This window comes from Equus caballus, chromosome 4 (genome assembly GCF_041296265.1).
Source record: "Equus caballus isolate H_3958 breed thoroughbred chromosome 4, TB-T2T, whole genome shotgun sequence".
Taxonomy (NCBI): domain Eukaryota; kingdom Metazoa; phylum Chordata; class Mammalia; order Perissodactyla; family Equidae; genus Equus; species Equus caballus.
The window spans coordinates 42,289,266-42,433,444 of NC_091687.1; the positions used below are offsets into that span (position 1 = coordinate 42,289,266).

A 144,179-nucleotide genomic window follows, 5' to 3' on the forward strand; every position below is an offset into this window, starting at 1 on the left:
TTTCTTTATTCCCACTCTTTTCATCTCTCTAAATCCAACTTATTTTTGAAAGTAGGATTTTTGAAAGTGAAACCAGTACTTTAATTACCTTCTTCTTTTAAACTCTTCTAGCATTAATTACCTGGTCTCATTGTTTTGTCATTTCTTCCATTCCTTCCATAAACGCCAGGGTCAAGATGGTATTTCTTATGGATAAAGTAAGTAGGTATAGAGAGGCTTGACCCTCGGCTTAGGGATTCTGGCTTGATTTCTGCCATCTTAAAAACAAAATTCCTCTTTATCTCTTTCATTCCAAAAGCTACTACCTCATTTGTCTTCTACAGACCTGAACTGCTCTTGTCAAGATCAACAAGAACCTCCATATTACTAAATTTAGTGATCATTTCTCAGCCTTTACCCTACTTGACCTAGGAGCAGTATTTGATTTACACAGTAAATTTACCGCCTCCCTTTTCAACCATCCCCTTCACTGTGCTTCCAGGTCATCACCATTTCCTGTGTTCTCTCTACCTCAGTAGCCATTCCTTCACAGTCTTGTTTCCTGGATCCTCTTCGCGCTCTCAACCTCTGCGCTGCAATTCCCCAAAGCTCAGTCCTCAGACCTTTAGCTACACTCACTCCTTAAGTGATAGCACCTCGTCGCATGACTTTAAATGTTACCTATATTCTCATGACTACAAAATTTATCTCTTCAGTCGGAATCTCTTCCCTAAAATTCAGACTCAGGTATCCACCTGCCTATTTAACATCTCCATTTGAATATCTAAACGACATCTCAAACTTAAGCCTAAAACAAAACTAAGCTTCCCCAGTACCTGCCACAAACACACCCACAGTCTTTCTCTTCTCAGTAAATGGCAACTACATCCTTCAAGTTGCTCAGATAAAAAATTGAGTCTTCTCCCTTACACCTTACATCTTATGTTTTAGTAAATCTTGTCAGCTTCATCTTCAAAATATATCTGTAATTCAATAATTCAATCACTTTTCATCCCCTCTAATGTGATCGCCCTGTTCCCAAACCCCACCAGCTCTTTCCTGGATTATTGTAATAGCTTCGTTTTTCTCCATACTTCTGACATAATTTTTACTTAGCTCTTTTCTTCTTTTCCATCTCCCCCCATTCGAACATAATCATTTTGAGGACAGGGATTTTTCTGTTTTATTTGCTATGGTATCCCCAGCTCCTAGAACAATGCCTCTCTCAATTATTTGCTGAATGAATGACTTGATTAATGCTGCAAAAACGGGGTCAAGTACTAACTCCATTCGAGGCCGGTGGGCAGCCCTGCAAATGATGAGGCAATTGGGAAAATACTTTTCCTTAGCGATTTGGCCAAAAGGCTAAAGATACACCTTATTTGGGTTTTAGAATGTTGATTTGCATAATGTTATTTAAAAAATTAACCCACTTGTGCAGCCAGGTAAATAGTGACTTTTCAGCAGGGTGTCCTTGAGGGCAAGGGCCTGCAGAGCTGAGCACCTGCCGTACCAGACAGAGCACAAGTCTTTTCCTGATTGTGGGTCCTGCCATTCCTTATTTTCTTGCTTTATGCTGAGACCAAATGTCAACTGCCATTTGTCATTGCACTTATACTATTATTTTTCTTATAGTAGAGAATTATTTCTTGGAACTCATGTCTATCAAAAGTAGGAAAATGAAAAGATAACCCAAGAAAGATATGCATTTTAAAGAAAGAGAGATTGTGCTTTTTGTGGAAGTCAAAAATACTCCATTGTGTTCGACAGGAAAATGTTACTGTGTCAAAGAATACTACTTAAAAAACCATTATGAAATAAACTATACTAAAAACCATTGGCAGTACACGGAAATGTATATGTGAGTGCCCATGTAAGTAAAATCAGATTAATGAATTAAATGAAAACCTGAAATTTCAACAGGACTTGATTTTAATGAAAATTTTAAAAATGATTATGCCATGAAATTCAGATATAGAGTAAGTGAAAAAAATTGCATCAACACATTTAACAGGTGGTAAATTTTAAAAGCATATCCATTGAATGCAGCAGAAATTACATGCCAAAAAGAAATAAGCTTTTGAAAATAGAAGGCTAACTGAGAAAACTGTTATTTCCTTCAGTATATTGAGATCTGGCTGAAAACTTACAGGAAAAGTTCATGAAAAGTGCAATTTGTGAAATTTTATATTGCATTGAGAGCCCAGATATCAACAATGCCACCTAATTATATTTATTTGTGCTTTCAGTGAGAATTCTAAAGTAAGCAAGTAACTCAAAAGATACCTGTGTCAGATTCATTATAAGGGAATGATTTATTGATAGATTGGATTGGGAAAAATCTTAAAGTTTGATATAGGCTAATATTAATATTACTAAAATTAATAATTAGTATGTATGATAACAGAAAGTGCTATTGTGATGATCCATGGACTTACAAAATGAAAACAAAATTAGTAATGTTTCACAAGGACATGGAACTTAAATCCACTCATTATTTTATTCCCTGGGAATGATTTTATGATAAAACCTTAAAAATAAAATGCATTGTGGATATAGTCATCGATTTCATAAACTGGTTGTGTTTCATGGCTTGTATTACAGACAGTTCAGTGTTTTGCTCAATAAATTGGATGTACCACATGGGAGCCTGCTGTATAACAGGAGGTTAGGTGGCATTGTACCTAGAGATTTTCAGAACTATTGAAAGAAACTGAATTCTTCACATCATTCAAGAGAAAATAACACTATTAGCTTATTTGCAAGGTCTGAAATAAAGGTGGCTGATTTTGACTGGCAATTCAACCCACTAGTCTGAATGTTTCTCTTCAAAGACATTCAAAAGTGATTATGTAAATATATGACTTAATTTGTTCCTTCTTAGGATAACTGTGATTTGGGGAAACTTATTTGGTAAGGTGTATTCTGGTTCATTTTATTATGCAAAAAATGGTTTCTAGAGAAGGTAGTGGTGGCAACTACATTCCCAAAATTGTGGGCTTGAAGATTGACTTCTGGAAAAGTTTTTCTGGTTTTAAATCTTACGAAAATTTAATAACACTATTTTTTTACCTTTTCATATTAATAATGATAGTAAAAATGAAGGGACACAAGTGGAAGTTATATAACTGCCATTCAATGGAATGAATGAACCTAAACATGACAAAATTGAAATCCCTGAATTCTACATATACCTTAGGAAGAGTTGCCTTAAAACATAAAAACTATTACGCAGGTATTTTACCATTGTTCGAAAGTAACAACCATGAAGAATTTTGGGGACTATGAAACAATAAAATCAAGTATCCCTCGTCTTTAAAGGATTTAAAGGTAAAATTGTACTGAATATCACAATGAAACATCTGATGTTGTATATCTTAGTAAAAACACAATATCAACATTCTTATTCCAAATTAAAGGTAAGTTAAGAAAGAAAAATGTTGTAATTAAATTTATTTTCCCTTTATTTTTTCATTTTCAACTTTAAAATATCTCCAATATTATGAATGTTTATGTGATATTAAAAGCTTATGCCATTATACAGTAAAAATAAAGTTTGATTCTACGTCTGGCAGTTTGGTTTTTTCTTTAATTCTTAGCCTTCTTCATTTGACTTTCTTTCTAATCACAGTAAGTACTTGATTCTTGACTATAGCTTTTTCATAACTAGGCCCGTATGTTTTTTAGTTTAGTGTTGTTTTGTTTGACTAGTCATAGGGTCAAAATCCTGCTAATAAAAGAAATAGACTCTCCTCTGTGAATCTAGACTAGATAGGTTTTGGAAGATAATGTTTGGAATGGCAAGATGTGTTTTTCCTACGTAATTCAGGAGAAAAATAGTGACAACCATCTCTGGTATAAAGAGCAAACTAGAACTAAGAACCCCCCTTTTCCTTTCCTTGCCTCCTTCCATCTTGTCCCCACCCCAGGACACAATCGCTGGAGGAGAAAAAGTGAAGGAAAAACATTTCTTTGAAGTCTCAGGGCTCCAGCACTTTCAACACACACACACATGCAAGGGACATGGCGCTGGGGCACTTCTTCAGAGAATACAAGACTGAGCATGGAAGTAAAGAAGCAATACATACGCAAGAATATCCAAGAAAAAATTCAATAGAGTCGTGGAAGGCATAAGATGTGCACAATTGGATGTTTAGACACATTATTAAGTTACAGTCCAATCAGTGTAGAGTAACAGATGCAAGAATACATAGATTAATAGAACAGGAAGCATAGAAACAGATTTCAATCCAGCAGATGTTAGAATAAAGTAATCATTTGATTTCATATTACTAGGGAAAGGTAGAAATAGTCTTTAAATAGTCCCGAGACAATTGCTTAATTATGGCAGTGGGGGCAGTAAATTCCCATCCTTACTCTATATACCAAAAGACATTTAAAATGATTAATGGGTTTAAAAACATATAAAATAAGAAGTAGAAAATGTAAGTGAATATCTGAAGATGAGAAAAGACCCGTTAAGGATAAAGCCAAAGATAAAACCAGAATTGCTACATTCCATTACATAAAAATTTAATACCAACACACCAAAAGACATAAATAGCAAAAGCACAAGCCCAAAAATTTGAAAACGTGAGTATTTGACAAAAATGTATCCTGAGTATATCTAGAGCTCTTAAAGTTTAGAAAAAACAAGGTATTTTCCAAATTTCAGTTGGTTCCTGTTTGAGTCTACATAGAAGTTCACTTCATTCAGACACCTTGATGTACATTACGCAAATAATTTAACTTGGAAGAGCATCAGGAAATCGCAGTATTCAAAGCCAGCCTTTCTGAGGATGCTTTTCAGGAGTTGGGGGGGATTTTCTTAATGGCCACTATGTTTAATTATGTCTTCCTTACACGTCCAGACTAATATTAATTAAGACTAGGTTATATTGAGCAGAAATTTGGAACCTAAATAGCCCATCTGTCTGTGTGAGAGTGCATATTCCATTTTTTCCTTTCCTAAAGAGAATCTTGGCCAAGCTCTAGAGTATTCCCTCAGAAACTACTGATGATTAGACTCTTAAATTTCCCCCCAAAAGATGTCGCTCCTACACTAGCTCAATGTCCTATTAAGACCACTTTTTTTCCTAGATGCCTGGAATAGCTCAACTCCAGGTGTAGGCTATCCAGTATGAACTCCCAGCTACCTAATGTCTATCAGCTATGGGGTTGGCTGTGGCAAAGAGTATTTATAAAGGAACATTAGGGATTTGCTTTTTATCAATTCCTCAGATCCTTTAAAATGTACTCCAGAATTAAGTCAGGCAAGCACGTAGCAAAGACCACCTGTACAAAATCTTCCTTGTGTACCCCTAGAATTTCTCTTTGGTTTGAAGCCATTGGACAGCATTGCAGGACACTCTACAAAACAGTTATATGAAATTCATCTTTGTGTCAACTGTAAGAATGTTGTTGATTACATTATACAATGGCTTCTTTATATAGACTCTCGAGTTATTTCAGTCTGGGCTTAGCAGTGGAATATTTGTGCTTCTCCTGAATAGTTCATTTGCTACTACCTTATGGACACTGTGAGTTGGCTTTCCACATTTGCTGATAAAAAGCTAACGCTAAATTTGTGCTCCCTCCCAGAGAACAGGGCACTTTGGCCTTCACTGTTTATGTTAGCCTCATTCTTGGCCCCCTTTTCCTTCTCATCTAGTTCGACTGATGTTATCTGGCTATGTTTTGCCTGGCCCTCTCAGCCATCTTACCTCCTTTTTGGAAGAAGGCAGTATGGTGGTCATAAGTATTTCTTCAGACCACACCAGCCGGGATGAGCGATAGAGGCATACCCAGAGTGGCTGATAAAACGTCCCAAAAGCAAGTGTTCACAGTTCTCCACCACTCTTCATAAAAACAAGGCTGAGTTCTCGTCTTCCTGTTCCCTCTGCGTTGTTTCTTCCTTTGTAACCAATGCTGTATCTTCTTCTTTTTTTTTTTTAAGATTACCAAAAATTCCAGTTGTGTCTGTACTGGTTCCTTCTCTAACTGCCAGTTCTGGTTCTCTTTTGGAGGTTACTGCTCTGAGGACCAAATGCCAGGCAACAGCCTCAAGATGTTGGGACCCATATCTCCTCACGACAGGGCAGTGACCTCTTCTGTGGATGCTTGCTTCTCACTGCCACATCGTCATGCTACTGCTCTGAGAGCATCTGGTCCCAGCGAGTGGCTTCATTTTAGACCATGACTCCGATTCTCTCTCCCCACTAGAATGTAGTCTCAACTGCCCCCTTTTTCCTGTATCCTGGAGGAGGCTGGAGGATTGAGGAAAATTCCTCTGTTTCTTTGTGGCTTTAGTTTTCCTGACCCCTCAGAAACATTTGAGACACCTTCACAAGCTGCTGTGATTGTGTTTGGAAGGAAAGTAAGGTCTGCTCCATGCTCAGCCTCCCCCTACGCACAGGAGCCTTCGGAGAAGCAGCAGGATTATCTCCAGGGCAGCTCTAGCCCATGAATTCCCAAACTGTGATCTATGGCAAAGTGAGCAGTGACCCTGGGAGGAGAAAGAGTGGCAAGAAGCAACACGGAACTTGGAGGAGGTGTTGAGTAGACTCTCACGATAGGACGTTTTATTACTTCCCTCCATACCCCCTTTTTCACATATCCTAAAAGGAAGAAATGTTAAAGAGGTCTCTTCTGTGCAGAGGTCAGAAAAGACCTCTCTGAGGACGTAATATTTAAGCTCTGGGAAACTCTCATACATAGCTAAGGAATTCTTTGAGGAAGGTAATTTTTGGTGGTTAGACCCAATAGGAAAATTAAGGCATAATTAGCTATTTTCTGTTTTCAATTTTTTTCTCAATAAAATACCTGTTAATTCCGTTTACCCATGTGTAACTTAAAGGCTTGCTTTTTTCTTGGTAATCTGTATAATTCTTTGTATAATAAGGGTGATAATCCTTTGTCTAATTTTGCAAATACTTTCCACAGTTGCCACTGGTCTTCTATTTTGGCTGATTGTAATTTTCTACATAAAAATGTTCAAGCTGAAAACTTATTAGTCATTTTGATTACTCTCTTTCCCTCAAAGCAAAATGCATTTGTGACACCTTGCAAGGAGATGGGGAAAGGATGGGCATTTGGGTAAGAGGAACTTTAGAGCCCGTGAAACTCTGAGGTAGTCTCAGCCAGGCTGTTGAGGAGCCCCAGGGCAAAGATCACCCGTGCAGAGGGGTCCTGCATCCGAGAGGAAGAGCTTGATTAACTGACCCCCACCATGACCATCACTGGACGGGGAGCAACCCAAAGAGATTGAGATCTCAGTCTGAACGTGAGGTAGATGCAAAGATGCAGTATCTGAGACTGTCCACTGTTACCCTCTTCGCATCAAGTTCTCTTAAAGGGAGATGGGAACAGGGCACCTCCACAGCCATCACATTTCACCCCTGGTGTTGTACACAAAACCACATCCACACAATTTCAGGAAATTTGTCCTACATTATTTCCATGGGCCACTTTTTCTGAAGATAAATTTTAAAACAAGAGGTTAAAATAGGACAAACTACATTTTCTGTCTCTGCAGTTAGCCTTTGGGCCACAAATGAAGCTCATATCTCCCTCCTCCACTACCAATTCTAAATTCTCTTTCCCCTTAGCTATGCGGCTCTTGGTGGCTTACCTGAAGCTGTGATCCAAACTCTCCTTCTGGAAGGGTCTGAGCTCTTGGTAATCCTACTCTTAATAGGCTGGAGTTGGTGTACTTGTTCATTCACAGTTACAGTAGGGCAAGAGAGTATAGAGTAGAACCCAAGTGGATCACCTCAGTTCCACACAAATTCTTTCCATCTGCCATTGTGCAAAACCAGCCCTACCTCCTATTGATGATCAGGATCATTTGCTCTTCCAAAATGGTGACTCTTCTTCTTGCACACTGCTCCTTCCAGTGGGTTTTTCGAAGGGAGATCAGAGCAGCACACCTCCACAGCTGCCACAAGAACAATGAGGGAAGTATTTGTACTCAATAATAATAATAAAGAAGCTCAGAAATTTATGATTAAATTCAGGTGCTACATCAAAGGACGAACAAAGGATCAAAGACAAAACTGGGAATAATTTTTATATACAGTCATGTACTACATAACAATGTTTCAGTCAATGACAGACTGCATACACAGTGGTGGTCCCATTAGATTATAATGGAGCCGAAAAATTCCTATCGCCTAGTGACATGGTAGCTACCCTAACATCATAGCATAATGTGTTACTCACGTCTTTGTGGTGATGCTGGTGTAAACAAACCTACTGTGCTACCAGTTGTATAAAAGTATAACACATACAATTATGTACAGTACATAATACTTGATAATGATAATAAATGACTATGTATCTTGTTTATGTATTTACTATACTACACTTTTTGTCGTTATTTTAGAGTGTACTCTTTCACAAGAAAAAGTTTACTGTAAAACAGTATGCCGTGATATGCTAGCAGCAGCCTCATACATCTCGTGTTTACTGCGTCTCTTGATTGCTTCACTTTCTCTTGTGCTTGATTTAATCTCATGTTATTTTGTTCATCATGGCCCCCAAACATACAAAATTCCACTGCTAATGTTGCCAATAAGAGTCATTAACCTGGAAACAAAATTAAAAGTGATTAAGGACTATGAAGGTGGAAAATCAGTGATGGTTATTGCTTGCCAGTCAGGCATGTCCCATCCCACCATAGCTACGATCTTGAAGAACAAGGATAAAGAGATGGAAGCTGTTAAACGATCTGCTTCATTGAAGGCAACGAGACTAAGAAAAATTCGAGAAGGGCCTATCTCAGACATGGAGAAACTTCTAATGACCTGGATTGAAGACCAGGATTGCATAGCCCTCTCAGGACCATGATAATCACAGCCAAAGCAAAGTTTGTCTGCAGTGTTGAAGGAAAAGGCGGGACCCGACTACCATGTTGAATGTACTGCTAGCTCTGAGTGGTTTAAATGATTCAGGAATCGTTTTTCATTACATATTGTCAAAGTGAGAGTGAGTCTGCGAGTGCTGATGTGAAGGCGGTTAGGGAACTTTTGGAAATGTCTAGGTAAGCTGATTATGAAAGAAAATTACTTACCAGAGCAAATATTCAATATGGATGAAAACTCCCTATTCTGGAAATGGATGCCTGAAAGGATTTTCATTCATAAGGAGGCCAAGTCAATGCTAGGTTTCAAAGCTTTTAAGGACGAGATAGAAGATAGTCTTGCTTGGAGGCAATGTTGCAGGCTACGAATTGAAACTCTTTGTGAGCTGGCACATTGAAAACCTCAGGATCATCAGGCATATCAATAATCACACACTGCCAGTGTCATATTACAGGAGCAATAATAATTAGTATTATTATTGAATACAAGTACTCCCCTCGTTCTTCGCGGTGGCCATGGAGGTGTGCTGCTCAGATCTCCCTTCAAAACACCCACTGGAAGGACCAACGTGCAAGCAGAGGAGTCACATTTTGGAAGGAACAAATGATCCTGATCAGGAATAGGAGGCAGAGCTGCTTTTACACATGGAAAACCCAGCTCCTCATCCGATGCCCTCCTGAATTGCTATACCAGCAAAATGGAGAAGTACCGTTTGGAGAATAACATACCTTTCAAGATTTCGCTTATTGTTGTTAATGCTCCCAAACATCCTCCTTTTACTGGTGGTCTTCATCCCAATATCAAAGCTGTATTTCTTCTTTCAACCACCACCTCTTTGATCTAACCAATGGATCAAGGAGTTATGGCAGCTTTTAAGGGATACTACCTGAGCAGGACCTTTGCCCAGGCTATTGCTGCAGCTGAGGAAGACGCTGAGAAGACACTGATGCAATTCTGGAAGGATTACAACATCTATGACTGCATCAAGAACCTTGCTTGGGCTTGGGGTATCTCACTAAGAAGTTCGTAAATGGCATCTGGAAGAAGACACTCAAGAGATTTGTCCATGACTTCAAAGGATTTACCAAGAATAAGGAGGTTGCAAAACTCAACAAGGCTGTGGTTGAGAAGGCAAACAACTTGAACCTGGGTGTGATGAGGACGACATTGAGGAGCTCCTAGAGGTGGATCCTGAGGAATTGACTAATGAGGAGCTGTGGGAACTGGAACAGAAACTCATAGCTGAAGGAGAGGCAAGAGAAAAGGAAACTGCAGGAGAAGAAAAAGAAGAACCCCCAAGGAAATTCACAGAGAAGGGTTTAGGAGAAGCTTTTGCACACTTCAACAAGCTCATTTTTAAGTGTGAAGCACACTTTTTTAAGTGTGAAAACATGGACCCCAACACCGAAAGTTTTCCATTAATGGAGAGGGCTGTTCATGGTGTATTATCTGCTTATAAGCAAATCTATGATGAAAAAAAGAAACAAACCAAGCAGACCACCATGGACAAATTTCTGAAAAGAGTGACACCTCCTCAAGAAAAGCCTCAGTCAGGTTCTTCAGAAGGTATTCCAGAAGAAGGCATTGTTATCATAGGAGATGATAGCTTCATGTGTGTTATTGCCCCTGAAGATCTTCTGTGGGACAAGATGTGGAGGTGGAAGACAGTGATATTGACTATTCTGACCCTGTGTAGGTCCTAGGCTAATGTGTATGTTTGAGTCTTAGTTTTTAACAAAAAAAATTGAAAAAGTAAAAACAAAAAATTTAAAAACAGAAAAAAGCATATAGAATAAGGATACAAAGAAAGAAAATATTTTTCTACAGCTGCACAAGGTTTTTGTTTAAGCTAAGTGTTATTACAAAGGAGTCAAAAAGTTTTAAAAAATTAAAAAGTTTATAAAGTGAAAAAACCACAGGGCCCGCCATGGTGGCCTAGTAGTCAGTTCAGTGTGCTCCTCTTCAGTAGCCCTGGTTTGGTTCCTGGGCATAGGCCTGAACCACTCACCTATCAGTGGCCGTGCTGTGATGGCGGCTCACATACAAAGCAGAGGAAGATTGGCAACAGATGTTAGCTCAGGGCAAATCTTCCTCCACAAAAAAAACCAATAAAAAGCTACAGTAAGATAAATTTAATTTATTATTGAAGAAAGAAAAATACTTTTAATAAATTTAGTGTGGCCTAAGTGTACAGTGTTTATAAAGCTTACAGTGGTGTCTAGTAATGTCCTAGGTCTTCACATTCACTCACCCACTCATTCAGAGCAACTTCCAAGATCCATTCATGGTACATGCCCTATATAGGTATACCACTTTTTATCTTTTATGGTATGTTTACTGTACATTTTCTATGTTTAGATACACAAATACTTACCACTGTGTTACAATTGCCTATGGTACTCAGTACAGCAGCATGATGTGCAGGTTTGTAGCCTAGCAGCAATAGGCTATACCATCTAGCCAAGGTGTGCAGAGTAGGCTAGACCATTTCAGCTTGTGTAGGTGCACTCTATGATGTTGCACAATGATGAAATCACCTAAGGACACATTTCTCAGAATGTAACCTTGTCATTAAGTGACACATGACTGCATAAGAGAATTCATAATATAATGAACACAGAATTTTAAATAAGCAAGGAAAGGAGGGAAAAATTCTTTCATTTTTATCTAATCTCTGATGGAGAAAAAATAGCCTAGACACATAAAGAAAAGAAGAAAGCAAAATGCATATGATTGTAATACTCGTTTATAAAAAAGAAGTATTTTTCTTGATCAAAAGAAATGCCATAAATAATTTAAGAGGCAAATTGAAAAAATATTTAAAAAACTAGTAGACCTACTTTTAGTTTTAGTATCTTTATAGAAAGAATTCCTACAATTTTTTTTTTTTAAGATTTTCTCCAACTTGTAGCTGGTTTACAGTTCATGATTCCACGTGGTACGTCATTTCATTCCATTACTTTGGGCTACATTACATAAATAGTTTAATTGGAGGGTACATGAGGAAGCAATACTCTCAAAGCTGGTCATTCTAATGGAGCTTTTAAGTTTTTCTTTTTCTTTTTTTTAATGCACCACAGTGGGCTTTTGGTTATACCTTCCTTGAACATTTTATGGAATAAAATTATTGAGTCTGTGCCGTATGGAGCAGAAACTTTGGCCCTCAATGGTCCATCTCTCTGTGATTAAGAGCGAATTCCAAGTTTTTCCTGAGGAGCATCTTGGCCAGATCTTTCGCACTCTGAGCTCTCCACGGTGCGGCGGTATGCCTGTTCTGGTTTTCAATAAGCAGAGACGGTCCCCCCAGTCCTGGGTGCCCTGCCACTGAATGTTTATATCTGCATTCTCAATCAGCCAAACGCCAGAGGGGTTTACACTTTCATGTTTATTCTGCTAATTGTAATTTTTAGTCTAACTCTTCCATCCTGTTTTGTATTGTTTTGTTTATTCCTCTTTATTGTAATTTATTTTTTCTTTTTAATATGTTGCAATTGTCCAGTTTTTATTTCCTTCCTACTGATTTAAACCTTTTATATCCTGCTTCTACCATACCAGTGGATATCTTTAATTCTTTCCTCAGAGTTCTAACATTATCTGAGTGGGGACATGTAAGAGGAACAGGTATATTATTGGAACAAAAATTAAAATTGCCCATCACTTCCCACATGTAGCATTTGTATACTTCATTTTTGGCAAGGTGCTAGCCTCAAAAATACCAATGGAGTTATAAGGGGAGATCAGAAAGAAGACACCAGAGGGTTGGTAAGCCTCTCTCTCAGCATTCTGGTCATCTTTAAAATGCCAGGGGAGATATGTGGGGAGATAACAGAAATAGGAATGTATCCTGGCTCCGGCCTGTGTCCTCTAGCTTCACTTTCAAGGTCAACGTCCTTCATTATTTCTTTTCATGTATTTATTTTTGAATAGGGAATATATTTAGATGGTTTCAAAAATCAGAAAATATTAAAGGCAGATAGTGAAAACTTTTATTTTTCCTCCGCAGTCCCTCATGTACCTAATTCTCATGACTACTACACCCCCACTACATGTAGTCGCTTTTACTTTCTTTTATGTATTTGTACAAAGTTCCTTTATCCAGTACAAGGAAATAGGACTACATAGTCCTATTTCTCCTCTCTTTAACATAAAATATTCCGCACTATCCAGGTTTTTGTACCTTTTTTTCATCTAGCAATATTCCTTGGCGATCTTTCCCTATCAATGTATAGGTTCCCTATTTTTTGTTACATTGCGGAGTGTTACATGGCATGCATTTCACATCATCAAACCACCATTTCCTTATTGATTCCTGTATTGATCCACCAATCCCTTAATAATATGGAGATCCACCATTCCCTTATTAAGTAGTTCCAACCAATTACTATTACAAATAATACCACAGTGAATAGCCTTATTTATACGTCATTTTCCACCAATATGAGTATACGTGATAGATAATCTCCCAGCTGTGGGATTACTGGGTCACAGGGTATATGCATTTTTAATTTTGATACTTACAGCAAGACTGCCCTCCTTAGGGACCGTAGCATTTTGTACTGCCAACCAGCAATGCATCCATCAGTGCTTGTCTCCTACAGCCCCACACTCGCAACACAGTGTGTTATCAACTTGCGTCTTGTCATATGTTTAAAAGTAATTAATATTTCCATTTTTGTGAACAGTATGCTTACACTGTTTCCCCATTTATCTGTTGTTTGTCCTTTTCTTATCAACTTCGAGGAATTCTTTATATGTCTGGGAGATTAGCCCTTTGTCTGTAAGATACAAATACTTGTCCTCAATCTGTCTTTCACTTTCCTTATGGTGTTTTTGCTTTGTAGAAGTTTTATATATATATTATTATATATATATATATATATATATATATATATATATAAGATTTTGTCAATCTTCTTATAACTTCTGAATTTTGAATAGTTTTTGAATAAAGAAGATTTCCCTACACCAAAGTATTAAAGGAAATCGCCTGTATTTTTTTCTATACCTTATGATGTGCGGTAGGAATTCAACTTAATTTTGTTTCAGACGCCTCCCTACTTGCCAGTACATTTATTAAATAGTCCATCTTTTCTATCACTGACTCTAGATGCTCCCTATAACATACACTAAATTCATTCATGGGGGTGGGACAATTTATGTACTTTTTACTCTATATCACTAGTTATTCATGCAATAGCCCTACACAGTTGTAATTATAGATGTTTTACAATATTTGTCATGAGGTTATAAAATAATATAGTTTTATATCTAGTGAAAGTACCCTCCCTGTTGCTTTTTTTTTTTAGAGATTTTCTAGATATTCTTGTTTGTTTGCTTGTTTTTCCAAACGAAACTCAGAATCAGTTTGTCTATTTCCAGAAAACCTATTCATTTCTATATTGGAATCACATTAATTTAGAATAAAGGAAATCCTTGGGTTAGAGTTTTAGTCCAAAACTATGATATGTCTTTCTATTTGCATAAGGCAACTGGTGTCCTTCAGGGGTGTGTTAAAGTTGCTATTCATGTAAGACTTGCACTCTTCCAGGTAAATTCATTCCTAGATGTTCTCTCTTTTTGGATGCTGCTTTAAATGGGGTCTTTTCTATCATTATAGCTTCCAACTAGTCACTGTATACAGAGATGTCTCTCTATTAAATCTACACCCCTCCTACCTTATGGAATTTCTTATTACTCATTTGTAATAGTTTGTTCAGTCGATTCTCTTGGGTCTTCAGATATACAATCATAACGTCTTCAAATATTGATGGTTTAACCTCCTCCTTTATTATTTTCTGCCACTAATGCCTTTATACTATCTTATCATGATGTTTGTTTCCTGTTGTCTTGTTATGAGGCTTCAAGTAAAATATTCCTGACTGAGTCAGAATACTTCTGGTGTTCCACATGGCTGCCTAGATATGTCATATGAAGGAAGTAACCATCTAACATCCTATTTTAGAGTATTTTTTCAATCAAAATTGGAGTCGAAAATTTTGTGGAATGACTTTTCAGCTTTTATGGAGATGATCATTTCATCTTTTTCCTTAGATCAATTAATATACTGACATATTACAAAAGATTTTATAATATTTTATATTAAATATTAAAATTTTATGCTATAATATATTATATAAAGTATATAATGTTTAATAATATACTTTTATATTATTTTAAAATTTTATATTATTATAATACTTTATAATATTAAAGATGCATTTGCAGCTTTTCATGTACTTAGTGGCCATTTGTATATCTTCTTTGGAGAAATGTCTATTCAAGTCCTTTGCCCATTTTGAATTGTGTTGTTTGATTTTTTTCTTGTTAAGTTGTAGTTCCTTACGATTTCTGGGTGTTAATCCTTATGAGATATAATTTGCAAATATATTCCCCCCATTCTGTGGGTTGTCTTTTCGTTCTCTAGATAGTGTCCTCGGATGCATAGAAGTTTTTAATTTGATGAAGTCCAATTTATCTATATTTCTAAGAGTTTTATAATTTTAGATTACAGTTCAGGTCTTTGATCCATTTTGAATTAATTTTTGTATATAGTAGAAAGTAAGAGTTCAGCTTCATTCTTTTGCATGTGGACATCCAGTTTTCCCAGTACCATTCGTTGAACGGACTGTCCTTTCCCCCCACTGAATGATGTTGGCACCCCTCTTGAAAATCAGTTGACCACTTTCAACATATTTGCCTCTTTAGAGCTGAAGTGAGTCTCTTGTAAACAGTATATAGTTGAATCACTTTTATCCACTCTGCCGATGTCTGACTTTTGATTGAAGAGTTTAATCTATTTACTTTTAAAGTAGTTAGTGATAAGAAAGGACTGATTTCCGCCATTTTGTTCACTGTTTTAGGCATGTCGTATAGCTTTTTTGTCCCTCATTCCTCCGTTGCTGCCTTCTTTACTGTTTAGTTGATTTTTTATAGAACTGCGCTTAATAGATTACATCCAGGAGCTTCATCTGCATCTGATTTAAATAATGTTGATAGTGAGATTTTGGACTGTGAGCTAATAAGACGAGGAGTTTTTTTGTTTACTTTGAACAGATGCTAAAATAGGATGAGACTTTTGGAACATTGGGAAAGGGGCAAATGTTTGGGAATGAGATGAATCTTTGGGGACTAGAGGGAGGACTGAGATAGACAGAATTCTAAAATAGCTCCCAATATTCACACTTGTCCTGTAATGATAGCCTGTATATACCCTCTCATTGAGTGTAGAAGGGACTAACAAATATGGTGCAATTAGGTTACTAATCAGTTAACTCTAAGTTAATTTAAATGAGGTTATCCTGCATGAGCTTGACCTAACTGAGTCCTTAAAAGAGTGACTGAGCCCTTCCTGAAGGGAGAGAGTCAAAAGGAGAGAGACTCCCCTGCCGGCCTTGAAGAAGGAAATACCATGCTGTGAACAACCATGTAGGGGGCTACATGGCAAGGAAGTGACAGCAACCTCTGGAAGCTGAGAGTGGTCCCCAACCTATAGCCATCAAGAGAGCAGGGACTTCAGTACTACAACCACAAGGAACTGAATTCTCCTAACAATCAGTGAGCTTGGAAGAGCACCCTGAGTCTCACATGATATTTTAGCCCAGGCCAACACTTTGATTTTAGCCTGGTGAGATCCCGAGCAGAGGACTCACCTCATCCATACCCAGAGTCCTAACCCCTGGAAACTGAGAGACAATACATTTGTGTTGTTCTAAGCTGTTTGTGATCATTTCTATACAGCAGTTGAAAACAAATCAATGACTACTATACATCTCCAGTGCTTCCCCCTTTAAAAAGAAGTATCTACAGTATTTGTTAAGTCCCTCTCTCACCATTCTATGTGGAGTTGTGGGAGTGGGGCAGATTCCTCACAGTTTCAGCATATGTTTCCATATCGAGAGGAGCCATATCCAAGGAAAAGCATCTGAACCTGATGTAGACATAAAATCCTGTACTTTAAGTGCGTTGCCATTTTTGGATGAGAATTTGGAGTCTTGAAAGGGATTTAGTGTATTTTGCATGTGGAAGGAACACAAATAATCAGGGCCAGTGTGCAGACTACGGTAAATTGATTGCATTAATTGCTCTAATTAATAGCCACTCCATATTCATAGTCTGCTCTGTAAACTTATATTCTTCTCCCACCCTGATTTAGGGCTCAGCCAGTTTACTCTCTTTGACCAATGGGATATTAGCAAATGTGTCACAAAAAGTGGCTTGAAAGAAGATGTACATTTTCTGCTAATCCTTTGCATGATTGAGTTACTCTCTTTTGTGTTTCTGCCATGCTATTAGAATATGTTCATGCCAACCTAATTAAATGAGATAAACTTGGGAGAAACCAAGGTTTCCCAGCATTCCAGCCAAGGCCATTCTAGATCAGCCAGTAGTTAGCCAACTCCAGGCCATATTGGGAAATCCAGTTGAGACTAGAAGAAACTTCTAAGCAAACCCAGCCTAAATAGATAACCCACAGTGAGCTAAAAAATGTTTATTATTTTTGGGGTGGTTTGTTACACAGCAGACTTGTAGCAGTAGATAAATGACACATCAAGGAATAAGCTACGTAGCATAATCTAGTTGAAGGTTACATCTCTCATCCCATTTTTAATTTTTAGGCACTTGGCATTTCTCACAAAATAGACTTTACAGGCTTGTGAAGCCACTCTGTTGCAGAGTTTGTGAACATGATAGATCTGCAGGCCTTAGAGAAAGACCTTAATTGTCTAATCCATGATTATCATCTATCAGGATGTGGCATCAATGTACTTTACTATGTCTCACTAGAAATTCCATGGACAGTCAATAAAGAAATCTTCTGTGTCAATGATCCTGATTAGTTGGCTTGGCCTGGGAACTCATGATCTCCACATTCAGAACCCTAACACAAAGAGGAAGCAATTTTAATTATTCATTTCAATTTTCCAATAATTTTCAGAGATGAGGAATCAGAATAGATAAATTAGGCCATAACCCTGACTATTTACCTTTGAAATGTGTCTGTCCCTCTTTAGGTTTGTCCAAGATAGCCCTGTGTTACACATTGACCTCAAACAAGACCCCTGGACTTCATTATCTTTCCCCTTCATTATCTGTTTCTGACAGAACCTTTGAACACTTCGCACTGACGTAGACATGACCAAGCGTTCGTATACATGACTGGTTAATGTTTTACTGTTGTAGCCAATAAAATTGGTTTCAGAGTCTTCCCACAAACTTACGTACACAAAAAATTGGCATATGGCATTGAAAATTCCTGAGATGAAACATCTACCCTGCTTTTGTTCCTAGGGAGAGTTGGCCTTTGTAACTAGAAAAAAAAGTTCAAAGCCAAACTCTTGATTTTGTCCTTGATGTATATTCTTCCCCCACCCTTCTCAAACTCAGTAAATGGGTCAAAAATATGCCCAGGAACTAAGGCCATAATTCTGGAAGTCTCTTGATTCCTCCTTTCCCCACATTTCCAATCCATCAGTAAATCCTATCAATTCTGCACACAAAATATTTCTCTAAGACACACTCTTCTCTTTCTTCTTCCCATCCTATTCCTACTTTTCTTTCCTCTGCCTTAACTCCTTGCCCTTTTATCATTCTTCATATTTTAGTTAGAGTCTATTTTTAAGAATTTATGTTTTGAGATAATTTCAAATATAGTACAACTATTTCCATGTACTCAAATTTACCAAATGTTAATATTTTACCATACTTGCTTTATCATTTTACCCTATCTATATATCCATCCATCTATCTATACAATTTCTTTTCCGAAGAGCTGAGAATTCCAGTCCAAGACCACACATTGCATTTGATTGTAACGTCTCTTTAGTCTCCTTTAACGTGGAGTTCCTCAGTCCATATCTCCACGAGATTGATAGTTTTAAAGAGTAAGGCCAGTTATTTTGTAGAGTGTCTCCAAGTTTGGGGTTGTCAGATGTTTCTTCTTGCTTAGGTTTAGGATATGCATTTTTGGAGGAATATCACAGAAACAGTGGTTCTTTTTGGTGCATGATAAGAGGAGGCACATGGTGTCAACTTGTCCCATTACTGGTGATGTTAACTTTGATCACTTGGTTAAAGCCGTGTTTTCCAGGTTTCTTCACAGCAAAGTTATTGTTTTTTCCATATGCAACTGCTGAGATATGTTGACCAAAGCAGGATATTGAGGAGATTTTTGCACACCCATGTTCATTGCCTCATTATTTACAATAGCAAACAGGTAGAAGCAAGCCAAATGTTTATCAACAGATGAATGGATAAAGAAAATGTGATATAGACATACAATGAAATATTATGCCTCCTTAAAAAAGAAGGAAATCCTGTCACATGCTACAACATGGATGAACCTCAAGGACATTATGCTAAGTGAAAAAAGCCAGTTATAAAAGGACAGATACTATATGATTGCCCTCATATGAGGTAGTTAAAGTAGTCAAAAATCATTAAAACACAAAGTAGAAAGATTGTTGCCAAAGGCTGGGGAAAGGGGGAGGCAAGGTTAGTGTTTAATGGGTACACAGCTTCAATTTTGAAGATGAAAAAGTTCTAGAGATCTGTTGCACAACAATGTAAATATACTTAACATTACTGAACTGTGCACTTAGAAATGGTTAAAAAGGTAAATTTAATGTTATGTGGGTTTTTTAAATGACAATAAAAGGAAAAAAAAAGAAGGCCAGAACACTATGAAAAAAATCATTCATCCTCAGTGGTAATCAAAGAAATATTGAGTAGAACCAGTACCAGCAATAAATATTACTCTTTTGTCATCTTTGTCAACCCATCTATGCATAGATTAGGGTGTAAATTGGTATTATCTTCTTGAAAGCATTTTGGCAATGTATATATTAAACATGGAGGGGGGGAAAGGCTATGCTGAAATCCTGACTCCCAGAACCTCAGAATGTGAATTTACTTAGAAATAGGGTCGTTGTAAATATAATTAGTTAAGAAGACATAGCGGAACAGGGTCAGCAATAAGAGAGACACACAGAAACACAGACAAACAAGTGGAGAATGCCATGTGATGACAAATGCAGAGACTGAACGGCTGCCACTGCAAGCCAAAGGATGCCAAGAATTGCCAGCAAATCACTAGAAACTTGCCTAAGAAGAGGCAAGGAAGGATTCTCCCCTAAGGTTTTTGTTTGTTTGTTTGTTTTAAGATTTTATTTTTCTGGGCTGGCCCCCGTGACAGCGGTTAAGTGCACATGTTCCGGTTTGGCAGCCCTGGGTTTGCCGGTTCGGATCCTGGGTGCAGACATGGCACCGATTGGCACACCATGCTGTGGTAGGCGTTCCACATATAAAGTAGAGGAAGATGGGTACAGATATTAGCTCAGGGCCAGTCTTCCTCAGCAAAAAGAGGAGGATTGGCAGCAGTTAGCTCAGGGCTAATCTTCCTCAAAAAAAAAAAAGATTTTGTTTTTCCTTTTTCTCCCCAAAGCCCTCCAGTACATAGTTGTGTATTTTTAGTTGTGGGTCCTTCTAGTTGTGGCATGTGGGACAATGCCTCAGCATGGCCTGATGAGTGGTGCCATGTCTGTGTCCAGGATCTGAACCAGCGAAACCCTGGGCGGCCGCAGCTGCATGTGCAAACTTAACCGCTTGGCCAAGGGGCCAGCCCCTAATGTGGTTCTAAAAGTCAGAACTATATCAAAAAATACTCAGAAAAGAGTCACTCCCCACTTTCCACTCCCACCCCAACAGTTATCCACCACCTCAGGAAGCTAGGAAGTTCATAAATTTGCTTCTGTTTTCACCAAATGCCCCAGGGAAAAGATTTTTCTTGCAAGGGGAGTTCTAAATCAGCTCAAATAAAGACAGCCTTGCAAGTTGTCATCCGGGGAACCACCAGACAGAACCACCAGAATGACAGTTCTCTTGGAATGAGGTTTTAAAGAAACTCCAACCTCATTCTGTGCCTTTTAGTGCTTCCCAGACTGCTGGTTTTCACCATGATTGCAGACTGTTTGTTTTCAAAGCTCCTGCGGGGCCGGAGTGGGGAGGATGAGAACAAGAGGGGTTCAAATGCCAGGAAGCTTGCTCCTCTCACCAAGATTCAACTGTATTTTCTCGAATAAACCCTTCCCAGATTGCTACAAGCCTTCGGTTAACTCCCAGAGTTTTGAAAAAGTTATTTTTGACCATTTTTGCCAGTTTTCTCATTTATGGAGGAGAAAATTTGCAAAGGTCTTTACTTCACCACTTTTGCTGACCCAGAGTGATTTTTAAATGTAAATTGGATCGTGTTACTTTTCTACTTCAAATGCTTAATTTCCAGTGCTCTTAGAATAAAATCCAAACTCCTTGATAAAAGTCTGTAAGTCTAATGGGACTCTGTTTACATCTCTACAATCATCTTTTCTTTTTTTAAAAAAAGTTTTTAAGCAATTGGTTTCTTTTTTTTTTTTTTTTTTTGGATTTCCAATACAATTTTTCTTCTTAACTAATTTTTATTGAGACATAATTACATAGAATGTTGTGTAAGTTTGAGGTATAGCCCATGTTGGTTTGATACATTTATACCACAATCATCTTTGATCCCACTTCCCCCTTGCTCGATATGCTCCATCTACACGAGCTCCTTCACGTTCTTGAGCTTGAAGCGTCAGAAAATCCAACCTACTGCCCACAGCACAAAGAGAGCTGTGTTCTAACCATTCTGTTGGTCCCTCCTTTTTTTACGCTGTTGGCCTTATTTTCACTCTTGATTCAAGTATCTCCGAAAAGAGCCCATTCCTCTCAGCAGTCCTAGCAAAAATGGATCATATCTCACAGGCTCTCCTGGGGCAGAGGTCTGAACCCTGTCCAGAGGGATTCAGTGTTCTGATTCACCAGACCTGAAATCTGGTGCTGCGTATGCAGTCAATTCAAGTGGAAGCCCCTGGATTGAAAGTATGGCAGGGAATGGTTGCCTAGAGGAAAATACGGGAAGTTGCCAGAAGAAAGGTCAATGGATGCTGGGCAGAAACTCCAACCACCATGTCCTGTTACATTGCCTGTGGATCCATGCCCATGCTGTGTCACCTGACAAGACTGCAAGCATGATGGGCACGTGATCTTTCTTCCAGTTTCATCTTAAATGTTCTCTCTTAAGAGAGGCCTATTTTGATCACTTAATAAGTAGCTGCCTTCCCCATTCTCTTTTACTACACTTCTTTAACCTTCCTAGCCTGTACTCATTGATGTTAGATTAATTCCCTTGACAAATATTTATTTAGCACCAACTTGTGCCAGACAGTGTACTAGACTTGTTTATTGTCTTTCATAGCACAGTGTGTCTGCTTTATTTACCAAGCATAATTCAACGCCTAGAACATAATAGGCTCTAAAAAAATTTCACCAGACAAATGAATGAATGACCCAGATAATCAATAAGATATTTTGAGATGTTTTGGGAAACAGAAAAAGAAAGAAAGAAACAGGGATATACTACTCTGTTAGCCCAGTTTATCTCAATCTTTCCTTATTGTTTCACCACTTAATTTGCTTTAGGCACATACATGGACCTTCAAATTTATGTAGTAAAAAGAAGCGTGTACAGAAAAATCATATAATATTAAATATAACATTTATAAAATTAGTAATATAAGCCCACAACACATTACTGGAAACTCTAGGGACCAGATGTGTTTTAATATGCAACTGTTTTCAGACTTTATAAATGTAATTAATATAAGGTATGTTCCTTACATTATGTAACATACTCAATAGGGTAAGGGCAAAACTACGTAATCAAATATTAATATTTCTATAGCAAAACATCACACCAAGTAGGATTAAGAAAGATAAAATAAGCATCCTCATTTTTGTTTGGGTCAAGTTCTACTACTAAATGGATTTGCCATGAACCTATGGAAAAAACTGAGATATTGGATTTGGGAATTGCAGACAAGGGACTGTGAACCTAAAATCATACATTCTTCTACATGAATTCAATGCAATACTTCTCCAAAACGTATCTAGTTTAACTATTATATCTAGGCAATTTCTTTGTTATTGTTTTTATTTCCACTGAATCAAAAGTTATTCGCAATTTAGGTCATTGGAGATTAAGAATAAGAACTACTTATTTGCACGATTACATCCTTCATCATGATATACAGCTATTAGTCCATAAGCACTGATCACATGTATTGTCCAGTTCACATCTGCAGCAGAGACAGTGTTTGTGTTTACCACACGATGTCCTCTTCTTGAGTACACAGGAAGACCACATTTCCCAGTGTCTGTAACAACTATGGTTGGACAACATGGCATCACCAGCCAACAAAGTACAGATGAAAGTGACAGAAGCCATTTCAAAGGCCAGCTCTTAAAAACATCCCACATGACCTTGCATTTCCTTTTCCATAGAAATCCTGGATCTTATGTCTTCCAGATCATAGAGTACACAAGATAGAGGAAAACTCACGTAACTGCACTAGACTATGACATGAGAGAGTAGTAAACTTGTTGTGTTAAGCCACTGTGATTTCAGGAGTATACTTGTCACATCAACACATCTCACAAATAATTTTTCCCTAAATGAGAATCAGTCCTCTCACAGGATGAGTTGTCAGTGATAGGGCAAAAAACTCATCAAGCAATTCTCCTTTATAGATGAACTCATGGATATCACAAGTTGATTTATAAGCTATGCATGAATGATTTCAGTACACTGCAAATTGAAATGTCAACTAATAAAAACAACTGATAGTAATTGCCTTTTAACCTTGGATGTCAATGATACTACGCAAAATCCCTTGATCAAGAGATTTTGCAAATAGCTTGTTCAGCTTTCTTTCTGAGTTTTTCACCTTAAGTTTCCATAACATCTCTCTGTTTCTCCACTCCAGGGTTTTCTCCAGAGCACTAGGATATTGCTCAGCCTACTCACAGCCAAAGCTCACAAGTGCAGGGGAGTTAATGCCCCCGGAGCAACTCTCAGGTGTAGGATGGAGTCAGGGGATGAAAGTCTAAATCTCCTGTCACTTGGAGGGAAAATTCTGAGGTTTGTTCTACACAGTTCATTAGAGCATCTCCAGTAGGACCGAGTTCTACTTTCCAGAATAATAGCCAGATCAATGACATACTACCCTTCATTAGCTTTCCTTCAGAACCTCCTAACTTCTTCACTCTTTCTGCTCCCACACTCTGGTTTCCCGGGATCACCTCTCAAACAAATGACCTGTTTTTGGGGGAGGGGGAACAAACTAATTCAAAATTTCTGTTGCCTTTTGTGAATTTATAAAAGCAATCAATTTTATTTTCAATTGGTTTATTAGAAAGAAATTGCATATTATTTGAAAATGGTGCAAAAACAGACAACAGACTAGTTAGTGAGGTGGTCCTGGTGAACAGATTTCTGATCCAATAAAACCCACTTTTAAGATTGGCACTTCTCTGTTTTGGCTTCTTGTATGTAAAATCCTCACACAAAATTATGTTTTCTAGAACATAGAGACTTATTCTATATTTGTAACAGAGCCCTAATCACTCTTTATGTTCATGGCATTATTTTGAATTACAGTATGTGTCCCTGTTGGTATAGTATGCCTATTTTTATCACTTTTATTCTTCAGTGAACCGCTTTTGAACCACTGACTCACATTTGTTATTGGGAAGGTAAAGCAATACCAGAGTGAGCAGTACGGTCTTCTGGAAAGCAGATGCTGAAATGGGATTGGAAGTGCAAAGGTTTATTGGGGGCAATAGCTGTGAAAGAAAAGAGGGGGAAGGAGGATTTGGCAAGAAAATCCTCAATCCATGATGGAGATCTGACATCTCTGGAAGGAAAGGCAGTGGAGAGGAAGCAGGATTAGGCAAAGAGGTCATCTGACCACAATGCAATTCTGACAAAGTCTCAGCCAACCCAATAGGGAGCTCCAGAGCAAAAATTTCCAGTTACAAGAATCCTAGGCCTAGCACTCACACTATGCTCAGTTGTGGCTAGAGGGTGGCGGCCCAGAAAGTGTTCCTCTGTTCAAAGGCCAAGGCAGACCCTGAAGGTGCCAACAACTGGAAGCTGTGCATTAAACTGCACTCTTTGAAGCTGAATGGCAAACTCTTTCCTGAAGGAAGATCCAAGCAGCATACCTCCATGGCTGCCACAAATTTAACGAATTTAAATACCAAAAGGAAAACGACAAGATAAATTACCTCAGATGAACTGCAGCCTATTAATCGAATGCAAAGTGAGATGCTCTGACCACAGAAATCCTTGTAGCACATGTACAACCTTTTAAAACATAAGATTTATTAATAAAGTGGTAAGCTTTTAATACAAACCATAAGTAATAGCACATTTTAATTCTGCAAACTGTGAATAAAATACCATCCCTGCCTTTCTCTGACCATTAGATTCTGGTAAATACCAAACTTAATGTATCCTATCCTTTTTGCTAGCTATTGGAGGAATAACTGTAACGTAAACTTTGGCTGACCCATGAATGCTTGGTTGACATATGAAGGACCAGATTTCTCACCAACTTTCATAGCTTCACTGACTACATATATCCAGATGACTTACTGATCATATCACCAGTCCAGACCTCTACTTTGAGCTTCAAATTCATGTATCCAACTGCCTACTTCTCTTGGTTTTCCCAAAGGGACTTTAAGTTCACCTTACACGAAACTGAACTCATGTTGCTTTCCTCAATCCTAGTTCTCATCCAGCATCTTCTATCACAATAGACAGCACCACCACTGGACCAAAAATGCCCCTACAGAATCAGAATTAGCCTCTTTCTTTTCCTTAACACCATTTCCAAAGTATCAACATATCAACAACTGCTATTTTTCACCTCCTAAATCGCTTTTGAATCTGTCCATTTCTCTCCATCTCTTCCACCACTGTCCTAATCAAAGTTATTATTTCTCCTATTGTGTCTACAATAATCTCCTAGCTGGTCTATCCATATCCACTCTGCCCACCTACTCTCTCTCTTCTCTATATTATAGCTGGATCAATTGTACAAAAATGCAAAATATGACATCACCATCCTTCATTCTTATACTGCTTTAGACTTTATGTTTCTGCCTTTAAACTCATGCATGGTTTGGTCCTACCTATCTCTTGGGTCTCACCTTCCTCCACACTTCCCCAACATCTCTTCCCTATACTCCATACTCTGGCTGCATGGACTTTCTGATACAACCCTATACTTGCTAGGATCTCTTCTCCCAAAGGAACTTAGATATGCTCTTTGCTCTCCCTCAAATATTCTTTCTTACTCCACTTCATCTCATGAATTTCTACTCATCCTTTGATATCAGCACAAACTTCCTCAGGAAATCTTTGAGTTTGCTGACTAGGTCAAGTTCCCCTGTGATAAGCTTTTACAGCACCAATTACTTTCCCTTATCGCATTTATCACAATTGCAATTTGATATTTATTTGTAGGACTACTTGACTAATGTCTGTCTGTCCTATTAGAATGTAAACTCCAGGAGGGCAGAGCCTGTGTTTTGTTTGGCTCTCCACGGTATCCTCAGAACATCACTTGACTCATAGTTAATGAGTTATATTTATTGCATATTGGGCATGCAATAAACAAGGCGCGAGTGTTCCATAGGAAATTACAAAATGTAAATTTGGGAAGCTGCTCCATCTTAGAATGGCTTGCTTGAAAGCTTTTATCCATCCACTCAATGGGGTATAGTCAGGGCATGGGAAGTGATAGTTCAAATCTTGCAGCACTGATCCCAGAGGTCATACGCTCCATCTATTCGATAAATCTGTACTTGGAGGCTCCAACCTTGACACTGTTTTCTACTTAATTATTATCTTCTAAGTATTCTCTTAGCCTCAAATTTAGTCTTAACATTTTTACATAATGTTCTTTTCTATCATCACTGTAGACTTATAGATGTGAAATTCCCCAAAGAGAGGTCATAATTTATTGGGTGACTAAACCTTGGAGAAAGGAAAAATCACAACTTTTAGGGGATATTTGGAATCTAGATCCGAGTTTTCTTAAATTATTAAAAGTGCAGATAACCACTACAGTGGGTTTGTTAGGGCAACAGTTTACTGTGGCCGACTGTAAAAAGGTGTTCTAGTTTAAGTTCACCGTTGGGACCCCAAACTCACCATGTACTCATTTGCCCACTATGAGGGTGCTTGGTTGGGATAGAAATTCTCAGCATGTAGCAGAATCTCCACATATCTTTTTTGAGACACAAAGTAAGGGCTATTAAGAAAGCAATGACCATTGGGAAGCTATTTGGACTCTTCCTCTCCTTTTAAATATTAAGTCAGAGGCAAGACCACTTTTTCAGAGGGAAGTGCAGACATTAAGGCAATTATCAAAACTTTTGTGAGATGCTGGCCAATGATTCTTATCCCCATTCAATTCCTTAATATGGTTGGTCAATGTGAAAACCGATACAAACTCCAACTGCATTTTCCAATTCCCACAGTGGCCTCATTCCTAGAACAGATGAATAAAAGTTCCTGACCCCGTCCTGCAGTTCTGGATTTGTGGATCGTGTACTATGTTCTTGCTCACTTGGGCTACCAGGAACACTTTGGTTTCACCTGGCAGAAGCAAGTTTATTAATTCTCTGCCGCAGTGCCACAATCTAGTTGTCTGGAGTCGTGGCAACCTGTCCTTCCTCCTAGGACATGAAACTGACCCAATATATTTACAACCTCAAGCTGATCAGTCTTGAAGAACAGCAAGTGGCACTGCCCTAGCTGTCTTGGGAAGGAATAAAAGTACAAGCTAAATCTCTAAGAAATCAAAGAACCTACATTCTCTGTTAAGTCCCAGGAAGGAGATGGGGGGAGGGGGTTTCCAGTGTCAAGGACATAATATTCTCCCTAAGTGGACAAGTTGTTGCACACAATACTAAGAGAGAATCTTTTTGGATCTTGGAATCAGATTTAGATAGCATTTGTGTGTCCTCTGATCAATTAATAGGTAACACAGAAATCTACCCCACAGCAGAGTAAGAGAAGGTTTTCTGGCTGGTCTAGTTTGCAACACAAGTGGCCCTGCTAGCTAGCTTGATGACCACACTGATTCAATAGTGTCCAAGATGCATGAAGCAGACCACCAGGGTATGAAAAGGTTGCTAAGCCTCAAAAGTAGTATTATTCCAGGGGAGCCTGGGGCTTTGGAGCTAATTCATGTCACCATCAACAGGTTACTATTCTCTTTTTAAGTAATAGTGCCTGGCTTGCTTCTAAAACCAAATATCTGATTATGGAGTCATGTAATTGTGCAGCCTGGGCTGCTCTTCATGAACTGGGTGTCACCAGATCCTCAATCCATAAAACCAGGTTTACCCTAAAACACTCTAAGTGTTATAGAAAAGAATAGGCTTTAAAGGCCAGAAAGATCAAAGTATTATTTAAATAGATTGCTCACTTGGAAGCATAGACATTTTATGTGTTTATAGGAAGTGCTTAATAAAATCTTGTTGAATGAAGACTGAACACGTGGACCTGTTCCTAGCAACAAAAGATTCCTACTACGCAGGAGGCAATCAAATACTTTCTGAAATAAATTTCACCAGCATTAGGCTTCATTAATAATATTTATTTTAAAGATCACTTTTTATTGTAACAAATATAAAGTCATCAATGTTTTACAAATTGTCAAAAATGCTTTAAGTACAAAAAAAATGCATTAGTAAAATGAAAGTTATACTGTATCATTTGGTACATACTTAATACTGTCGACATGCACAACAAATGCCAGGAAAGCTCATGCATTATTGGAAGAGAGAAGTAAGAGAGAACGGCTCTCTTGTCTGATTACAAATTCATTGCTTCGGTCAGTTTCCTTTCTTCAGGGATACCATTTACCTGAAATGTGGAAGAATGAATATGGGCATGAGTTAGTCAGGGCATAGACACTTACAGATTTTGAGCAAAACGAAAATTTGACCAAACCAGTAATTTTCCATCATAACATAATTTAAAATAATTATGCTGTCTTATTTCTCTGCATTTGGTTTTAAGAAAATTTTCTAAATCTGTCCCCTCCTTCTTCGGCCAAAGCTAGGGTGTTTTCTATTTCTCCAAAGGTATGGCCTGAAAATTCCTCCCACAATAAACAAAACAGAACGAGGGTGACTGGACGATGTATGACTCTACCTTTTAATCACGGCTTTTTAGAAGATACCAGGTAGGTTGGAAGGGCAGGGAAAACGGGAAAACCTGAAGGGGCATCAAAATCAATGGCGTGGGGCTGGTCCAAAGGGTAGGGCTACTGACAGCTTTCAACTGCTCCATTATCCCAGCTAGTGCTTAAGGCCAGGATTACACCACCAGCAGCTAGTTCATTTCTTCAACTTCTGATGATCATTTAAAACAACTAACTAAATAAACCAAACTTCAAAATATACTCTCCCCTGACAAATTCCATATAGGTAGCCACAACTAAATCACTTGGTATCCAAGAGACAAATTGGTGCTTATGTTACCTTCATAAAGAAAACTGTGACACTAGCATAGTGCTCTGAGGTTCTTGGAAAAACCAAATTATTATTTCCCGGTAATCATGCACAAATGTTGTTGCCTCTTTGTGGTACTAAAATAACCAGGATGGAGGAACAGAAAAGCTGGTGTACCCACGAAAATACATAAACAGCACTGAATCCATGCATGTGCAGACGGAACAGAATACTTAGAAATGAAGAAACAAACTTTATTTTTTCATTCAAATGAATAGAATCGGAAGAAGAAATGTAACCTGCCCATTTAGCTCCTCTCTCCAGGAGGCATGACTCTAATCAGAGCAGAAACACAACAATCCATCATAATTATAAAAATGCTAGGGTAGTCTCTCTCCCTTTAGCACTCACATACTCTGGGGACTCACCAAAAACAACAAGAAGAAGAAAACAACCAAGAGGAGATAGTGCTCTTTAGTCCATAATATGCTCCAAATTACAGAAAAATATAAGAAAACAAGAAGGTAATGGGCTACAGTGTTAACTAAAAAGGAGATCAAAGCTTTCTTGACTCACGCAAAATGCCTGCTCCCCAAAACCTGTTTTAGAAAAATAATTTAGAAAATTAGGTTGAACAGCCTAAAATCCCCCAGGGGAAATTCTTTGGCTCTTATCACATTTGCTCAGGCAGAAATTGTCCCTGTATTTGGAAAATGCTGCCTATTACTAAAATGTAGCACGCTAACAAGTCTACTTGCTAAAACTCTATACAACTATCAAGTAATCTCCCTAATACCATATACTTAGATTTCCTTATTTGCCCTAATGGCAGAATATGTAAAACCTGGATTTTTAAAATACTCAAAAGAATTTATTATTTTGCTAGAAATGAAATAGTCTCCCTTCTACTCACTCTTTGCCTGACATAATTAAAGATCAGAGGAAAGACATCTTAGGAGAGATGGAAGTTTATGAGGTTAATGAAGACAAAGTTCTAACATTTCCACTGTAGAAATATTCTTTAAAAATTTTTCCTTTAAAAAAAAAGCCATGAAATTAGTGGCAGCAGGATTCATTTATTTCTTTGCTCTTTAGGTAACGCATATTCATAATAAAGTTGGTTCCTTCATCAATCTCCTGAATGCTTACACAGTAGCACCACTGCATCAATATATTGAACAGTCTGGTTGAAACATGTTAGCATTTAATTAAAACAAGTAATCAAAACTGTGGGGGAAAATTCTGATAAATGTTATCTCGTAATTAAAATCTGATGAATAACTTCATTATACTTGCCTCAAATCTTTGAAAAGTTGTCAAACGAAAATCTCCTTAAATTCCCGAAAGCAGTAATAGAGAAGATAATTTTTGAATGAAAACATCCAATAAATTTCTATATACGCCTGAAGTTTTTGAGACTTACTTAATAGCTTCCCTACCACAATACCACTATTCACAGTCAGAATTCCACATCCAACTTACAGTTTTAAAACTTCTCTTGCTTTTCCGAAAGAGCTACAAAGGCATTACTGGTTGCCTGGCAATTAGAACTAAGAATCAACCACTAATTAGAAGACAATCATGAATAAGTTATCTACTCGGTACCGAGATGAATGAAATAATTGGCAGGGGAAATTTTTTAGGGACACTTGAAAGAAATAAACTTAAAGAAAGCAAGTCTTAGGGAAATAGAATAGTTTAGGGAGAATTGTCCGCCATCTTGTTGTCGCTGGTCAAGTTATAAGAGCTTTTAAAAGTGGCATTAAAACCAGGCCAACCATTTCTCATTTATCCCCCCAAAGCCTCAGTGATTAGACACAATGGTTTCCTTTTGTAAGAGTCAGTTTCAAGCTGCTCACTTACTGAGACAAATCCTAGATGCATCCAAGCTAAGAATCTTTCATACCAAGGGGAAGAATAGGGAGCTTCGCTGAAGGAAGGGGTTTTATTCAGTCTTCCTTAATTAGACAGGACCTCCACGGATGCTTTTGCTCTAAGATCATTTACCCTGTGTTTATCACTGTGATGCCAATCTATGCAATAATCTAAGCTATTATTCTGCAGTTCTAACTCTGATTGAGGAATGACACAACTGTTTTGCCTTACATGGTGAAGCTAAAGCTTCATAAATTACATAGTACTATAATTATCTTTTAATCTATTAGCTTCATCCATCAACATCAACTTATTACTTTTAGTACTCACCTGTAGTCTGCTGTTGGGGAATCTGAGTCTGATGTGGCAAGTTCCTAGAAATGGTTAATATTTTTGAGTAAAAGTGTGTTTGTTTACAGACATGTAAACAGAGCACAGCCATATTAGAATGAAAAACTTTATAGCTAGAAAGGACCTCAGAGATCATCTAATCCAGCTCAACCCCCCACTCACTTCTCATGGGTTTATGGATGTGGAGCCTGAGGTCTGAGGAAGAGAAATAATAACAATATTTGGTAACATTCATTGAGTCCCTACAACATGCTATACTCTACCTCACAAGAAGCCTAGGAGGTAGGTAATATTTTTCCCAATTTACATACGATGAAATAGCCTTAGAGTTCTGAGGCTACGTAGCTAGGAAGTGGTGGATAAAGATGGGAACACAGGGGCTCCAGGGCTTGTGCTTGTAACCTGTACACTTTTAGATCCAGGTCTAGAACACATGTACACACTCACACACTCTCACAGAACAACGTAAATAACCATCTTCATTCACTGTGCCAAACCTGTGCTCCTCTATCCCCATCCCAGAGAATGACACTGGCCATCCACCCAAATACACTAGTCAAAATGGGGAAGTCATCATGAACCCTTCCCTCTCCCCTTCAGTCCCCACATCCAATCACTTGGGAACTCTTGACAATTCTCCTCAATCTCCTTTGAATTTGTCGCTTCTTCCCCATCTCCATGGCTAACTTGGCTGAAGCCACCATCATTTCTCACTTGGATCTTTGCAACTGATCTGCACTGTTTCCTCATTCCCATTCCTGCTCATTCATGATCCACTGCACACACTGCTGTCAGAGGATCTTCTACAACACAAATCTGATTGTGTCCCTCAAATAACACACATTTGATTACTTCCTCATACCTACCTGTAAATTCAGTTTCAAGTCCCTCAGTGTGGCCTAGAAGGCCACCAATATATCTGGTCCGTACATGGAGCCCTCCCTGATGGCCTGAAACAGAACCACCTCCACCATGGCCACTGTCACCTTTTGCACCCAACCAGCTTCCATTTGTCCTTGCAAACTCTACTTGAAATTTACAGTGGACAAGCATCACTCTGATAATTTAAAAATATCCCACAAAGAATGTTAATTGTTTTAACTTATTATCTTTTTTAATTAAAGAACTAACATCTCGAGTACCACCTCTTCTAAGCCTCCTCAATCTCTAAGCATCCCCCCAATTAGGTTACCTTTTAGCATACTTCATCCGCATGCTGACTGTGTCGTAGTTCTCCTCACATAATGTTTAATTGCCCCCAAGTACCTTAACAGTAAGAATCATCCTATTTTGTTTAGTATCCCCAGCAGTAAGCATGCAATAAACAATTTTTTAATGAATACATGCAAAACGGAAGATGCTTATGAAGATTCACATAACACTCATACCGATTTAGTTTCAAATTCTGATGTTAAAATTAGTTTAAAATTGTATTTAAAATGTACAATTTAGATTCTGGTGTGGAAGAAATTCTAGGAGGCAGCCCCTTGCTACAGAGCAGAACTTGATCCAAGCCAGGGATTTTTAAAGTTTTTTTTCCTCTTCAGCAATGGAATTCCTTTTAATTGAAATCCTAAGCAGAACTCTTGACATACAAAAGAGATGAATGTGAGGTTGCCTGGGTTGAAACAAGGGAGCCAGAAATCCCGCCTGCTTTGTTTCCTTGGCCCCACATGCTGGCCCCTGAGGCATTTCTAAGAAACCTCCAAGAAACAAAGTTTGAAAACCATTGATCTGAATCATTTCAGGCAGGCAAATATTCTGTTCCAAATTCAACGATCTAAAGTGGAAAACAGTACATGCTACTTAAACACTGTTTAAACCCTTAAATAATCTATAGAAATGTTAATGACTTCTAGTGATCTTTTTTTTTAAAATTTCCAGTTCCATTTTAAATGTATTGTGAAGGAAATAACAAAATCAATTCTAATTCAACTTGAGGAAGTTACTTAATAATTCATCCCAATAACATTTTTTTTTTGCTATTACCTATGAGCCCTACTTATCCTTGTGTGGTCTCAGGGAGTATCTTTTTTTTTTGGTTTGTTGATTCTCTCAGTATTTCAGACAATGCATTTATAGTGGTTTTGATCATGAAAGTAAAAGGACTAATTTATAAACCACAAAGAGGAAATAAGTTCTAGATTTAAAGATGGGAAAACAGGCATCTTTACCACATAAGTCAAAATGCAATTTCGCGGGCATTTGGGAGGGGGATGTCGGTTTTGTTTTAACTTCTCAGGTCTGACTAACTTGGGTCTACTCTACATTAGAAACCAATACAGCACACCTTTGACGCACGCACGCACACGCACTTCCTCATTTCCTATCATCTCTGGCTCTACCCAGCCTATTAATGGTTTACATTAGTACATTCTGACAAAATAAAAATACCAAAGAGGACAAAGAAAGCCCTTCAAAAGCCCTTGCTCCATCACGGATACCCAAATTCAAAATCAGTATTTGGATGAAGTAGTTGGAGCCCCCTCTCCCACTGGCCAATCCAACTCACCCTTCCATGGAACAGTGTTTGAAAACCACCGTCAAAGTCAATCTATGCCCTGTCATTTCTTCTCTAGTCTCCATTTTTTTTTTCCTCTTCTACTACACTGCTAAACTTTCTTTTTTTCTTTTTCCTTTTGCTTTTTTTTTTTTGAGGAAGAGTAGTCCTGAGCTAACATTCACTGCCAATCTTCCTCTTTTTGCTGAGGAAGATTGGCCCTGAGCTAACACCCATGCCCATCTTTCTCTATTTTATATGTGGGACGTCTGCCACAGCATGGCTTGATGAGCAGTGCATAGGTCTGCACCTGGGATCCGAACAGTGAGCCCTTGGCCGCCAAAGCGGAACATGCGAACTTAACGGCTGCACCACCAGGCCGGCAAGTAAACTTTCTAAATAGCAATGGGCTTGGCTCCGTCTGAAGAGAAATGGTTGGCTGAGAAAGTGCCACACACAAACAAGAAATTGGGAAATGTATGAGAAAGCAATTGTGGGTGTTACATTGGTTTAGGGATTTAAAATTTGAACAATGTACATGCACTCCTTGCAAATTCAACTGAAACCTAGATGAGTTATATAAAAGCGCTTATGTGTGCAAAATGGTGCTCAACAAAAACACGTGGAGAGTCAAATTCCCCAGTCTCCACCTGTGCACACATAGCTCTGTTTGTTTGGTTGCCCAAACTTGCAAGTACATGTGAGCCTGAGTGTTCGAGTGTTACTATAACGATCCTGGGCATATTTGAAGCATGTATTCCATTTAAGAGTTGAAGGGAGGTACCTCATAAGAGCACTGCTTCAGGCATACTGTAAAAATGCCTACGACTAACTCTGCTGTGGTTAAGCAGGGAATGCGGTAAGAAAATAGGAGCCTTTCCATCTTTGGTGAAAGCAGGCTACTAAAGGCAATTATCCAGGAGAGTGGGGGCTGACTTCAAATAGAAGTCTCTAATCCTTCAAAGAAAGGACCTTTATAGAGTCACAAAACTATTTAAAATAATTAAGTTATTAATGGACTAACTGAAAGATTAGGATGTGTAAACTGCATTCCGTAGAACAAAGATTTAAGAAAACTATAATTCTCTAAATTATTAGCATTAATTATTTTCTAATTTTACTACCATGAATTACATCCATTTAAATAGAAAATTATGTAAATTAGCCATTGCACAAACTTCATTCTTTAAGAAAACAAAGGTAATAACTTGCAAATTAATAAATAAGTGATTTGGAGGGAGTATACAATTATTTATTTGTACAACCGTTTTAAGGTAATCTGACATTCCTGGATATCCTGTAGAGTAAGTCTATGAGTAAGGTTGATGATTACCAACCCATTATATTCCTACTTGCTTAAAGACTCAAAAGCAAAGAAAGGTCAAGTGCTTTGCATAAGGCCACAGATGAAAATAAATTACATCAGTTTAGTTATGTGGAATACAAAACACTTCTCTTTTGAATTTGTATGGAGTCACTTAACCGTAAGAAATAGTAATATATTTTTGGTATTTTCCAATTATTTTAGCAAAATTGATATTGGCCCCAAACCTTGAATTTTCTACAAAAATTTTTTTTTCGAAAATGCTGATTTGGATTCTATAACTATTTTTACTAAGGAATCACACCATTATTTGGATAAAGGAAGGAAGGAAGGACGCAAAGAAACTGGAAGCATCACCATAATTTTTTATTTCAAAACCTAATTTTAACTAAAAGCAATGTAGAACATACATGGAATAGAAAATAGAAAGAAGACGTTCATCTACTTTTAGTTTTTTTCCTCTGCTTGTATAAGGCCAAAAGCAAGCCCACCACAGCTTTACAGAGCAGTACAAACTGATAGAACCAAAATGCATTCAAGAGATACCGCAACTATTGCTGTTAGGGTAGACTCACTGAATTTTTTTTTAAAAGTCAATGCCTCTGAAATATCCCTGGGTGCTTGACAGTTTTTGTCAACAGGAAAGCATTATCTTGGTCCCCTGAAACATTCTCTTCAACTGATATTAACTTTTATTGAAACCTAATTTTTTATTTATGGAATTTTGCCATGAAGTTAGCTCTAATTATTACGAAAGGAAAGACAAATGGAAAAATATTTTAGGTAAAAGCTAAAATGATTAGTTACTAAATAGCTTTAATTAGAAGACCTTAATTCTACTTTTATACTTGTTAATTTGCAAAAGATTAGACACAACCCACCTCCTGTTTTGAGGGAGACCCAATTACCCTGGATTAGGTATTCTGTTTAGTATAATGAACAAGGAAAATTTTTGTATAGCCAATTAAAATCTTCCTAGAAAATGTTTGGGCATCTTTCTCTATTATTCATTACATAATCATATAAAATCCTCTATGAAGATGCCTCCCGCTCAGGAAAAATCGATTGATATTGACGTAAGAAAAGAATAAAGAGGCAGATCTACCCTTCAAAAGACCACACCATACATTACAAATTTAAGAATAAATTACTTTTTAGAAAACTGAGTGTTTAGGATCCTCCAGTCAATGCCTCCCACAAAATTGCAAAATAAGTACAATTTCCTGGTGGTTTTTACCTTTTCAAGGTTTAGCATTTCCCTGTCCCTTCAGGCATTCTTTTCTTTTTTGGGGTGGGGAAGATTAGCCCTAAGCTAACACTTGCTGCCAATCCTCGTCTTTTTGCTGAGGAAGACTGGCCCTGAGCTAACATCCGTGCCCATCTTCCTCTCCTTTGTACGTGGGACGCCTACCACAGCATGGCTTGCTAAGTGGTGCCACGTCCACACCCAGGATCTGAGCCGGTGAACCCTGAGCCGCCAAAGCGGAATGTGCGCACTTAACCGCTGCGCCACCGGGCCGGCCCCCAGCCATTATTTTCTAATCAGCACTCAGCTCTCCCTTCTCCACACCGTTCTCCTCAGGTAGCTTAAGGAGGTGAGAAAAGTCGAGTGGCTGATAATCATATGATAAACCCACAAACAGCCCCACGCTCTAGATAATGCGAATGCGCATGGACGGCCCCCTTTCACATTTCTCCTTCGCTCAGACCCCTCGGGGGAATTAGGAGAAACTGTTCCCCTTTTAAAACTCCACTGGAAGAGTGTGACCAACAACCCCTTTTCCACCTCCTCCCTCAACAGAAATACCACCAGAAATACCCATCTGGCTTTCCTGAATCCTAACACCTAGGCCTTTTAAGTATTTAAATCAGGGGTTCTCAACCTTTTTTCCTGCTCCACCGCATACACGCGTCTACCAGAATCCAAATCTCCAGAAGCAGGGGCCCTGGGATGCGTGTGTAAAAGCCCCACGGGTCAGTGTGCCTGCACCTTGGTTTGGGAACAACCAGGCTAGACTCTCTCAACATCCCTTTAGGACCTAAAATGCTATGACTCAGAATTTGATTTCCTTAACTTAAATCATTACAAAGGTTTATCTTTGAGGTACATCAACCAAAGCCGTAATATATTTTTGATGTTAAGTCTTTGGTCAAAAACATAACCCCTAATCATAATGATTCTTTGGGTAAAGCAAATTTACCTTTAAGAATTTACTTTATAAGTGATTTCCAGCAATGAATCGTAATAAGTAAGGGGATTGCCTACAGAGGAAAACATTCTTCTTACTATTAATGGCAACATTTACTCACTGGGCTACAAAGATAACTGATTAAGCACAGACGCAAAAAGCTCGACTATACCAGGGGATGGGGAACATTCTACAGAATACCCAGCTCCTCAAGACTGTCAAGGTCACAGGAAACAAAAAAGTCTAAGAAACTGCCTAGACCAGAGAAGACTAAAGACACATGCCAATTACTGTGTCCTAGACAGAATCACAGAAGAGGAAAAAAACATTAGGGGAAAAAAACTAATGAAATCTGAAAGAAAAAAAAGTCTGAAGTCTGGTTAACAGTAAGCACCAATGTTGGTTTCTTAGTTGCGACAAACGCACTATGTACTGTCAGATGTTAACAAGCGGAGAAACTGGGTAAGGGCTATTTGGGAACTCTATTATCTTCGCAACTTTTCTGTACCTCAAAAATCATTCCAAAATAAAAAAGTTATTAAACAATAAATATATTAGCAAAGAGCAAATTAAATTTATCTTACATTTCTATACTATCTGATAACTTTAACAGCCTGTTTGTACTTTTCCATAACCTGAACCTTGCCTGTAACCTGGATCAGAGATCTTTCTGAGGTCAGTGACCACCTTATCTTTCCCTGACTTCATATCAAGATAGGTAAACAATCTAATCTCAGTTTTGACCTAATTTAGTTGTTTCTTATCCAGGTCTCAATTTTATCACCTGCAGATGATTAAACATTTGTTTACTGTCTAATTCATCCTGTGAGTCTGAAGTCACATGAAGCATTCTACCAAAAAGAAAATATTACTGTGTAATTTACAAATAACTGAGGCAGCCCCTCATTACACAACTATTGTGAGTCTTGTATACCTTACACTGTTACGAGGTTCTCTATACCTCGTATACCTCGTGGATTGACTTGTTTAAAAGACCCAAACAAGCTACTATGTAACTTTGGAAGGAAAGCTTTGAACGTTCTTGAGTCTTGCTTGGAAGCTAACATAAGCTTTCAACCACATCCTTATGCCTGAACATTTCTGGTGTCGAGTCTGAAGAAGCAGCACGAAATCCTGTAGCTAGCCAAATTATTTAAGAATAATAGATTCAGTAAAGTTAGTATGAATATGTGAAGATGAAACGCGTGCCCTCTTAGGAAGGGTTAATTAATAAACACCAGGCAGCACTGTTCAAGCATCTACCTGGTTATCAAGTACTGTAATGCCTCATCAAATATAACACCTCATTCTAATGTCGAGAACTCAATTCAATCCCAATGACCAAAATATTTACATATGTGTGTACTTGGCGCTGAAATGAAACTTTAAATACAGAGCTATGCTTTTAAGGTAAGGACTAAAAGCTGAATTTTTGTAAAGGACAGCTGTGACAAACCTGATATAATAAATTACTTTTATCTGGCATGGCTGGAAAATGAAGTTAATCATAGGCAGTTACCATAGAGACTGCGCACATATTATCCATTTCCAAGAGTAAAAGAAAGATAATATACACTCAACACTGAAACTACACCGAATGGAATTTAATTTTCCTCTGATGAGTCAGACACACTTGATGATCTCGCAGTGTCTCAGAATAATCATTGTGAACATCATCAATTATCTATGTACCCTATTTATATAGAAGTGCTAGTTAATGGAGTTTTTCCATTAGCAGAAATCTGAATAATATGAAGGTTTTTCTGGACTTAAAAATACATATATGATCAAATTGTTGCAAATTCAATAAAATAACCTATTGTATTTGTAAACAGAGAGATCTGATCAACATAATGACAGTCTAGATGGGGTTACAGAAGGATCAGGAAGATGCATTTGTTGTAAACTAGACAGGAAATGTTATTATGTTTGTATATTAGTGGCAACACTGCAAAATCCTAACCACAGGGAATCTGAATAATTTTTAAGGGGCTATTTTTATTCTCAATATATACTGTTAGAAAACATATCTAAAAAATGATGCGGCCTTTTTCCCTCCCTTAAACTTCACCAACAATAGAGTTTTACTGATTTACAAACATATTCAAGTTACCCTATTCATTATAATAAATATTTCTCTATCCTAAAGTTTGACAGCATTATTATTTTGTCAATAGAAGCATTTCCCAAACTGTTCTTTAAAGAGTTACCTCTTCTGACCCTTTTCCATGGGTTCACAAAGTATATCAACACACTAAAGATTATGAGAACTCTTGTAGTTTAAAAATCCACCACCAAAAAATCCACTTCTCAAGTGTATTTGACCATTTCATTTTTGAGAATATATATCAACATTTGAAGAACAGATATCAACATTTCACTAGCACTCTTGAGTAAAGAATATAAAAAACGGTGGCCTTAAAGAATTCTTTCTTTTCATTTTGAAAATGAATGATAAGGCTGTTCATAATTTTCATCTAAAAAAGGCAGGAGAGATGATAAATTGTGAACTATTAGAATATTCTTGAAATTTCACAAATTTTTCTCATCAGTATCTAATCCTGGTAAAGTGAAACAGTTTTATGATGATCCACTAACCGTTAGAGAACTTAGAAATCCACCCCTTCTATTCAGTACAACTGTATTTTGTGAGATTTTAATATTTACATCCCTGATAGACTATTACTGTTTCCAAAACTCAAAATTTTAAACGTATGCAATTTTCCTCACTGTTAATCGGACCTGAATCAATTACTCACACACACATGCACACATAAACATACACCTTGGCCTAGTCAACACTACGTAAATGATGTTAGAGGATTTCAGGAAAATACTTATAATACTTTTAGAGTTCCAAAGTATTTTGGACAAATTTGTTGAGTTGGACTATCTATACGATTCATATTAATTACCGTTAATCTTCAAATTACCAGATGCTTTTTACATGGTTACAAAATAAGCACTCACAATGGGAAAACCTTTGCACCCAGCATGGTTTCCAGATAAATCTTTAATCAGTAAGAGGTGACTTTTATATCATATCCTAAGGATTCTGTCTGGGGGGGGAGGGGTTGGATTTTTCTGTATATCCATTCTATTTATAAAAATAAAGTGAAAAATAAGGAGATCTCAAAAACAAACTTGTGGCTTCTTTGGTGAAACTGAATTTAACCCATTTTAAGGTATGGTTGTAAAAGAAAAAAAGAGCCATGTTCTAAAAATAAATGACAGCTTTACCTACGATTGCTTTATATGAAAACTGAGCTTCTAGGCATATAACTTTGGTTCTTAAGAGCAACTGGGCAATTTCCCCAACTCCTCTCCCCCAGGTTTACCCCTTACAAAGGCCTCCTCCAGGCTTTCTGACCACAGCCCTTCCAGCACTACAGAGAAGGTTTGCACTAATAAATTGTGTTTATAGCCAAAATTCAAACTATTCATTTTGATATACAAGCAGATCACAAAAAACAACCTAAAAACCTTTTACCCTGAGGCAAAAAATGTAGATCAAATAGATCTGCGGTAATAACATTAAAAAAATAGGTTAACAGAACCAATAATTCTAATAATAGCTCTAAAAAATAATCAATTTGTCATGCTTTAGGATATGCTACTCTTTTCCGAATTAACTCATCAGTGAGCAAACATATGTTAGTTCAATGTCAATTTCTTAAATATTAAGGTGAATGTTATCTTGTTGGGATTAGTGAAGGGAAAAAAAGCATTTCCTGAAAATAATTCTATTTATTTGAGTCAGCACAGCGAGGATGGGATCTACGTTATCAATGTTCTTTTGGTATTTTTCTCTTCCAATTATAAACAAACAAAGAAACAAACAGAAGCAACAACAATGAAAAGCTCTGGTCTTTAGAGACAATAAGTAGATCTATTCATGCATGTTCATAATGAGGGTTCCAAGTGGATACTTACTGCTGCGTTTGCATCAAAGGCATATTAGTGCTTTCATAACTGTCTGCGTGGAGGGGACGGATGAGTTCCCCCGTCACAGGGTGAAACACAGGAAGCGTTGACAGGGGCCACGCTATCTCTCTATTCTTGGACATGTCACGAAGTTCTTTGGTAGATTTCTGAATAGCACTATGATGGACCAGTTGGATGCTAGGTCAAAAAGAAATAAAACAACATATATTTAAAATCATATATTAGCCCAAAGGGTCATCAATTTGAAAAAGTTATGAAATATTTTTTCCTTTTAAAATAAGAAGATATTATTGCACTTTGGGAATTCTACAAGTTACTCTAGAAAGAGATACATTTCATATACCTTTAACATAGCAAAATTGAAAATTATAAACTAATTTTTAAATAAACGTGTCACTCATTAAACTAAGCTATAAAGCTTTGTGTTAATATTACAGCCCTAAGTAAGAAACTAGCATTTTATTTAATCTCTACAATTAAGATAAAACTACCATAGCTTTTATATTGTTGCTTCTGATGGGGCATTTATAAATACTCACAGAAGTTTCATTTTATGGTAGGTTATTACTGTAGATTCAGGAAAACGTGTATGAAAGGTCTTTTCGTCTGTTCTCTGGTTTATAGAAATGCAGATTGGGAAATCACATAATATAAATGGCAAGTTAATATTCTGAATCTGAAATATTTTAGGTTTAATTTTATCTACATAATCTTAGTTTTCAAACCCTTTTTATTTTTAGTTTCTACCCCTCCTAAATATCTCTATTTAGAAAGCAGCTTTCACATTGATGAAAGAAACTATGAAAGATGACGAATGGGGGGAAAAAAGCATGACACACATGTATGGAGCATGATGGGCAACTGAAAAGTGAAAAGAATGATAAAGAAAATAACAGGAAAGAAGACACTTACTCTGGTGTTTGCATGTTTCTCTTTTCCCTAGAAACAAAACAAAATTTATGAATTAAATAATAGCATTGATATTTGGAACATTAAGACTATATGCTCATGGGATCTTGCATGATGTGGAAATGCTGACATTGTTACTATTAAATGCAACCAGGCAGCATTTGCCACCAAGTTTATGACATTATTTGGATGAGTGCACGTACAGAGATGGAATACTGATGAGAAAGACACAGAAAAATGAAAAAAAATGGAGATTAAGAATTAAGCTCTTAGAAATAAATTCTATGACATAATGAAATCAGGCTACATGTATAAATGGAAGAATTTGTTACTTGCTGCTTTATTAATTTTTTATCCTTTGTTTTGTTACCCTGACTTCCAGATAATCTCAGGAGATTATTTTAATTGACATAGACGTCCTGAAAGTACTAACTATTCATGAAGTGAAGACTCATTACTCAAACTATACTCTTCTTCTCATTAATTTACTGCTGTTTTTATAGATATATTTTAAACATTTAGATTGTTACCCTGTTTGACAGCCAAACAATGTCAAGAAGAATTTTGACCATCACTTCTGATCAAACTATTTATTTATTTAAAGTGCAATTACCATGTCAATAGATCCCGAGGTCTCTACTCATACAAGACGGCGTGCATAACCAAAATATTTAGCCTCAATTATTCTTGGACTGTTTTGCCAGCATGAATTTACATCTAGCCTTAATAATTTTTGAATAAAGTAATTATATCCCCTAATTTGATTTACTAGACTCAAAACTACTTTAATTCATTTTAAAGGAATAAAGTACTGTAGTTTGACTTGAACACAATTTCAGTTCATTTATAAAGTGCTTTATGAACTAAATGGAACTTGGCTTTTAATGAAATCTTATACGTTGTTATCTTAGTAGGCTCTATAATTTTTCATTAGTGCTTTAAAGTACTCACACTCCTTCCCGTCGGCAGCACATAATATAAGCAAGTATTAGAAAAAGGACCAATGCTACTGCCGAGGGCACAGCCAGTGTAATTAGGAAATCCGTGTAATAGTCTCTGCTTTTCAAAGAATCAGAAGGGGGTTTGTACTCTCCACCATCAGGCAAAATCCCCTCTCCACGAATCACTTCCTGATAGGTGGACACTTGCTTTGTTTTATCAACCTGATGCAAAAGAAGACAATTACACATCAAATCAACAGCTGCAAACATTATAAAAGTTTAAGATCTAGACATAGCAAAACAATCTTTGACAAATTTCTCAAAAGCAATCTTTTCTAATTAGTTTATCATCTTGAACTTGCAATTATTTATGGGAACTATGAAGAAGTAATGAATAGAAGTAATAAATTAAAGGGTTTATGTTGGCCTGCTTTCTATGAACTTCCCACAACAGATATGCATTGGACATGTCTAAATACATAAATATGCGTGTGTGTGTGTGTGTGCAGTTGTTCTTTTCCAGTTTCCTTCCTCCAAAGCAGAAGTCCTTCACACTACTGTGTAAATTTCTTGTTTCCTAGTGACAAACCTCTAGTGCAGATGTTAACAGTGAACTGGCTGATAACCAGGTGTGGGGGTGTGGTTTCTAAGGTTAGTAAAACAGAAAAGGGAAAAAAATTTTTTCTTTAAATGATTATAACCTTGATCTTTCTACCATCTAGCTGACAGAAGTAGTTTTCAGGGAAGATAGTCTAAGGAACTACTGTAACCCATCCAAGGCTATAGTTTCACTAAATTCTATCCTAAGATCAGCAAGCCCTGACCTTCTAGTGGTTAAGCTTCAACACTCTCATCATCACAGCCAAGGTTCCTTTCCTGCTCAAGGAAGCACACCACCCCTGTCGGTTGTCATACTGTCACAGCTGCCTGTTGCTGTGATGCTGAAAGCTATGCTACCAGTATTTCAAATACCAGCAGGGTCACCTACGGCAGACAGATCTCAGTGGAGCTTCCAGACTAAGACAGACTAGGAAGAAGGACCTGGCCACCCACTTCTGGAAAAAGATTGGCCATGAAAACCCTATGAATAGCAGTGGAGCATTGTCTGATACAGAGCCAGAGGTGAGAGTATGGCACAAGAAGACCCAGCAGGGTTCTGCGCTGCTGTACACGGGGTCACTAGGAGTCTACGACACTAACAACAACAATCTCAGGATCAAAAAATGCACAACACTCGCACTATATTAATTTACATCCACATTAACTGAACGGCTTTCACAGAGTTGCATTTAATTACGCTAAGGTTTTACTTAAAGGACACCACAAAAATAGCAATGTGAAATCTGTTACTATATTTGCTCCCCCTACAAAAAATGGCTAGGAAGAATTATTTGTGGCATTTCTCAGAATCTTCTCCCAAAATACTCTACTTGAAGAATTTTGTGAACAATACAGTGCTAGTAAAAACTTAATTTTCTCCCAAGGAATGGATTCTCTGCTCCCTTTACGAATGAGAACTAAATAACTGATGAATTTCCTCTTTTAATCCTGGACATTAGGAAGCTTGTAGTCAAACTTGACGTTAAACTTACTTTTTTGTAAAGTTTAGGTCCTGATTTTCCATTTCTTTTATATTTTATTGTTTTTATGCTTATTTTTTGACCCTTTTATTTAAGCCTCCTGAAATCTTCTGTGGTAAGATGAGACATATAAATAATAAAAAATGAAAATCCCAACCTTTCCATTTATCAAGTCTTACCACAAAAACCAAAATCTTCAAAGCATAAGCCATTTTTAAACCTTTAGAAATTAGATAATATCCCTAAACATAAACACTTTACAGCACCAGCACAAGTAGAACGGCAGTGTCGGGCCCACCGTCTACTGACCAGGGTCAGAAGCAGTCGCTGAAGTTCTCACGGCAGCCACTCAGGCTCTCGCAGCCTTGCACAATTTGCACCATGACTGAAATACTGAGCTTTGCAAATTCAACATTTATCTATAATACACATAAACCCCAGCATCTTAACAATTTTACTTCATTTGAGAAGGCAAAAAAGGAGAACTATTTTCCCAAGACACAAGCGACATGGAAAGAGGAGCCCAGGGCCAGGGGCCACAGGTGCTAAGAGCTGCAACGTGAGCAGCATGTTCTCCCGCACTGGATCCAGGAAAGCTGCCTGCAGCTGGTTAGCGAAGACATGAAGTGACAGTTGTGTTTATGTGTCAATAACTTTGTTCAAATGTCAACTTTAAACTTAGATCTAATTCACTCACCACCAATCATCGAGAGTTGACAGAAGTTAAATCTAAAGGTCACAAGTAAACCAACTTTCCTATCTTACAGAAAGCTGGACCAAAAACTATAATATAAATTTCATATAAAATATTATATATATCTCTTACATATATATGAAACCTTACCCACATTTTCCTAAGTCTTTTAGCACAGTAACTAAAAAGTGGTTTAGAAAGAAATATTTATTATTTATGGGACTGTGGGTGAGATTCTAAATTTCCTCAGTAGGAATTGTTTCTTATCCCTTGAACTTTTCATACAATTTGAGTTTCCAAGACACTGAATCATAGAGCAATATTGCTTTATTTTCAGATTTATTATTGTACTCCAGTCTCTCCTTCCAAAGTAGGGTGGCAGAAGCATATTTGAGACTTTCTTCACATGTCACACTGACTCCATACTCTATCCCTACTTAGCAGCCACCTGGATGTCCAGGGGGGCCATCTGGACCACCTGTCAAGCTAATCCGGCCCCAGCAACTAATCAAGGCTAGACTGAGTACAAAAGTGGAGATACTCTTTCCTAAATGGATGCACTGTCAATGAGCTTGCCAAATCCTTAAAGTCGAGGGAAGTCAACTGCAGTTAATAAAGTAAACCCAGGATTTGTTCCTAAAAGCAATTCAGGTTTTAGTCAATTGTTATCTCCAGCCACATCACTTCTAATTATATCTGCAAAAACAAAATAAAATAAAAACTCACCAATGAAATTTTGCACCAGTCAATGTAAAATTGAGTACGAAATTTTTTATCACATGTTATTACAGGTTCCATTTCTTGACTGCATCTCAATTGATTCTGAGGATTTTCAACTTCTCGTAAACAAGACGAAAATGGGACATCAGCACCAACCATGACGTAAACGCTGCAAAAATGTGAAACTCAGGTTATCCTTTAAGAAAATTGGAAATACTGAAAAACAATCTACCCTGAAAGCAGGATTTATCCTTTTGAATTGAGGGATTATCTAGAATCATCCCTAAGGTTGAGGCATGGGCTTTCAAAACAGTGATTTATGTAGGGACTTCCTTTCATTTTTTTCCTTTATTCAACCAATATTTACTGAGTGCTTTGGTGCAACTGATACTCGCAATTCTACGTTAATTTCTAAAAGCTTTTTCCATCCTATTTATTTTAATTCAAAACAAACAGGTCTCATACTCTGATTACTATGTTTGGTAGATTACTTACCTTTAAAAATTATTCTTAAATTGTTTAGAAAAATAACGCTATCACTAAAATAATAAATAAATAATTATTGGTAATAAATCTTCACTTGATTTCATTTTAATAAGATAGTGAAATTACGTCCCTGGAGGTATGGAGCGTTAGACAGACTGAGCTATTCTACCCAAAGTTCTGTCAGCTTTTCTACTGCACACATTCTTACTGTTAGGTCTCTCATTACACGGTCTCTCAATTTTTATCTAAGAAGTTAATAGAAGAGAAAAGCTATTGTTTAGTAAACACAATCTAGGCAAACAAAACCTTTTTTTTGGTATCGCTGCAATTAGAAGGAAAGAACTCTACTTAATTGGCTAATAAGAGTTTTTTTTTTTTTGCTTTTTCTCCCCAAATCCCCCCAGTACATAGTTGTATATTTTAGTTGTGGGTCTTTCTAGTTGTGGCATGTGGGATGCTGCCTCAACATGGCCTGATGAGTGGTGCCATGTCCACACCTAGGATCCGAACCGGTGAAACCCTGGGCCACTGAAGCGGAGCGTGTGAACTTAACCACTCAGCCACGGGCCTGCCCCACTAATAAGAGATTAACAATAAAAAAGAAGATAGAGATAATAGCATTTAAATCATCTTGGAGCAGCTTGAGAAGATGAGAATCTCATACGCCTTTCAAAAGAAGAGAGAGAACCAGGAAATTACTCTAAATATTATTTCTTTTCCTAATGACAATGCTATAGCTACTCACAAAATGAAATAAACCTATCAAAATTCCAGCTGTCTTCTTTGCAGAAATTGACAAACTAATCCTAAAATTTATATGGAAATTCAAGGGATCCAAAACAGCCACACACACACACACACACAAATTCTTGAAAAAGAAAAACAAAGTTGGAAGACTCACAGCTACCAACTTCAAAACTTACTACAAAGCAACAGTAATCAAGACAGAGGGTATACACCCCTGAGTATCCACGGGGGACTAGTTCCAGGACCCCCATGGTTACCAAAATCCATGGATGCTCAAGTCTGTTACATAGAATGGCATGGTACAAGGAATACAGTTGGCTTTTCATATCCATAGGTTTTACATCCATGGATACAACTCAATTAAATTCCTCCCTATCTGTGAAATTTCCATCTGCAGTTGGTTGAATTTGCAAAACTCATGGATACAGAGGGGTGACTGCACTAGAATAAGAATAGACATGTAGATCAATGGAATAGAATTCAGAGTCCAGAAATAAACTCTTACATTTAGTAAACTGACTTTTGTCACAGGTGCCAACACAATTCAATGGGAGAAAGAATAGACTCCACAATAAATGGTACCGTTGGATATCCACAGGCAAAAGAATGAAGCTGGACCCCATATAAAAGATAACTTAAAACAGATCAAAGCCTTACATGTAAGAGCTAAAACTATTAAACTCTGAGAAGAAAACAGGCATAAATTTTCCTGACCTTGGCTTAGGCAATGGTTTCTTAGATATGATACCAAAAGTTCCAGCAATAACAGAAAAAAATAGATAATTGCATGTTATCAAAATTAAAAACCTTGTGCTTCAAAGGACACCATCAAGAAAGTGAAAAGGCAATCCACAGAATGGGAGAAAATATTTGAAGTCATAAATCTAATAAGGGACTTGTAACTACAATATATAAAGGACTTTTACAACTCAACAACAAAAAGACAAACAATCCAATTTAAAAATGGCAAAGGATCTGAATCGACATTTCTCCAAAGAAGATATCCAAATGCCTAATAAGTGCATGAAAAGATGCTCAACATCATTAGCCATCAGCAAAACAAATCAAAACCACAACAAGATACTACTTCACACCCACAAGGATGGCTATAATAAAAAAGACAGATAATAGGAAGTGCTGACAGGGATGTGGAGTAACTGCTACTCTCCTACTCTGCTCGTGGGAATGTAAAATGGTGCAACTGTTTTGGAAAACAGTTTGTCAGTTCCTCAAAAGGTTAAATAGAGTTACCATATGACCCCGCAATTCCACTCCTAAGTATATACCCTAAGAGAAACGAAAATATATGTCTATACAAAAATTTGTGCATGAATGTTCATAGCAACATTACTCACAGTAGTCAAAAAGTGGAAACAATCCAAATGCTCATCAACTGATGAATGGATAAAAGGTGAAATATACATACAATAGAATATTACTCAGCCATAAAAAGGAACGAACTACCAATACATCTACAACATGAATGAACCTTGAAAACGAAGTGAAAGAAGCCAGTCACAAAAGACCACATATTATATGATTCCATTCATATGAAATGTCCAGAATAGGAAAATTTATAGAGACAGCAAATAAATAGTGACTGCCTAGGACTAAGGGTGGTGGTGGCGGTAAGTGACTACTAATGGGTATAGGAGGAGGGTGCTGGGATGACGAAAATGTTCTAAAATTGATTGTGGTAATGATTGCACAAGATTGTGAATAAACTAAAATCCTTTGAGTTATACAACTTAAATAGGAGAACTGTATGGTATGTGAATTATATCTCAATAAAGCTGTTATTTTTAAAAATGAAATGAAATAAAAGTGAAGCACAAAGATTAAAAGAAATGTCCGTGTAAGTACGAGGTCACAACCTGAGTTGACAACTGTGTCCTGGAGCATGATTACACAAACTCATTTGGTTGCTCTTTATGTCAAATTTATATTTGGACTTAGGATTCATTTGAAAGAATATTTAAAAAAAAAACCTCTGGTGCCTTTGGGAGACGGACAGTATATAACAGACTGAAATTAAAGATCAAATGGAATATTAAAAATTCAAACAAAAGCAGATGCGACAAACCACTGGTATTTAGATAATCAGTTAATATAAATATAGTCCATTTAAAGCAAGTGGTTACTTTTAAGCGTCACATAAAGTCAATTTCTATCCCCTTATTAACTGCCTACCCAAGACCATATTTTTCCTTGATAACTGTGAAATACATTTGTAAACAGAGAAACAAAATGAGTATTTCTTACAACTGTTAACAGTCCTCTTGCTTTAACATGTCATTGATTTGCAATTATAATTAGTAAGATTTCAAATTAATTCACTTCAAGTTAACATAAATGGGCATAAGCGTAAGAGTTTTTAGTACTTTGAAATGTTTTTTTTTCTTGAATTATAAAAGTAATATAAAAACATTACATGAAACTTGGGATATAAAAACAGAATTAATTTATATTACCAAGATAACTATTTTCATTTTCCAATGTACCTTGTAGAATATTTTTCAAATGCATATATTTTAACCTAATTGCAATCATCTCTAAAATATAACTTTGTGTCCTTTTTCATTTAACGCGTCATAAGCATTTTCCATATTGTACAGTCTTTGTAATTGTAGTCTTATAGCAATGTAATTTTTAAGTGTACACGATTTATTCAGCCATTATTTCAGAGTTGGACATGTAAGTTGTTTCCAATTTTTTGATGTTATAAATAATATTGCAAAGACTATCTCTGTGCATATTCTTTAGTTACTATCTTAAAAGAGATGCCTAGAAGTGGAAACATTTTTATGACAGTTGACACATCCTGCCAAATTACTTTCATCGCTACTTGGATGATCCATAAGCTTCACAAACTTAATATGCTCCAAACTGAGCTCATCATCACCCCACCCCACCTCCACCTGTTCCTCCTCTATCTTCTTCTCTCTCGGTGATTGGCACGGCCAGATGCTCAAGCACCATCATCTTTGACTTCTGTCCTTTTCCCCACATATTCAATCCACCACGGGTCTCTGACATTTACCCTGCAAGAACTCTCATACACACCTGTCCACTCTGTTCCATCCCACTGCTACAACCCTAGTCCTAGTCACCATCACTTTCCACAGGGAGTGATGCAACAGCCCCGGGTGTACACTCATTCTTTCTCACTGTCCTCAAGGAGCCTATGTGCTGAATGAATGAATGAATGAAAAGCATTATACCAGTTTAAAAACAAGCAATTGTATATTTCAAAGTTGCTAGGAGAGTATATCTTAAAAGTTCTCATCTCAAGAAAAAAAATTTATAACTATGTGAGGTGATGGATGTTAACTAAACTGATTATGGTAATTATTTTGCATATATACACATATCAAATCACTATATTGTGCACTTAAACTCATACAGTGTGATAGGTCAATTATATCTCAGTGAAACTGGGAAAATAAGTTAATAAATAAAACACAAACAGACTACAAACATGATGTTCAAGAGAAGCAGACACTGGATTTGCTTTGTAGGTCAAAAACGTGTATTTATTATTTCTTTTGTAGAGCCAGTGAGTTTCAATATGTTGGCTTTTTAAAAATAATTTTGTATGAGGCCATGTACAACAACAACAACTGTAGGCTCTACATGCTGAAATTACTTTTCATAATCCGTTGCTTTCCTTTTAGTTAGCTTTTTGAAACGCAGAAACTTAAAATATTTATTAAGTGAAATGAGGATGATCTTTACACCTTTATGACCTTAGCCACATGTTTTCGAACTTTCAAATGTGTGTAAACAGATTAGATGGGAGCGTATTATCAAGTACAAGACTCTCAAGCAATGTTAACAAAACATGGCACCTCAACCTTTCGGGAACTGGTGTGCACTGGACAGAACTTGCTACTTATGAAGGATTTGGTTATTCTAATCTGAGCAACTCAATTTCCCTTGAGGGAAAATATACTTACTGAAGCCTTTATGCACACAATGTGGAGAACCAAGGAACGGGTGAAAAATCTAAGTCAAAACGCTGCCTTGTTCAGCAAAAGCCAGATAAATGGATCCAATGATTGTATTATTTATCTAATTGTCCAAGTAATGAATGTATTTTACTCTTTACTTTGTGTATATAGAAGATAAAAGACAGTTTAGAAGAGGAGAATGTATCCATATATGTTACATGCTGCCTGGGAACTCCTGAGCTCTTAAAAGAAAACACACCATGATTCCTGCCTCTGTTCCCCACTCCACTTCTTTGTTCTGTGCATTCCTGCAATCAATCAATCAAAAAATAAAGTGAAAAATAAAGAATAAATAAAACTAAATAAAAGACAATACAGAATAAAAAACAAAGACTAAAGGACACTTCTGGACTCTAGGTTGACTGCTTGCTTAATCCTCTCCACTGGAGAAGGAATGAACCATCTTAGCAGGAGAACTGGCACACAAGGCTCGACCCTTCTGGGGTATTCTGGCGGGGGAGTGGAATCTCCTGCTTGCAGAGAGGAGGCATTTGGGTTCAGTTTATTCTTTCAACTGTGAGGTGGGCTTAGCAGGCCCACCTGATAAAATGAAAACTTTAAACCATTTTCTGCAAAGGTCTCTAATGCTTCAGGATAAAATCCAAACAAGTTTTCCTGGTGTCCAAGGCCTGACACGGTCTAGTCTTGCATCCTTGGTAATTATCACTTCTGGGTCCCTGTCCCCCATTTCCACATGAAGTAGGTTTCCAAACCCACCAGATTTTGTCCTACCTAAGGGCTTTTGCCCAACTGTTCCTTCTCCCTAGAATCCCCCTTTCTCATTTTTTAGGCAGGCTAATTTGTACCTGTATTTTAAACTCAGATCAGGCTTCACCTCCTCCATGAACCCTTTCCAGGCAGGGACCTCAAGTGGGGAAGGAGCACTCTCTGTGACTACCTCAACTGCGGTACGTACAACACTGTTTTTTAATTATCTGATTACTTGCCTGGTCCTAACAGATTGTGAGCTTAGAATGTATTTTTTAAATCACTGTACCCTAGAGACTAATACACTATTCCCCCCTAAAAAAAATACTTAACAAATGCTCAATTATGAAAGAAAAAAATGAACCTATGTGTAGAACTTAGAAGAACAGATAGTAGACATATAGCTGCGTGGATTTCATTTATTTATATTTATTTTTATACTTATAAAAATGGACTTACATAGGCCTCCAATTTTTACCTTATCAAAGGCTTTTTTAAGAAGTTCCTATCTCATATCACCATCATTCCATAAAAGGATATTTGCACCAAAAATATAGGAGGCACATTATTTAAGAATAAAAGGTAATATTGTAAATCATCAAACATGAGGACGAATACAGCAGAGCACTATAGACTGGCCCAGGATCATGACCTTGTGTCAGAGCAGGATTTGGGAGCCACTGACTTACATTCTCCTCCTCAACTGTAACTTCTCACTGAGGCCTTTATAGGGCAAAAGCAGACAATTAATTAGAGGGAGTACTCTGTAGACAGTCTAGAGAATAAACTAGGATTCTCTGTTGCTCACTGAGGCTAGAGCCACACGCTTTGGTAACCAGAGGAAATAGTGGTAGCTTTGACAATCTCTTATAAAAAGTGAGTATATTCTTTAATCCTCACACCCCATCATTCCCTTCATAGCTACCATTTACACCACATCACTCACCCTGGGTTGGCAGTTATGCCATGCCTAGAATGAAATATGAACCTGCTCCTCTTTCCACCAGCTTTATCCCAGGCTAAATGCATCCATGAGTCCCTAGCCTCTGGCTCAGTGTCAGGAGCAAAAGCAGCACCAAGACCACACCCTGAGAGAGCACGGCTGCCCTGGGGCTATGGGGCTGGCAAGGGAAAGGGAATCTTTTCAGGAGGCTCAGCCTTCCTTTGCAGGAGCTTACTTACTTTGATGTAAATCTTTATAATTGTTTTCTGTCAGATTTAGGAGAAGTTTGATAGCTGTCAGCGAGTTTTGCAGGATCTTTAAAAAATGCACATCACGAAGGATGAGGAGCTGGGATGCCGCCGGAGGGGGGGGGGGCGGGGGGGGTTCTGGATGACTGACATTTAATGGCACTTTGGGCTGTGGAAGGGCAGCAGGTGTACTCTGAGGGTCCACTACCGAGAGCCCCTCTTCGTCATCCGCTGTTTATCTGACTACATATACCAAATGGGGAAAATCTGCCGTTAGACTGCGGCTTCCATGAGTAAAAGGAAATAATGGAGTTATTTTTTTTTTAAATCAAACAATGAGACTTACGCTAAGTATTAAGCAGAACTCACTATTAGGTGCTTAATTAACACTTTGCAGTATAAGAATACACTTTTAAATAAAATTGCAGAAAAAGAAAGGGATGTAAGGGCTTTGCTACCTCTGACTCTCTCTCTTGATCTTTTCACTATTTCATTTTTTAAAGGGATATATAGCCCACATTATTTTCAAAAGAAAGTACGGAAGCAAAAAGTTTATTACGTGAATTAAGAATCATGATACACACCATTAAAAAGAAAGGAAGGCACAAGAGATGAGTTCAGCATTGGATTTATTTCTAAATTTAAGGCAACGGGGGTAAAAAAAATTATTTTTGTTACCAGGACATTATATAACAACTAAAGAAAATAAGCAAAATAATCCCCAGGGACAAATTTTTCTTCTGGAATTATATTCAAGTAGGGTCTTATTTCATTGGTGCTCATAGAGGGACATTAGACTAATAGAGTTGGCAGTGGGTACAATTTACAGAAATGCTATTTTAAAAGACTTATCATATGAATACTTTGTAAAGGTTACAGCTTAACATTAAATTAAAACTCACGGGAAAGCATTTCAAGTTGGGAAGGGATCTGAGACAACAAGGTCCAAATACATGCCACGGGACTGACTCTCAAAGAGCTGACAGCACATGCCGCCATCTGGCAGGTGTTGTGGGTCGGTCAGCTAATGACTGAATTCTCTAACAAGCACTCGTAGGACAAAAATTCTGTTCTTATTTTAGCGTCACATGCTCAGGCCCAGCCCTAGTCTCAAAGATTCAGAATCTCTAGTAGAAATCAGAGGCCAGGAAACTATCTATATTTTTAATAAAGCTCTAGCGGCAATTCTCAGGCTAGCATAGTTGGAAGCACTGTTTTAGGTCAGAGTTTGGTTTATAGACTTATTTAGTTCTATTTAGTTGTTTCTAAAAGTGCCTCCATGGGTAGGGCCTGCGCTACTGGTTAGAGGAGGGGTGACCCCAAAAGAAAGCACAGCTATGGGAAACTACCAATGCCTGGTTTCAAGCTGCTTCCCCTAGCATCTGTTGGTCACTGTTTTAACAATTATCGTGGAACACGTTACTTTAAGAAACTGCTGAAAAGACTCCATATTTGGAGAACATTTTCAGGGAAGATACCCCTGTTCATCTCTTTCCACGGTGCGAGTTTAATTACTCAGTGGGCAGGAGAACCATGGTGCAACTCTGAGGTGAAAAGTTAAGCTCTAGAATTACGTCTTCATATAGAAAGCCAACCAACAGATAGACAGAGATGAAGCAACTGTTTTCCTCAAAGCTCTTCTACGTGTGCTTGACCGGCTTCAAAATCCGTCACTGTAACAAACGAGGTGCAGTTTATTTCTGGAATTTGTAAGTTGGACTTTCCAGCTGACTGCTTATCCCTTATCCCCCTCTGCCTCCTCCCTCATACTTCATCGATGTCTATTTGTGATCTTTTCCCTTATTTCCAACAAACTTCTCCTTTAAAGCTGCTCTTCAATTTAATTCTTCTTAATCCAGGTATTCTAGTTAATTCCAGACATCATCCGTATAAAAACGTTACCAGGAACATGGACAAAGAAGGAGTTGGAAAGGGATATGCTGCACGAAATGTGATTTACTCCATATCTCATACATTTGTAGGACTGCTTAAAAAAAAGGCAGCTCTGCCTCAACCTACACATTCGAAATTAAAGATCCAAGTTTGATTCAACATTGACCTTCGGTCCTTTCAATTCACTCAGGCATAAGGAGTGTCTCTTAACCTCTACGAGGGTGTAAGTCTTGTATGTAAGGCTTGAGAACAGGCAAATCCCTTTCAAATGCATTGTCTCGTTTCATCATAACAACGTGGCGAGAGGGTGTAATCCCCAGTGGGGCAAGAGAGGAAGCTGAGGCACAGAGGAGTGCAGCATTTTGCCCAATGTCACACAGCTTGTGAATGACAAGGCCAGGCTTTAGGAATGGGTTTCAAATCCACCCCAGCCATCAGTCACCGACACATGGTGGAAAGAATGTTAAAGGCGAAGAAATAGTTTCCTAGAATAAAGTTACAGCAGTCCGACTGTCTTTCTGCAGCTGATAACTGGGGCATCAATTTCCTTTGAAATTCAGGGCCCTAAATAATCAGCTTCTCTATGGAAGGTACGAGAGACTTAGTGCTATAATTTATGATGCTGATCCTGATCTACAATTAGATTTCACAGGACCTGGAACATCAGATATAAAGAACCATTAACGTAAACTCTTTGCCAATATAGAAAATTGCTAGTGTTTTCACGTCTTTACAATATTCGGCCATCTTCCATCTATAACAAGTTTGATAAGATCACCATATTTAAAAATCCGTATTTAATGCAATGAGATAAAGGTCTGCTTACCCCTCCTTCATGTCATTAATCGGAAGCGGAACCCTGCCGCCCCTGTCTAGGGCCGACGTGATGTTTATGGCGTTCAGACGCTCTGGCTGCCACACGTTTTTCACGGCCCCGAGAAAGTCTCCAAGAACCTCGCTGGCCAACATTTCTTCTACATTCATATTCTTAATGAAGAATTCTGCTTGATACGGTAACGGGAAGTCTAATTTTGGTGAAAAAGGGTATGCATATCTTTAATGAAATAATCTTTTGAAAGGGAAACAGAAGAACAATTCGAGATTTGTTGATTTCCGTCACAATCCTGGCTTTGGGGAACGATATTAACACTGACTTTAAAGGCTTTCTGTATAACAGAGGACATATCTAAAAACATAACATACATTTGACACAGAATTTTATCTACAATGTAATCAAATCCGGGGGACAGTAGGGCAATTTATGATAGGATTCAGCCAAAAAAGAAAAAAAGTGTCAAATGTGCCTTCAACTTGCCAGTGACCTGCCAGCTTTCTCGCCCTGCCAAAGCGCCCAGGCAGAAGGAGCATTTCCAGATCTCTACATGAGTAACAATAATATTTTGCATTTTCAGTGTTTTAAAATTGACAGATCTTTTACAAACACATCCTCTCATTGGATCACTACAACCCTAGGTAGCGCTAGTCCCATTTGAACAGAGGAGGGAGTCAGGCACAGAGCAACATCTTTTTCCAAAGAGAGAAGACATTCCAGAATATCTGCACTTGCTTGTGGGTTATTTATATATAATTCAAAATACTGTATTTTTAATTTGCAGTATTACTGATCTTTTTGGAGCATGCTAAAACATTACTTTTTACTAAAATAAATATTAATTATACTTTCAATAAGAATTCTGAAATCATACAAGTTTACTCTTTTGACCACTCCATAATTAAGCATTCTAGAGAAATTATATTTAAATTTCTCGTGAAATTCCATATCTCGCATTGTCAGAGATTTAGTCAGCTTTTTTCTTCCCCAATGTCTCAATATTTCCCTCTAAAGGTTTCAAAGTTAATATTTTAAACCAACTCAATATCCAGTTCAGACTCTCAATATAAGAAACTCCAAAGAAGTATAATTTATTTCAGTTTCTCAAATCCCACTCTCGAATTACAAACCATCATCTCCTATATTCTGTTTGTTCTAATAAGACAAAGAATAGCACTCTTTTTGTTCAATAATATTTCTGTAATAATAAAGGCGACTTTTTTTGAATACTTACTATGGGGCAGGCCAAGCTAAGAGACAGAGGTGAACTATCATATTAATACTCACGACCAGAGAGTGTGAGGTACCTGTAAGCGTCTCCATGCTCTCAGAAGGGCAAGTGGATCTTTAGAGCAGACTAGGAATTTACCATCATTTCAACTTACCTCACATGATTTTTATCTAAGCTAAAGGAGATGACTGTGTGTATACAGTGCTTACCAGAGCTCCCAGCATAGGGTAAGAACTTATAAAATATTAAATTTTAGCAATTATTATAAAATATGAAGAAGCTGATTACCTGAATTCTTCCCTTCAAAGGACAAGAAAATGTTTCTGGGACTACACATAGATTTAAAGTCCCCAGCAGTGATTACACTATGTACATCCTCTGATTTATTTCATTAAAACTCACATATCTGTGAAGTATTTCACTCATTTAATAAACAATAAAAATTATACAGTAAATAACTGAAATCTTCATGACCCCGTTTCTTATAAAGCCTCTTTAATATTAAAGTACGTTTGATGACAGAGGTGAAGTCAGGGAAAGATTGTGGCTTAGAGAGTTTTCTAGAGCGTGGTGTCTCTTCCTTAAGATTAAGTTTTTCAAGGCTCTAATCACAGGGGTTCTTTACTCATCTCCTACACTGTCATTTATTCTGCTTGTGATTTTGTTACATTTGTTTGACGTATGGCCCATCTGCAATCTTCTAAGATATGATGTATTTATTCTCTTTTATGTAGATAAGTTTCCTGTTTTATACAGATACACTTTCTGTTTTATACAGATAAACAGTAGCTTAATCATGCGACATCTTTCCCCATACCAAGAAATAGTCATGTAGAAATAATTACGACGAACAGTTTCTTGGCAATAAATAGTATTTATAAATAATACCAAATATAGTTTTTGAGTATGCTAGAAGTCTATTAATTTCATTCAGTGTTTTTACATCCACTTTTCTAAAAAAGTACGTAAAACTTTTTTCTTATTATCCATGCCACTTTTTGGAGAACTATTATTTGGCTTCTCCTAACGCACGTGACCCTGTTTCACGGCTCCTGTCTGACACCTGCCGCCGCCACGCCCTCTGAGGCTCTGGGCTGGGCAGCTGCCTGCCGTCTACTTGGCCAAGTGCTGCTGCCAGGCCTCCCAGAGATGAATCACAGTAGCTTTCTAACTTTGGGGAAATCCCATGCCTGCTATATTTGGACATCACAGAGGCCAAGGGAACAGTAGGCCAACAGCTTGGTGGCAGGCCTCTGCAGCCCTGAATCCAATTCAGAGAATCACTCTGTGTACTCTCCTTGAGCTCCATGCTGTGTGATTCCACATGACTAATTTCCCATTAGGTCTCTCAGAGCAGGAGGCAGCTGGGCAGGCAGTTGTACTAAGCGTGATTATCCTGATATTGGACTCTCGTTACTTCTTTTCCTAACCTTCCTGGGAGAAATGGCATGTGGGAGGGCTATGCTCAAAGATGTACATCCCAGTGCCCATATACATTCCATCTAGACCAGGAAGGAGAAACAGATGCCATTTGGTTCACTGGTTTTCATAGTTTTGGGCAACTGAACCCTGTGTAAAAGGCAGCAGGGCAGCTCTGCCTGAAGTAAGTGTAGAGGCTTCCAAAACCCATCTGGTCTCCCTCCCTCACCAACACACCTTCCAAACCCCTGATTTAGATAAACAGCCCCTAGAGCCAATTTTCAATCCTACAGCTGTCTAGCAGTCTTCCTTTAGTATTTGCCTGAACGCGGTCCCCACATGTCAACAACATTTATTAGGATGCCTGTGTACTCCGTGTCCACAGGTCTGAGACCAGACTTGAGAATGAGGGAGTTCAAACTCTAGACTAGGCTGTCTTTGGAGTTTGTAGAGACTGTCATAGCTCACACAGAGTTTCTGAGTCCCTCTGAGAGCAGAACAGTGAGGTTAGTGGTTCAAGCCCACTGTAATGTAACTATATAACTATACTAATGAATTCCCAAGGAGACAGGGAACTTTGCAATTATTCTGCTCATTAAGGATATTCCAATTCTATAGGGACAGCTTAGAGTGGATGCAAGCATCCAATTACAATTGGAGTCCAGAACAAAAGTCTCCGTGATCCAAACATGAATGCCTGCTAGAAGCCCTTGCGGAGTGCACAAGTGGGCGGGGAGTCCTCTGTCGGGGCCCAGAGAACTGATACTCGGAACACCTGGGAAAAAATTCATGTAAAGGCTTCAAAATCTTCTAGTAATCTCCCCAATTATGTATTAAGTTATCAATTCTACAGAGACTGCTTTCTTTCGTACAGTATAAAGGCAATTTTTAACCCAGCCTTTACTGAATTATCATGAATTTCAAATTAGTAGGTTCTGACAAAATGTTTTGTGTTTGCTCATTTGTTTTTAATTGTACTAGGAAATAGAAGTAAGAATTCCCCTATACAGGATGCACAATTGTTTTACTGTTTTCAGGGGGAAAAATGCTGTATCAATTCTTCTCCCATTACCCTCACAAGTGATATCTAGTATAGAGAGGAGAACCCCATGCTTTATAAATTTTAACTACAAAGTTTTTAGTGGTATGTATTTTTCCCAATAAAATACCAAAATAGAGTCAGCATATTTGAGAGTGTAATTATTGGAATATTTCCTGTGTCCCTAACCTTCCAAACCCCTGGGGATCACTTACAGTCTGAGCATATGTAACTCAAACTGCTGACGGGCTCTAGCAATTACAGATACGTGATTAGGTCTTTAGGAAGGAGACTGTGACTCAAATTACAGTTTATTTTGTCCATCAACAACTCTTTATATTCACATACAACTGGACTACCACCTATGATAAGTTTTAAAGTAAAATAATAAAACTAGCTAATAATTACTGATTGTACACACTGTGTTCAGCCCTGCCTTAAGCACACTTCAAGCCTTAACTCATGGAACCCTTACCCCACACTTATGAGAGAAATGCTATTGTTAGTCCCATTTTACAGATGTTGAAACCAAGGCCTGGAGAAATAAGTGGCCTATCTGTTTGGCTCTCTATCCAGAGCTCTTTAGCACCATAATACATCACGATATTTTACAACAAACTAAATATTGCTTAGTTTTCTTTTCTGCATTTTACTATTTCATAAGTTATATTAGGTATGCAGTACCTTCTTGTAAATAAGGAAATAATTAGCAACACATTTTTCCATACCTACCTTCCGCTGACATTATATTAATTATCAAATTATGCCTTGCAGTCTCAAAGGTACGCCTATTGTAGGCAGTTATCTATCAGAAAAAGAAAATCATGTTAATGAAGTGAAATGCTATTTGGAAAACGAAATTCATTAAGGACAAAATAAAAACAAATTGTCATTCTTTCCCTTTTCATTATTTGTTTGTATACTTACAAAATATTCCTTCTCTGGGCTATAAGAACTCAGCTTTTAGCAATATTATGGGAAAACAAATAATTAGTCAGGTCTATTTAACATGCTACAACAAAAAGTTAAAATCAGAAAGACTCTTTTATAGAAGCCCATTAAGTGCTAGTAACAATGCAGATGCACTATTAGTAAATGGAGTAACCATTGTGAATGACTTACCAGTGTCATTCTAAGATTTCAAAAAAACCAAAACAATATTTGTATTTTTATATGGAGCTTAAGGATTATCCTGGAAAGTTCACTTTAAAACAAGCACATCTCAGTGGTGTTTGCGTTCAGAACTAAACTGCACACCAACCAGTCAAAAAGCATCATGAAAAACCCTTTGGAAACCATATCTCGCTTGCGACGGGAGTAAAGCTGAAGGATCACAGTCTGTGAAGCTTACGGCACACGTTCAAAAACACCAATCAATCCCTTTGCAGAGTCAACTATTAGTAAACATTTGCAGAGCCAATGAACTTACATCAAAGTCAACTCAGAAACAGCCACTGCCAACAACAAACAAAGCAAAGGCCAACAACAGGATATGGCTTCAAAACTCAAGGAATAATTAACTTTATAACAGATATTAAATCATTCAGACAGGTCAGCAATACCTCAAAAAAAAAACAAATGCTTGCGTAAAAGTCTTAGCATCCCGGCACTAACCTTCTGACCGTGACTGCGGCTGTAGGTGACACCAAGACAAAAGAGCACGACAAAACTGACTCCAACTCAAGAGAGACATCTGGCACATTACAAATATCAAAGATTTTCACAGCATCACATGTGGGCTTTACATGAAATAAATTACACTCATCAGAAATAATATTTGAAAGAACAGTAAAAGTCAGAATTTTGGAATAAATAATTCCAAACCTTTAACAATATTCAAAGGTACATAGTCTGAAAAGCATATTATTCCACAAAGTTAGAAGAAATTCTTTCTCCACAATGTGTCAAATTTCTGTCGGATTTAATGACTTCCTTGCTGCTATCTGTTGGGACACATAATCAATTAGGTTCACACTGAACTCTAAGACTAGTCATTAAAATAAACTAGGAACGATTGCTCACAAAGGAGCAAGTGGAAAAAAAGGCAAAAAAGATTTGATTTGGGAATCTTCACGATTTAAAGTCTACTCTGCAAAAACCTTAATCACATTCTCAATGGAAAAAAGTATCAATCCTCTACTATTTATTATAATATCTCAAAACTAAAGCTCAGGAAGAAAGATTAGACATTTTTAAAGTAGTGGCAATATTTTTGTCTAGCCTTCCCATAATTATCACAAGTTTCATTATTGTAAATTTCATAAAGTCTAATAAGCTTTTTTTTTTTTAAATCATAGGCTACTGAAGAGAATGAAGAACCTTTCATAAACCAGGATGAAGAATTTTATTATCTAAATTTATATTTAATGTTTAATTTAACAGCTATAACAGAATGCAGTCCCTCTATCACTTCTAATGAGATATTTAAATATTGTAATATCCTCAATCAAATTTTACTTATGATGATGTGAAACCCTTCACAGCAGAGAGGTATGCCTGTGTGTGTGCACGCTTTTTTGATCCCCTATTTCTAGAATAGTGGCTGATCTACTTTAGATGCTTAATAATTATCTCCTGAATAAATTCACCAGTGGATTTATATGATCAAATATTAGTTTAAGATATGCAAAACTCTTTTGACTATATTCATAGAATATTTTTAAATACTGTAAATATGTTACTACATATGGATGTAGGAATGAGTTACAGATTAATCACTGCTTGTGTTTGATAAAACATATGTTTAATTTTAAATGATGAAAATGTATAGCATGAACTGCATTACATGTCAGTAGTAAGGTATAAGAACACAATGAACCCCTGTGAGTCCAGGCTCAACACATGGGTTTCTCGCCTATCCTAGCCCCTTGCCTCTCTCCAACCGGAAGGAGACATCTGAATCTTGTGTTTGTCATCCCATTCATTTTAAATATAGTTTTATTATAAAGGCATATACTTAAATAAGTTTGCTTGTTTCTGAGCTTTACAAAAAACGGGAAACTGTATGCAGTCTTCTGGAATTTGTTTTTTTAATTCAACATTATGTTTAAAACATTTATCCACGTTGCTGAGCAAGCTTAACTTCAGTTTTGGTGTAAACATTCACTGTGTGAATACTCCACAATTTATCTTTTCTCTTGCTGATAGGCTTTTGGCTCTCTTGCTTTGTAGGTTTCCCACGTTTTGCTATACAAACATTGCCCAAGAAACATGACTGTACATGCCTCCCAGTGGACATTTCCAAGTATTTCTTTGGGTCTGTACCTAGAAGCGGGACTGCTGGATCACAGGGTACGGCAATACTCAGCTATGTGAAATATTCAGTACTGTTTTCTGAGGTGGGTATGCCAGTTCCCATACCCACCTGCAATGAATTTTTCTGAGAGTAAAATTCTCACTGTGGTCTTAATTTCAATATTCCTCATTACTGATGAGAGTAAGCTTCTTTATTTAATTGGCATTTATGTCTCCTCTTCTGTGAAATGTCTGTTCATGTCTTTTTCTTACTGAATTGTAGGAGTCCTTTTTTATATTTTAGATACTCACCAATAGTCAGCTATATATATTTAAAATATCTTCTTCCAGTTTGTGGGTTGTCTTATTTTCCCCATGGTTTCTTTTGATGAATAGAAATTCACAAATTTAATGTAGTAAAATTCACCAATATTTCCTTTTAAATAAAAATATTTAGGTATTATTTAAGAAATCCTTCCCTACCCTAAACTCAGAAAGATATTCTTCTCCATTTTCATATAATAGTTTAAAATTTTGCTTTTCATGTTTAAATCCTTAATCTATCTAAACTTAAGTTTTGCGTTTCCCGTGAAGAATCCAATTTTACGTTTGCCATATGGCTAACCCATTGTCTGAGCACCCTTTAACAGACATCCTTTTTCCCAGTGATCTGTGGCATCATCTCTTCAGACATATATCATTATTCCTTATGTGGATGGATCTGTTCCTGAGCTCTCCTATTCATTGGTTAATCTGTCTATCCCTGTATCAATACATCCTTATGATAATTAATACAGATTTATAATAAATCTTGATAACTGGAAGGGAAAGAATCCTTTCCCCTTTTTTTCTTATTTAGGAGTGTCTTGATTATTCTTGGCCATTATCTTCTTTACAAATTTCAGAATTAGTTGCTAAGTTTCATGAAAAAAACTATTGCAATTTTTATTGGAATTGCATTGAATCTATAGACCAATCAGGGGAAAAGTGACACCCTCACGATTTTGAGACTTCCTATTGCTGAATGGACTATCTTTTCATTTATACAGGTATTCTTTACTATCAATGAAGTTTCATAATTTTCACCATACAGATGTTGCATATCTTCTGTTAGATTTATTCCAAGCACCTTATAATTTCTGGTATTGAAAAACAGTATCTTTTAAAAACATGGATTTTCTCAATACTTGTTACTGATGTAGAGAAATACAACTAAATTTTTTATATTGCTCCCATAGCTTACTGCTGGGCTTTCTTAAGATTTTAATAATCTATAGACTCTTTATATCATTGACTATTCCATTTCTTCCTTTCAAATACTTATAGATTTAATTTTTCTTTCTTTACTGCACTGGCTGGGATTTCTTATATATTGTATAATAGATGTGTTAGAGGGAGTCATCCTTGTTTTGTTCCTGATTTCAAACGGAATTCCTCTAGTGTTTTCCATTACAAAAAGGATGTTTGCTATTATTTTTGGTAAGTAACCAATCAGGCTAAGGAAGTACACTTCTATTCCTAGTTTGCTAAGAGTTATTTTTTTCTTATCAAGAATAGGTGTTGAATTTTATTAAATGCTCTTTCTCTGCCTCAATCAAGGTGATATGCTGTTTTTCTCTTTTAATCTAGTAATGTGGTAAATTACATTTATATATTTCTTTCATAACTTTACTGAATATTTTTTAAAACTATTTTGACAATAACTCAAAATTAACTGTCTTATATCTACATATATTTCTATCTTATATCTACACTGTCTTAAGGAAGTAGATTTACAGCTAGAAATCATCAAAAAATCATGTTAATACAAACTTTAATTCAAATGAAGGAACACCTTCTTCTCCCGGCCAACGTGGAAGCTCATACCCACAGCCCAAGATTAGAACTTCAGAGAAAAACTCAAAGCATGTAATCCCCCGAGAATGTGTGCCAGTTAGGAAACATGCCACCTAGACCTGGGCAAGCTCTTGGCACTTCTACTAGCAGTTCCTCTGCTGCTGTCCTGGTCACTACCAGTAAATCCTTATGGAATTGAACAGTTAAATTAGAACCTAAGATCCTGGAGGCATCAGGGCCTAAAAGTATAGGATTACTCTCCTGTCATTAATTGCCATTATAATCCTGATTTTGCTAGGTATAGTAAACAGTGAAACACTTTTAGCTTTTATATCCATTCATTTTTTAAAAACTATTAATTCTCATTAAAGGTTCAATGTCATCATTGTTTTTGTTATTGTTTTAATTTCTAATATTTTCCAGGTATGATGCTAGGTAGTGGTGAAAATCCGATGAATTCTAACACCATCATCACTTCCAAAATAAAAGTCCAACATATCAGCATGGCTTACAGAGCCCTCAAAGATCTGCCCCTACCAACATCGGCCCCTCCATTCCCATCATTCTTCCTCTGGAGTATATCCTACCCTCCAGCCAAACTTGTAAATTCTCTAAGACCATGTGGTTTGCTTTATACCTCCAAGATTTTGATGCGCTGTTTCTTCTAACTAAGAGAGCCTTCCTTCTTCTTTGTGAATTTCTACTTACCCTCTTACACGACTATGCATCAAACAGCACCTTCTTATTTTAACAGTTATGTCAGTGTTGGCTAGGTATGAGTTTCCATTCCAGTGCTTCAATCTCTGGACTGTAAGACATGGCGGGGCTCACCTGTCGTTCATCTTTCTGTCACCAGCGCCTATCATAAGACTTAGCACATGCTAGGGGCTCATAAGATGTCTGCTTAAGGACCGTATTTCAATGAACATGAAATTTGTAATTAAAATATGGAGCAAATAAGTGTCTTAAGTTTCTATTTATTTTCTTAAATAGGATTCATACTAACCTATTTCTTTTAAATGTCTTCTAATTTTCTCACTAATTTAGACTGCCCTTTTTTATGTAAAAACTGAAACAAAAAACTTTGTAGACGAACAGACAGGAATGGTACATTTCCAAATGTTATCTAGTGTGTTTCCATGCATAAAATATTGAAAACCACTTCCATGTAATTTTAATTTCAATATTTGAAACTCAAATTACAAAAAAAACAAAAACAATTTTGCTCTTTCTAAGTAAATTACCTCAATGATTGTTGGTTTCCCCACATTTTCAGCTGTTGGAGACCCATACAGGACTCCATCACTATATGGTGTCCTTTGGATATATCGAAGCCATCCAGGTCGGTCTGGGTAACCCATTAAATTTGTGTTAAATGTTATGGGATCATTACTAATTTCACCTAGATAAGAAACACAGAATTAAGATATAAAACAGTTTTTTTCACACATGTTGCTTTGGTAGTTTCAATCAAAATATTTCTGTCTAAAACTTTTTTCTTACATTTGTTGCAAACTAAATACATACCAAAAAAAAAAAAAAGCCATCTGGAAATTTAGATTAGCGTCTCACGTAAAGAAAAAGCCCTTTTGGTTGTTTAGTTTGTCTAGAAATCTGATGCAACGAAGAAAGCAGATTCATACAAAACTTTTGGAAATTTCTTTTCTTTTTTTGCAGTGGGGGTCACATTGAAGTGGGAAAGTTCTGCCAATGAGAGCTATGTTCTGGGAAAATCTCTAATCATGTTGACGTATTCATTCCTCTACAAAGCCTTCCTTTCATGAATCTTTGAACACTATCAACTAATCTTAAGGGATATCTCAAACTTATAAAAGTACCATCAAAACAAAAATAATGTAATTTTATTTATTTCTTTTTTTGAGGAAGATTAGCCCTGAGCTAACTACTGCCAATCCTCCTCTTTTTGCTGAGGAAGTCTGGCCCTGAGCTAACATCGGTGCCCATCTCCCTCTACTTTATATGTGGGACGCCTACCACAGCATGGCTTTTGCCAAGTGGTGCCACGTCTGCACCCGGGATCTGAACCAGTGAACCCCGGGCCGCTGAGAAGTGGAACATGCACGCTTAACCACTGTGCCCCCGGGCTGGCCCCCCAAAAATAATGTAATTTTAAAACAAACAAAAAAAATAATGTAATTTTAAAACACTGAAGGATGAGTTGAAAAAGCTGTTAGAAATCCAAAAGAACTGTAATAATGACATTTATTATTAGTAAACAATAACAACAGCGTCATTTGTTAGCATGGGCCTGGTCCTGTTTCCTGGCTTCTGTAGGCACCATTTCATCTGATGTTCAAACATACCTATAAAAGTAGTACTATCATTAGCCCTAATTTTATTGATGGAATGTGAAATTTTCCACGTTAAGTAACTTCTCCATGGTCATACTAAGTGGTGAAACTAGAATTTAAACTTGGTTGACTCCAGAAACTATCTTAATTGTTTTCTTCTAAATGTTGGAGCTGTTTGCAAACATAAAATGCAACATAAAAAGACATTTTTTAAATAACTGATGAAAACACTACCTTTTTTTCTTGAATGCTGGTGAGAATACATTTAACTATATTTTATGAGTCTTCTCAGGTATGCTATTCATCATAGAATCTATAAAAATATTATATTAATTCTAATACTATAATTTTCAGAAAATTAATTTTTGTTACTTAAGAGTTATAATAATATTTTTTCTTGCTATTCTTTCTATATCTTTATTAATTGGATGGCATTGGCGACAATCCAACATAACATAATTTAAACCAACAGTGAATTAAATAACATTTCATAATTGCTATTACTTTGAATAAAAAATTAATCTCCAGGGGCCGGCCCAGTGGCACTGTGGTTAAGTTCGCACGTTCTGCTGCTCGGCAGCCCGGGGTTCACCGGTTCGGATCCTGGGTAAGGACACGGTACCGCTTGGCAAAAGCCATGCTGTGGTAGGTGTCCCACATATAAAAGTAGAGGAAGACGGGCACGGATGTTAGCTCAGGGCCAGGCTTCCTCAGCAAAAAGCGGAGGACTGGCAGTAGTTAGCTCAGGGCTAATCTTCCTCGGAAAAAAAAAAAATTAATCTCCATTATATTATTATGAAGTCACATAAAATTCTCATGTTGCAAAAGCTTGAAAACTCTTTCTTAACACCATATTTCATTCTCTTCTACAACACATGTATAGTTTTCCAAAAATCAATGTACTACGTAAGAATCTAAGCCTTAATGTGGAAAATCGTAATTGTATAGCTATAATTATTTCTATGCGAATACAGGGAGATCATTTGCCAGAAGCATGAAATTCAAGACTGGGAAACCAGAAATATGCTTTCTTTAAAATTCAAAAATGAATTATTTCCTTTTGTAATTAAATTTCTAATCTTAAAATGGGAAATATACTACAACAATTTATCACGCATCCAGACCATTCCAAATAATGTTCCTAATATCTGATCATACATCATCTAGATTACGCACATTGAACAAAAAGAACAATTTAGTAAATTAATCACTTTTTTCCCCCACCAAGAACATACCAGGTTTTGGGTAAGGCGGAAATTCCCCCTTAAAATATTCTCTTTCCAAAACATGAACAAAGAGGACACCTGCAGATGGGTACACATTCCGATCAGAGTGCACTTTCGAGAAAATAGTGTACACTGAAAACAAAGAGGAAAGATAAGAGAAAGACAGACAAATAATGAGATATGCTTTTGATAATTCACTTACACTGTGAAGAAGGGTTTCACCACGCAGAAATTTCTGGGAAAACTGAGGCAACGTGCAAGATATTGTTAACAAGTTTGTTTTAAAAGGAAGTGATTTTAGGACAAAACACAGAACAACTCTTCCAACTTGGTGTGTTTAGAGACTTTTCAAATACTATGTAAACAAAATTAGGTACATTTAACATTTTAACTTGTTATTAAATAATGAAGACATCTATAATATCTTTTTGGTAATTTCTTTTAATAGGAATTATTACTAACGAAATACATCATGAGAACTAACCAACTACATAATTGCTACATTTTATTTTTCTCTTTTTCCTTTTTTTCAAAGCAAAGAATAAGGAACAATTTTTAAATCATAAGACTCTATACCGTATTAACTGTTTGACAGTTAAGACAAAGCCCATCAGACTATGTAACACCAACGATACATGTAAGGTGACTTTCATATATACTTATAGAAATGCACTAGATACTTTTTCGATCAGTATTATTCCCCATATCTCTCCTCGAAATGATTTATTCCATTTTACCTCATCTTGACATTTAACAATTCACACAATACATTGTACTATGCTACATCCTAAATAAGCAATAACTACATAATAAAATTTAGTGCAAATAATTTCTTGAAGTGAAATGAGGCAGATTTCATGATTTCCCGGTTACTTAAGATGTATACTGCAGGTACATTAAAATGGCCAAATTGGTTTGATTAGGTTTCCCCTATTGTTTTTCCTCTGATTTCATCATCTCCACCTACACATTACTGCCATTACCCTTGTCACCTCTACAATCCCTGTTGGTTTTCTATCTTCCTGATCGGCTAGTGGTTGCAATTTTTAAACAGATAAACTCTACCAGGCCAGTTCTTTCTCTTAGTCACTGATAGATTTGTAAATGTGGTAATTACGCTCAAGAACTCCAAGGCTGCTCACTCCAGGCTCACAACTAACTAAAATCCCTGAATAGCAAGATCACACCGACAGCGAAGTTTTCAGCATAAAAATAGGAACTCCCACAAAATGTTTCTTTATCTATGAAAATCTGTCCCTGCAGTTCTGTGGATGGCTGCCAAAAAAAGGGAACGGAATGAAAATATTTGGCTTGTAGCTTCACGTATCTATTGCTTTACTACTAAAAACACAACTTCAAAGGCTTTGTAACAGAGGGAAGGAAGCTGCAAGTTAGGTTTATACTAGGTATGCAGGAGACTCGTTCTTTCCCGACTTGTACGAATCTCTGTAAGTAGTGTTCCCTTGGCATTTAGAGCACCCAACTTCTACCCAAAAACAATTTACTCACCTGTGGAAATGGTCCCATTCCAAAAACGAAAATGAATGAATCACAGAAAAACAAGATGAGCATTTGAGGTTTTTCACCAGTTGGTTTCCACAACATCTCCTGAATGCTAGGTGCTGCGGGGAACGTGAAGATGAAGGAGACGCAGTCCCTGCCTTCCAGAGTTCACCATCTGGTTTGGGGGACCACCACCCACCTAACTAGGTATGATCCAGAGGTGTGAACTACTCTGGCAATACCTGGAAAGACGGTGAGCAGCATGGGAGGCTGGAAAGATCTGGAATAGATTTATGTAAGAAGTAGAATGTGATACGGCTCTGAAAGTACTAGTAAGGTTCTGAAACTCAGAGATGGAGAATGCAGGCATTTCAGCAGTGAAGACGTGCAAGATACAATCATGGGATACTGCGGGGCCTTTTCAAGGAAGGGAATTAAGCCAGCGATGCTATGTTCTGGGGTGCGTTTAAGGTAGGGGGAGGAAAACTGGGAAGAGAAGTCAAATTATGCAGAGTTGTGAACTCCTGCTGAGAAGTTATTTCATTCTATACATAAAGGTGTTTAAATCCTAGATCACAGTCCTACATCCACAGCACAGGAATATTCTGAATAATCTGAAAGAATCTCTTCACAGCTTACCTAATTTATTCTTTCTAGAGATGAAAAACCCCTTGAACTCTAGCAGTGGATTTTATTTACCTTAGTTATTTTCTCGGCACCTGGAAGGTGTCTGGCAATATGTAAATAATTTTATCAATGCCTACTGCATGGATGAATACATAATCTAGAGCACTGTAGAGGTAAACGCAGATCTCATGTTTGTGGACTAAATATATATAATACTTAATTTAAACTTCAGTTTTATAACTTGAATTAATTCTCATATGCATGTAGCAGCTTATAGGTTATCATCCTCCATTTACATTATAAACTACAACAGTCTCCTTTAGTTTTTGCTGCCCTAAGGTGGTAAAAGCTAGCTTATAAAGCAAAAAGAAAGGTTGTTCACATTAAACAAAATTGAAATGATTCTATTTTCTATACAGTCCTTGGCAGGGCCTGAAGTGGAACCATAAACGGGTACTGCCACTGCCTATCACCTCACTTCAAGGACTACTATAGAACATCTTAGATTCTGCTTTCATAAAAAATATTTCTGTGATCTACAGAGCCAAACCACAATCTACCATGGCCCTCCTGGGTTTAAAGATGACATGCACATTTCTTTATTCATGTGTACTCAATTGCCTTCTGCAATTTGCTGAACTGCATACTTGCTGGTCAGTTACCTTGGCAACTCCACAGTAAAGCCTGCTTCACTTTAAGAATAGTATGCCATCCACTTTGAGAAAAACATGATACAGATGTATGACACATTCATCATCTAGAAATGGAAAATGACTAAGCCACTATGTTTTGTTTGTAAAAATAATACTTCCTTTCTGGAGCATCAGTTTAAATTATGGGTACCCACACAACATTTCAGAGAAGCATCCTGTACCTTTTCCTTTCCCATTTGTTACTTGCAAAACAAATAGCTCTTCAACAGAGGCTATTTGGGCAGTGTTTACACTTAGCCACTTAGCCTCCTTTTGAAAACAACAAATGACACAGAAAATTCAAAGTTATAGGGTCTTGTTCTAAACACGGGCTCTATAAATAATGCTGATAGGGTCTGCACCAACACCAACAAAGGCTGTTACTAACAGTGAACACATGTTGCACGCACATATGTCTAGGTAGTACTCACAAACAGTAGGCTTGAAGCATACTGTTGTCCTTAAAAGCAAGTCTTGAAAATCAAATGTAAACACTCTAAGAATCCACAGTACTAAAATCTAATAATCTCTGAAATATACATGTGTACAGTGCCATGCTAATCAAGTTGGTGTCCTAGGGTCTGGCCTCTCTGTGTCGCATGGTTTTGCAATCGTCTGTGGCTAAAAATCCATTACCTCTGCAAACACATGCCACTGGATACAAACGAAACCGGAAACCAGTGTGTGGCTAAACCCGTGCAAATCCATCACCATTAGTGGGAAACACAATTAAACCAAAGTCCAACCCACAGGAGAGTCAAAAACATCATCTTCACACAGCAAGGCAGCTAGATTGCAAAGATTAAAAATTGCAGATAGGCAGTCATAAATAATAGATTCTTTTTTTTTTTTTAGGAAAAATTACATATCTGAGTTGAGAAGAGCAAAAGGGTATGTGGGCAAGTGGATGGGGTAATTATTTCACCCTCCGTAAATGTAGCTCCAACGTCCCTCGTTACCACACCATCAAAATCTTTCCACAAAACTATTGTCTGTATGTTTTAGTCATAAGGTATAGAAACTACGGACCATTTCAACAATGGATACTATATGACAGCAGAGAGCCCAGAACCAAGCAACAGACGGTTATGGCGGTTAGCAATAAAGTGGAACCTCATGCTAGCTAAACAGCATTCTGTCTTCCTTTATTAATAGTCCCTTTGAAATTTTATCCTTACAGGAGAAACATCATGATGAAAATACGAGGGTGTGCACTTGTGTGCTTATTTACAATTACTTAAAAACAAAAGCAAATTTGGATGTATTTCGTAAACATTAAATTTTGAAAGGATTAAGGTGGTGCATTGCTAATGAATCTGTGGCATGTAACTTCACAATTACCACAATGATTATTCTTAATGGCATATGTACGTGCACAGGCACGTACAAAGTCCCTTCTCTACAAAAAAGTCCAGAGAACACTTACCAGCCCTTTTTCTGCATCACCAAGGACAAGTACATGGCTATAAAGATAAACTAGCTGCTGAGTGTGAGATCCTGTAAGTGCCAGTTAGATTTAAATCTTAAAGCCATCTCTCCTCTGAAATCTTTGAGAAGAAAATCACAAAGTAGTGTCAGTATTCACGTCCAGATGACCTTTATTAGGTACCCATTATGTGTATCTCTCTCTCAGAGATGCTTTATCAACACATTAAAAGGTCCATTTATATAATCATTTTCTAATTTTTAAGGTTTAAGAGAATATGGTAAAATCTCAGTTTACCAGGAACCCCAAGGAAGGAAACATTTCAGAGAGCTGAGTTTTCTAAAGTACTCCACGGTCAATCCTCTTTCTTAACGGCATAAGATCGTCATTTGGCACATCAATTACTGCACTCTGCTCTACTATCCAGTGACACCCTTATGGACTATTTGGTTGCCTTGTCATTTACTGATAGCACTAGCACTAGCAGGTCCTAGTCTGCTAATGTTCTTTCAGGTTGCATGTTTTATAGATTTTCTGTTTTCGCATCTGTAGACAAGTTGTCGGCTGTCATTTCTCATTGCTATCAGTATGTTTCCTATAGCAGTTTCTCTATCCCTTCTAATTTGCTGCTATTAATCTGCTTCAGGTTTAGAAACCAGACTACCAAACGAGGTGAGATTGCACGTTAAAGTAAGAACAAATTTGTACTGTCGTAATGCACGTGGGGCTCTGGTAGATGTGAAAAACAGGAGCCTGCATTTGTAGCATCTATTTTGGCTACCCAAAGACCCTTTTGTGGCATATTTCCTGGTTCTTAGTTGATGCAATATACTTCTGAATAGACGATCCTACTATAATTGGGATATAGCCATCACTTGAGGAGATGGCAGCGTGAACTCCATGTATTAAATGCACTCAGAAATAAATAAGAGTACCATAGAAAATCTTAATTCAACCTATATATTACATAAACATGAACTGCCAAATAAAAACAGATTTAATGTGCTGCATAAAATAATTTCTTACATATTTCATGTGTGGGAAATATATTTCATAATTTAAACAAAGATTTATTGATTAAGTGATCTACTACTCTTAGCATTTATCAGACTAAGAATATTATAACATACTACAATTAACAAGTAATTTATTAATAAGAAATTAAAATCTATTTCTAAAAGCATTTCACTTTTGTTAATTTGCCTCTCACACTCAAGGTGTTTTAAGATGTGAGCTATTCACTGGGAAGCATGACAAGGGTGTTTTAACTGAGTGCAAATTACTTAAAGAAGATAATGCATATTTCCCAACTGTTCATACTGCTGCCTTAATAGTATGTATTATCTGAAAAAAAAATTTGGGATAAGAATGATGAAGATGATTTTTAAATATGTTTAAAATAAAAAAGTTAACACAGAATAGCCACTTATCTGGTAGTTTTAAAATAAACTTTTGCTTAAGCAACTAGATATTCCAATTCCTCAAAATCCTATTTACAGAAGAGACACTTTTTCCCTGGTAAAGCTAAAAATTGGACTATTGCGGCCGGCCCAGTGCTGTAGTGGTTAAGTCTGTGCACTCCACTTTGTCAGCCCAGGGTTCGCAGGTTCACATCTCAGGTGTGGACCTACACAGCACTCATCAAGCCATGCTGTGGCAGCGTCCCACATACAAAATAGAAGAAGACTGGCACAGATGTTAGCTCAATGACAATCTTCCTCAAGCAAAAAGGGGCAGATTGGCAATAGGTGTTAGCTCCAGAGCAATCTTCCTCACCAAAAAAAGGACTATTATTTTAAAAGAAATACAAAAAAACACAATTTTTAAACATTTTACTATATGACCACCCCTGATAATTAAAAATTCCAAGTACTGACAGGAAAACTAAGACTTGTCTTATATTTTGTAGTTTTAACAGCTAAAAGCTCTTTATGAGGCTCAAAGCCCCTGCATACACAGCACTTCAAGAAGCTGCTACCAATGAATCAGAATTGATTCTAAGAGATGAATCTCATTTGCTATCTCTGCATCAAGAGAACTCATTTCAGGGTTTTCAGAGCCTGATGGATTTATGGTTTCCTTGCTAATTTATTTTTTAACATGTTATTTTAATAGTCAAATTGAAATTTAATTATTAAATCAGATAATTACTACAGAAAAACATTTTGAGAGATATCAATATCCAGCCAGGTACATGGCCTGTTTTGTTTTCTCACTTAGATTTACCTTGTGTTTTATCAATCCAGTCTTATAAATATTGGCTTTGAATCAAAAGCTTCTCTCAGCAGTCTGCCCTTCACCTTTGAGTTTACTCAAGACCGAAGTCCGCAGGCCACTCATTTGGCAGTGGTCAGCTCCTGTTTTTATTTCAGTCACAAACAACCCATGCCTAGGCTATAGAATTCATCACAGGGAAGGCATTAAATTGCCTCTTTAAACTTCATTCCTCTAAGAGATATGACTACTTTTCTTTATGTGAGGCACAAAAGAAACCAATACTTGGATCTTTTTCTACCAAAAGCATAAGGGATTCTTCATGAGACTTTTTCCCTCCAACAGAAGGCACTTACCGAAACCATTTTTCTAAACTGGAGTTAACTATTTTGATTTTCCATATGAAGATAACATGTATTTGTTTTATTTTGTTGTTTTTGTCTTAAATGTCAGTTGGGAGGTGGTTGCAAATCATTGTCAACTGGTGATCAATAAACTTAGTCTCCTAGAATGCTGCAGCTGAAAAGGGCTTTAGACGCCATCCTGTCTGGGCATGCCAAATATCCTTCTTTACTGAGAGAGACATCATAGCATTACTTCCTATGTGGACATGGCCTCGCATTCTACTCAACCCAGAACTTCTGATGGATACTACCAACTGGAGTTGGCACACATTTGCTCTCCTGTAGAGTTCAGCCCTTCATTTTATAGACAACAAAACTGAACCCAGAGGGACTAAGTGACAGGTTCAAGCCTATGGGACTAGGAAAAGGAACAGCCAGGACTTGAACCAGGGAGTCATATGGAGTCATATATTTTGTTCATTTGAAAACATAAGGTAACACACTCGGTGGCTGTACATTATATTATTACAACCCACCACAGAGAGCTAATTATGTGGCATAACGCCTTAACTTTCTTAATTATCTCTCCTGTTTTATGATGAACCAGAATTTGACCAGGTAATCCAAGTTCATTCTATCATTTCATGAAGTTATCCTCATTACACTGCACCATTGGAAGAAGTGAGTTGACAATCACAATTTCAAGAAAAAACAAACCTGAACATTTTTTTTAAAGAAAGAAACAAACCTGAAGTTTAGAAGGAGACATTCCAGCCCTCACAGCCAGAGCCTGGAAGGAGAAACACATCTCTGGTAGACGATCTTTTGCAGTCCCGGAACTTCGTGATCCTTCCTCCTGACTTTGCCGCCTTTCAGAGGCAAAGGAGCACACATATTTTCAGGCCTGGGGATACGCCCGGCTCCTCCCCAACTACAGAGGGAAAAAAGCCACCTAGAGAGAGATTTCTATCTTCAGGCCATGTTGTCCCTTGACTGTCAGTGAGCTAAGGAGGAGCCTCCTTTAAGATGGCAGAAGAGAATTCTACCAAATTATTCAGAGTACATATTACTTCAATCCCATGAATGTCCAATTAAAGTTTAACATTTAAGTTGAAAACAATTAGCAAATCAAGACATAATCACTTTGACTTTCTCTTTCTTTGGTTTTTAGGAAAAAAGCAATGAAAGTTTATCAGTAAACCTAAGGATAACTCATTCTAGAATGTGAGTTGTTCTAAGAAAGGAGAATTTGAAGATGTTTATTTAAATGAAGTATATAAAGGAGTAATGTAAAGGCTTATTTTCTTTTTATTTAAATTATTCCAGAGGTAAATTTTAAGTTCCTCTACCCCTTTCCCAGGAAAAAGAAAAGAGTCCATGTTTAGAGTGCTCCTTATGATTTTTCTAACTATTTAATATATGTCAAGGTAGAATGATACCAAATATGTTGGTCTAAGACATTCTAAATTCCTTAAAATCCTATTTACAGAAGAGGCACCATCCCACTGCTAAAGTTAGATTTAAAACATAATTTAAGATGAAAGTTACACAAAAAATACAATTCTAAATTTATTTTACTATATAAATGCTCTTATAATCTTTTGTGCTCTCTTGAAATTATCAGAAAGATATGACTGGTATTTATGGTCAAGAACTTCTCAGTGGCCAGCCCGGTGGCACGGCAGCTAAGTTCAGACGTTTTGCTTCTCGGCAGTCTGGGGTTCGCCGGTTCGGATCCCAGGTGCGGACATGGCACCACTTGGCAAAAGCCATGCTGTGCTAGGCGTCCCACGTATAAATAAGAGGAAGATGGGCACGGATGTTAGCTCAGGGCCAGTCTTCCTCAGCAAAAAGAGGAGGATTGGCAGTAGTTAGCTCAGGGCTAATCTTCCTCCAAAAACAAAAAGAACTTCTCAAAGAACATCTGATATCTGAGATAGCGTTTAATATGGCCTTGCTATATAAGCTACCAGAAAAAATTCTCTTCATATAGTTGATGAAACTTATTACTCTCTGTATAAGATATTTTGATAATACAGAACTATAATGATAGGATTTAAATTGGATGAGGAAACCAGGAAGGCAGAATCTAAAGGATGAACTCAAGAGAAACTCAAAGGATGAACTGAGGAAAGAAGAGAAGGTGGTAACCTGAACTGGTTACCTGAGTAGATTCAAGATGTATTAATCATTTCTATTTTTAGAACTACCGTTACTGCTCAGGTTCCAAGGAGAAAATCAGCTTGAGGTCCAACGGGAGCATGAAGTTTGAAACAGGAAGAGACAAGTATCTCTTGGAGATTCTAGAAAATGCTGTATGTAAGGGTCTTGGAATAGCGCATTTCACTAAGAAAAGCACCGCATTAAATGATTCAACTGAGCTTAACAGCTGGTTAGAGTACCTTTCTGGCAAATCAAATAGGAAATGGAGGGACATGATCAAAGAGGACAGAAATTCTAGGGATCAAAGTTAAAGAGAAGAAACTGAAGAAAAGGGAAAGGATGACTGCAATTTAGGGCAAAATGGTGTGAAGCCCAGGGGAAGAGTCTTTGGCGACCTCGTGTGGGGAACCAGGGATCAAGGCAGGTCCCAAGTCCTTGGGAGATGACAAAGCAGAAGGACACTGAAGATGGCAACACTGAAGGCCATCTGGGGCCCATAACGAGAAAGACTAGAAAACGGGAAGAGTGGATGTGCCGAAAAAGCTGAAGGTCCTCAGTTTGATTAAGGAACCAGCCAGACAAGGACAGTTAGGGGTGATTCCTGTCAGGGAACCTGGGAGAATCCCTCGAGAATATCTAAGAAGGGTGAGGAGAAAGGACTATAGGATGATGGGCTTAGGTCCTGGAACAAGTGCTTCTAGTGCTTTTTAAACCAAATTTTTGTGATCTTTCATGGGAAGGTAGTGTTATAAAAACCTGTTTTCTTATAGATATTAGCAGTGAACATTCCTTAAAAATGCAAAGGTGTTTGTGGGTTTGTTTCAAAGACAGCAGAGTAGAAGAGATGTCGGGGTCCTTTGTTCTATTGTGAAACAGATCTGGGAGTAGAAGATTCCAGTTGAGGAATAATTTGGTGCTAGCTGGAAAAAAGTTAGTGACCCCAACTTCAGGGATGTATGAAGAGAATGAGATAAGCCACAATCCCTCCTCTAAGGCACCCAGGAGGTTTCATCTGGCAGTAAGGCCATGTTATCAATGTTCTTTTAGAAAGATTTTTAAATTGTTATTTTTATAGACACTTCAGTTGCCCCAAAGTTATGGAAACTAGGCTACTATTCTGCTAATGGTCATGACCACACGTAGCCAAAATTTTGTGTGTGTGTATGTGTGATGGTGTGGGGCGAGGGGGATCATAAAAGCAGCTAATCAAGAAATATTAAATAAAAGCTTATTATGATAATTGATATTTTGAAAACAACCAATCCTTTGGTTATTAAGTAAGTCTTTTTTTCCCTGATGAAATGCATTATTTCAAAGGTCTGGCATATTGCTAATGGACACATTTATAGATAGGGAAGGAAAATTTAGACGGAACAATCAATCATTCAAAGGTCAGGTCATCTTTTCAACAGAAAACAAATGCCATCTAATTATTTAATAGCAAAACACATCAATTTGGTTTTGCAACAAAAATCATCCACAATTAGCCCAAATATTTTATGACTATTTTTCTAAGGTTATATAAATACTGTTTTAAAATGATTTATGTTAAATGTACTTCTTAATGTTTTTCAATGTTATAAATAAGTTGTTATAATATCTACACTGGGACAATTTTTATAAGTAGCAAGCTAGTGACTGGATAAGGGGCAACGATAGGTTAAAAACAAGAATTATTTTTAGTTTTTAATAAAGTCAAAACTACAGCAAAGGAAAAAACTTGGAAAATAGCAGATTACGAACACAGAGGATCACGAGTTTTAGAAGATTAGGAAAACAAAATGTGATTTTTTCAGATTAACTTATCAAAAAAAAAATCCACATGAGACTACAAAAGCAAAAAGAATATTGGAAGCGGACATTTAATTGACTCCCCAAAAGGGATTTAGATTTACAGCCTAAACTCACCATCTTTCTTCCCAGCAGTCATTTTTCTGCTGATAATAAAACTGTTGGCCTGTTTGGTCTTCCAGTTAACTGTTCCATTTATGCCATCAGCACAGCTTAATAAAAATGCTTTTCAAAATAAAACAAATGCATAAAAAATAAAATTAATGTCAAATTAAATGACTTTCACAGATCACCTACTATTAACTGGAATCAGATTCCTCTAGCCCAGCTAGCTGTTTAACTCCATTCAATAAATACTTGCTGCATGTCAATACAAGGAATATATGGGGATAGAAGGTAAACAAGACACAGTTCCTGCCCGTGAAGGAGCTTACAATCTATAGGGATTGATAATTCATGAACAGGTATATGTAATATATAATATAGTATATATGCAATGACTACACACACAATAGTAGAAAGCATAAGTGCTTAAGTGCTACAAAAACACTGAGAGGGAGAGCAATTATCCCTGGCTAGGAATGTTGCGATAAGTTTAAAGTGTCTTAAATTCAGTTGAGTTTTGGAGATATTACACTGGCAGCAATGAACAGAATCGGGGTTAGGGGATTTAGGGGATGCTAACTAAGGGCTATCTCTGGAGTGCAGGATAGCAGTCAGCTCATAAATCACAGTTGAAGCGAAAGGAAAGGAAAGGTGGGGCCAGTTACAAGACACCATGGAGATAATACTGCCAGTGCTTTACAAATTGCTGGATGTGGGCTAAAAGGAGAATCAAATGGCTTTAAATTTTTGATCCAGAATGACACAGAACAGTGATACATTAGGAACCCCCTAAAAAGAAGTCAATTTCAGGAGAAAGATGATAAATTTAATTTGGGATATGTTAAATGCAGGGTACTAGATGAATACCCAGGTAAAAGCACCTAAGAGGAAGATGGAAATAGAGCTCTGGTTTGTAAGACAATCTAATGGGGCTTCAGGTGCAGACATGAAGTTCACCCCCAGAGAAATGACTGCTGAAGCCACAGCCCCAGTGCAATTCCTTAAAAAGATCATGCTCTCGGATAACATGTAGTAGGTGCTCAAGCACAAAGTAATCTGAAGAAGAGATACATTCACGTTTTGACCCATTTGTCTACCCTATTTCCCATCATCCAAACTACCAATCTTACTGCTTACTCTCCTACTTTTCATCTTTACCATTCAGACTTGATGTGTGGGCACCTTTTTCCTAACTACAACATTGGGTCGCCTTCTCATTCTCCCTTCTTCTAGCCATCTCAGGTATGTTCCCTCTGGGTTCAGCTCAGTCCAAGAATCCCCCGGGTGTACACCATAGTTTTGTCCTAGCTTCCGGAGCTGAAATAGAGCATGAAGAATGCATAAAAAGTGGAAGGGACAGCAAAGGCAGAAAAACATGTTAATGCATTTACATAACAAAAGCAGCGGATGATTCGGCAAAGAAATAAGAGACAGGGCAGTCAGAGAGGTGGGACAACTGAGCCTGAAGTGACACATATATATGTCAATGGAAGAATGTCAAGAAAGAGAGTGTGATCAACATCCTCACCTACTGTGAAAAGGTCAGAGGATGAGAGCTTAGAACACATTGCTAGAGTGAAAAGTGAGAAGTTACTGGTGACTTCCTGAAAGCGGAGTTCCAATAAATTGGTGAGAATAGAAGCCAAACTGCAAAATGTCAAGATATAGAAGCAGCAAATACAGTTAATCTTTCAAAAACATTGGCTGGAATAGGGGAACAAAGAGATAAAATGATATGACAGACTGAAGGGTAGCAAGGCGGAGAGAAGTGTGGGTTACTTTAGTGTGGCGAAACAGATTTTCTTCACATGCTGGGGAAGAGACACATGGAGAGAGAGAGAGACTGAAAATACAAAGGAGCATAATCGATGAGACACAATCCAAGAAAAACTAGAATGGGTGGGACCAAGCATATACAAGTAAAGAAAATACTTCATCAATCAGAAAGGAAGGCCAAGTGAAGATAAACACATATTGGGGTACAGGAAACAATGTTGACAGGGCTCCTCACTTCAGTAAATCAGAGAGGGAATGTATACCTGCTTTTAAAACTGAATTTTGAGTAAAATTCTGAACTTAAACTAAATTATGAGAAATAAGTTCCCTTCCAAAATGAAAAAGGAATACAATTCAACACCTAAGTTACTAAAAACAAACAAACAAGCAAAGAAAAGCTCAGGTGATCATTTCCGTGATACCTGGGAGTGGAAATCAAAGGCCCTAGCACCGCAAGCAAATAAATGACTTGGTTGGTATTCAATTTTTAAAATATATAAACTTGAGTGTATCAATTTTATATCAGCTAAAAGACTAATCTTATGGATGATTTGCCTAATAAATGGTTGATTCACTTAATAGCTGAAATTATATCCTTTTAAATCTAGATGAAAAATACAGTAGTCATTTTCTAAATAATTTAAGCTAACATAGGATCAGAAATGTTTATAGTCTCTTGTGGCAAAACACCCTGTCTCCCAGGGTTCTCCTGATTGCTGGACACCAAAGACAACATGCTGGTTACATAAGCTGGCAAGCTCTCTAAAAATACATATTCACAGGCACCCCAAAAAATACATTAAAAATTTCAAAACATATTCATGACTCCACCACGGAGAGTCTACACAGATGGCTTACATAATTTCATCAGGTGATTCTCATACACAAACATGAACTCGAGAAGACCTAGAGAACCCAAGGGTATACAGGACGTTCAAGTGAGTCACATCACATGTGCCAAATGTAAGACTGACCTTAGAACTGAAAACCTCATCCACTTGTGCCCCCAACTGGCCCACAGATACAGTCAACTTGCAAGAACATGTAAGTCACTGCTGGACAGTGGGAAGTCCCAACCTAGAAAGACAGGAAGCAGGTGGCCAAATTCTTCTCTACAACTTTCCAAAGAACAATGTATACACATGGATCTGACAAGCAACATTTAGATTTAAACCCATCACATCACCTGGTCCTGAGCAAGGTGCTTTCATAGATATTGCCTAGGTCAATCCTTACAAAACCAACCGAATCTATTAATGTGTTTGAAGATTACAGAGGCTTGATCTTAAAGCAAAGTGGAGTAAATCCTGTAGGCAAGCAGGTACTCTTTAGAATTCTCCACCTCCATGGATTGGGGAGTTACCATAAAGAAAGAATGGTATGAGTGTCCAGACAGCATCCCTTTTGTTCCGTCCTTTATTCTAGTCCAGTGGTTCTCAGACTATTTTGTGCATAAGAATTATTGTTCAGAGTTACACACACAAAACTACAGATTGTACTTTATGGGATTTTAATGGATTTACTAGGATAACTTAAGTCTATGGGTTTTTTTTGTCTTACACTCTGGCTTTTAGAATCTGACTAACCCCACACAAGATTTAACACCACTACAAGTCCTTGCCGAGTGAACCAACATATTACTGCTCATACTTCCAAGGGCTTTTACAGGATTCATAAGAAAAATTTGACTGGTGCTTCAATTGTTAAAAAATAGAGGGAGGGTAAAACAGGTTAAACACATCCCCCAGATATCACTCTATTTTAGGCCAGCCTTGCTTTGCCTATATTCATTTTTTAAAAGTTCATATTGATCCATCTAAAGTCTTACTTTGACCACAGAAGATTGAAGTCCAAAAAATCTAAATAAAAAGACAACTTTTTACGGCTCAAATTGCCAGACATTTGTCACTAAAGGCAAGGCACAATGCCACAGACGGTGTGTCTGCTTAAACATTCCAGTCCCACACCTCGAGGGAGAAATCTCAATCACTCACACGGAAACAGCTATTTGTTTCTAATTGTGTTCCCAACACCATAGATCCACTCAACTCACTTCTTGTATAGAAAATTATAGAAATCTGTACACTGACAACTGCAGAATACTTACTGAAAAAAGCCAGTAAAGTTTGATTTTTCATTAGAAAAGGACCAAAGCATTTTTTTCCTATGAGAACAAATATAATTAGTCAGGATGGGAAAATATGACTCAACTAAAAAAATAACTATTCTATACATAGCTTTTCGAGATTAAATCTAATGTGTAAAAAAATGTCAACTTGTATAGACTGGTTCTTGGACTCCTTCCAAAGATAATGGACCATCCTCAGAAATCTTGAGAGGAACTCCACTGTGCTCACTGGGTCCATGATAATCTATGCTACAATTGCACCTGGATGTGATTTTTGCTCTAACTCATAAACACAAAAGCACAGAATAATATGCATACTGCATTTACACAGCCCAAACTAAGAAGACATTCACCTAATCGGCTAGCATATCAAGGTATACAATTTAACCAATTGCTCAATGCTCCCTCTCAAAAATCATCAAAGCCTGAATTAATCCAAAGGTGGCTGGCATGCCCTTAAACTCCCTAGAAACCATACAATACTTGCCTGTCTTCAGAGTCCATGACTCGTTCTGAGTCTTGTAGCAGCGTGTCTACACGTCATCTGACCTGGGGCAAGCACTTTCTGAAGACACAGTACTCTTTCCCAAACCTGAATAATTTGCTGACTAGGGGAGGAGGGGTCTGCTATTTAATAAAAGCAACTGAAGAGCTGTGAATGGTGACTGACTGCTGATGAGCTAATCAGAATGTCAAGGGATAGAAATAATAAATAATAACTTACTCCAACATCACTGTCTAAGTAAACAGCAGGATGTGCCAAATGATATTTAATCTGATTAACACACTCACCGTAGAACCAAACTGTCCAGTCTTTCTCTGTCCACTCTTTTCTGTCTGTTTTGCTATTTTCCTCAAAGGGGACACAGACTTTGGTTCCATAAATTGGATATATAACTCATGTCCCCTACCTCTCTTCCTTTCTCTTACCAGTCCCCATGTCACTATGTCACTCCTTTGCTTCTCTATTTTCTCTATATGCAACTATCCTTGATACTTTTTAAATTGTCTCTTACATTGAAATATTGTTTTTCACATTTTTCTCTCTAAAAAACTTCAGTTGGCACTATCATTAGTTACCATGCTCGAAGTGCTGAGCGCGAGGCACTGCATTAAGGGTTTCATACATGTTAACTGATTTCATCCTCACATCAAAAACTACAGGAAGTAGGTACTATTAGCTCCATTTTACAATGAGGATACGAAGTTTTACGACTCCAGGACATATGTTTAGTAAGGGGCAGAGTTGGATTTTGAACCCATTTCCTGGCTAGTTGCAAAGTCCGTGTCATCTACTTGTCAAAACTACCCACAAACAGTTAAATGAGAAAGCAACAGTTAAATGAGAAAGCAATCTGTAAACTATATATTTTTAATGTAATTTGAGATATTATTATTATTACTAATAGGTCATCTTCAACTTATTTTTGTTTCTAGAAAAAATAAATTGCCCCTGACTGATGGATTAGAAATGGCCAGCAATGAGGCAATGCCCACAGAAATTAACCCCATGCGTTATTTGCACACACACAAACAATTCATTAAAATAAGAAAGCTAAAAAGTAAATTGGAACCCATGGAGAAAAAAAGGCTTTGCTGAGGACTGTCCACCCCAGCCTCTGAAGGGAGTCAGGAAAAGATAGTCCCAAGAAAAGTGTAACAGCAAGACTTCAAACCAAGAATACCAGAATAAGAAGCCTCCAAACGTCATTAAAACAGAAGAGCCTGGCAGGGCAGAACATAAGTAATTATTTAATATAATCTAAAATTATTAAAGTTTTATAATTTTACCATAAGCTAGGTAAGATATGAGACTGTAGGGTGAAATAAAATTGGAGTACATAAATGCAGTGTTTAACATCAGAGTCTCTGGAGACCGAGGGCCCGGGTTCAAATCCCAGCTTCTGTCCGCTGAGCAAGTCATTCACCTTCTCTGTGCCTCGGCTTTCTCGTCTGGCAGTGACAGAACAGCACCCACTTCATAGAGACACTGTGAGTATTAAACGAGACAATACACTTAAAACCCTCGGAAGAGTGCTTAGCACATAATGATGTTCTCAAAAATTGTGAGCTATTACTACATTTAATCTTCAACTAAGATGAAGAAAATTTCAGGTTTCTTTAAATATAATTTTTTTAAAAACTAGACGTTCAAATGAAAAAATTCTTGCCACTACAGTTGGCATTATGGAATATAGCCCTCTCTTTTTTGTTTTCATGGTCATGAGACACATGAAAAATAGTAATATTTCTATGGCAGAGTGGAATAAACACTGCAAGCTGCTCACGAGCCGGGGCTCCAAGCACCCCAAACTCCACGTGGCATCTCAGCAAGTCTTCACTCCAGCACTGGCCAAGGCGCTCCGGTTGAGAGCGGCAGTTTAACCCTTTTGAGGAAAGCCAGCTGTACTTAAGAAGTGAGTTATATTGACATTTGTACTCTCTGACTCTCATAAACTCTTAACTATTTATTCTGAGGAAACAAAGCAACAAAAGCAAAAACTGCATGGGCACAAGACTTAACTTTGCATTGCACATATCAAAATTGGGGGGAAAATTAAATGTCTAATAAAAAAACTAGCTTGATAGAATCGCTAAAGGAGAAGGGAGCATTAGCCACTTCTCTTGGTAGTTTTACTGCTTTGCTCAAATAGCCCGACCAAAGCATATAGTGGGGTTGGTTTCTACTGCCCAGAAACGGTACTGTCTGCGTTCTATCTTAGAAATATTGGACGAATAAGGAGCACCAGTGGAACCCTTAACAAAAGGGATACACAATATATGCAGCAGTCATATGCATCATTACAATTTAATGTCCTCATCTGCAAAATGTTGGACTGTTTTGACAATAAAATTAGTGAAAGGCAGAATACGAAATCGTACATAGACTATGTGAAATCTGGGGGAATAGTGCAATCTAGTGGAAAAGGAATAAAAGGCAAAGTGTAAGAGCTACTCGGTTAGAGAAGCAAACCTGTAGGAAAAAATTCTGTTCACAAGAAAAACTGTAATAACGTTTACAAGATTTTCCAATTTAGAAACCTCTGAAAGAGAAATACTCTCATACTGGTGTTTACTAGAAACCGTTATTATAGAAGCCATACATTTTCATTGTAATACACTCAAATAGTATACCCAGGAGGGTACAAAATACAAAAGTTTCCTCTCACATATTCATGGCCATTTCTCCAATGCCACTGCCTAGGGTATCCACTCTTAACAGTCTTTGCTTCTTTCCATATTCTGTGCATATGCACACATATGTTTGTGCACATATACAAGGATACTCACACCATGCTCTTTTTCACATAAGCGATCACACTTTTTTCACTTAGCATATATCTTGAACATGTTTACATGATATGACATTTAAAGTTACATAGCTTTGTGTTGTATGGCTCAACCATAATTTACTTATGGTCACCTTGAACTCAGCCTGTCCGAACTAAGACTCCTGATCTTTCCTTTAAAGTCTGGTCCTCTTCTAGCATTCCCCATCCCGTGAATGGCGCCACCGCTTATTCTCGTGAATATGACAGAAATCGAGAAATTATCCTTGACATCTCCTCCTGCCAATCTCTACCCCAAATTCAATCTACAACACACTCCTTTAGTTGTTTATCCCTCCAAATGTCCCTTCTATCTTCTTCTCCTCATCACACCCTAACCCAGAGGCCATCATCTCCGTTCTGGATTACTGAAGAACCCTTCGACCTGGTCTGCGGCAACCCATTCAGACCCCTCCAACTCTTTCTTCACAAAGCAGCTAAAGCGATCTTTTCGAAATGCAAATCTGACCATGTCGACTTAAACCCCTCCAAAGACTTCCCATTGGTTTTAGGATACAGTACACTCTTCAAGGTGGTCAAACAGGTCCTGCAAAATTTGCTCCCTGACCTCTTATCTAGCTTCCTTTTATATTGTGCTCCCCTTCTCTCTCGGTTCCAACCTCACTGGACTTCTTCCAGCACCTTCTATTTGCCATGTCAACCTGCCCCAGGGCTTCTACAGAGTTCCTCCTTTTACCTCAGATACACCTTCCCTCTTCTCCTCACTAACACTGACACATCCTTCAGATCTCAGTACTTCCTCAGAGAAGCCTTCCTTAATTCCTCTGTCTGGCCAAATCCCCTACTTAGAAATTCTAGTAGTGTTTGTATGCTTACCATAGTTCTAAAGGCACATTTATATGTGCGATTATTTGATTAATCCTTGTCAACCCCACTAACGTAAAAGTTCCATGACAGCTGGGACCGGATATTCCCCAGCATCGAACACGGAGTCTCAGAACCAGTTGACACCCAAAAAGTAAAGGAATAAAAGAATTGTTAGTTAATAAAGATGACCACTATTTTTTCTAGTTTTTCATTGTTACTATCACTACTACAGTAAACATCCTTATACTTTTATCTTTAAGCACTTTCATGAGTCTATCTGTAAGCTGAACTCCTGGAAGAAAACGGCTAGACAGAAAACCGCGTACACTGTACATTTTGATAAGCACATGTAGCGACCTGCTCTGTTTCCACTTCTGCGGGACTGGTCTTTGACTGGAACCAACTCTACAGCTACAGAAAATGAAAGATATTAAAGGCGCTACATTGATTAAGTGTTTCAGAGGAGAGAAAAGCCAATGTAATTTCACCACACAGCAAGAAACACCAATTTGCTAAGGAGGAAAAAAATAAACAAAAAACCTTGGGGCTAATGTTTTCTTTTCTTCTGCATTCCAAGGTAAAAGATCAACTTTACTTCTATGCCTCGTGCATAAGAAAGCGGGGACCAAAACGGACTGAAATGTTTCACCGTAACCCGCTATAAGAAAATTAACTGTGAGTTCTTCTTTCAAATTCCTAGTGAACCCCAAATCTCCATAATAATCAAGTGGTGACCAGATGAATGAGCGAAAAGCTAGAGAATGGGAAAGAATCTACAGTGGAGCTGCCGAACTCCTAAACATTTTTGAAATGACCAGCTTCATTTGTGAGCAAAGAAAAAGTCTGCCTTCCATGTCACAACAGATGCCGTGGCGATTCCTGTGGTACAGACTGCCAGGGATCTATTCTAAAAATCTGATTAGTCCAAGGCAATTAAGTAGGAAGTGAGATGTGCTAAAGATGAGTGCTTTTTAAGTAACAGAACACATTTAAACAGCTATTGCATAAACATTGCACGAAATTTCTCAGATGGAGATAAAAATAAAAATCCTACCAAAGGGACCCAAGAAGAAAACAGCACTTTAGTTTTACTAACTTATTAATTTTTTCAACAACATTAATAATCATGCCAGCAACTCATGTTTTGAGACCACCTATTTATTTTTGGAGATAACTTCTTAAAGTTTTACAATTGAAACACTGGGGATCATCTACCTCCCAAGCCCAGCAGCAGGAGCAAGCATTGCCTTCAAGGAACTGGAAGGAGCCAACTGCGGAGCAGGTGAGCGAGCGTTGACAAGCCAGAAGCTCATCTCTGAGCATTTCTCTCTCGGAAATGTGAGCTCAGCCCCAGGAATGCCTGTGGCATCTTCAACAACTGGGAAGCAAGCCATCACAAGCTGCCCCGTGCATTATTACAATCCCACAAAAGTGCACGGCACTTTCAAAAAAGAGAAAATAAGGAGAGGAAAACTTGTCCAACATTAAACAGTCTTCACACCGTCAGAGTTAGAGCAACCACATTTCTGACTTAACAATTTGAGTGAAAGAGAAAGTTTTGGGTGTGGGACAAAGAGGCAGGAGTGAAAGCAGCAGGGAAAAGTTGGTTAAAAAAAATGACTGAAGAATGTTCTCTTCTTTCTTTACTTTTCTCATCAGAGTCTCCCTTAGTTTTCAAGGCTCCAGGGCATAAAAATAGTTTCTGTGGAGTCAGATATGTTACAGGTTATCACTCCTCGGAAGGAGGGTCCGGTGTGCTACTCACAAAGTAATTTTGAGCAATCACATTTTCAAAGCTAGATAAGGTAATCAAAATAAACAATAACAGGCAGATGGAGAGGAAAGAAAAATGTGCCCCAAGACGTGTGAGACACTAAGACTGTGCCTCTGAGGCAGTGAGAAAGCAGCCTAAGCTGAAACTGAGAGAAATTAAAAGAGGACAGGGTCAGAAGCTAGTTTTGATTGAAAGGTTTTACTTTCTGTTGAAAAGCTACACATTGTAACTGTAAATATCACAAGGACATATAAGAGGGGTGAAAAACTGCACAGAGAGAACTGCCCCACATTTCCCCCTGGGGAAGAGGAGCCAGCAGCTGAGGGTTGAGTTGTCCTGGACCAGCAGCCAGCAGCAGCCTAGTCCCCTGCACCCTGGGCCCCCCAGCAACCATGGCCACTCGGCCGGAGAAACTGCTCCCAGCGACCAAGAAACACCAGGAAAGGACTCACTCTAGCAAGCAAAGCAAAGGCCAGAAGACTCTGCAGGGGGAAAACATCTTTAATTCTCTTCTCAGATTTTCATGTTTGAAATGGAATGAGAAGGGAAGAAGGAATGTGTGAAATTGCCCTGTTGCAGCTATTTTCAAGTTGTAAGAGATCAACTTGCAACACATAGGACTATTCTTTTCAGATAGTTTATCAGAAAACATAAAATGTTTCTATTATCTTTGTTGTCCTACACTAAAATGTTATCATGACCTTCAAATTAAATATTCATTGCAAGAAAGGTGAATATTTCTGATATTTTAAAAGAATAGACCAAATAAAGGTGTGAAGTTGATTCCCTGGCTGAGCTGCACGAACTGTTAGAAAGTCTCCTGTTGAAATCCATCTCTACCTTTCACCCACTGATGCTTGCTTTGCTTTCCGAAGCAAACAGAAGAGAGTTTATGCCTACTTTTAGTTTTCAAGCTAAACATTTCCAGACCCTTTGAAGATACCTCCTATGACGGGATTGCCAGACCCCTTACCATCCCGATGGACTGTTCTGGAAGTTGTCTAATTTGTCAACATCTCTCGTTAAATGTGACAGCCAGAAAGGGACACAATACTACAGATGTGGTTAATTAGAGCAGGGTACTATTAATTTTTGTGACATATGGACATTATATCACCAGAATCTAAATTTGATTTTTTTTGCAGCCACATCATACCACTGATTGATATCAACTTTCTTTTTCCTCAAAAATTGCCACTATATAAAGTCACCTCCTTCCTTACACACTAATGAATTATGATGCATTTACTGCTATAAAATACCTTTTTGCATAGCACTGCAGCTATTTAAACCATGTAAACTCTAAATCCTGTTATCTTTGTAACAGTTATCCCTTTTCAAGGCTTCTATGGATTTTAAAGCAAGCATCCTAGATCTTCATGGAAGTCATTCATAAAAATGTTGAAGAAGAGAAGACCCAGGGCAAAGGCTCATGATCCTTGACCAGGGACCACTCCCGGACCCAAACCCAGGACCCCACACACCTGGCGGGTGCTGGTTCAGCCTGCCTCACGCTCACAAAGCAATCCTGCTAGTCTCCACATCACCTCACACACAAGAGCATCCTGAAGCCTTGACAAATGCTTGGCTGAAAACAAGATTCACTTATCTTTCAAAACAAAGTGTAAAAAACCTACACATATTAAAATTATAGTCATGTAAAAATATATATCCACACGGAACAAAGAATAGAAGGGAAGGAGCAGCAATGGAAATGTTTGTTCTAGTGTCAGACGATGGAGATTATTTTTAATTTAATACTGTCTTTACTACAGGTACATTGTTTAAAAAATTAAAGAACCAGAATTTTTCTTAGAAAGAATTTCGCTTGGAAGCAGTTCACGTGAAATGGCTGTAAGACCATTGAGGTTCTATCAGATCCTACCAACCTGAAAACTCCAACCAGAAAAAGATTCATTTGAAAAGACTTGTTGCTACTTACAAACATCAGCTTCTTTTTTTGAATTTGGCATTGCTGCTTTCGGCTTAATATTTCTGGAAATTAGGGAGACAGCAGACTGGAGAAGTCAAGCCTGCAGTTTAGAAAAACCTGGATATTTTGCACGTGTGTGTGTGTGTGTGTGTGTGTTTGTGTCTGTCTGTCCATGTCTGTCTGTCTGTCTTGTCAGTTTCTATCTCGGCTGGAAAGGGTGGAAAGAACAAAAAACCATCATGTTAATATTTCTGTGAAGCTCTGGACTAAAACAGAGCTTCAGCTTAAGAATCTCTAATGGACACACAAACTCCTATGATCTATTCACCTAGACTCCTTTTTTACACTAAAAGTAGGAAATAAGATCAGCAACAGAATCTGCACTTTGGGGCTTAGAACTGAAGTAAGGGTAAGTTTTAAGAAAAGGGGGTCAGAGAGAGTAAGTGCAAACAGTGAAAAAGAAAAAGAAACAAAGTGGCTGGTTATTCTGGAGAAAATGTGATCTATAAATACTGCACTTATTAGAATCCAAAGAATCTGAATACTTGAGAATTTTTTAACATGTCAGGGTTTCTTCACAGCTTCAGCATTTTGTTTAGAGCATGGTTTTCATCCGTGGAAAACCAGTGTTAGAACCTGGATACATGCTATCTTTCTCTCTTTGAGGTTGTCTCTCCCCAAGTTTTCTCTGCTGCTATCCTTTGCTATTTTCAACGTCTGAGAGACAAGTGAAAATTCTACTTTCCTTAGAAATACAATTTGTCCACTGTACTAAAAGTTAAGCTAAATATGAGAGGTAAATCATCAGCTTTGAGATTTATGGCAAACTTATAATAAATGGAGAAAATGATCAATTACTAAGTCCAGTCAGTATGTGACAACTGTCACTTTGCTTAGAAATAAATTTTCCCTACCATCTTAAAAGTCAAGCCAAACGCATGTGGTAAATCAGCACGTTCACACATCCCTGGCAAATCAGCATTTAAAACAGATAAAATCTCCAATTAGAGAGTCCAATGATTATTTAACAAGTGAAAATTCCACTTTGTTTTGAAATACAATTTTCCTCCCACCTGAGAAATTAAGCTCAGTAAGTGAGGTAGATCAACACCTTCACGGATAAACAGCAAATTGTCATAAAACAGGTAAAACGTCCAAACAGAAAGTCTCGTTTATTATTTAACAAGTGAAAAGCCCACTTGTTTTTGAAGAGCAATTTTCTCACTACACTAGAAGTTCAACACAGGTGGTAAAAAAAAAAAAAACAGCTTCATAGATCCACACCAAATTCTCACAAAAATGGATTAAAATGTCCAAATACAATGCCCAGTTATTTGATAAAGTAAATAATGCACATTAGCACTTTTTGTTTTACATGTAGTCTCGTGCAAAATGTGTAAGAAATAGTCAACATTTGGGACAAATATCTGAGAAAATCCAAAATTCATTTATGATACTAACATCAAAAAGTGTTTAAAATTCTTCTCTATTAATTTTTGGGGCAGAAGGTTGGTTTGTAATGTTGTTTTGTGGTTTTAGATAATACAAAAATGTTATCTAAAGGGTTTGTCTATTAATGTATTTTGTTTTCATCTTCATATTTAGATAAAAAGTTTTATCAAAATTACTTATCTACTGATGTCGGGTTTTTTTCCTTGGAAAATTCTATTTCTAGGCAAAGTACAAATTATTTCTTATATAGAGGAACAACACAAGGAAATACACCAAAGTGATAACTACATGCATGTTAGAATAGTGAAATGAGAGGAAATTTCAGTTCTCTGGTTTAAAATATTTAAGTACTAATCTTCATTTAAATTTTTAATTAGAAAAAGTAATTAATATTATTTCCTTTAAAACAACTCTGCAAATTTAATGTCATTTGATAAAGTTCCTTGGAAAGAAAATAATGGACGAAAACTGATTTGATCCATTTTTAATTTTTAAAATTATATATATGTAACTCTATAAAAAAATATTATTTAAGTACATATTTACACATAGAGAAAGTCTGAAAAAGCGGACTCCATAATGCTTACGGAGGTTATCTCTAATGCTTACGGGGGTTATCTCAGGCTGAAGAGGTTACAGGTGATCTTGATTTTCTTCTCGATTTTTTTCCAGTTTTCTGGAATTTCTTTCCCATGGATTTTGAACAATGAATAGGAATTACTTTTATTATGATAAAAATAATACTAAAGCTGCTTTTCTTTTTTTACCAAAAAAATCCTGGTTAACATTTTGAAAAAAAAATTCAAATTGGTTCAAACTTTAAAGTGTTGGGATACATTTTTAAACGTCAATTTTCCCTACCATCTACACTGCTTTTTAACCTCACTTTTTAGACGAAGAATGTCTATCAGTTAAAGACTAGGTGAAGTAACTTTTCCGGACAAAAGAAAAAAAATGCTAAGAATTTGACAGCCTGGCAGTTACCAGAACAGTACGCTAAGAAACACAAGAAATCCTGAAATTAGTCTATCTTGCAGACAAGGGTGAATACTAAAGATTAAAAGGCACTTCTGAAAAGTTTAATTGTGTTCAACTTCCTAGAAAAATATCTTTCATTGTTGAAAATCTGCACTTCATTCACTCATCTATCTGAGGGTCCACCTCTTATTTCTGATAAAAAGTAAAACCTCAGTAAATGTGCCACAGTTTTGTTTATTCCTAGAAAGGCTCGCTTTAAGTGCGATCCCTGCCACTCTGCCACCTACAATGGGTAAATTCTTATTTATCCTCTAAGTATAAAATAATCTGTAGCCATGTTACTAAAACATGCCCAAGTTTAGCCTTCAAATACGCATGTGTCTCAGCCGTGTTTCTGGAACCTCACTCAGCTGTGGACAATTCGGTTTTCCATTTTAACTTAAACTTCTTTTACTAAGATTATCAACAGATTGTCCGTTTTCTCATCGCCTAATACTATGAGGCGCTTAAATGGAAATCCGTGTTGAGGCTTTTTTTTTTTTTTAGCATCCTTCCTCATCAGTATTTTAGAGTCTTCTAACTCACTGCAAGTAATTTTCTCTAACGTAAAATATGTATGTTTCTACGCATAAATACAGAGAGATGTTTGTGGCCGAATCTCGGCAACACGCTTGAAAGGATGAAACGTGCAGTTACCGTGACTAAATGTATTCGTTCTCCCTACAAGATTTAGAAAAACGTAACGTTGCGGGGAGAGCTAGGTCTCTGCGTAAACCTCGTAATCACCACCAAAAGGCCGTCGCTGGGAGCCTCCGAAGCCCGCCAAGCACACTCGAGGCATCCACAGCTGTTTTTAATTGTTTTTGCTTTCTCGAAACAGTGCACTTGGTGGGGCAAACGGTGCTGTTTGCAGCGTCCCTGGCTCCCAGCCGGGGTTAACCCTGACCTGAACGCCTGTTTAGCGGCCAGCAGTTCAGGATTCCGCTTCCCTGCTCGGTAAAACCTAAGAAAAACGGCGTTTCCGCCGCCAAGAAATGCGTTTAGGAAAAGGGGGAATTCGGTGTTTCAAATGTACATTTTTGTGTTCTCTCCCGATCGGATTCAAGGAGAGGAAAAAAAGATGTTTGTGTAGAAAGGGAGGCAGCTTGACATCCATTTCCTCTGGCTCGCCTCCCGGCCGCATTCGCGGGGGAAGGGGCCCCCCAGAAAAATGGGCAGCGACCCCCAGCTCTTTGCTGCAGAGATCGGGAGAGGTCCGCAACCCGGGCTGGGGCTGGGGGTGGGGTGGGGAATGGAAACTGGAGATGGAATTTCTGCGCGCTCTTGGCAGGGAGGGGCCCGCGGGGGCGCGGAGAAAAAAAGAAAAGGCCAGGGGTCAAGCCTCGGAAGGGACGCACAGGGCCCGGGAAGTGGGGTGCAGGGTTCCCTGGAGAAGGGGTGCAGTGGGGACGGAGGCAGCAAGAAGGGCTGACACCCGGAAAATGCGCCCGGGTACCCCAAACCCGGGCGGGGGATGGGGAGGCGGTGGCCTGTTGGCCCCAGGACCTCCCGTCGCGCGCGGGCCACTAACCTGTCAGCAAGAAGGTGCCAGTGGTCGCGGGGCTCATCCTGCGTGTCCCCCGACCCTGTCCCGTCCAAGCACAAGGGTCTCCCGGCTCCCACCACCGGGGCAATTGCATTCTTGGCCTGGCTAGGCCTGCCGTCCTCGATTCTCCCCTCCCCTCCCTTTCTTCTTTCCTCCCAGCTTGGCCAGTTCAGCATCAGCATCCTGCACCCCCTCCTTAATCCCGTACTCCCTCTAGCGGCGGGCCAGTGTAGCTTGGCCATCGCCCCCACCCCCATCCCCCAGCCCCTCCGCCCCCGCGCCCCCCGCCGCCCCCCTAACCCGCGGAGCACTCTGGGATTTGGCGCCCCCCTCCTCTGTTCAGCCTATATAAGGCTCCCAGTCGGCGCTCCGGGTACACGCGCTTCAACTTCGGTTGGTGTGTGTCGAAGAAACCTGACGGCGACCTGGGGAGAACGGCGAAGAGCGTCCACTGAGCCTCGCGAAAGGTCCGCTGAGCGGGCTCGCGTCCGGAGCCACTCCGGGCTGCGGAGCACCCAGCGGAGCCCACGCCTGGCACAGGTGTGGGACCCCGTCCTTCGTGTCTTCGCAGAGGAGTCCTCGCGTGGTGAGTATGCGGTGAGGATGTTTTTTTTTTTTAAGATCACATTCATTCCGCGTTCTTAGCGGGAGCTGCGGGAGATGGAGTAGTGCCCCTGAATGTCTCCACGCAAACCTTGTCATGCCTTTACTGGCTGTACCCCAAAACAGAGTGGAGAAGCCAAGCCTTCACGGCTTTGATTTCCGGCACCCAAGTCCAGATACAGGCTGTAGACAGACATGAGCTGCGGACAGACATGAGCTGCAGACACACATGAGCTACAGACCAATTTGCTCTTCAAATGCACTAGAAAGTGATAGGCGCTAAAACTAATTGGCGCTTCAATGCGCTACGAATTGATAAGCGCTTCAAACGCGCTACAGACTGATGGGCGCTTCAGTGCGCTACAACTGATGCTTCAGATGCGCTACAGACTGATAGGCGCCTCAATTGCGCTACAAACTGATGGGCGCTTCAATTGTACTACAAACCAGTATGAACTGCAGCCATATACCAGCTGCAGACTGATTTGCGCCTTAAATGCACAAAATCTTGGCTGCAGAAAATTAGTGCTACGAAAATGATACAATTAGAACCACAACAGTGCTTTATTGCACAGGAACTGCAGAGGTACATGAGCTGCAGAATAATTTACACCTAAAATGCACTACAAAGTAATAACAGCTGCGGAGGTACACAAGCTGCACTGTTTTCCACTACAAAAAAACCAGCTGTAGAGGGACATGAGCTGCGGAGTAAGATTACTCTGTCTTCTTAGAGGGGGACCCCACCCTTTGTCTCTAACACACCTTTTGGAATGGTTCCCACTGTTTTTTTCTGCGGGACGGTTCGCTGCATGATGGTGTTGTTAGACAAAATGGAGCCCTGGGCAAAAATTAGTGTTTAACATTCTGTCCACACCATTCCTGCTATAGCAGTCGAATGAAGGAGCGCTGATTTGAGTGTAAAAGGGAATCTTTTGGTGGTGGCAGAGCGGGCTGCCTTGCCTAGTTGCGCTTGATTGAAGTGGCGGTGTAGTTGTAGTGGTGGCGCGAATTGGCGTCCAGCAACAGTTTGTGGAAACTGTTGGTTTGCTTAGTATTGAGGGGGATTGGATCTGGAGGTGATTGCTCTTGTTGCATGAAATGAATCTGGCTGTTGGAGGCTGGTGGGAGGGATTTTGGGAGGGGGGATCCTGGGAGAGGCAGGCAGCCACTCTCAGACATGCCCCGCCCATTCTAGCGTGCCTTCTCTGCAGTATGTGCTCAGAGCTTGCTTAGCGCCTCCCAGCGCCTCCTCAGAGCGCGCCTCCTCCTCTGCAGCGCGCCTTCCCAGCGCGCGCCTTCCAGACCTTGCTTCCCCAGACCACGCCTCTCAGCCTGCCTCCTGTGAGATGGCCCCCCCAGATCCCACTTTCCCCTGAGTCCGCCTCCTCGGAAGTGGCTCAGCCACACCCCATCCCCTCTGAGGAGCGCCCCCCCCCCCCCCCCCCCCGCAAGACCACACCTCTTCTGAGGTGACTTGGTCAGACCCCGCCTCTCCAAAGCTTGGCCCCTCCCTGAGCCCGCCTCTACAGAGCTGGCCTACGGCCCCGCCTCCCCCAGAGCCACGTGCGCCTGCGCAGTGTGAGGCCCCAGCCCCTCCCTCAGGCCCACCTCCTTTGCGCCTGCGTGCCTTCACTCCCTGAGCCTGGCTGCACAGCCCCACCCTCCTGCGGTTTCCCTGCTGCCCCGGTTTTGCTTTTTATCCACTAGTGTCTAATAAATTTAACAATAATAAGAATAATTAACAACAATAGTAAATTTACCTGTCATTTATAAGTGCTTTTTATAAGCACTTTGCATATGTTAGATAACATAATCCCACAATTTAAACCCCTTATAGTGGGTTATGAAGGGTGCTCCTAAGCTGACGTGGCTGGAGCCTCTAAGGGCAGTCGAGCTAAATGTTTTTACTACAAATCAAAAATAGACTGTTGTAAATACTTTCACATTTAAGGATTTTTTTAAGACACTAGTGGACCTTTGTGGTGGGATGTACTGGAATCGGATGCCTTGATGGATGCAAATAAGGAACAGCCTGAACTGTGTTTCATAGAGGAGTTTGAAGTGGTTTATTGGTGTTGCTGGCTTGGCCTCTGAGTGAGGAAGAGGCGTTTATCTGCATGCCTGTGAAGCTGGATTTTTTTCTTCCAGCTCTAGGAGATTAGCCCTGGCCAGCCTGCCTACATATTTATTAGTTGTGCCTGGCACATGGTGGACATTCATCAAATATGTGTTAAATGTCCAGAATAAATTGATTTATTCGCTGTCTCCCTTGGTGTCTGCAGGTGTTTTCTGGTTTTTGCTCCTGGATCTTTCCTATGGTGCTTTACTGTCCTGAGTTGTCCAAGGGATTGCTTGTCTTATTAAAAAAATATATATATATGCATTTTTAAACGCCAATAATGTAAGCTGTAATTATAATACAAAACAACTAAATTAATTTAAAGTATTACAAATAGTTTTTTAAAAATAAAAAGCAAAAGCTAATTATTTAAATTTGGGACAAGTGGATTATTTAATAGTCTATAATTGTCATATAAAATTTGTGTAATGTAACAAAGTGTTTATATTACAAGATTGAGGATTTTAGCTGGCATTATTAAACATCTACATAAAACAAATTTATATCTTCCTGCCAGTCAGGTGTACCATGTTTATGTTTCTAACTAAATGAAGAAATTTGAAAACCTGGTTCTATATATTGTAAACCGTGAGCCAGGACTTTGCGGGGGGGCTGGGGGTGTTGTCAGACACAACCCCACACCCCCCAACAAGTATACAATCTATGGATAGCATGTACTTATCGTAATTACAGCTTTCAGTAAGTCCCCATTGTCTTTTTACCCACTTGCCACCTTGTGGTGCCTCCCTCTTTGGAAATTCTCTGTGTACCTTTGAAAGAGGTTCAAAACAAGGGTAAAAACATGCATACTAATAGAGTTTGCATTTCACAAAGAGTACTCAAAAAGAAACTTGGACAACATTTGAAACTGTAAAACAATTAAGAGTTTAATGAAGTGTCATTTCCTAATGCATGTTTAATGTGCGGCAGTTTTTGGCTGCCATTATTACTTTTTGATGTGTTTGGGGGAATAGAAATTTTCAGAAGTCATCATGAAGAGTTAAAAATTAATCAAATGTATTTAATTACTAAATAGACTAACACTGAACTCTTTTTTCATATGTAAATATGGCACCTGTCCCAAGTTGGCTTGGCTTTATGTTGTGTGTCCTTTCAGGTTTTCGGAACAGACCTCTTGACTCTACCTCCCCAGCCCAGCCCCTCCTCAGAGGGCGTTTAAGGAGCCCTAGTTCTGTAATTCAAATTAAGTCACAGTGCTCCTGTTGCTGTTTCAACATTTTTAAACTTTACTTACACTAACTGTTAACCTGCCTGTCCACTATCCTAGCACTTTTAATGGTTAAACTACTCTGTAATTCTCTCTTTTAGGACTTAGAGTCCCACTCCAGGGGCGGAGGCCTGAGGCCTGATATTGGTAAAGGTCAGGGGTCTTAAACTGGTGACCTTGCAGGCCAAATAAGGCCCTGAATTTGTTTGACCAGCATTGGATTAAAAACTCAAAAAAATTGAAGGTCTTTGGGGAGGAGTGATGCATCCCCAAGTTACATAGTTGCGACCCCTCCTGTTATCTTCACCTCTCTCTTCTCACTGCTGTATTACCTTCCTGTCTACCAAAAGCTTTTGAGTTTTAAACCCCTATTGATCTCCTTTTTCCCCTAAACAGTACGGTAATTGTTGGCTGATTTCCTGATGTATTGTTGTTTCTGTTGCATCCTTGTGTTTTGCAGATGTTAAAACCATCAGACCTGGGTCTCAGTAAAGCCCACCTCAGTGACTGTGATTGACATGTAGGTTGTTAACCTTCCTGACCTGGGTCCCGCTGCACCAGGCCATGCTGTAAATGCCTTTTCAGAAATCTCGTTTCTAAGTTTTGAAAGTATTAATGTCTGGATGACAGAAGGGGCACCTGAGTCACCTGACCTGTGCTTATTAGTTATTTTTAATGGGACATTAATTTAATGAATAATAATTGCATTATTTTGTAACCTTATATTCTGAGTGTTACCAATATAATTGTCTTTAAGGAGTTGGAAATGGAAACTGAATGTCACAGGCTATGTGTTAATTGCATCTTCTAATTTTTCCTAAACTTTTTATCTTGAATGTCAATTATTCATTGTTTTTATAGCCTAAGTTATTAAAGTAATTAAGTAGCAGGTTAAAACTATTAAAATGGTACAGTAATTCTGTCCCTTAAGGACTCTTTGTGGAGGCCATCCCAACAGCACAGCCCATAGGGAAAGTGGGTGTGGGTGGTGGGGTTGGGGCAGGGGAGGGGCCGAAAGGACTGGGAGGGGTCTTAGGAAGAAGGAGGAAGGGGTATTTCTCCACAGCCAGGGACAGGACTGAAGATTACAGGCATCAGGTTTGATTCTCAACACCTTTTTTTTTTCTCTTGGACCGTGTTGGTTGAAATATTAGCTTTTTTTCACCTAACTTTGCTAAATAACACGTTTACCTTTTTATATAATAAAAAGTTTTATGTAATTAATTTGGCATCCATTTTTGCCTTGATGAGTCAGAAAGAAACAGGTGGCTGGGACTTCCAAGATAAAAGTTAGTGAACAGGCAGTCTGCATATCACGTTTTTAAACTTTTGAGCACTTTCCTAAAGTTTTCCAAATATGAGAATTTGCTCATTAAAAAATCATTGAGGTTAAAATAATTAAATTACTCTGGATGCGTTTAACCCTGTTTTCAGGAAGTACACAGGCAGACACTGTGTAATGGTTTATTGTATGTGGGATTTATTGTCACCTTGCCAATAATTAGGATCTTTCATCTCCCCACCCGCCCAGCCAGTGCGCCACCCCCTCCCCCGTCACACACACCAGAGACACACATACACAGACACGCACACACAGTGCCACTTACCTACCCCTTAGGAGTATAGCCCTATCCCGTCCTAAATTACAAACTTTCGGGTTGGGCTGTGCTGACAAATCTTGTTTAAAAACCAGGGATTGCATACTGGTGATCTGAAAGTCAAATGAGGCCCTGGATTTGTTTGACCAACACAGTATTAATATATATATCTCTTTAGATGGGAAATGCATGCCCAGATTGCCATAGTAACAGCCCCTCCCTGTTTTAATCCCAGCCTCTTTACACAGACAGTTGCTTTGCTGTTTTCTTATTAATAACTTTATTAATATCAGCTAACAGGTATTGAACACTCACTGTGTGTTTTACCTGCATTATTTAATTACGTCCTTATTATAAGTTTGAGATGTACTATTATTGGACTTCTTCGAATGTCCCATTTTATAGCCCCGCTTCTCCTCAGAGGCATCAATTAATATTTGTTGATTGACTGCATAATGAGGAGGGAGACTGATATACACACGTTGCAGCTCAGTGCCATTTCTGTCCCATAGAAAATTCTCTTTGGGAAATCATATTATGATCAGAAAAGTAACTTAGACAATCTGGTGGGTTTTGGGGCAGTTGTTTGTTTTGATAACCAGGTACCTTCTCTGTAGAGGTGGACTAGGGTGGTGAGAGTTGCCAGCACACCCCACCTCCCCCCAGGGCTGATGAATACAGGCATTGTGATTTTAATTCCCCCCTATATTTTTTTGGTTCCCTATTGGCTAGAATATTAGCTATTCTTCAGGTAACTTCTCTGTTAACAGTTATGATTTTGGCTCTATTTCGTGTAATTTATTTGGTATCCATCTTTGCTTTGAAAGTTTCTGGGTTTGCTCTCTTGATATAAAACTACTTGTTTAGGGCGTCTCAGTAGTTCTTTTATAATCAGAAAGGTAAGCGGGCTGTTGCTACAGTTCTGAATTGTTGAATCATAATGAACAGGTGACTTTTGAGGAGGAAAAGGTCATTTGGACATCAAAAAGTAGGGTGCTTTTTGTTATCTATTTCTTTGCAAGGTTTTTGTTTGTTGTTTACATATTTATGTAAGCAGGGAGAGCAAAGAGATACTTTAAATACTCATGTATTTAAAGTACTTTGGTAGATGCTTTAAATGCTAAAATCTTCTTTGTATTATGGTGCTTTGATTGTGTATGTTGAATTTATGCTTTTATCCTCATTTACAGAAACAAAAAGCTTTTGAAAATAAAAAGAAGAAAGAGTGGAAGAGGAGGCCAGGACTCAGGTCTCCATCCCCACGGGAGTGAAGCCACACCTGGGAGGTCTCCTCCCACCCCAACTCTCACCCTGGGGCCCGACTGCCCACCTCCTCCTCCTCCTCCTCCCCCCAACGCTCCCTCCTCCGCCTCCTCCTCCTCCTCACGCAGTGGCCAAAGGGGCCAGTACATCCCCAACCTGGCAGATCGCAGGCGCGACGATCTCTCTGAAGAGATCAACTCCCTCAGAGAGAAGGTCATGAAGCAGTCCGAGGAGAACAACAACCTGCACAACCAGGTGCAGAAGCTCACAGAGGAGAACACCTCCCTTCGTGAGCAAGTGGAGCCTGCCCCTCAGGATGAGGAAGATGACATCGAACTCCGTGGTGCCGCAGCGGCTGCTGCCCCACCCACTCCCATAGAGGAAGAGTGCCCAGATGACCTTCCCGAGAAATTTGACGGCAACCCAGACGCGCTGGTTCCTTTCATGGCCCAGTGCCAGCTCTTCATGGAAAAGAGCACCAGAGATTTCTCAGTTGATCGTGTCCGCGTCTGCTTCGTGACAAGCATGATGACCGGCCGTGCTGCCCGCTGGGCCTCCGCAAAGCTGGAGCGATCCCACTACCTGATGCACAACTACCCAGCCTTCATGACCGAAATGAAGCACGTCTTTGAAGACCCTCAGCGGCGAGAGGCTGCCAAGCGCAAGATCAGACGTCTGCGCCAAGGCATGGGGTCAGTGATCGACTATTCCAACGCTTTCCAGATGATTGCCCAGGACCTGGATTGGAATGAGCCCGCGCTGATTGACCAATACCACGAGGGCCTCAGCGACCACATTCAGGCAGAGCTCTCCCGCCTCGAAGTTGCCAAGTCGCTGTCCGCCCTGATCGGCCAGTGCATCCACATCGAGAGAAGGCTGGCCCGGGCAGCCGCCGCTCGCAAGCCGCGCTCCCCGCCGCGGGCGCTGGTGTTGTCGCACATCACACACCACCACCAGGTAGATCCAACCGAGCCGGTGGGCGGGGCCCGCATGCGCCTGACCCAGGAAGAAAAAGAAAGACGCCGAAAGCTGAACCTCTGCCTCTACTGTGGAAATGGAGGTCACTACGCCGACAACTGTCCTGCCAAGGCCGCAAAGGCTTCGCCGGCGGGAAACTCCCCGGCCCCGCTGTAGAGGGACCTTCAGCGACCGGGCCGGAAATAATAAGGTCCCCACAAGATGATGCTTCATCTCCACACTTGCAAGTGATGCTCCAGATTCATCTTCCGGGCAGACACACCCTGTTCGTCCGAGCCATGATTGATTCTGGTGCCTCTGGCAACTTCATTGATCACGAATACGTTGCCCAAAATGGAATTCCTCTAAGAATCAAAGACTGGCCGATACTTGTAGAAGCAATTGATGGACGTCCCATAGCATCGGGCCCAGTTGTCCACGAAACGCACGACCTGATAGTCGACTTGGGAGATCACCGTGAGGTGCTGTCATTTGATGTGACTCAGTCTCCGTTCTTCCCCGTCGTCCTAGGGGTGCGCTGGCTGAGCATACACGATCCCAACATCACATGGAGCACCCGATCTATCGTCTTTGATTCTGAATACTGCAGGTTCCACTGCCGGATGTACTCTCCAATACCACCATCCCTCCCACCACCAGCACAACCGTCATTTTATTACCCAGTAGACGGATGCAGAGTTTACCCACCCATGAGGTATTACTATGTACAGAATGTGTACACTCCAGTGGATGAAAACGTCTACCCAGATCACCGCCTGGTAGATCCTACCATAGAAATGATTCCTGGAGCACACAGTATTCCCAGCGGACATGTGTACTCACTGTCCGAACCTGAAATGGCAGCTCTGCGAGATTTTGTGGCCAGAAATGTGAAAGATGGCCTGATTACTCCAACAGTCGCACCTAATGGAGCCCAGGTTCTTCAGGTGAAAAGGGGGTGGAAGCTGCAAGTTTCTTACGACTGCAGAGCTCCCAACAGTTTCACTATCCAGAATCAGTATCCCCGCCTGTCTATTCCAAATTTGGAAGACCAGGCTCACCTGGCAACGTACACTGAGTACGTTCCACAGATCCCTGGATACCAAACGTATCCCACCTACGGCACGTACCCGACCTACCCAGTAGGATTCGCCTGGTACCCAGTGGGACGGGACGGCCAGGGGCGGTCGCTGTATGTTCCTGTGATGATCACCTGGAATCCTCATTGGTACCGCCAGCCGCCGGTGCCCCAGTATCCGCCGCCGCAGCCGCCGCCTCCGCCGCCGCCGCCGCCGCCGCCACCATCCTACAGCGCAATCTGAATTCTTCTCCTGTCCTGCAGGATCTCTGCCCTCAAAATGTATTCCTGTTCAGCTTCTCAATCAGTGACTATGTGCTAAATTGGGGTACTGCATCTTCAGGCCAACCTTCGCTGAAACGGCTATGGAAGATCAGGGCCACCCTCGACTGGCACATATCTTAAAACAGCAAAACACCTCCACTATCTTCTGGGAGACATAATATTGACCAACAAATTATCCCTCAGTTTTCCACTTTGACTGCCAATCTAACTGAAATTCGTAAAAAGTTTACTTCCCAGAGAATTCTGGAAGGCTGGGTTTTACCTACTGAAACCTCTCACCATCTAAATTATAGGCTGCCAAATTCCTCATTTAACATTTACAGAGAAGCTGACGCAAACAGGAAATGCTGTTTTCTTTATGGAGGGGGAGAGCAGGAGGAGGAGATGACTTTTCTTGCAGTTTCAGTACTCTGTCCACGCTTGGAAGAGGACTGACACCTTTTCAAGGAAGCCAAAATCAGTGGTGCAGTGTGAAACGGCTTCCGTGATCTTTTTGCTGCACCCTTAGAAACTTCACCATCTTCAAACTCCACTTTCATGGTTCTGTTAATTCTCAAGGAGCAGCAACTCGACCAGTTCTCCCAGGAGCAAAACCCCTGCCCCAGAAACACCTCAGGCCTGAGAAGGAAGTGCCCTCTCAGATGGACTCTTGCATGTTAAGAGTGTGCCTTCATATCCTGGTGCAAATCACATGTACCCAAGGACTCTGGCTTTGTCACAACACCTTGCCATCACCATGCCAGCAATGGCTTCCACAGAACTTTAAACCTGGTAACCAGAGACTATTGGTAGCTCCAGGTGTGTTTAGATGTTTGTGAAATATGATCACCTCTCAATCATTTATGAGGGCTAACGAGTAGCAAATCAAAATGACTCCTAAGTCCCGTACCCAACTCTTAGAAAAAGAGGCTCTGAGTTAGTGTTACCAACTCGTCCTGGTTCTTCAGAAAGAATTTTCACGAGCATTGTTACTTTGCTGAAAGAGCATCGCCTGAAGTCTTGGGAGCATCTATCCATGTCTCTGCCTCCATATGCATCAGGGCATTTCATCATCAGTCCCCTCACTGGACTATAGCATTAGGATGCTTAGAGAGGGGGAATGATTTTAGCACCCAGACTAACACTCCTATGCCTGGGAGGGATGTCTTTGAAGAAGAGGAATTGGGGCACTGGACACTGTCTTGAGGATATGGACTTCTTTAGTGAACTTCAGATCCAGGAGTGTTACCTGAGGGGTAACCTACTTTAAAAAGATTGGAGTTCACAAAATGGAGACTGGTCCCCTCTAGGGGATGGAGCTGATAATGAGCTGACAATGACTGAAGGGCCTCAGAAAGTGACTCAAAGCAACAGACAACACAAGAGTTGTCTTCGATCCAGTGACATCATCCGGTGTCTCCTGGATGCTTTGTGCTAACCTGGGACTGCCTGACTTCCTTTAGCCTGGTCCCTTGCTACTACCTTGAACTGTTTGTCTAACCTCTCTCTTTCTGTTTGATTCTTTACTACTGCCATTAATCCTGCTGCAGGATTTGTCATCCTTCCTGCCTGGTTGCTGAGACTCCATTTTGCTGCCACGCACGGAGAAGAAAGGCAGGCTTCATGGAGAATGTGTTTCGACACAGCCTCCGATCGCCAGAATACAGTCTGAGCAGTAGAAAACATCATGGTGTATATTTGAGATTGCCTATCGTGAAGAGAAGCCTAACGGTGAAGTTTTATTTTTCATCATTATCTTTCACATATTCATTATCACCCACCCTTTTTCTTGCATGTTTAAATACTTAAAAGTTTTAGCCGTAGGTTAGTAGTGTCCTTTAACAGTGTTTTAAAGTGGTGACTGCTTTCAGAAATTATTTCCATTGAATTACAAAGTACTATCCAATTCTTACTGTTAGTGTTAAACTAATTGTGAAGTAACGTAGTGTAAAATATTTCTTGACTGTGAACTTCCCTTACGACACTGTGAACGAGAGGCTCCTCAGAACTGGAGTATTTGTATCATAGTTCATCCTGTTCATCTTCAATCTTCTATTTTAATGTCATATATAATTTCATTTTATTGATTGGCCTTTAACAATCACACAAAAAGATATACAAATTCAAAGAAGATACGTAATTGGCTATTTAATACAAAACAAGTTTTCCTTTTTTTTTTTTTTTTTGGTGGAATCAGAAAGCTTGTCAGTCACTCGTGTTTTAGAGTAATTGCTTTTGAAATGGTGCATTTGTGCTTCTGGACTATTTTGAAGCATCACTTCAGTTTACCTCATAACAATCCATCCTCCATACATTTGAATTCAAGTTGTTTTGTGTCAAATTTATAGTTGTCAATTGATCTTCAAGCTGCAGAGGGCTTAGAATGGGCCATTGTCTGCAGCCCCAGCATGTGCACACTGACGTTTGCCATCACTGCAAGCAGAAGGCTGGAGATGTTGGCCAACAACAACAGCGCTCATGGAGAGCACAGCGGTGTGGGTTAACAATTCGTGGATGAAGTCCCTGACGCTCGTTTGGCTGTTTAGTAAAGCTTGTGAACAACTTGTTGGCAGTGTGTACTATGCTCTCTTGCTATATATACTATCTATAAATGTAGGTGTTAAGGATAAGTAATCTGAAATTTATTCTCTAGTATCAGAATTTTATTAAGTTTCCTTTCATTCATCTGACTTATTTTGTTGCTGTTGATCAAACTTATGTTAATTGAATACTTTAAATTGTTTTTTGCATTTTCCAACAAAAATGCCTTTATTCGTAAGAAAGAGAAAAGCAAAGGAATTAAATTTGTATCTGAAGAAGTTAGAAAGGGAGCAAAATAAAGGGTATAAATAAAAAACAGAATTGTTAAGCAAAGCCAATAGTGAAGCCTTTGAAACAAATTGGTAAAATTGACTTTTGGCCCAAATTTGCAGTGTTAATTAAAAAATCAAGGAAGATATGAGCTCCCATTGTTAGGGAAACTTAGAACTAGCTAAGGTCATCGTGCTAGGATATGAAAGGGAGGAAGTTTACATACATTTCTGAAGGGTCAGTTTAGTTTGAGCAATGAGGTATTTGTATGAGATATTGGCAAGTGGAGAATTAGTTTGATTAAATCATGTGAGCTAGCACAGTTAACTTGCAGGTGCACAAAACAAGAGGGGCACATCTATAGAGTGCAGTCTGGATTTCTCTTTAAGTTTGCAGGTACCTCTTGGACTCCTGAATTGATCCAGTTGTCATCCACCGCAGACATCTAACATCAGATAGAATTCGAAGATTGCGACAGAGAACACTCTACTGGAAAGACCTGGGTAGAAATGAAAGCAGCCTGTAGAGGTGAAGAGCCAGATGGGAACCACACTACATTTTCATTTAAAGAAAGAATGCACATCTGGTGGGACTGGAAGTTCTTTGTTGTTTCAGATTGTAGAATGCTATCAAATTGGTCTGTGGAAATTTGCATTGTTTTATTTCTTTGTGTAATCAGTTTAAGTAATAGGGGATATATAATCATAAGTATTTTAGGGTGGGAGGGACTATTAAGTAATCTTAAGTGGGTGGGATTAGTTTAAAAGTTAGCATGATATTATGTATTAGATATCTCTATAAGTGGACATGTGTACTTACTTGTGATCCTTTCCCCTGTGATTGCTACCTGTAATGACTTCAAATAAACTTGGAGGGAACTGCAGGGGGATCAACCTATTTAGGGCGAATTGGACATGAATAAAACCTAGTGGGAGAAAGTTCAAAGGTGATTGGATACATAATTTAGTGGAGGCTCTTTGCCCTGGGTATTAACTCCAGGGATGGAGATTGTGAGCAAAGCCTTTAGGGAGTTACAGGATGGATAGATACCCTTTGAGAAATTGTTGCTGGCATTAAACTGATGATGATGGATGGTAAATATTCATGGAAGTTGTAGGAAAATGATGAGTAAGAGCCCTTGCTTATACCCCCTTCAGTAGCCCTCCTCCTTACCCTGCCTCTTCTCACTACCCCTGCACCTCCTACCTACCCTTCCCCAGTTTATTGCTGTATTCTCTTTATATTTCTATTTACTAATATTGTATTGATGTTATAATAAAAATTCAATTAATAAAGATTTAGTGGTTAAGTGAAAACTGTGTCCTGATCATTTCAGCGTCCACTGGCATCAAGGGAACATGGTGGGGCAGTGGAGAGCGTTGGGGGCTGGAGAGGGAAGGAAGGTTGGAAGATGGAGGAGTGAAGAGGGTGGGGTCGTAGAGGAGGGGAAAGGAAGGCCCAAGGGTGGTGGGGGGGGGAGGCAGAGGGTGGAAAGGAAAGTGGAGGAGGGGGAAAGAATGTGGAGGAAGGGGGAGAATGGGGCAGTGGGGCAGTGGAGGAGTTGAGAGGATAGGGGTGGGAGGGTGGGAGTAAGTTTGGAAGTGGGGGGGGTGGTATAAAGAACACGTCAATCAAGCAACCCAGTATCAATTATTTACCCAGAATGCTCCAGGAAATCAACTATATTATTCCAGCTGCAAAACTTCAACATATAAAATAAAGTCACACAATTAGTGCTCTATTGATGTAATACTAAAAACTTTTTTAAGATGCAAAATTTTAATATATAAAATAAAGCCACACAATTAATCGCTCCATTGACATATGTCATATATATGACATGATAAAAACTTTTTAATATCAATTTTGCTTGGAATACTTGAGATTTATTAGTAGAAAATTAGAAAAACAATAATGAGGAACAAAAGGGAGATATACTAAATGAAGCAGGGTAGAGATGTGTGGGAAGTTAACATGTAGGTTTTAAAAATGCCAATTAACACTAAAAATCAGAGTGGTCATGAAAGTCACCTATAGTGACAAATGAGGTTCATGAGGCACTCATCCTATCAGATTTTAAAGCATAATGACATTAGTCAGAGTTGTAGAATAAAAGGTTACATATAGAAAACCTGAAAAAGGGACTCAATGTGCTAGTTTCAAAGGGTTCGTGGGTGCATCTGACCTGGTGGTCACATGAACACAATGGTTTATTGGGAAGGATGCATGGAAGATGGTGTCTAGAGGGAAGGTCTGGCGCTAATGATGAAAACACAGCTAAGCAGTGTCTCTCTTTAGAAGCAGGCTGCCCTGAATGGCTCTCCATCCAGCCCAGAGTCCATAGACTTCCATGGTGTGCAGGGTGGTGGATGGAATTGGGGAAATTGAGAGGGGGGCACAATGAAATGTCTGCTGGGAGACTTACTTGTGATTTAAACAATATGGTGTAAAAGCTATTAACCAAATCACTTTGAAAGGAAATTGAACTATCCTATTCATCCCTGTTTTGTTACACCTAGACTCCTCCCCATCCTGGCCCCCACCTCTCTCCATAAACCACATGATTAAACAAAACTTCAGGGATACAAAGGAATGAACCTCAAGATTGCATTAAATTAGTTTATGTAACTGCGTCACAAGGCTAGTCCAGAACACTAAACCTATTTTATACAGCAATGGCAATATTTGTTGAAACCCATACCAATTTTATGAAAGAGGTGGCTTCCCACAGAGATATCAACAAAGTCTATTACGTAGCTGTAGCAATTATATAAGGAATCTCTCTTATCCAGTGTGGTTGAGGCCAGTAATTAATCAAAACAATTGTTTAAAGTGAAGATCATGCTATTTTTACTTAAAATGCATAAATATATGCTCATTGGTCAATCTTGATAAAGACCTGTGTTTCCCTGATTGGTGCTCTGTTACCTTTTTTGAATGAATTATACAGTAATACAAAATAAATAACAATGGGAAAATACACAACTTTTAAAAACATATAAAAGTAATTAAATATGAGTGTGGAGAAGAATCACTTTTGATCCATGCTTCAAAAAATATAGTAATGGGGGCTGACCCAAGGCTGAGTAGTTAGGTTGGCGTGCTCTGCGTCTGTGCCTGGGGTCTCGCTGGGTTGGATCCTGGGAGTAGACATGGCACTGCTCATCAGGCCACGTTGAGGCAGTGTCTCATGTGCCACAACTAGAAGGACCCACAACTAAAAATACACAACTGTATGCTGGGGGGATTTGGGGAGAAAAAAGCAGAAAAAAAATATAGTAGTGAATGCCAGATACATTAAGAACTAGTAGGGGCTTAATGGTGTGGGAGGGTAAACAAAATTATTCTTGGAATAATAATGGAAACTAAGGTGAATATTTCTGAATTCATAAGTAATATGCACAACAGAATGAGAAAGTATTTGATACATACCTATAAAATACAACTAATTTATAACCGAAGCACCTACTATTATCCTAGAGAAACTAAGTAAATACCCAACCCTCACCCATAACTCCTTTTCCAGTTTCTTTGAATATATGTAGAGAAAAATCTGGATGGCTATAAATAAGTGTGTGTGTGTGTGTGTCTGTATTTATTGACTTCTTTCGATGTGCCAAACACTGGGCTAGGTTTTGGGGGACACAGACCTTGCATGAATGCAGCTGAAGGATGAGCACCCAAAGATTCTCTGGCCAGGGTACCCCAGCTGCTCTTAGGCACTATAGTTGCCCAAGTCATTTGTGAGCAGGCACTATTTAATCGTCATTTAGTGAGGACAAAGGATGTTTCTTAATTTTTGGCATTTGTTTTTTCCTAAAATTCACTAAAATTCTTAAATGTTTATTTTAATGTGTTTAATTGAGAGTTAAAATCAATAAGAGAAAAGGAGGCTAGATGCTCTTTCCTCCCAAATTAACCTCCCAAGAAACCCTTTTGGCACACAATAAAGCTCCCTAATTCTATTCCCAGATAATCCCTACAGACATTTGACACATGTACATCTAGATTCCTGCTTTCTGGTAACTAGGGATAATTTACAGAATAACATTTTGACCCAAGATATGCAAGTGAAGCCCTGGAAGATCATTAATAACTGTTTTATGTCTAGCTTTATTGTCCTTATGTAAGAAAATTGCTAAATTAAAATTATCACTTACATAACTTTATATCATTGGCTAGCTCTTCTCAAGCAGTCTATGTCATAAACCAAGAAAGAAGTAGATGGACATTATACTCAGAGACAGCCCCTCATGAAAATTTTTATAGATAAAATTCTCCTAAAAAATAATAAAAACATTTTTTCTATTCTAAGAGGTTTCAACATTATTCAATCTCATTTACATTAACCTGATGTTAGAATAAGTCTAATAAAACAGCACAACATCCTACCTTCTAGGCCTAAGTTGATTTCAAGACTGTGTATTGCTCTTTTCTATCACTTTGAGTCACCTGAGTACCACGGCACGTTTCATCACTGCCTGTGGTTAAAGCTTAATTACAGTAGGGTGATGGCATTTTACTAGCTTTAGGACCATGAAATTGACACATCAAGTTACCCTGTCAGTGCAACCCTGAAGTCATGCCCCTTTCTGAGAACCAGGTTTAAACCTTGTGAGTGGGTGCTAAACCTCACCCAAATCCAACGTTGGGGTTGAGAGAGTGTTCTCTAATCACCTCTCCCTTTTGAACCTACTTGAGAATGAACACAGAAAGTTAGATGTGGATTAAAATGCATCTGTTTGTCTCTTATTGTTATTTTTTTATTGAGACATAATTGACATGTAACATATTAGTGTCAGGTACACGACATAATGATCTGATATACAGGAGTCCCCTCTTATTCAGGTTTCACTTTGCATGGTTTCAGTTACCTGCCATCAATTGCAGTCCAAAAATACTAAATGGAAATAAACAGTTCATAAGTTTTAAGTTGCCCACCATTCTGAGTAGCATGGTGAAATCTCACACCATCCTGCTCCATCCCACCCAGGATGTGAATCCTTGCTTTATCCAACCGATCCACCCTATATACGCTCCCTCTGGTTAGTCACTTGGTAGCCCCCTTGGTTATCAAATCGACTGTTGTGGAGGTATCATGGTGCTTGTGTTCAAGTAACCCTTATTTTACTTAATAATGGCCCCAAAGTACAAGTGCAGTGATGCTGGCAATTCAATCGTGCCAAAGAGAAGCCATGAAGTGAAAAGCTTCCTTTAAGTGAAAAGGTGAAAGTTCTTAATAAGGAAAAAATAATTGTATGCTGAAGTTGCTAATATCTACAGTAACTCTTATTACAGTATATTGCTATAATTGTTCTATTTTATTATTAGTTATCATTAATCTCTTACTGTGCCTAATTTATAAAATAAACTCTATCACAGATATGCAGGTATAGGAAAAACATAGTATACATAGGGTTCAGTACTATCTGCAGTTTCAGGCGTCTACTGGGGGTCTTGGAATGTATCCCCTGTAGATAAGGGGGACTACTGAATGTATATATTGTGAAATGATCACCACAATAAGTCTAGTTAACATCCATCACCATATATAGTTACAACGTTTTTTTCTTGTGATGAGAACTTTTGTTTTACTCTCTTAGCAACTTTCAAATATACAATACAGAGAATTATTAACTATAGACACCATGCGGTACATTACACCCCCAGAACTTATTTTATTACTGGAAGTTTGTATCTTTTGACCACCTTCACCCATTTCACCCAGCCTCCTCCACCCCCACCTCAAGTAACCGTCAATCTATTCTCTGTATCTGTGAGTTCTGGTTTTTCGTTTTGTTTTTAGTTTCCACGTAGCAGTGATATCATATGTATTTGTCTTTTCCTGACTTTTTTCACTTAGCACAATGACCTCAAGATACCTCCATGTTGTCGCAAATGGTAGAATAATATTCTTTTGATGGCTGAATAATATTCCATTGTATATACGTGCTACATTTTCTTTTTCCGTTCAACCATTGATGGACACCTAGGTTGTTTCCATATGTTGGCTATTGTGAATAATGCTGCAATGAACATGAGGATGCAGATATATTTGTGAGTTAGTGTTTTTGTTTCCTTTGGATAAATACCCAGAAGTGGAATTGCTGAATCATATGGTAGTTCTATTTTTAATTTCTTGAAGAACCTCTGTACTGTTTTCCATAGTGGCTGCATCAGTTTACATTCCCACCAACAGTGCACAACGGTTCTCTTCTCTGCATCCTTGCCAACATTTCTCTCTTGTCTTTTTGATGACAGCCATTCTAACAGGTGTGAGGTGATATCTCATGGTTTTGATTTGCATTTCCTTGATGATTAGTGATGTTGAGCATCTTTTCAAGTACCTGTATGTCTTCTATGGAAAAATGTCTGTTCAGGTCCTCTGCCCTTTTTTAAAATCAGATTGTTTTTTTGAGGTTTAGTTGTATGAATTTTTTATATATTTTGGATATTAACCTCTTACCAGATATATGATTCGCAAATATTTTCTCCCACTCAGTCGGTTGCCTTTTCATTTTGTTGATTATTTCCTTTGCCATGCAGAAGCTTTTGAGTTTAATGTTGTCCCACCTCTTTGTTTTTGCCTTTGTTGCTTTTGATTTTGGTATCAAATCCAAAAAGTCATCGCCATGACCAAGGTCAAGGAGCTTACCACCTGTTTTCCTCTAGGAGTTTTATGGTTTAAAGTCTTACTTGAAGTCTTCAATCCATTTTGAGTTGATTTTTGTGTGTGGTGTAAGATAGGGCCCAGTTTCATTTTTTTGTACGTGACTGACCAGATTTCCCAGCACCATTTATTGAAGGGACTGTCCTTCCCCCATTGTATGTTCTTAGCTTCTTTGTCATAAATTAATTAACCATCTAGGCATGGATTTATTTCTGGCCTCTCTATTCCATTTCATTGATCTATGTGTCTGTTTTTATGCCAATACCATACTGCTTTGATTACTATAGCTTTGTAATCAGTTTGAAATCAGGAAGCATGATGCCTCCAGCTTTTTTGTTCTTTCTCAAGATTACTTTGGCTACTCAGGGTCTTTTGTGGTTCCATACAAATTTTAGGATTGTTTGTTCTATTTCTGCGAAAAATGACATTGGAATTTTAGTAGGGATTGCATTGAATCTGTAGATTACTTTGAGTAGTATTATAGTAAAATAAATATAAGTAATATGAACAAGTTCTCTCTAGTTAATGTTTGTATTTTTATATCAAACCAGTGGAGTATCTGTAGTCAGTTCACTGTGGGCCATGGAATTCCCCATAGATTTACAGACTTGCTCTTGACCCTGATGCAGATGGACTTCTGGAATTCAAGAGCTAGAGTGAAGGCATGGATGGCATTCTGTTGCCAGCAGGCCTCAGTAAGAAAGTACAAGGCAATGTGCTGGGCAGTGAAAGAGCAGTGGCCTTCACTTCCATCTCCCTAATGCTACAGGGGAGAGAAGGGGAGAGTTTCCTCACCGGAGTTCCCCTGAGAGGACAAGCCCTTGTTAGACGGGCCACGCTATGAAAGTGGCGTAAGCTGGAGAATGGTTTCCCTCTGCGCTCCCCAGCTTCTCATTCTATTAACCAGTTGCATTTAACAACCAAACCTGTGGGGTCCAGTGGGGTGGCTGGCACACTTGGAGACGGGGCCACCTATCTCTTGGTGAGGCGGGTCTGAACATCTCCTTGTGAGGCATCTCCCCAACAACATGCACTGCTCTTTTGTCTATTTTATGGACTAAAACAGCGATGGGCAGTTTAGCTTTTATCTTCAGAAACCTCCAAACTGGGTCATATTAGGATGTTAATTAATTCCCAAAATACTGCATAGTCTGGGCCAAAATTTTATCCCATTTACTATTTCAATCTCAAATTATGCCCAACAAGGGACACATGAGGTTGCATAGACAAATTTAGAAATCCATATGATATGGAAGCCACGTTAGAATGTATGAGCGCCCTATATTATTAAATTCTGTAGGAGAAATTAAAGGTAAAAGAAATGCATTTTTGAATTAGGTCAAAGTTTAAAATTTTATCCTCTCTAGTTTCTTATTCCATTAAGTCTAGCTCAGCAGGGTGTCACTGCCATCTGGGTGGAGTAAGGTTCCCTTAAGCTTGGGCTGTCTGGCCCTGACGGGACGATGGTACTTTCTTCAGCATCTCCAAAATGTAATTGAACTAACCGCAGTCTCTCGTGTGTCCCACTTCTTTTAAAAAACCAGAGTCAATAGAACACATAAGAATGTTACAGCTACACACACCCACTATCCCCTGCACCCCTTAAAGATTTTAACCAAGCAAAATGACGCTCCTAAGCCTTTGTGTGTGGTATGCATCAGTTAGTATTAGCTTTAGCTGCATGTTAACGAAAACTCCAAAGTAACAGTAACAAAGCAAGATAGAAGTCATTTCTCTGTCAAACAAAAGAAGACCAAAAAGAAATAATCCAGGGTTGGTGGGGTGGCTCTATAGTAGCAATAGAAATCTAGACTCCCATCTTTCTGGTCCACCATCTTCCAGTCTCACTTGCTGGCCAGAAGAAGGAAGAAAGGCAGAAAAGCAAAGGGATCTCTCTCCACTGAGTCAGCTTCCTTTAACCGAAAATCCCACACATTTTTACTAATATTTCGTTAGTCAGAACTCAGTTACAAGTTGGGGTGGGGGTGCGGGAAGGTGGAAAAGTAATATTTCATTTAAGATGTCTCTGTTCCCATCTAAAACTCTGAGATCTGCTCCTGAGGAGAAAGGACATAACAGTTTAAGTTAGAATAGACAACTCAGTTTCTGACACACAGTACAATCCAGATCCACAGTGATTCTGACCTACTCATACTGTGGGAAGGAAGGAGAACGAAGAGAATCACGAGCAAAGAGAGAAAGCGTTTGGTTTGGATGTTGCCTGTATGGCAGTAGTTCACTCAGAGCCAGCTCTTCTGTCCCAAACCTAGCGAACTCACCTCAGTTGTAAGCTGTCTTCCATTAAGAAATTAATTCTGCTGCCATGTTTTCACCATATCTTGGGGATAATATCCAAGTATGCACATGGTTTTATTTCTCAGAAATTTCATTTGACACATTCTTGTGTTTGAAAAATTTTAAAATTTGCAATGTGTTCTCTTCATATGGTGCATCACGCGTATTTAAAATACTTGATTTTTTTCTCTTTTGTACCTTCTCTTGCTGGCACGCAAGACTGAACTGAGGATAGGCATTAAATCATGACAATGCTCCGTTCCCTCTTTTGGGCATATTCCCCCACATCTGTATCAAGGAGTTATTTAAGTAAAGTTCCTTTCATTGCTTTGCCCACTCGCCAAATCTCCTACTGTCTGTCTGTATTTCTTCATTTCCTGCAAAGTTCCCAAGGCATTTTTGTTTTTTTTCCCATTGCCCTGGAAGTTCTTAGGCCTGAATCTGGCCTTCTGAGGCAGTTTCTTCCTTGTTTCACATACAGTCAAATGGGGAATCAGACTCAGCAGAGTTCTGAACTGCAGCTGCTGTTGACACCTCCAAAGGCTATGCTCAGGGGCCCAAGAAGGGTCAGTCTGTCTTCTGCTGTGCACTTTCCTAACCCTTGCCTTTCCAGGCCTAGAGTCACTGTTGGTATCAGAGATAACTCTGTTTTAACATTCCTTTGAAGCAGCAGGTAGGAGATACCTTTAGTGGCCCCCTCTTTTTTTTTTTTTTTTGCCCTGATGTTTACTCATTCTTTTCTAGCTGTCCCACTTGAGTTTTTACATTTTTTTTTACCTCCTTCTAAGGTTGGTCTCTTTTCTTTTCTATCAAGAGGAGGACTAGCACTGATGGAAGGAGCTTGACATTTCTTTTCTAACGTATTCATCTAGATTTTTCTTGGCAGGGTGCTCATAATGAGAGATATGAGGTCAAAGATTCTGAGTCTTCCAAAAGCATCTCTTGCTGAAACAGATTTTGTCTGCCCTCATCAACTCCAGTTGAAGAATTTCCCAAAGGAAATATCTTCCCACCAGTCTAACATATAACCCAGGACTAAGCTCAACATATAATGTTGCCTCAGCTTGCTTATAATGTTCGTTATCTTCCCTGTGTTCTCCCTTAAGAGTCCTCACTCTATTACATGTCATACATGCCTTGCACCTACAATAATTGGTCACCTTAAAACTCACATAATGTTAACTTAGACACTTTTATATTTTTATGCTTGGTCTTGTCCCAAGTAGGTTGAAATCTTATACACTCACTTGATATAATTGGTCCAGTTTTCAAAATATGAATAGTAGAATTCCATTCATTCATTGCTGATATATAGGAATGCTATTACCTTTTGTACATTAACCTTGTATCTTAGAACCTTGCTATAATTGCTTATTAGTGCCAGGAGTCTTTTTGTTGATTCTTTCTAATTTTCTACATAGATAATCATGTCATCTGTGAACAAAGACAGTTTTATTTCTTCCTTCCAAATCTGTATATATTTTCTTTTCTTTTCTTATCTTATTGCATTAGCTAGGATTTCCAGTACAATGTTGAAAAGGAGTGTTGAGAGGGAACATCCTTGTCTTATTCCTGATCTTAGTGGGAAAACTTCAAGTTTCTTACCATTAAGTATGACGTTAACTGCAGGGTTTTTGATGGATATCAAGATATCTGTAAATATCTAGATAAGATATTCTTTATCAAGTTGAAGATGTTCCCCTCTAATCCTAGTTTGCTGAAACTTTTTGTCATGAGTGCATGTTGGATTGTATCAAATGCTTTTCCTATGTCTATTGATATGATCATGTGATTTTTCTTTTTTTAGCCTGTTGATGTGATGGATTACATTAATTGATTTTTGAATGTTGAACCAGCCTTGCATACCTGGGGTAAATCTCACTTGATCATGGTGTCTAATTCTTTATATACTTTGTTGAGACTTTCTGCATCTATGTTCATGAGAAAGATTCACCTGTAGTTTTCTTTTCTTATAATGTCTTTGTCTGGTTTCACTATTAGGGTAATGCTGGTCTCGTAAAATGAATTAGGAATTATTCTCTCTGCTTCTATCCTGTGAAAGAGATTGTAGAGAATTGGTGTAATTTCTTCCTTAAATATTTGGTAGAATTCGCCAGTGAACCCATCTGGGCCTGGTGCTTTCTGTTGGAAAGTTTACTCATTATTGATTTAATTTTTTTAATAACTGTAGGGGCCAGCCCAGTGGCACAGCAGTTAAGTTCTCATGTTCTGATTCCGTGGCCCGGGGTTCACCAGTTCAGATCCTGGGTGCAGACATGGCACCGCTTGGCATGCCATGCTGTGGTAGGCATCCCCCATATAAAGTGGAGGAGGATGGGTGCAGATGTTAGGTCAGGGCCAGTCTTCCTCAGAAAAAAAGGGAGGATTGGCAGCAGTTACCTCAGGGCTAATCTTCCTCAAATAAATAAATAAATAAATGTAAAGATTGTTTCTTCTTGTTTGAGTTTTGGCAAATTGTGTCTTTCAGAGAATTGGTTCACTTCATCTAGATTATCAAATTTGTGGGCATAGAGTTGTTCTCATATTCCTTTATTATCTTTTTAATGTCCATAGGATCTGTAGTGATGACCTCTCTTTTATTTCTGATGTTGATAATTTTTGTCTTCTCTCTTTTCTCTCAATCAGCCTGGCCACAGGTTTAACAATGTTACTGATCTTTTTATTTTAAAAAGCCAGCTTTTGGGCTTGCTAATTTTCCAACTATTTTCCTCTTTTCAACATCATTAATTTCTGCATTAATTTTTATTTCTTTTCTTATCCTTGCTTTAGGTATAAATTGATCTTCCTTCTCGAGTTTCCTAAACTAGTTTGTTGATTTTAGATTTTCTTCTTTTCTAATATAAACATTTAATGCTATAAATTTCCCTCTAATCACTGTTTTTCCTGCATTCCACAAATTTTGATGTTGTATTTTCATCTTCATTTAGTTCAAAATTTTCATAATTTTTTTGAGGCTTCTTTGTTGACCCATGTGTTATTTGGATGTATGTTGTTTAATTTCTAAATATTTGGGAATTTTCCAGATCTAGAATTTTATTGATCTAATTTAATTCCATTGTGCTCTTAGAACATACTTTCTATGATTTCTATTCTTTTAAATTTTTAGGGACTGGCCTGGTGGTGTAGCGGTTAAGTTCACATGCTCTGCTTCAGTGGCCCAGGGTTTGCAAGTTTGGATCCCAGGCACGGACCTATGCATGGGATGCCATGCTTTGGTGGCATCCCACATACAAAATAGAGGAAGACTGCAGCAGATGTTATCATAGAGACGATCTTCCTTAAGCAAAAAAAAAGAGGAAGATTGGGAACAGATGTTAGCTCAGGGCCAATCTTCCTCACCAAAAAAATAAAATTTTTAAGTGTCTTTTATGTCCCAGATTGTAGTCTACCTTCAAGAATGTTCCATGTGGGCTTGAGAAGAATGTGTATTCAGCTGTTATTGCATTAGAATATTCTATAAATGTCAATTAGATCAAGTTGATTGAGAGTGCTATTCCAGTTAATTATATTCTTATTGATTTTCCATTTTGCTTGATCTATGCATTACCTACAGAGGGGTATTAAGTCTCCACATATAATTGCGATTTACCTATTTCTTTTATCTGTGCTATCAGTTTTTGCCTCATGTATTTTAAGGGTCTGTTGTCAGGTACTCATACATTGATTATTAGATCTTCTTGGAGAATTGACACCTTTACTATTATGTAATGCATGTCTTTATATCTAATAATTTTCTTTTCTGAAGTCTGCTTCTTTCTGAAGTTAGTATAACTAATGTAGCTTTCTTTTCATTAATGTTTTTATAGTAGATCTTTCTCCATCCCTTTACTTTTAATCTATGTGTGTCTTTATATTTAAAGTGGCTTTTTTGTAAACAACATATAGTTGGGTTTGATTTTTTCATCCACTCTGACAATCTCTAGAGTATTTAGACTATTCACATTTATAGTGATTATTGATACAATTTTATTAATATCTCCTTGTTTGTAACTGTTTTCTATTCATTGTACTTGTTTTTTTGTTCCTTTCTCCCCCTCTTCTGTTTTCCGTGGTGCAATTGAGCATTTTGGGATTTCACTTATCTCATCTTTTAGCATGTTAATTATATTTATTTTTAAAAAATAGTTTAGTAGGGTTTGCACTGAAGTTTGCAATATTTATTTTTAACTCATCAAAATTTACCTTCAAATAACAAGGGAAGCTGGGAAAGCAAATGTCTGACTTTCACCTTGGTGATGCTCATAAGGTGGGAAATTCCTCAAATATTGGAAGGATGCTCAAAATTGCTGAGTAGCTAAAAAAGAATGACAAATGTCTACTACATGTTTTTTCTTAACTATTTTTTTCATATTTTTCATCTCTTTGCTTAGTGCCTAAAGCAGTGAATTCCTTTCTACTTTATCTTCCAGGTGTTAGATTGTTCTACAGATATTTTATTGCTTTTCAGTCCTACAATTGAGTACTTTAAATATCATAGTGTCATGCTTTTAATTTCCAAGAATCCTGTTATTCTGATAGTTTCATTGTTTGGATGCAATAACCTTTCAAATCTATTAGAAGGTATGAATTGTAAAATTTTAGAGGGTTTTTTCCTCCATATTTTTGTATTCATTTTTGTGCCTCTCTTTCTTGCTGTTTGTTTTTCTCAAACTGCCTGGTAATTTATTTTTTTGTATTCATATTTATAAATGAAGGACTTGATTCATCAGGACAGGTGTCATCGAGTTCCTTGGCCATTTTCAAGTTTTCTTTCCTAGAGAGAATTGCCCCCCCAAAAGAATAAGTAACTTTAGGATTCCATAAGTGTGGTAGGGAAAAGTTTAAGGAATGCTCCTTGCCAGGGGAGAAAAGGCAACTTTTCTAAAGGGCTCACAGAGAAGAAGCAGACAGAAAACCTGCTGACCTTCCTGAAACAGTGAGATAAAGAAAGGCTCATTGTGGTCCAACTCACTTCAGCCTGAAGCTACATGTCCTGGTTGTTTTCTTCATGTCCATTTGAGGGTCAGATGTTACATTGTTACCTTACTCCAGCCCAGGAGCTCATGGTGGATCCTCATTTTCCTTAGGTCAGAACATCCACCTTAACTCTTCTAACGGGATTTAGCCTCTAGGCTAAAGAATATTCAGGTTGGGACTGTCCCAACTGCTGCACAATTCCTCAGTGATTTGGCTCACTATTTGGCCTGTGGCCAGCTTCCATTAGCAACCCTGCTGACTCAACACTTTGCATTTCTTTGAGGTTTCCAGCACTCATCCTGCTATCTACTGTATATTTTCAAGAAATTCCTCAAATTTTCAGTATGGTGATGACACCCTGCTTCATTTCCAGGGCTTTTATAGATTTGTTCCTTCTGTTATATCACTCTTATTTTTCAAAATGATTTTACAGATGAAAGAAAACAATGTCTGTCATCTTGGTGTGGTAACCACGTTTGTTTCTTTCCACTTCACAATAGATGAATAAACCAGTGGGTAAAATCAGAATGAACATGTTAGCTTACACTAAATATGCATTGGTCTGATTAAAAATTCAGCTTTCATTGATATATTTGAAATTTGTGCTTGCGCTATGATTCTTGGACAAGGGCATCTTTACTATATAGTTTTTGTTGTTGTTGTTGTTTTTAACAACAGAGGCAAGCGAATCTTGGGCCAGCTGCTGAGCTTTTTTTTTTGATGAGGAAGATTGGCCCTGAGCTAACATCCATTGCCAATCTTCTTTTTTTTCTCCCCAAAGCCCCAGGACACAGTTGTATATCCTAGTTGTAGGTCATTCCACTTCTTCTACGTGGGATGCTGCCACAGTATGGCTTGATGATCATGCGTAGGTCTGTACCCAGGATCCGAACCAGTGAACCGCGGGCTGACAAAGCAGAGCACGTAAACTTAACCACTTGGCCATGGAGCCAGCCCCTACTATACTGTTTTAAAAATGCAATGTATCATTTGATGTCTGAACAATTCATTTCAGTACTTCTGAGAAATTTTTTCTTAGCCCTTTTCTGAACCACATGTGTCCATTAACATAAAAAAATATGTTAACATAAAGGTATTTTTCATATGAAGATGAAAGTATTTATTATGGTTATTCTGGAAGGTGGAATTTTGAGTATGTTATTTTTGCTTTTAGATTGTATTTGTGAAGTTTTCTACAATAAACATGTATGTGATTAAAAGAAGGGCATTTTAAAATAAATGTATTTGTTTTGTTTTCTTTCAGTTTGCTTGATAAATATTATACCATGCCCATGGCTATGTAGATAAGTAATCACATTTTTGAGGAGTAACCTTAAGGTATGGAAAATCTAAAAGCATAACTAGCTTTATAGGTACTGGTTGCATAGAGATTTTTTCATGTACTATGGAGCTTAAAACTGCATCCATTATTTCTTCTTTGCTTTTTCCTGCCAGCTGCTGACCTTCAAAACAACATATCATTGAGATGACTCATGAGAATCAGTGTGAAATAGAACGTGTTACTGCTGGACTTTTTTCCCTCCTCTGACTGCTTAAGTACAAAGGGAAGAACAAAGTTATAAAAATTGAGATTAGAAATTAGTCCTGTCAGCACACCTCAAAAGAACTATAATTTTGTTAGGAATGTGCAACAAAAGAATCAATGTTAACTATTCATTTAACAATAACATTTATTATGCAGAAGAAATAATGCATTACCAGCATTATAAGATGAGGTCTCTTCTAAGGTCTAACATGGCAAATACAGAGTTTTGTAGGCTCCATTGTAATCTCGCTAACCCACATCTCTCAAATTTCTCCATAAATTATTTGAAATTATACACACAAAGATGATCTTATTTAAATATTATAACATTAGCATTTGTCTTTATTTAATATTTGGGATTTATCCTATAAAAAGTGCTTGAGGAGTAAGAGACAGAATATAGCCCTACATGTGAAAGAGGCATTGAGAGGCATTTTCAAAATCTGCAAAAAACAGAGTACAAAGTATTAACATTTTTATTTATTATGAAAAAAACAAGCAAAATTTGAAAGCAAGGTGGAAAGTTGGGTACCATATCCCTTCTATGTCATGCTGGGGTGACAGCCACCCAAGGATTATCTAGGGAAATCGTTCTCAGAGCTCAATGTGCAGCAAAATCATCCAAAGGACTTACTAAACCACAGGTTGTTCGGCCCCACCCAGAGTTTCGGATTCTCTAGATGTGGCATGGGGCCTGAAAATGTTCATTTCTAACAAATTCCCAGGTGATTCAAATGCTCCTGATCCAGGAACTGCAATTTCAGAATTCTCAGGCATTAATTCATAGACGATTAATTACACAAGAAGGCCAATAGACTGAGGTGGCTCTAATGCCATGGCAGCCTATGTAAGCAAACCAAAATCTAAGAAATGCCTCAAGGTTACAAAATTAAGCTCTAAGGGCCACCAATCACAAGCAGCCAGCTAGGCTTTCAGCTATAGCCAATCAAATGATTTCCTTTCTTGGCTCCTATCACCTAAACAATCCTAACCACTTCCAATTTGGCACTGCCCAATTTGAATCAATTTTTGCTCATATAAACCCTTCAAATGTTTAATATGCTTCAGTTTATCTTTTTTTTTTAGGAAAATAGCCCTGAGCTAATATTGGTGCCCATCTTCCTCTGCTTGATGCGTGGGACACATTCACAGCATGGCTTGATAAGCAGTGCATAGGTCCATGCCTGGGAGCCGAGACTGCGAACCCCGAGCCATCGAAGCAGAGCACCTGAACTTAACCACTATGCCACCAGGCAGCTCCCAGTTTATCTTTTAATAAGACTTTTGCTCAATAGAAATGGAAAAAACTTCTGTCCAGTGAAACAGATAACACTAAATACTATAGCCTTTTAAGACATTATCAGTTTTGTATCTTAAGCAATCATCTTATCTAAACATTTCTGTATGAATGTATGTGTGTATGTGCACGCATATGTGTATATAATAGCTTCTCAAATGCTCCTTGAATCAGTTTTAACATCTTACTGGTTTCCTTATGAATGAGTGAATTTGAAAACAAGTTCATATTATATTTGTATGAGAATCATGATTTTATTTTTGTAAAATTATACTTTAATACATATGAACTATTCAATTTCAACTGAATTTTGGTGCTCTTCTGAACTTTATTGCATAATTTTAATCATGTATTGTACACAAATCATCAAGATAACATCTTTTAAATAGAACATTATATATTTTGTGAAACATTAAATTTCTTTGAAATTTCTTATGTTATTTCAACAGAGTTCCTTTTCTTGCCTCAGATTTATGTGCTTTTACATTTTCTTACAGCTTTACCAAAAAGTTGCATTATATAATAATTATTATTAATCAGAAATCATTTCCTCTTCATTTTCATTTAAGTAGCTTGTAAAGAGTCCTTTTTATTTTAACATGTAGAAATATACAACATGGCTCTATGGATGTTCTTCATAAAAATTTGGTGGCATCCATTTTAGGTAGTAAAAAAATACATATTTTAGCATAAAGATATAATAACAGAATTTGGAAGCCAGGAATTTATGTGTGCTTCCAGGAATTAAGAAAATAGTTGGGGGATTTGTAGCTACAAACTCCCGATTTATCAGTAATTTCTTGTGAGTCTTGAGAAATCATTAAGCTTTTTAATTCTTTTGTATCATTGTTTGCTAAGTATTGTAATATTTGCAGGTATACGACATGGTAATTTAGTGGGTTATAGGCAACATTTATAAATTGGATGGTCCAGTGCAAATAAAAGGTTGTATCAAAAAATGTAAATCTTCAAAACAACCAAGAGCTATTATTTCACACCCATTAGGATAGCTACTTTCAAAAAAACAGAAAATAACAAGTGTTGGCAAGGATGTACAGAAATTGGAACTCTTGTGCACCATTGGTAGAAATGCAAAATGGTGCACCCACTGTAGAAAACAGTATGGAGGTTCCTTGAAATATTACAAGTAGAATTAACATATGATCCAGCAATCCCATGTCTGGGCATATATCCCAAGAATTGAAAGCAGGATCTCAAAGAGATATTTGCACACCCATGTTCATAGTAGCATTATTCACAATAGCCAAGAAGTGGAAGCAACCCAAACATATGTGGTATATACATACAATGGAATATGATTCGGCCTTAAAAAGAAGGCACTCATGTCACATGCTACAACATGAATGAACCTTGAGGACACTATGCTAAGTGAAGTTGGCCAGTCACAAAAAGACCAACACTATATGAGGTATCTAAAGTAGGCAAATTCATAGAACAGGAGAATTGGTCGTCAGGGGCTGGGGGGCAGGTAGAGACGGAGAGTTGTTTAATGGGTAGCTTCAGTTTTACAACGTGGAAAGTTCTGAAGATACGTTGCACAACAATGTGAATATACTTAACCCTACTGAGCTGTACACTTTAGACAGATAAAGATGGTAAGTTTTATGCGTTTTTTACCACAATTAGAAATAGAAAAAAAAATAAATCTTTCTAGACAGGACTAACTTTATAGATTTATAAGACGGCAGCTATAGAAGTGTAATTTGAAGCTCACCAAAGAATTCTTCTCTCTTTAACCTGTCTTTAGGTCCTAAATGCCACCCTTAAAGCATCATTCTTTGTGTTCATGAGCATATTCCCTGTTGTGAGTAAATACCTAAAATAAAAACCTATAATCAGTATTTACTTTTAAGAACATTTATGTCAGAGTGTTAAGAGTAAGCTTTGAGAGAATAAGGAAAGGAACAGATCAGGAGAGCAAGGGGTCCTGGGTGAAGGGAAAGTCGGAGTCTGGTCAAGCCTGATTTTACCTCTGTGACTCCACCTCAGACCTGCACAAATATTTTCCCTTCCTATTTCCTGTTGCCCTGGGGAAAACTGCTGTTACCATAGAAAAGGAATTCGATGTGTCTAACCTATGCATTCCTTTCTAGGGGCAAACAAAAGAAACACTGTGAGGGAATTACTTTCGCAGCTCTTCACCTTGAGTCCATTAGCATGCTCAGTTAAAAGAAACATTTTCCCTGTTTTTGAAGTTAGATTCCTTATTGATTGTTTCTTCTCACTTCCGAGTTTTCCTTTAGTTCTGTAGAGGAACATTACATGATGATCATACAAAAAGACCAGAAATGTGAATCCATTCTAACGTCCATTCAAACACAGACCACTCACCTCTCAGCCTTGTGCTGTGGAACCTACTTCTGGAAGAAACTCCATTCTTAATTTTGTGGTTTTTACACATATACCCCAAAAAAGTAGTTACCATGGAAACTGGGGAGTAAGTAAGCTTATTTTAACAAATAACTTTAACAGAAGTGCTTACTTGCCATTGCCTAAGCTGGAATAACAATAGTGCACTTAGCAAGGGAATATAGAACTTTCTATCATAAAGTTGGCTACTTTTTTTTGCCAGGTGCTCCATAACTCTTCAAGTGTATTCCCAATATAGGAATAATATTTTCTGTATTAATGACATAGGAAAATGTTATTTTGACACAGCAGTATGGTGGTTAGTGAAAAATAAATTGATTTGATTTATATTGCCTTATGTGTCTACATCTTTCCCTTCTACTCTGTCTGAGGCTTCAAAAGGGCATTCTTAAGAGTTTTGTGGGTTTTGGTGTCCTTTATTTTTAATTAAACATTGAAATGATTTATTGTACAAAATTCAGAGAACAGGGTAAAATGTACAGAAAGTGAAAAAAGGCATGAACTCATTACCTTGAATCAGTTTGGTTAATAATTTGATCTATGTTCTTATCAAATCTCGGCTATATTCATAGCCGAGATTTAGCTGAGATTATTAAAGGCCTTAATTGCAATTTTAAAAGAAACTGCAGACTCCTTACTGAAGTGGCTGGAGTCCATGTATTCAACTGCCATGTTCAGTGTCTCTTTACCTTTATTCTTTAGCAGTTGAATTTCTCTAAGCCATCTATCATTCAGCATGTGTGTGTGTGTGTGTGGTTTTTGATTCTTTTTTTTTATTGTGGTAACAGTGGTTCAGCATTTCTCATTATTAATGTGCTCTCACTTTTGCTTTAGAATGTTTATTTTCCCTATTTGATATGTAGGATCTATGTAACTTTGGAATTTTTTTGATTAAAAAAATTTGATCGATAAATACTTGCTATGGGAAAGAAACCAAACAATATTTTTGGTGCCACAGTGTCAGATTCCAGATTTATCTGGAAAATACTCACTGCTGACAGGTGAGTGCTGTGGGACTTAAGATACCAAGAAGGCATAAGCGATGATGAGATGAGATGGCTGAAGTTGGCAATGGTTCTTTCTTCCATCCTGATAAAGCCCCTACCTGCATCTTATGGGGAGTCGGCTTTTAAGGTGGAAGAGCTGAGGACGTGTGTGACTGAAACTGGGAAATGTTGTAATCAGAAAAAGGTTTTTGGATTTATATAAGCTTCCATCAAAATGTACTCTTTGTCAGAAGACTAGCAATGCTAATAGACTTTTTCTCAGGATACTAATAGATACCATTTACTGAGTGCTTACTGTACGTCAGGTACACGACATTTATTATCTCATGAAATCCTCTCAACCACCCTATAAATTAAATACTATTATTTTTCTCATTTTAGCAATGAAGAAACTGAGTTATAGACAAAGCAAGTAATTTTCTCAAAGTCAATATCTAGTTAGTAACGATGTCAGAATTTGAACTTCGACACTCTGACTTAAGAGTCCATTTTCTTAACAGTGTTCTGCTGTGCTCCATTTGGTGGATCCAGATCAATATTTCAAGACTCTATGAGCCTTGTTATCAGTCTTTTCTGAAAAAGAAACACCAATTACCAAATGTCAAACATAGAGGAACATTTGGCAGTTTTCATTTTTAAATCTCTGTGGAACGTAAATTCAAAACTTTTAAAATTAAACCTATTACTTTCCCTTTTTTGAAATGGACCAAAAAGTTTACTGAATGTCTTCAATAGAAAATTCAGCACTTGTCTAAGCACACCATTACTGATAGCTGATTCTATAGGTTCTCTGTAATTTTCAATGTGTTTTTTACAATTTCTGTAAGTTGCAGATAACTGATAGCAATTCTGATAATTGCTGTCCCAGATCATGCATATGGATTTTTATCTGGAGTAAATGCAATTGATTTCTCCCTATTTCCCATGGAATAAGCCAGTTTTACAACTATTTGTAAATTAATTTAAGCAAGTTTAATCTTTATATATATGTGATTCCTTAACTCTCATTTGAATCAACTGTAACATCTATGACTCCCTCGTTAATTAATGAGTTAAAATCTTTGCCAGGTATCTATTTTACGTTTGTATGAGAGCCATGATTATATCCTCTTTTAAAATCTCACACTTCCTTTTCTTCATTTATTCCAATTAGTCTCCATATTCTATACATCCTACTTCAAATATATTTTAAGCCTATCTTTTCTGTTCTTTTTGCCCTGTCCGGGCTCTCATCATCTCATCAGCACACTATAGCAGCAGTCTAACTGGTATATAAATGTTTGCTGAACAACTGCATAAACACCCAGGTTTGGGATTGGCATTATAATAGTTATTGTCAATAACGGGAACAGGTGAATTGGAAATAGCAGGAGATAACAGGGCTCTAGAGAGGCTGTTCTTTCAAAAATGTTTCTGAAATATGATTTCATTGATACTTCTTTTTCTAATAAAATATTTTAGTGCAATAGGCACATTCCTTACTTCAACAATAATATAATTGCTTTTGCACCCAAAATTCAGCTGGCTTTGCAGTGGCTTGTTGCCTGGTTACATCTCTTCTTCCTTCTTTTCCGTTTCTTTAGGCATGGTCGAGCGACAGCAGATAGTTTGTTCACCACCTAAAGCTTATACTATTCAAATTAACAGTAATACATTCAGTTTCTTATTTTTTAGTCTTGATAATAGGATTGATTTGACTGGTGATAGTAGGGGATGAAGAATGGGGCCTCTTCAACATGTAAAATTTCCTTCGCTATTTAGAGTATTAAATGCTTTAGGCTCCTCCTCTAAAGAATATCCCTCAAAAATGTCCTTTGTCCCAGCCACATGTAAAAGAATGAAAAGTGACCATTCTTTTTCACCATTCAGAAAAATAAACTCAAAATGGATCAAAGACCTAAAGGTACGACCTGAAACCATAAGGCTTCTAGAAGAAAATATAGGCAGTACATTCTTTGACATCAGCATCAAAAGGATCTTTTTGGACACCATGTCTTCTCAGACAAGGGGAACAATAGAAAGAATAAACACATGGGACTTAATCAGGCTAAAGAGTTTCTTCAAGGCAAGGGAAAACAGGATTGAAACAAAAAAACAACCCACCAATTGGGAAAAAATATTTGCAAGTCATATATCCGACAAAGGGTTAATCTCCATACTATCTAAAGAACTCACCAACTCAACAACAAAAAATCAAACAATCTGATCAAAAAATGGGCAGGGGACATGAACAGACATTTCTCCAAAGAAGATATATGGATGGCCAATGGGCACATGAAAAGATGCTCATCATCACTGATCATCAGGGAAATGCAAATCAAAACCACACTAAGATATCACCTTACACCAGTTAGAATGGCAAAAATAACCAAAACAAAAAGTAACAAATGTTGGAGAGGTTGTGGAGAAAAAGAAACCCTCATGCACTACTGGTGGGAATGCAAACTAGTGCAGCCACTATGGAAAACAGTACGGAGATTTCTCAAAAAATTTAAAATAGAAATACCATATGATCCAGCCATCCCACTACTGGGTATTTATCCAAAGAACTTGAAATCAGCAATTCCAAAAGTCCCATGCACCCCTATGTTCATTGCAGCATTATTTACAATAGCCAAGACAAGGAAGCAACCTAAGTGCCCATCAACTGATGATTGGATAAAGAAGATATGGTATAATGGAATACTACTCAGCCATAAAAAAGGATAAAATCATCCCATTCACAACAACATGTATGGACCTTGAGGTAATTATGTTAAGTGAAATAAGCCAGATAGAGAAAGACAATCTCTGTATGACCCCACTCATATGTGGAAGTTAAACATGTAGACAAAGATAACAGATTAGTAGTTACCAGGGGAAAGGGGAGGTCGGGGGTGGGCACAAAAGGTGAAGTGGTGCACCTACAACACGACTGACAAACAGTAATGTACAACTGAAATTTCACAAGGTCATAACCTATCATAATCTCAATAAAAAGTTTTAAAAAAAATGTTGTTTGTCCAAAGTTGTTTTGTTGTTGTTGTTCTTGTTGTTTTCCAAATACTTCCTCTGGTAGGTGCCAACTTCAAAGTCCATTGTTGCATATTCTTGTGGCAACATAAACAGCATAAACTGTAGCCCAGAATGCTCACACATAATCTGAATATACTAATTTAAGAGTGAAAAAATGCCCTGTGTAAATCCTTGAACCTCAGGATGACACCTGGAACCACTGTTTGGAATCTAGAGGTCATACGCAGGGCAGGTAGATAAAGAGCTTTCCACAAATAAGTTCTAAAGCTGGAGGGATGCCAACGATTAGCTATGAAGATACTAAAAGTATCCTCAATGAACCCTTTTTTCTGAAGTTTCTTTGACTGCACACACAAAATGATTAAAAATAATCCTCTTCCGAAGGCTCGGAAGCCATCCAGTACTTGCCTAAGTGTCAGCAAGAATAGGAAGGCTTTAACGTTCTTGAAAGTCTCAGGCATATTGAATTTGCCATTAGCAAAATATTGGAATTTATGAGGACCAACAGCTGAAGAAAAGAAAGGGGGGCTGGCCTCTTCCTATTTAAGTTGAAACTGCAAAGGCTGTATGTTTCCATTTTTGGCTGCCAAATTGTTACTATGTAAATATTGCTAAGAACGCCCATTTTATCTAGATGCCTTATAAAATGGATAAGATGTCAAAATACTCCTCTAAAACAAGGAATTTCAAAATTCAGCAAAATTTTTAAATCAAGTGGCTTCAATATTTTTTTAAATGGTACTTTCCCACAGATATGAATCTAATGAATGCCCAGACACAATTAAAATTTATGTATATATCTGTTAGAAAAATTTCCCTTTCTATTGAAATTATTTTATTATAAAATTGTGGGCAATTTTTTTTCACTAACACAAACCTGTTCTTAGCTTTCATTAAGAAAATTATCTGTGAACTAATACATAATTATATAACCCGATGTTTCCTAATCTTTTTTCACTTAGGAACTCTGAGTTTTAAAAAATCATTTCATCCATTTTTGTAAGGTATACAATAAAAAGTGAACATAAGTGAAATATTTTAACATTAGCATATCAACAAACAATACAATATATTTATTTAAAATAATAATTTTTAATATTTAAAATGTTAATATCTAATGTTTTAAAATATATAAAGATAAATTTAGACTCCTTCCTGTTCAATAAGAAAACAAGGTGCTTAATTTCCTTTGAATTAGTCACGTAAGACAAAGCCCACTGTGTCAAAAATACTATTTAAAATAAAATGTTTTCTTTTAGTACCGAATTTATGTTAAAAAAATATTAATATGTAGCAAAATGTTGTGCATCAAAAAGACGAAAAACACCTTTCATGACCTTGCAATTTTAGCATATTCTTCAAAAACTCAACAGATTTGTTTAAAAAAAATTTTTTTTTATTGATAAGGCAAAAGTGGTGTTTTCAGGCTATTTCTGACAATCTTTCAACAAAGAAAATTGCTTTAGGGTATAGTAATTCACAATACCTAGATTACACATTATGTTTTCTCATTATAACCTAAGTTTTTGAAGTCCTTCTCTTGAAGAACTATTTAAGACTATAGCTCTGGATCTGGTGAAGAATAGCTTTTGTATTATAACCACCAAGGAAGCAGAACTGCCTGCTTCATAGCATGACTAAATTGATAAGATTGATTTATTACAGTAACTAAAATGTCAAAATTGAGGTGAGTAAGCTTCTCCATTGGGGTATAATACATAACTCTTTCATAAGAATTTTATCAATATTTTCCCCTGGATAAGATCATATCACGGACAATGAAGGCATCAACAAATCTCTTGAGCCAGTCAATTTATTTTGCACAATGTACAATCTCAGATAATTTTATGTACAGAACATTTTATCTGTACAAAATTATCCTTTCATTTGACAGTTCTCCCCATGAATTTCTTATAATAGTGATAAGTTAATTCAGACATATAAAGTATATCAAAGCAACCTAAAACATTTCTGGCATCTCTCTTTTTATAAGATAAATGTATAAATCATTGTGATTTTCCAGGGGGTCTTTGAGAAATCTCAAAGGTAATTTTAATGTTAGTTTTAAAAGACATCTAGTGCTCATTTTGGCAGTACATATACTAAAATTGGATGATATAGAGAAGATTAGCATGGTCCCTGCATAAGTATGACATGCAAATTTGTAAAGCATTCCATGTTTTTTCAGCAAATGGTGTTAGCAAAATGGAATATTCACATGCAAAAGAATGAAGCTGAACTCTTAACTCACACCATATACAAAAGATTAACTTAAAGTGAACCAAAGACCTAAACATAACAGCTAAAACTACAAAACTCTTAGAAGAAAATATATGGGAAAAGCTTCATGACATTGGATTTGGCAATGTTTTCTTGGATATGACACCAAACGCACAGGCAACAACAACAAAAAATAGATAAATTGGTCTATGCCAAAATTAAAAAGTTTTGTGCATCAAAGGACAGTATTAACAGAGTGAAAAGGAAACCCATGAAATGGAAAAAAAATTGCAAATCCTATATCTGATTAGGAGATAATATTCGGAATATATAAAGAACTTCTACTACTAAACCAAAAAATAAACAACGAGATTTGAAAATAGGCAAAGAAATTGAACAGACAATTCTCCAGAGAAAATACACAAATGGCTAAAAAGCACATGAAAAAATGTTCAAATCACTAATCATTAGAGAAATGCAAATCAAAACCACAATGAGATATGATTTCACAACCATTAAGAGAGCTATTTTCAAAAAACAGAAAATAACAAATGTTGACAAAGATGTGGAGAAACAGGAAACCTTGGCATGGGTGGTGCCAAGATAAAATGGTGCAACCACTATGGAAACTGGTATGACGGTTCCTAAAAAACAATTGAACATAGAATTACCATATAATCCAGCAATTCCACTTCTGGGTATATACCCCAAAGGCTTGTACAGCCATGTGCATAGCAGCATTACTCACAATAGCCAAAAGGTGAAAGCAATACAAGTACCCATGAAAGGATGAGTGAAAAAACGAGATGCAGTACACACACGCAATGGAGTATTACTCAGCTTTAAAAGGAAAAGAATTCTGACACATGCTACAACTTGGATGGATCTTGAAGACATTCTGAGTGAGCTAAACCAGTCACAATAGGACAACTACTATATGACTCCACTTTTATGATCTACTTAGAGTAGTCAAATTCATAGAGACAGAAAGTAGAATGTTGGTTGCCAGGGGCTGGGGGGAGACAGGAATGGGAAGCTTTGTTTAATGGGTATGGAGTTTCAGTCGGGGAAGATGAAAAAGTTCTGGAGGTTGATGGTGGTGATGGTTGCAAAACAATGTGAATGTACATATTGTACTTAATGCCGCTTAAAAATGGTTAAGATGGTAAATTTTATGTTATGTATATTTTTACCACAATAAAAAAAATGAAAAAGACATCCTAAAAAATTTATTTTTCTGAGTTTAGGATCTGATCTTGAGGAAGCAAAATAAAGAATTGTCAGAAAAAATTTGGTCATTTGATTGAGACAGGAACACAATTACCTGTGAGCAATGACAAGTTATAGCCTAACCACACATAAATCAAAATAACAAGAATATTTTATGATAAAAATAGAAGAAGGTAACAAAATTGTAAGGAACTTCAGCTATTCTGAAGAGATGAACTTTTTAAAAGAGTTATCAGAAACATAATGAAGTCAGCACATATCACAGAAAATTATTGTAGTGATATACAGAATTTCTGCTAAACTTGCAGATTACACAGAAGGTAAAAAATAACCTTTTATTCCCCTTGTTAAAAGCAGACTAAATATTTCAAGATTAATTTACATTTTCATAGGGGGAAAATGAAATTCCAGTATTACATTAATTCAGTCCTTGGCAATAAAAGATATTATCATATCTTCATAAATAAACCCACCAAAATTAAGAAACATTGTCAAAATTTTAACATATTTTGTCTGTTTTCTTTCATACTCAGATACTATAAAGTATGGCAAGTAAAATTCACTTTCCTCAAAGTTTCTACAACATGCTATATACACTCAAGTTTTATCTTTCTCTATGTTCTTTAATATTCTGGAACAAACTGAATTTTAGTCTAGAACAAATCTATTCTGTTTTTTCTCAAAAAACATGCCAGTCTACCTCTCCTGATTGTCAAGGGCTGTATTTCTTTTTTCCATTTTATATAATTTCATTTTTTCTTAATTTGTTGAGATTTGTTACATGACCTCAGGTATAGTCTATTTGGAGAATGTTCCATGTTCATTTGAATGATCATCATATATCTCTCTTCATCCCAGGTAATAGTTCCTTGTTTTGAAGTCCACGTTATATGATATTAATACAGCCACTCCAAGTTTCTTTTGATTATCATTTATATATTATATTTTTAAAATCGTTTTAACATATCTATTGCAGAAAGAGTAATGAATAGCAAAAGACCTTGAGGAAATTTGGGGATTGATGGAAATAGTCAGTATCTTGATTGAAAGTGATATCATGAAACTTATATATCTGTTAAAATTTATCAAATTGTTTACTTGAGTTGAGTACAATTTTTGGTACAAAAATTATACCTCAACAAGGTTGATTAAAGACAGAATATAATAACAAAAAATATCTAGAAGCTCTCCAAGTATTCAGAAATTAATACACCTCTGAATAAACCATGGGTCAAAGAAGAAATCACAATGAATATCATACTGGATCATTAGTTAATATAAACATCTTAGGATTATTTAATTCTTTAAGAAAATTAAACTGGCATTTTACCTGTGTTTTACCATTCTGTTTATTATTTGATTAGAGCCCAGATACTGTGAAGTTTGTGCTATCTTGTAGATTTCTGTGTGATAGACAGTTAACATCCAGAATTAGGTTGGGTTTTTTTGTTTGTTTTTTACTGTGAAGCATCCAGTTTTGTATCTAACCTAGCAATCTTATTCTAACCTTACTCTACTCAAGTGCCTATAAATAGATAATTCCTCAAAATGTCCTTTGAATTAGCTTTACCATCTTACTTGTTAATGTTAGGAGATGATTCTCCATGGATCTCTCACATTTCTGTGTGTCTTATGAACAGAGGTACTAACTGCCTTTGTTCTGAATTATCTTTTCAAGAATGTTTGTATAGCAAACAGCCTTGGATACACAGTATTTGCTTCCAGAGGAAATCGTAGTTTTGCTTACAGCCTTGGAAGATAGAGATAGGTTTGCCTCCCAAGTGGGGCATGGTGAGCCAGGGGTCAGGGGGTGGGGGTGGGGCGTCAGGCATTCTAGCATGTATTACCTAAACTCAGAGTTCCTATGCAACACACTGCATGTGCAGGTGTCACCTGGCCTTCTTCATATCACTCTGTAGAAATTGTAGTTTGAAGAACTGGCACCAAATTTGCTTATGCTTATGCGACTGGGTGTGCTGTGAGTAATAAATTTGTTTTTGTCTCTGACCCTAGCATCTTGCATCTTCTGCCAGCATCCATGAATCCGTAGCAGGCAACTTTTTAGCTTGCAAGTATCATAAAATCTCCCACCTTTTACTATTCTTGGCAGTTTCTTCACGATTTAAAAAATTGGACAATATATTTGACATGTTCATTCTATATTTATATGAGAGCTGTGTTTCAATTCTTTGAAAATTATACTTTAGCATGTTGATAGGCTATCCACTGAGATACCTGAATGGACTTATCTGTTGAATTCAGTACAATGGTATTGTCCAAGAAGTGGACTTAATGAGCTGTAAAGCCTAGGCATGTCTTTTTTTGGCCCCTGCAGTAATTCCCAGTCAACCATGGAAGTTTACATTTGTTGACATACTGTTTCTCCAGTTTTTTTCTTTCTTTCTTTTTCCCTCCTGATTTTTGTTTTCTTTCTTAGTTCTTGGTCAAGTCTGTTAGTTGGTCTATGTTTTGTCTAACTGGGTGTTTGAGCTAAGTTGCTCTCTACAACAACCAAAAGCAAGAACGAACAGTCTAGTAGGCTGGTCTTGACCGCATAGTCCGTTGAACATCCTGTGTGTACATGCATTTGATTTGTGTGTGGCCAATAAGGGTTTCCTAATCGATTACAACAATGATTGATAACCTGTCTGCATGGTCTTGCCATTTAGTAATCTCTGTAAGGATAATGGAGATCTGTCCTTTGTCAGGTAAGAGACAACAAAGAATCTGGCTTGTTTTTCTGTTTGACTATTTGTGAACACACATCAACTAAGAAAATATTTCTGTGTCCATTGGAAAGAAGAATAGCTCTTTGATATCTGAACTGTGAGTTCTTGTGCTCTGTGTTTACTTTTACCTGTGGCTGTGGTCGTAGAACTACAGCTGCAAACTCTCTCTATGGTTTTCTGGGATTGAGGAAAGTCTTTAGCACCTTTTGGGTGATTTCAAATATTTTCCTACCTACAGAGCATATTAACAAATTAGATTGTAAAGTCTTACAAAAGAAAAGAGCTCTGTTCTTATTGGTTTATACAAGTTAATAAGCTATTGCGTAAGCCTAATATTCCCAGAATTTCTAGAAATTAAAGAAACTCAATTTAAATATTTCATATCAGTCTTTTAAAAAAACACTTTCTAGAGAAAGTTAGTTTAGAAGCATTTTCATATAATCATCCAAATCCATATTATCAAGGTGTAATCTTGGACAAATCACACTGGATTCATAGTTTTGTTTTAAATCAGGTTTCTCCACTTTGTCATGGTTGACATTTTGGGCCAGATAATAGGAATTTAAAAAATTAAACTCTTTCAAAAGACATCTTTCATTACAATTTCATTTAGTTTTTCTAATCCTAAAAAATTTGTGGAAACAAAGATAACTTACTGGATCCATGGAACTAATGTAGGAAATCTTCAACATTTAAATCATGAAAAATTAAACTCATCTTGTACTAACTAAAATATTTTGCTAGAAATATTTACATGTGGGGCCAGCCCCATGGCCAAGCAGTTACGTTTCCTCGCTCCACTTTGGTGCCCCAAGATTTTCCTAGTTCGGATCCTGGGCACGGACATGGCACCACTCATCAAGCCATGCTGAGGTGGCGTCCCACATATCAGAACCAGAAGGACCTACAACTAGAATTTACAGCTATGTACTGGGGGGCTTTGGGGAGAAGAAGAAGAAATATAGATATATTTACATGTTCATAACATTAGTAGGAAGACACAGTTTTGATTTTAAGCTAAAATTAAATTACTCTAATTTGTCCAAAGAATTGTCTACTTAAGAATATCTTTTCCTGATTTTTCAAATATAAATAATCTCTACAACAAAATATCAAAAAAAATTTTTTTAAGATTTTATTTTTCCTTTTTTTCCCCAAAACCCCATAGTATATAGTTGTGTATTTTTAGTTGTGGGTTGTTCTAGTTGTGGCATGTGGGATGCTGCCTCAGCATGGCTTGATGAGTAGTGCCATGTCTGTGCCCAGGATTCGAACTGGAGAAACCCTGGGCCACCAAAGCAGAGTGTGCAAACTTAACCACTCGGCCACAGGGCCAGCCTCAAATATCAAAAATTGTAAAGGCTGTGGAATTTTGCCCAAGGTTCTCAATATTGAGTTTTTCTTTCTAGCTGGGAGTCACATCAATTACTTAAACTCACAGTTAACTTTTCACTCTTGGCTAGGGAAAACATACATAAGAAGTACGAACAATTTAATATTTCCTCTGTCCGTTTTTTATTTTGGAAATTCTTGACTTTATATCTGCACTAGATATTCCTAGAATTTACACATAATGACAGAGCAATGTTCATGAACAAATTAATTTCCAAAGAGAAGGGAAAATGAAAGGGAAAGGAAGTGGGGAAAGACGAAGCAAGATAAAGCCAGCTTAAGACAGATATGAAATTATCACTGGTAAAGGAAAATTGCCTGAACTCTGCAAGGAGAGGAGATGGGTTAGAGGAAAGAAACTATTTTTACAGATATACGCGCAAGAGAAAAAAGAATTATAATTTATTTAAACAATAAGTAGAGCCTTTAATCGTTCCATTAAACCTTATGATTAAAAAGTTGGTACTTAGTAATCACCAAAGTGGGAAAACTTGGAAGAGTGGATCTCTTGTGTTAAAAAGTGACCCCTTGTTTGAACACACAAGTCAGAGAATCTCCTCCCAAGGTTTTCTTCCTATTTGCATCTTGTTCTTGTCAGCAATTGCCGGAAATGGCCATGATAATTCCAAATTCTCTCTGGTAAAATTAGGCCAGTTGGAGAAAAATGTTCATGAATGAAAGCATGAAGGCAGCACATGTGTGGCCCAGAGTGTCAAAGAAGATCCCATGATAATCACTACACTTGGTAAGAATCTGGCCAATTAGCAAGTCTCACAGGCTTGAGACTTCCAGCTACAAGCAAAAGAAATGAAATTAAGTAATTATCAAAGAAACAAAGTCCAGACTGAAGAAAAGTCTCATTAGGTTTGACTAGGTGGCCCAAGGCAAAATTGATCCTATAAGGATGCTGGTCTGATGAGACCTTTTGAACTTGTCAGCCCTGGAGGATGGATTGAGAAACGAACTATTGAACCTATGTTAATCCTTTCCCCTCTGAATTTTGTCTTATGAATTCACAACACAAGGTAACAAGAACAGAAAAAGAATCAAAATATTCTGTTGTTAATAATAAGCCAGGTTTCCCTCCAAATATTACAGTTTTCAAATCTGACCAGTTAACCAAAGAATTCCTGAGCGGAATCCTTATTCCAAGAACACAAAATAAACTCAGTTTTAGAGGGCTTCCCATGAATCTATTGGCCCTGAGCACTCAGCACTGCAGTGGGAGAGATCCTGACCATGAGGTTCAAGAAGCCCCAAGGGTCCATGTGGTTTCAGAGCTGAGAGCCTGGAACTGTCAGCCAGAGGGTCTCAATCAGACCTTGTAGCCTCCAGAATTGTCAATGTCAATTCCCCAGAAGAACATCAGAGAAACCTGTTGATCAGACAAAGCTAAGTTTATTAGACTGAGTGTATTAAGGGAGAGCACCACCTTGAAAGTCTTAGTGTGTCTCAGAAGGGAGATTTCAAGAAACAACATTTTGGTTTAGAGGGCTGGGTTTACGAGGTTTAGAGCAAGTCTTTCATGGCAGATTACTGATTGCGATAGTTTTGACACAATAAATTGGGACTGATGGATACAGCAAGGTATTTTGATGAGTAAACTGTTGAAAGTTAAACAAAGTGTTTGCCCAAGCCAGCTATCTAGTGCCCTAATAGGCGAGCTGTTTATCTAAATGAGCAAAGTATTTGCCTGGACAAAATTGGTTTGCAGAAACTCCCTGAACAAACAGTAAAATTTCCTGACTTATAGTTTTATCTCTTGAGCCAGAGTTCTCTGGAACAAACAGTTGTGTCATGGCCAGACAGATGGTCTGAGTTCTCAGAACCTTTCTACTGTGTGACCTCTACTATAGCTTGCCCAGTGGTATACCTGGAAGGTATCATTGCTTTAAGATGATTTCCCACATAAAACTCAGTTAATATTTGTCAGAAGAATAATTTTCTTCTGTTTCCTCAGAACATACCCTTTCTTTAGAATGGCATTATCCTTCCATTGATATAGTAATATTTCTGTTTCCATTTTCTTGCAGAAGGGGTACTAGTTGTTAATAGATTAGAGTTAAAAGAGGTTTTTCCACAGTTTGGATCTCAGATTCTTTCAGGCTTCTGGGTACACTGGTCTATCCTTCCTTAACCTGCTCCCATTCATATCTAGCAAAAATTCGTCAAACTTCTAAGGCTAGTAACAATTTCTTCTGACTTGAATGTTTTGCATTTATTTCCACAAAAACCTAGTTGCCTTTATGACCCTTTTGTAAAGCAAAGCAAATAAGTTGCACATTCACCTTCTAATATGACTGGCAAAATAAGAAAATAAGGTGACAGATGACAGAATCACTCTGGGCACTTTATGATATGAGCTATTTCATTGTTTTGGACTAGAACAAAAATGTCTTTGTCAATCGTAATGCAGTGAGGCAGTTTAAATGGAAGCTTGAAATACATATTTTATTGCTAGCATTTATTAAAACAGAGAAATTAAAACCTAAATTTGACACACTAAATATTAGAAACATTTCTACAAGCCATCCAGAGGAGCTTTTTTCTTTGAGGAAGATTAGCCCTGAGCTAACATCTGCTGCCAATCCTCCTCTTTTTGCTGAGGAAGACTAGCCCTGAGCTAACATCCATGCCCATCTTCCTCTACTTTATATGTGGGACGCCTGCCACAGCATGGCTTGCCAAGCAGTGACATGACCACACCCTGGATCTGAACTGGCAAACCCCAGGCTGCCAAAGTGGAACGTGCACACTTAACTGCTGAACCACCAAGCCAGTCCCAGAAGAGGTTTTTTTTGACAACTCAGATTAAGAGGTAAACATAGGCAATACAGATACGTAAAGAAAATGATCATACTGGATGCACAAGCATCAACAGAAAGATCTTAAAAGTCAAGAGTGTGAAAACCAGACAAGGCCATGGAGATGCCTGGAATTTAATTAGATATCTTCTAATATTTATTAAAAATATAGTTCTAGAAGATAGAAAGAATATGAAAAGAATATAAGATATGGCCAAGTCCAAAGGTGTTCAAAGGTAGACAGAAAGATATTTAAATATCTTAAGAGACAAAGAACAGGAACCAGAAAGGATGCCTACTTTCACCACTCTTTTTTAACATAGTATTGGAAGTCCTAGCCAGAGTAATCAGGCAAGAAAAAGAAATAAAAGGGATTCATGTTGGAAAAAAAGAAGTGAAACTGTCACTCATTGCAGATAACATGATTTTATATAGAGAAAACCCTAAAGAATCCACTAAAAGACTTTTAGAATTAATAAATGAATACAGTTAAGTCACTGGATACAAAATCAACATACAAAAAAATCGGTTGCATTTCTATACACTAACAACAAAGTAGCAGAAAGAAAAATTAAGAATACAATCCCATTTACAATTGCAACAAAAAGAATAAAATACCCAGGAATAAACTTAACCAAAGAGGTGAAAGATCTGTACACCAAAAACCATAAAACATTATTGAAAGAAAACAAAGAAATGGAAAGATATTCTGTGCTCTTAGATTGGAAGAATTAACATGGTTAAAAATGTCCGTACTTCCTAAAGCAATCTATAGATTCAACGCAATCCCTATCAAAGTTCCAACAGCATTTTTCACAGAAATAGAACAAAGAGTCCTAAAATTTATATGGAAAAACAAAAGACCCTGAATAGCCAAAGGATTCCTGAGAAAAAAGAACAAAGCTGGAGGTATCACACTCCCTGATTTCAGAATATACTACAAAGCCATAGTAACCAAAACAGCATGGTACTGGCACAAAAACGGACACATACATCAATGGAACAGAATTGAGAGCCCAGAAATAAACCCACACATTTATGGACAGCTAATATTCAACAAGGGAGCCAAGAGCATACGATGGAGAAAGGAGAGTCTCTTCAATAAATGGTGTTGGGAAAACTGAACAGCCACATGCAAAAGAATGAAAGTAGACCATTCCCTTACACCATGCGCAAAAATCAACTCAAAATGGATTAAAGACTTGAATGTAAGACCCAAAACCGTGAAACTTCTAGAAGAAAACATAGGCGGTACGCTCTTTGACATGGGTCTTAGCAGCATATTTTCAAGTACCATGTCTGACCGGGCAAGGGAAACAAAAGAAAAAATGAACAAATGGGTCCACATGAAACTAAAAAGCTTCTGCACAGCAAAAGAAACCATCAACAAAATGAAAAGACAACATAACAATTGCGAGAAGATATTCGCAAACCGTATATCAGATAACGGGTTAATATCCAAAATATGCAAAGAACTAATACATCTCAACAACAAAAAAACCAACAACCCTATTAAAAAATGGGCAAAAGATCTGAATGAAGATTTCTCCAAAGATGATACCCGGATGGCCAACAGGCATATGAAAATGTGCTCAACATCATTAGCTATCAGGGAAATGCAAATTAAAACTACAATGAGATATCACCTCACTCCGGTCAGAATGGCCATAATTAACAAGACAGGAAACAATAAGAGTTGGAGAGGATGTGGAGAGAAGGGAACCCTTGTTCACTGCTGGTGGGAGTGCAAACTGGCGCAGCCACTATGGAAAGCAGTATGGAGTATCCTCAGAAAATTAAGAATAGATCTACCATATGATGCAGCTATTTCACTGCTGGGTATTTATCCAAAGAACTTGAAAACACAAATGCATAAAGATACATGCACCCCTATGTTCATCGAAGCATTTTTCACACTAGCCAAGACTTGGAAGCAACATAGGTGCCCACTGAGGGACGAATGGATAAAGAAGATGTGGTATACATACATAATTGAATACTACTGAGTCATAAGAAATGATGAAATCCGGCCATTTGTGACAACATGGATGGACCTTGAGGGTATTATGCTAAGTGAAATAAGTCAGAAGAAGAAAGTCAAATACCATATGATCTCACTCATAAGTAGAAGATAAAAACAACAACAAACAAACACATAGCAACGGAGATTGGATTGGCGGTTACCAGAAGGGAAGGGAGGAGGGGAGAGGGCAAAAGGGGTGATTAGGCTCACATGTGAGGGGATGGACTATATTTAGTTTTTGGGTGGTGAACATGATGTAATCTACACAGAATTCCTAACATAACAAGATGTACATCTGAAAGCTCTATAATGTTATAATCCAACGTTACTGCAAAAAAAAATAATTAAAATAAAATAAAGAAGTGAAAATCTAACTGAGATGATGAAGCAAGTGGCAACAATCTCAGTGGGGGCTGCACACTTCTTTTCAATCACAAGTGCAGGTATTTCCTGATTAATGTCAATAAACTGTCCCCGACAATCGGCACTTAGGCCCAAAATTGTTAGCAGAAGCCTACGTTGAATTATTTTAAATAGGAAAGATTTTAATATGTTAACTATCAACACAAAGCCTCCAAACAATTTCTTAAAATACAGAAAACAGTTGCATATGAGTAACAGACTCTAATGTTAGGATGCAAAATTATCATAACTAAACATCGTGTTGTTGCAGTAATTCTGAAATGCCTCCCCTTACACAATGGGCACCATAAGAGTCGCCTCTCTTTTATTAACGTGTGGCATGCTCGTCAAGGCTTCTACGCTGATTCTGTCACTCTGTCAGTTGTATTTGGATCGCAGCCCAAGCCTCTTCCTTCACATCAATCTGATAAAATATATTGCAGTGAGCTTTGGGGACATAAATATACATTTTCCCCATAAAATATTGTATTGAAAGATAAATATGTTTTATGAAGTTAGGGGTATTAAAATCCAAGAGGCATCCTAGTGGGAAAAATCTTAGGGGAGAATAGGTAGCTTATGCCTATATTAAGAAATTTGTGACTTATTTGTGCTTAAATTCATGGACATGAACTAGGTAAAACTCTTCTCCATCCTCTTTTTAAAGGTATGATGAAACTAGGACTTAGTGTAAACCCCTCACTGTTGTCATTAAAGAATCGTTCCAGAATTCTGACTTAAAAGAGAAGGAAATTCTGACACACTACAACATGGATGAACCTTGAAGACATTACGCTAAGCGAAATAAGCCAGTCACAAAAAGATAAACACTGTATGATTCTACTTACATGAGGTACCTAGAGTAGTCAAATTCATAGGAAGAAACATAAAAAAGTTGCCATGGCCTGGGGGAGGGAGAAATGGGGAATTGTTTAATGGATATAGAGTTTCAAGTTTTTCAAGATGAAAAAGTTCTGGAGATGGTCGCACAACAAGGTGAATATACTTAACACTACTGAAATATATACTTAGAAATGGTGAAAATGGTAAACTTTATGTAATGCAATTTTTTACTACAATAAAAATGGAAAAGAAAAAAGAATCATTCTAGAACCTCACCTTAGCAGGCATCTCCAAACATTTTTTGGTATGATGTAAATGTCTCTTTAGTGATTAATCATCTTTTCACCCA

General features: G+C 37.9%; 2 protein-coding genes and 1 non-coding gene across 22 annotated transcripts; 2 read left to right on the top strand and 1 right to left on the bottom strand.

Annotated features, from left to right (window-relative positions):
• Positions 1-28,345: 28,345 nt before the first annotated feature.
• Positions 28,346-95,336, bottom strand: SGCE (sarcoglycan epsilon). 19 transcript variants are annotated; one of them, XM_070265679.1, is made up of 13 exons: positions 95,051-95,279; positions 79,295-79,402; positions 68,427-68,549; positions 66,124-66,281; positions 60,542-60,614; positions 56,115-56,313; positions 46,260-46,422; positions 43,270-43,481; positions 42,322-42,348; positions 41,398-41,586; positions 31,431-31,474; positions 30,522-30,556; positions 28,346-28,635 (listed from the first exon to the last, which is right to left on the bottom strand). In XM_070265679.1, the coding sequence occupies exons 1-13, from the start codon at positions 95,157-95,159 to the stop codon at positions 28,585-28,587; spliced, it is 1,491 nt and encodes a 496-aa protein (XP_070121780.1). In that variant the 5' UTR covers positions 95,160-95,279; the 3' UTR covers positions 28,346-28,584. The 19 variants fall into 19 exon arrangements, with proteins under 19 accessions (XP_070121780.1, XP_070121783.1, XP_014594612.2 ...); XM_070265682.1 differs by lacking the exon at positions 95,051-95,279 and adding an exon at positions 82,033-82,135; XM_014739126.3 differs by lacking the exon at positions 79,295-79,402.
• Positions 95,337-95,395: 59 nt separating this feature from the next.
• PEG10 (paternally expressed 10) lies at positions 95,396-107,955 on the top strand. 2 transcript variants are annotated; one of them, NM_001172559.2, is made up of 2 exons: positions 95,396-95,651; positions 101,807-107,955. In NM_001172559.2, the coding sequence occupies exon 2, from the start codon at positions 101,928-101,930 to the stop codon at positions 103,011-103,013; it is 1,086 nt and encodes a 361-aa protein (NP_001166030.3). In that variant the 5' UTR covers positions 95,396-95,651; positions 101,807-101,927; the 3' UTR covers positions 103,014-107,955.
• A 24,310-nt stretch (positions 107,956-132,265) lies between these two features.
• On the top strand, positions 132,266-132,371 carry LOC111773332 (U6 spliceosomal RNA). Its single transcript, XR_002807716.1, has one exon. It is a non-coding gene; the product is annotated as a U6 spliceosomal RNA (small nuclear RNA).
• The last annotated feature ends 11,808 nt before the right edge of the window (positions 132,372-144,179 follow it).

What these genes read in the sequence shown, in the direction of transcription:
- SGCE (XM_070265679.1), bottom strand. Translation starts at nt 95,159, where the DNA reads ATGCAATTGCCCCGGTGGTGGGAGCCGGGAGACCCTTGTGCTTGGACG. An exon ending in TGCTGCCGACGGGAAGGAGT is followed by an intron (nt 42,349 to 43,269) that starts GTGAGTACTTTA and finishes TTTTGTTTCTAG; the next exon opens with GGAAAAGAGAAACATGCAAA. An exon ending in CCTTTGATGCAAACGCAGCA is followed by an intron (nt 31,475 to 41,397) that starts GTAAGTATCCAC and finishes AACCATTTCTAG; the next exon opens with GAACTTGCCACATCAGACTC.